The sequence below is a fragment of the Misgurnus anguillicaudatus genome, unplaced genomic scaffold, assembly GCF_027580225.2.
Source record: "Misgurnus anguillicaudatus unplaced genomic scaffold, ASM2758022v2 HiC_scaffold_31, whole genome shotgun sequence".
Taxonomy (NCBI): Eukaryota; Metazoa; Chordata; class Actinopteri; order Cypriniformes; family Cobitidae; genus Misgurnus; species Misgurnus anguillicaudatus.
In genome coordinates this window covers 2,647,721-2,791,899 of record NW_027395281.1, presented here as the reverse complement: position 1 = coordinate 2,791,899, position 144,179 = coordinate 2,647,721, and the positions used below count along the sequence as shown (strand labels likewise).

At 37.0% G+C, this 144,179-nt stretch overlaps 3 protein-coding genes and 1 long non-coding RNA gene across 4 annotated transcripts; 3 read left to right on the top strand and 1 right to left on the bottom strand.

Moving 5' to 3' along the window:
* Positions 1-2,236: 2,236 nt before the first annotated feature.
* On the bottom strand, positions 2,237-4,183 carry LOC141362975 (uncharacterized). Its single transcript, XM_073865304.1, has 3 exons — positions 3,851-4,183; positions 3,465-3,520; positions 2,237-2,965 (listed from the first exon to the last, which is right to left on the bottom strand). Exons 1-3 carry the CDS (start codon positions 3,984-3,986, stop codon positions 2,375-2,377), a joined length of 783 nt encoding a protein of 260 aa, XP_073721405.1. The 5' UTR covers positions 3,987-4,183; the 3' UTR covers positions 2,237-2,374.
* A 449-nt stretch (positions 4,184-4,632) lies between these two features.
* LOC129431933 (uncharacterized) lies at positions 4,633-6,122 on the top strand. Its single transcript, XR_012368502.1, has 5 exons — positions 4,633-4,966; positions 5,069-5,122; positions 5,220-5,314; positions 5,407-5,524; positions 5,608-6,122. It is a non-coding gene; the product is annotated as an uncharacterized lncRNA (long non-coding RNA).
* A 32,669-nt stretch (positions 6,123-38,791) lies between these two features.
* LOC129453016 (uncharacterized) lies at positions 38,792-41,154 on the top strand. Its single transcript, XM_055217079.2, has 4 exons — positions 38,792-39,106; positions 39,186-39,530; positions 39,732-39,848; positions 41,015-41,154. The coding sequence occupies exons 1-4, from the start codon at positions 38,821-38,823 to the stop codon at positions 41,152-41,154; spliced, it is 888 nt and encodes a 295-aa protein (XP_055073054.2). The 5' UTR covers positions 38,792-38,820.
* Positions 41,155-42,845: 1,691 nt separating this feature from the next.
* Positions 42,846-98,256, top strand: LOC129454073 (uncharacterized). The gene is made up of 23 exons (XM_073865269.1): positions 42,846-43,045; positions 43,188-43,463; positions 43,773-43,987; positions 44,226-44,528; positions 48,482-48,784; positions 49,085-49,381; positions 61,039-61,077; positions 66,906-67,247; positions 72,678-72,977; positions 73,653-73,729; positions 82,754-82,994; positions 83,663-84,007; positions 84,533-84,643; positions 87,398-87,730; positions 87,982-88,284; positions 88,453-88,740; positions 88,862-88,900; positions 93,075-93,380; positions 95,115-95,411; positions 96,712-96,738; positions 97,142-97,438; positions 97,640-97,672; positions 98,053-98,256. The coding sequence occupies exons 1-23, from the start codon at positions 42,846-42,848 to the stop codon at positions 98,157-98,159; spliced, it is 5,079 nt and encodes a 1,692-aa protein (XP_073721370.1). The 3' UTR covers positions 98,160-98,256.
* The last annotated feature ends 45,923 nt before the right edge of the window (positions 98,257-144,179 follow it).

Genomic DNA, 144,179 nt, shown 5'->3' with positions numbered 1-144,179 from the left:
CAACTATAGTAAAAATGCTATTTTGCAACTTTATTCAACTTTATTAAAATGCTATTCGTTATTATTAATAATTGTATTTTGACAGGAACACAAACTACAATTATACAAATATGCAATTATATATTATAGCCTATATTTATGCACCTTAACCAGTGTAGCTAATGGACTTTAGCTTAATCTAATGTGACAAAGCTAATCTTACATGTCAGAATAAATTCAAGCATTTTTTGGAGAATTCTTCTAGCAAGTCTTTCTTGTAAGTAAATTAAAAGTCAGCTTTAAGAAAACAGCAGATGTCTATATACAAAAGCAACAGTTGGTAAGTATGGTTATGTTCTCAATAATACAGGTGTTTGGTTGATTTAACACTCAAGCATTCAGTTAAGCAGGTTTTGTTCATTTCATTTTTGTTTTTTTGGACTTTTCTTTTCCATTTGAAGGCAGAATGCTGTGTTTTCCCGGTCATAGCTGTCCATCAATTGTGACATGTGTTACTGTGCAAACGGATGGGGTATGATATCAAAGCATTGCAAGAGCAGACTGCTTTGCATGCTTTTTAGTCACTCTCGCGGTACTTTTATGTTTTTTATGCGATCTGCGCAGCGACATTAAACACCCATTTAATCATCTACAGTCACGTGGCAGGGGCGCTAATATGTGTGGATGGTGCGTCTTGTCCTCTGCTTTGTCACCGCAAAATGCATTCATATTTATACAGAATGAAACATTTTTATTTTCTGAGCAACCAAGATGGTGCCCTACGCAGACTGCGTACTCTGCGTATAGGGAGTGGCGCTACTGGGTTCACATGACACATCGAACACATATTTTGAATTTGCGCCCCTTAGAAGAGAAGTCACCGGCCTCCACTGCTGCACACACATCTAAATTACCCTATAGATTTATATATAATATAATTACCTGTCATATATCGTAAATATAAATTTTCAACTGAATATTTCAATACATTTCTTGATAGTAACATGGCTTTAAACTTTGAAACAGTCCAAAACATGGAAGTAGCGGAATAGTATTGCAATACTTGCTCCGCCCACTTCCGGCCTCAGACTGTTAGGCTGGCGTGGTTAGGTTGTGGCTAGAACACTGCATGAAAAGTGGAATTTTCGTCAGAATGTGGCACTGTAGATTGCTGTGAAACTCCAAGTTTACGACTGCGCACGACAATTTGCAGCCAACACCGAAAACTGCCGTAAGTTGTCAGAAGTTGACGTGGGTCTTGCTTGGAAGTTGTCCCCCCTTCCCCTAATTCTAGGGGAGGCTTTAACATGTAAATGAACATGCTGTGAGCTATACAAATGCAAATCAGGGTAGCAGCTGGGGGAGTTTTACTCAGGTAACATTCTGAGAGGTTTTAATCTTTGATTTTAAGAAAATCTTTGGTATCAGTAAAGCCAAATTACAGACTCTTAAATTTTAGTTTGAATTTATTTATTTTTAAAGTATGCTACACGGTTAACACATTGTCTTCATGATGTAAACATCACTTAATATTTTGAGTTATGGACATTTACTTAAAAATCTTAGTTCATTTAACTTTTAAGTGTATAAAATTAATCAAACTAAAACATTCAAGTGAATGAATTTTAGCAGTACATGTTGTAAGGAACACCCATAATCCTTTGTCTCAGAATATTACGATTATTTAAGCTTTTTTACAGAATTAAGAACTAATAAGAACTTTAACTACTTAAATATTTGTTAAAATGTCATAGAGGTTTATGCTCTAATATTATTCATGTTGTTTAGTTTAAAATTATAAATTACCATTTTTGTAAATGAAAGTCCCCGTTCAGGTGATCAGTGTTTATTGACATAAACAACACATTGTATTGTATTGTATTGTGTTTCAGTGGAGAATCAAGTTTATTTAATGACTGACTAAGTCATGAGTTTTGTGTTATAATACCATTTATAACACTAAGAGAATTATAATTATACATTAATTAAAAATATAATTTTTTTCAACTCAGTTAACTAAGTGGAGATGTTGGACAGAGTAATTCAAAATCAACTTTAAGTTTAATGACAATCATTTATCAAACTTTTCTTCACCATTTATCACAATACTTTCAAAATATTTTTTCCTAATAATTTTTAAACTATCCCTTTAAGTAGATTCAATTTCTCCAGGCTAACAGTGTATATTAATTACTCTGTATGTAATTAGCAATAACCAATGTTAGGTAAAAAAGATACACCAAACTATTTATTTCAACAATTTTAATTGTTTTAACAGTTTTAATCAGGCTCAATTTGTGCATTCTATGCAAACACCATCAAACAACATGTCAAACAACAAAATGTCTGTCCGGATGGGAATGAAGCAAGGTAACTTGTGCAATTACATCACAGCTCAAATACTGTGCATAGTGGCATGACTACAGTTTATTGAATTCACATACTGGTAATCCTGCCATACTTGTCCATCATTTACATCTCCTAACACACCCTTTGGCAGTTCCCGCTTTCGCCTTTCATCTAATTTCTCTTCAAATCCAAGTCTTTTAACAAGTCCTCCCAGAGACTGCACAACACTCTTGTAACAGTAAGAACGTATTGGATGGACATACTCTTCACCGCTCGAATATGTAGCCTTTCTTAGCAAGGCAGAGCCATATTTCTTCCTTAATGCAGACCTCTGCTTTGGGTGATTGTAGAACGGGATGTGACCACAAGTCCTGCAAACCTTTGTACCATCCCGTCTGCGCTCATAGGTTTCAGTAAGCATGTACACTGTCATACATTTTGGACAAACCACATACTGTAAGTCGTCGTCACGGAGGATACCAGTCAATTTCATCATGGCCAAAAGTTTCATCAACAAGTGTTCGGTTTTTTCACTTCTGGACTGATCACTTCCATGCTCCTCCCCATCTTGTATGTAAGGATAGGCTTCACTCTGCTCCTCAGCAAGGATTTCCCCCTCTTCATCCACACAGTCATCCTATGGAAATTTAAAGGACATATTTAAAACACATGCAATGCACATACTCAGCACCACCATTAGACCATTAGAGATTGAAAAGTCCATCATGAATATGGCCATTTGAGATTGAAAACCCCATCGTTAATATGGTCATTTGAGATTTAAAAAGAACATAATTAATATGGTCATTTCTCATCAATATGGCCATTTGAGTATGAAAAGATTTGAAAACTGTAGTTGGAAAAGATCATGTGCATCTCAAACAGCTAGCTTTATCTTAGTGCAATGAACCAGTTAAGTACTTTGTGGGAACTTCATCCACTTCAACTTCATTTTAGTTTTTTTTATACTTTATAAAGTGTGTTTATACTTTAGTTGCTTTCATTAGTTAACTAACAGAAATTTGAGAGTGGAAAACAATAATGTGGGTGAAACATGTTAGGTTTTCCCATTTTAGCTCTGGATTAGCATGTAATGAACTTTATACTGGTATATCCAAATGTAATTTCATGCTTACCACACAACAGGAGATGTCCAGGAAAAGATGAATGCTTTGTTCATCTGCTGTTTCGTCTGAAAAACAACAAACAGAAGATACCGTTATGCATTATAACGCGATATTCCTATTTAATTATAAATTAATTTATACTATTAAAATAACAACAACAGTGATAATCAACCACATTTAACTAGACCAGGGGTCTCCAACCTTTTGTGAGCAAGGGCTGCCACAATGGATAAAACATGCTGGATGGCTACTTTTTGATATAGCATACTCAAAACGTTTTTGTTTAACTTGTTGATTTTATTTTATTTTACTTGTTGATATGTTTTAGTATTGTTTAAAATGTGAACATACGTAAAGCAAGCCAAGCTTATATAAAAATATGTAATTATGCTTACCGTTGTCTGAACTGCAATTCGCTGGGTGCATTTCTTCAAATTCTTCAATCACTTTTTTTTCTGGGTCCTCGGATTGCATTTCACTTTCACCAATCTCTCTAACTCCAGTAAAGTTATCCTCCGGGTCTTTACACATGACAGGACATCACTCACAGCGGGTTCATGACTGGATAGCAGCAGGCTCTGTACGTTATCTGACCTGACGTAGTCCTTTTGGATTTTTTCTCCCAAACTCCATTTTTGAAATAGCGCTTTCTGTGGTCAAAATACTGTGTATGACACAGTTCAGTGTTGCAATGTTCACAGAAGCGCCCATAGATTTGTATATAAAGGCTAGATGGCTCAAGGCGGAGTCCCTAACGGCATCACCTGGCGGCCATCTTACGACAGGGCGCTCGCTCACTCGTAGCATTGAGTTTAATGGTGCAGGTACTTTTAAATGACCATAACTTGCTCAATTTTCTACCGATTTTCAAACGGTTTGGGTTTTTACAAACGTTATTAACGTGGCTATAATTCTGGATGCTTTAACATGTTTCATGAATTTATTTTTTATTTTTAGTATAGGTATGCAGTGTCATAGGTACATCTTTGACGTTTATAACAAACCAAACCGTTTGAAAATCGGTAAAAAATTAAGCAAGTTATGGTCATTTAAAAGTACCTTCATCATTAAAACTCAATGCTACGAGTGAGCGAGCGCCCTGTCGTAAGATGGCCGCCAAAATGCGGACGTTGCACTCAATTGGCCAGCAGCGCGGACGAGCCATCTAGCCTTTATATACATATCTAGGGAAGCGCCAAGGTCGTTTCTTCAGTCTTGGGACTTCCATCTTTCAACTGACAGCACACTGTGTTGATATCACACAGAGCTCCCGGCACATCGCGTTTGTTGTTTATATCATACGCATGCGCGCACGTCTCACAAGATTTTCCTTATATCAATAACCTCGCGTGTGATTGGAGGAGCCCGACAGGCTTCTCGCCTTCGTCCAATCGCGTGCGAGGTCATGGCCACGGCTCACACAGCAGTACAAGAGGAACATTAAGCGATGTTTGGTTGGGTGTTTGTAACTCTCCAAGAAGAGAAGACGGGTGCACAATCCCAAGATTGCGGTAAGAATGATTTTATGTAAAATCATAAAATTTTAAGTAGTTTTAAGTAGCCCAAGCTGTGTGTTTTATTGCTTAGAGGTGTTTTTGTCTTGTAATTTTTAGGAGGCTGTACGGCGTCTCTGAGGTACACTGCAGGCTCTTTGAACCAGAGCAAAGGTAACGTTACGATTTAAAGAATATGCTTTTATTCTTGTATAAGGAAATAGGTACGTTAATAGATCCGATCTTAAACCCGCACATCTTGTTTTCACAGAGTAACGTCGCCTCATAACGAAGCCGTGACCTCCTATTTGGTTGGGGCTATTTTAGCAAGTCCACATTTAACTGCTGAGAATGACGACATTGTTTGTAAGTATAACTTCTAATGTTTTTCCTCATTTCTTGTTTAATTGTACCGTGACTCTGTTTATTAATACCAGTCTCATTTAATTGTTTTCCAGCTGCCTGTAAGACGTATTATGAGTCGGTTCGCCGGAGCTTCAGATACAAACAACCTGAACTCGCGTCGCGGGCGGAAATGCGAAAAATTTAGCTCGGAGTCGACCCAGAAGAAAAAGGGTAAGATTTATTATATTAGATCAGTTTTTTGTCAATGTGAGTATTTTTCTGGTCACTTATTGTCTTTATTGATTATATTACAGTTGCTGGAAGCGAGACGAAGTGTGCTGGCTGAGGGTGAGATGGACATTTGAAAGTGCGCCACCATAGATCTCATGTCTGATGAAGACGGCATTGTTGACGGGGTGTCTGGATGGATTGTGCGGCCACCGCCCTCTCGCAGCCTGGAACTCTCCGAGCTCTGTGCCACGCTGCAATTCAGATTAGAGGCGATACCAAAGTACAGGGGAACTCACCATATATGCCTGCAAAAGCGACTTTTTTTACAACGTTTTTGAGTTTTTTTTCTTTTTTCAACACTTGATAACTTTGAAAAAGATTTTTAGGGATCTTTCCCGAATGTCTTGGGCACTTTTTGACGTGTTTGGAGGACAACATAAGAGACATTATGCTGCTTTGTACATAGTTGTGTGTTTCTAATTAAAGCTCTTTCTTTGAATAAACAGCTGTGTGTTTATAAATAAACCTCTTTGTTTTCTCTTATATTTCTTGATGGTGTGAATAATGAAGTACATAGCACAATGACATTATTATATAAAAAATTAATATCACATAAATTATATATTTATTATTATTATTATTATTGGGGTTTACATTTATAATGAGCCAGGGTGCCCAACAACCCCCCTCTTTAGAGTAACGGCCCGACTTGAATTTACTCACTCGGTATTGGCTGAAGCCACTTGTTTTAAACAAGAAAAATCCCTTGTGATTGGTTTGAAGTGATCTGCCAACCATTCACGGGAGATTTTACTTGTTTAAAAGTAGTGGCTTCAGCCAATACTGAGTGAGTACATTCAAGTGGGCAGTTACTCTAGTTTTACTGCTATTCACATGCTAATTAGACTAGAGACGCTTTACCTGGCCGGCAGAGGTTTCGCTGCTATTCATATGCTAATTAGAGGCATCGTACCCCCGCGGGGCTCTCCACCTGCGTCATGGTTCGTTTACGACAATTTGTGACACAGACGAACGCGACGCTCGCTGCCTGTAAATTGAGGAAAGCTGCCGAAAATTAGGGAAATTTTCGGGAGCCTACAGGCGCTTACGGGGACGAAAATCCCACTTTTCATGCAGTGGAAGGGATAGAGCTACGGTCAAAATCTTGTGAAATCTCGTTGGATGAGCGATGTTTTAATCCCAAAGCTAAACCTAACCTTTCATTAGGCCTTAGCTGTATCCTGTCTAGCCAGAACAGCTGTTTTTCATCCCCAATTCTACCTGAGACTGTACTTTATCTCTGTGTTTGAGAGAGTATAGCTCATGTTCTTCTCCAGTATAGTAAGCTGATTTGACACTACTCTTCTGTTTTTTATCTATGTGCTGATGTTATAAATAAAGAGATGATCAGAACAGGAAATGAGGGGGGATCTGTCACTTTAGACACTTGTGTTACTAACATCCAGAAAGATGATGAGATTCTGTGGACGTTTGGAGACATGCGTATAGCTCGATACATTGGAGGCAGTAATGAATCTACATTATATGATTATATTGATGAGAGATTTAAAGACAAACTGGAGGTAAACCATCACAACGGAGATCTCACCATCAGAAACATCAGAACTGAACTCACTGGAGAATATAAAGTACAGACGAAAACCAGCAGCAGGAACAAAGAGAGAAAATTCAATGTCGCTTACTCTGGTGAGTAGATGGATGTATTTGAATGTATCTGAAATGAAAATTACTGCACTTATTATAAGGGAGAATCATGTACAGTTCAGTTATCCAGTTGTTATCACAGAATAAAATCTGACAGTGTGATCAGAACGCCAATGTGAAGTAGAGATAAACCCTGCTGACTGTATATGAGTGTTAAAGGAACAGTTCATCTTTTTTTATGTTTATCAGCTTAACCCCAGGCCATTCAAGATGTAGGTGACCTTTCTTTCTTCAGTAGAACACAAATGTAGATTTTTTAAGTCCAACCGTTTCAGTCTGTCAGAAGTATAATGCAAGTGGATGGTAAAAAAAACACGCACAGACAAATCCAAATTAAACTCTGCACCTCGTGACGACCAGTGTTGGTCAAGTTACTTGGAAAAAGTAATTAGTTACTGATAACTGATTACTTCCCTAAGAAAGTAATCCCGTTACTTTACTGATTACTTATTTTCAAAAGTAATTAGTTACTTTACTAGTTACTTTACTAATTACTTTTCAAAAACATGATGCACGACCTGAAAATGCTACACAGTATAAAGCAATAGGGCCCGGTTGCATAAAGCACCTTAAGTGTAATGTTCCCTTAAATTCACCCTTCTATTTCATTTAAACTTAAGGTTGCAAAAAAAACCTTAAGCTTTTTCTGTTGCATCTCCATGGCAACAATAGTATTTTATAAACCTGGGTCGCTGTCGTGAAACATTTAACGATTACCCTTACCTAAGTGAACCATTTCAGGGATTATACTGTATGCAACACCTTTAAATTATTATCTTACTGTAGGTAAAGGGAATTTACCTCTTAAGTGTCATACTTAAGAGGCTTTATGCAACCGGGCCAAGACCTTTCTGCATAATTCTATTCTTTCTGCATCCATCATCTAAAATTGAATCAAATTAAACATTCTCTGTTTTAACCTCTCGACACACACTTATTTGTTTTTAAGCCTGCTAACATTAATAATATTAATATCAACATTAATATACATCGTTTAAAATGTCTACGGGTTTAGCATCAGTGTATGGTCTCTGTTTTGAGATACATATCATATCATGTAGTAAGTTATTTTGTTACAGAAGTCCAGATGACAACATGCAAAATATAAACGGGACTTCTTACCTTATAACGATCGCGAGTCGAATCCGGTCTGTTTCAGATGTGTGAATAACCCATAAAATTCATCAAATGACAACTTTTGTCCACAAATGCGTATTATCCATGAAATATAGTCTGTTGTTTACATCAGATTTCGCGTGAACGTGTATGAGATGGAGCCGCAGCGGTCAAGTCAGCTTGTCCACAAATGCGTATAATCCATGAAATACAGATATAGTCCGTTGTTTTACATCAGATTTCGCGTGAACATGTATGAGATGGAGCCGCAGCGGTCATGTCAGCTGGGGGTTCAGGGATATTTTCAGTAAGTTTCACATTACTGAGCCGCCTTGCTAGGTGTTTGCTTAGATTTGAGGTGGAATCTTTCGCTGTAGATAAAAGTTGTATTCCCACGCAGAGTGTACAGCGGGCGCTGATGTTTTTGTCACCGTTAACTGGGTTAAACTCAAAGTAATGTCGGTACTTCCAAGCATTAAACGCTGCATATAGTCTTGTTCTCTTCCGCGCTCCATGTTGTCTTCTCACGTTCAACAATACACTGACTGAGGGCGCGGCGCTCATACGTCATTGTCACTCGACTCGCGTCACCACACGAGAGAGTCTCACGAAGCAAAATCAAGATAAAAAAAAAATAACGCAGTAACGCAGCCTGCTAACGGGGAAGTAACAGTAATCTAATTACTGGTTTTGCAATTGTAATCCCTTACTTTACTTGTTACTTGAAAAAAGTAATTGGATTACAGTAACGCGTTACTTCTAACGCGTTACTGCCCATCACTGGTGACGACACATCAATGTCCTAAGACACGAAACAATTGGTGTGTTCAAGAAACTGAACAGTATTTATGTCATTTCAGTATTTATGAAATACATAGTCTTCTATTTCACCTTTAATACAAGACTATCCCCAAAGCTATACGCGTGTACACATCACCGTCTTATTCTTGTAGGGTTTAATGACGGGTTGCGAACCAACTTTATAGATGCATATACCGCCACCTACTGAATCTGATGTACGGCATGAGGGCGCATATAAACTATTCAGGGCTCCCAATATTCCAGAATTCCAAATGCCAAATTCTCTTTTGCTCTACCATGAGCAGTCATATAAAAAGAAATCATTGTCATTTAAAAACATAGACATTTATTTTTACCAGACTAACATTAGTTTAGCAACACATTTTCAAGCCGATAAGTTGCAAAACAGCCATTGCACTTTACCGTGCAGTACTTTGATTGGTCAATCTTCCAGAGTGACATATTAACAATTCCTTAATATTTTATTTTAAGCTATCAGAGTGGTCGGGCATGTAAATGAGGGGGCCTAGGGACTTGGTTGCAGACTTCAAATTTAAAACAAGTTGAAGGTTTTGCACAGACCCTTTCAATTTTCATTCATGGTCAAATTTAAAGTCTGTGACCTGAATTATTGAGTGTTATTTTGTTAATTTCAGGCTGCTATCTGTGAACTTATTTGGAATATTACCACTGGCCAATCAGAATCAAGTATTAATGTTTTCATTCAACAGTGAGAGCTATCAAGGGAGAATCTGTTACTCTATGCACTAAAGTTAAAATAGAAGAAGGTGATGAGGTGGAGTGGACCTCAAAAGATAAAACCATTCTGATAACTGGAATGAATGGGGATGACAGCAAGACTTCATATACAGATGATGAGAGATTCAGAGGCAGACTGGAGATGAACGCTCAGACTGGAGAACTCAGCATCACAGATATCAAACAGACAGATGAAGGAGTTTATAAACTACAGCTGATCAAAGCTGATGGAAAAATCACACAAAGAATATTCAGTGTTGATGTAGTTGGTGGCATTCAGAACCAACAAAACTCAGGTAAGATTCTGTAAACCTGTCAATCACTGAATGAATTAACAAAAGCAAGTTGGTATGTATGGTTATGTTCCTAATAATACAGGTTTAACACTCAAGCATTCAGTTAAGCAGGTTTAGTTAATAAATAAGGGCATAGACCCTTGTTGTTAGCATATAAGTTACAAAACCATGTCTTTTGGCATAGATATATTTCAGTGGTGTCAAAAGTATTCATATTCATTACTCAAGTAGAAGTATAGATACTAGGTTTTAAAAAACTTTTGTAGAAGTTGAAGTATCAACTCAAGCTTTTTACTCAAGTAAAAGTGAAAAAGTACTGGTTTCAAAACTACTTAAAGTATAAAAGTAAAAGTAATGTAAGGAAAAAAATGTCATTAGAGAAAAAAGCCTAGGCCGCACCACAGGGGCCTTCCCTATCTCCTCTAAAAAATGTTTCTAAAGGCCATAATAACTATAGTGTTATTAAAATGTTAATGTTAAAAATTTTGGGATGCACTAGGGCCAGGGGTAGGCAACGTCAGTCCTGGAGTGTCGATGTCCTGCAGATTAGCTCCAACCCTTATAAAACCTTGGTTACCTGTAGTTTCAGGTGACTTTAACCTTTATTAGTTTGTTCAGGTCTGCTTGATTAGACCTGGAGCTAAACACTGCAGGACATCGGCACTCCACGTTGCCTACCCCTGCACTAGGCTATCTGTTTCAACCACATACGGTATATGCCCATTAAAAATGAACGCATTTCAATACAATGCAAACAAATACATTAAAGCAGTGGTTCTCAAACTGGATGTCGCCAGATGGTGCCAGGGGCCCCAGTTTTATAATATTTTATGAAATACATTACTTTATTATAAATTCTGTGTAATTAAACCTCAGAAAAATAAGGCTACTAAACAAAAGCAATAAATTGTATAATTTAAAATGTTTTGTTTAATTCAAATTTTAAGTTTTAGAATATTTATGTCAATCCACTGTACACAAGGGAGGCCGCAAAAAATGTTTGATAACAACTGCATTAAAGATCCATATATGTGTACTACTGAGCATTAACATGTGTTCCATAGAGAGGAAGATACAATGACTAGTTGCCTATAAATATTGTAATGGTGCAAAAAGTCAATCTTCAGAGCAGTGCCGCTGGTGGTCAAACTTTTACAGTGGTGCCCTCTTTAGTTAAAAAACAACAAAATCACACACAACTATAGTATGTGTGAGAATACAAATATGCTATTGTTATCATTAGGGTTTCGAGCACGAAGTGCTGAAAACCTATTGTATTTGTCTGTTTTATTAGGGTTTCGAGCACGAAGTGCTGAAAACCTATTGTATTTGTCTGTTTTATTAGGGTTTCGAGCACGAAGTGCTGAAAACCTATTGTATTTGTCTGTTTTTAGGGTTTCGAGCACGAAGTGCTGAAAACCTATTGTATTTGTCTGTTTTATTATTATTAGGGTTTCGAGCACGAAGTGCTGAAAACCTATTGTATTTGTCTGTTTTATTATTATTATTATTATTATTATTATTATTATTATTATTATTATTTTTCCGCCATAAAACGCGTCGCCCAGCACAAACCGTAAGTCGTAGAAACTTGCCACTCGGTCAACTGGTTGTATATCAGCTCGCTACTCAGATACAGTGAATCAGCCAAATCGGCCCATAGGTGGCGCTATAGCAATGCCCGACGCGTTGGGGCTCATAACTCCTAAACCGGACATCAGACACTCAAGTATTTGGTACCATTGTAATCCCTGGCTCCAAACTTAAAAAATGTATATCTCCGATTTCATTTCCGGTATGCAAATTTTTCGCTAATTTGCATAATATGCATTTCTAGCCAAAATGAACTAGTCCTAGGTTTTTCGCCCGATCGGAATCGTTCCAACGCAGGAGAAATCTGTGGAGTGAGTAGGTAAATAATTATCGAACAGAATTAGAAATTTCGCTTCAGGGTCACTAAGGGGCGCCAAAACTCCATACAGGAAGTAGCCTATCATCACTGAAATGGCTATAACTCGTGAACGGTTTAAGATATATTAACGAGGTTTGGTACACATGTGTACCAGCTCACTCCGGTGTGACAGTAAAAAAGATGCAGATTTTGGCCACTAGGTGGCGCTATAACAGGCTTTAGCTCGGGAATGGCTATTACTACACAACCGTTAGCCCAATACACTTAATATTTGCTATGGTGTGTCTTTGTGCAATGTACCATGAGGGTCTGGAAGGACATTGGCGTATCTCCAAAAACATGGCCGTCATTGGCCAATGAAGGTTGAGGACTGATTTGACAGGGTTAACGAAGGTCGATCGGAACGAAACGCACTGTGCTTCTTCGTGTACTGCTCATGAAGGTCTGTAAGAATTACGGTGTCATTTGGCCACTAGGGGGCGTAATACCATATTTCGGTGCCTGTATCACGTGACGTTTGACATACACACACAAACATGACATCATATGATAGATCTGCCCATGGTGAACAACTTTACTTCTTGAAGCGTTGCTGTCAATCAAACGGTTCGTGAGTTATTGGTGATAACCTTCAAATCCTACTTTTGCGAACTACTCCTAGGTTTTTTACCCGATCGGAATCGTTCCAATGCAGGAGAAATCTGTGGAGTGAGTAGGTAAATAATTATCGAACAGATTTTGAAATTTCGCTTCAGGGTCACTAAGGGGCGCCAAAGCTCCATACAGGAAGTAGCCTATCGTCACTAAAATGGATATAACTCGTGAACCGTTTGAGATATCTTAACGAGGTTTTGTACACATATGTACCAGCTCACTCCGGGGACACAGTAAAAAAGATGCGGATTTTGGCCACTAGGTGGCGCTATAACAGGCTTGAGCTCGGAAATGGCTATTACTACACAATCGTTTTCCCGATACTCTCAATATTTGGTATGGTGTGTCTTTGTGCAATGTACCATGAGGATCTGGAAGGACATTGGCGTATCTCCAAAAACATGGCCGTCATCGGCCAATGAAGGTTGAGGACTGATTTGACAGGGTTAACGAAGGTCGATCGGAACGAAACGCACTGTGCTGCTTTGTGTACTGCTCATGAAGGTCTGTAAGAATTACGGTGTCATTTGGCCACTAGGGGGCATATTTCGGTGCCCTGTATCACGTGACGTTTGACATACACACACAAACATGACATCATATGATAGATCTGCCCATGGTGAACAACTTTTCCTCTTGAAGCGTTGCTGTCAATTAAATGGTTCTCGCGTTATTTGTGATAACCTTCAAAACCTACTTTTGCTAACTAGTCCTAGGTTTTTCACCCGATCGGAACCTAACCAAGGCTGATTGATTCTGTGGAGTGTGACTATAAATAGTTATCAAAAAAAAGTTGAAATTTGTATTCATCCACGAAAGGAGTGGCCAAAAATATAAATGGGCGGAGCTTAGTAAATTTAAATGGCCATAACTCGAGAGGGGTTTGAGATATTCACGGGGCTTGAATAGTATGTGAAGGCCATCGACCTGAGGTTGTGAAATAAAATGCTTGCCGATCGGACAAAAGGTGGCACTATAACGGGAAAGATGGCATTAAATACTGTGATTATCCAATGGTTACACTTTATAAGCCTATAACTTCATCTGTGATCAACGAATTTCCATGGGAGTTGTTTTTATATGATCCTGAATTGTTTTTGAATCCTACGATACCAAGCATGCCAGGTTTCGAATTACGGTTCGACCAGAACTACGTTTTACCACATAAAAAACAATCACTAATAGCTTCGTAACTGTAACTCCTATCGATTCGAAAACACCATAGGAAGAAAAATGCAATAGCTTCTGAACAAAATCTTTATTGGCGTTATATTAAAATCTCCATCAGAAATGGCTGAAAATTGTGAAAAACCAAAATAGTCCTATAGGTGCACATGTGTTTAAGCATACATAGTCTGTATGAACCGTTTCTGACCATCTCTTTCGTTTTTGTGGATGCTGGATCAGCCTGGTTGACGACGTGTGACGTCTTTGACGTGCCTTAATGCTCGAAACCCGGCAAATGCTGCTTGCAGCTTTAATTATTATTATTATTATTATTATTATTATTATTTTTCCGCCATAAAACGCGTCGCCCAGCACAAACCGTAAGTCGTAGAAACTTGCCACTCGGTCAACTGGTTGTATATCAGCTCGCTACTCAGATACAGTGAATCAGCCAAATCGGCCCATAGGTGGCGCTATAGCAATGCCCGACGCGTTGGGGCTCATAACTCCTAAACAGGACATCAGACACTCAAGTATTTGGTACCATTGTAATCCCTGGCTCCAAACTTAAAAAATGTATATCTCCGATTTCATTTCCGGTATGCAAATTTTTCGCTAATTTGCATAATATGCATTTCTAGCCAAAATGAACTAGTCCTAGGTTTTTCGCCCGATCGGAATCGTTCCAACGCAGGAGAAATCTGTGGAGTGCGTAGGTAAATAATTATCGAACAGAATTTGAAATTTCGCTTCAGGGTCACTAAGGGGCGCCAAAACTCCATACAGGAAGTAGCCTATCGTCACTGAAATGGATATAACTCGTGAACGGTTTGAGATATCTTAACGAGGTTTGGTACACATGTGTACCAGCTCACTCTGGTGTGACAGTAAAAAAGATGCAGATTTTGGCCACTAGGTGGCGCTATAACAGGCTTTAGCTCGGGAATGGCTATTACTACACAACCGTTAGCCCGATACACTTAATATTTGCTATGCTGTGTCTTTGTGCAATGTACCATGAGGGTCTGGAAGGACATTGGCGTATCTCCAAAAACATGGCCGTCATCGGCCAATGAAAGTTGAGGACTGATTTGACAGGGTTAACGACGGTCGATCGGAACGAAACGCACTGTGCTTCTTCGTGTACTACTCATGAAGGTCTGTAAGAATTACGGTGTCATTTGGCCACTAGGGGGCGTAATACCATATTTCGGTGCCTGTATCACGTGACGTTTGACATACACACACAATTATGACATCATATGATAGATCTGCCCATGTTGAACAACTTTGCCTCTTGACGCGTTGCTGTCAATCAAACGGTTCGTGAGTTATTGGTGATAACCTTCAAATCCTACTTTTGCGAACTACTCCTAGGTTTTTTGCCCGATCGGAATCGTTCCAATGCAGGAGAAATCTGTGGAGTGAGTAGGTAAATAATTATCGAACAGATTTTGAAATTTCGCTTGAGGGTCACTAAGGGGCGCCAAAGCTCCATACAGGAAGTAGCCTATCGTCACTAAAATGGATATAACTCGTGAACCGTTTGAGATATCTTAACGAGGTTTTGTACACATATGTACCAGCTCACTCCGGGGACACAGTAAAAAAGATGCGGATTTTGGCCACTAGGTGGCGCTATAACAGGCTTGAGCTCGAGAATGGCTATTACTACACAACCGTTTTCCCAATACTCTCAATATTTGGTATGGTGTGTCTTTTTGCAATGTACCATGAGGGTGTGGAAGGACATTGGCGTATCTCCAAAAACATGGCCGTCATTGGCCAATGAAAGTTGAGGACTGATTTGACAGGGTTAACGAAGGTCGATCGGAACGAAACGCACTGTGCTTCTTCGTGTACTGCTCCTGAAGGTCTGTAAGAATTACGGTGTCATTTGGCCACTAGGGGGCGTAATAACATATTTCAGTGCCTGTATCACGTGACGTTTGACATACACACACAAACATGACATCATATGATAGATCTGCCCATGGTGAACAACTTTCCTCTTGAAGCGTTGCTGTCAGTCAAACGGTTTGTGAGTTATTGGTGATTACCTTCAAAACCTACTTTTGCGAACTAGTCCTAGGTTTTTCGCCCGATCGGAACATAACCAAAGCTGATTGATTCTGTGGAGTGTGACTATAAATAATTATCAAAAAAAAATTGAAATTTGTATTCATACACGAAAGGAGTGGCCAAAAACATAAATGAGTGGAGCTTAGAACATTTAAATGGCCATAACTCGAGAGGGGTTTGAGATATCATCACGGGGCTTGAATAGTATATGAAGGCCATCGGTCTGAGGTCGTGATATAAAAAGCTTGCCGATCGGACAATAGGTGGCGCTATAACGGGAAAGATGGCATTAAATACTGTGATTATCCAACGGTTACACTTTATAAGCCTATAACTTTATCTGTGATCAACGAATTTCCATGGGAATTGCTTTTATATGATCCTGAATTGTTTTCGAATCCTATGATACCAAACATGCCTGGTTTCGAATTACGTTTTACCACATTAAAAACAATCACTAATAGCTTCGTAACCGTAACTCCTATCGATTCGAAAACACCATAGGAAGAACAATGCAATAGCTTCTGAACAAAAAACTCTATTGGCGTTATATTAAAATCTCCATCAGAAATGGCCGAAAATTGTGAAAAACCAAAATAGTCCTATAGGTGCACGTGTGTTTAAGCATACATAGTCTGTATGAACCGTTTCTGACCATCTCTTTCGTTTTTGTGGATGCTGGATCAGCCTGGTTGACGACGTGTGACGTCTTTGACGTGCCTTAATGCTCGAAACCCGGCAAATGCTGCTTGCAGCTTTAATATTATTATTATTTTTCCACGGTAAAACGCGTTGCCCAGCCCAAACCGTAAGTCGTAGAAACTTGCCACTTGGTCAACTGGTTGTATATTAGCAGGCTACTCAGATACAGTGAATCAGCCAAATCGGCCCATAGGTGGCGCTATAGCAATGCCCGACGCGTTGGTGCTCATAACTCCTAAACCGGACATCAGACAGTCAAGTGTTTGGTATCATTGTAATCCCTGGTTCCAAACTTAAAAAATGTATATCTCCGATTTTATTTCCGTCATAAAATTTTTTCTGTATTTTCGATTTTGTCGAAAAAAATAAAAACGAACTAGTCCTAGGTTTTTCGCTCGATCAGAATCGTTCCAGTGCTAAAATGTTCCTTGGAGTTCGAATATCAATAATTATTAAAAAAAAGTTGAACTTTCGACTCACGGTCGATATGCCAAGCCCAAACGTCTGAAGTGTGCGCAGCCAATTGGACTTTTTTGGCTATAACTGGGGACAGAAATGAAGTATCAACACGAAACTTGGTATTTGTGATGACAGTCATGGCCTGAGGTTGCGTGCCTCGTTTCGGCACAGCGCCACCTAGTGGTCAGACGAATCATGTAAATGCTTATAACTTAGGCTGAGTTTGACGTATTTTCATGGGACTTTTTTACTAAGAGTTTGGAGTTGTTGCCGAGTCCAACGATACCAAACATGCCAGGTTTCGCCTTACGGTTAGCCCTGCACAGCAAAATAGCGTTTAAAAAACATGCGCAAATAACTCCGCGAGGGTTATTCCGATCGACTCGAAATAACCATAGGAAGAAATTAACTTGAACTTCTGAACAAAAAGTTCCATTGGTGTTATGTTAAAATTTCCATCAGAAATGGCCGAAAATTGCAAAAAACGAAAAATTACATTCATTTTTTGTGTTTTTTAGATATAAATGCTTATAACTCTGCAACAAAATGACATTTTTTCACCAAATTTGATACGCTGATGTCTGAGCAGAGTCTGAGGCAATACAAAAAAAATGGTATGCCTGCACCACTAGTTGGCCTCATAATTGAACAAAATCTTTGACATTGAGTAAGCCCAATGGTCATACAACTGTTTCTTTACTAAACTAAAGTGAATAGCCGTGATTCTAGCTACAAGTAACACAGTCATGACTTGAGGTTGCATGCACGAGTCTGTCATAGCGCCAGCTAGTGGTTATTTGTTTTTTTCACTTAAAAATACTGCAAAATTACATCTAAAATCATGAGTCATCATGGATTATGTCTTTCATGGCTTTGAGTATAATCATTGGTGGATTGCAGTTCACTCCCTAGCAACCAATGAGAATACCCTAGCAACCATTTAGCAAGAGCTGTATCCCTGTATCAGAACATCTTAGAGACATGGGGTTCGGCTATTTTGACTCATTAACACTATTTTAACATTTTGTGACCCGAGTTTTGCCACTGCAAGCACCACAAACATTTCCTTCAGTGTTCTGTTTGTCAATGTTCCGTGAGAAGAGAGGGAGACATTTCACTGAATGATAGCACCTTTTTTTGCTGACAACTATGAACACGTGTGTCTGGTACCTTACTTTTAATCATTTATTTTGTACAATGCAGCAAATCTACACAGGCATGCCCTTAAAGCTCTTAAGGTCCCAAATCACTTGAACCCAAGCGAATGACTTCACATTACGCAAGTGACATGTTTGTCCTATAGGTGCACGTGTGTTTAAGCATACATAGTCTGTATGAACTGTTTCTGACCATCAATGGCCTTTTAGTTAAACTAAACACAGCCATTTCTGAATTGTATGTTTCCGTATAAATCTGAATAACTAATTCTCGTTAACAAATTATCCTTATAACTTCACATTAAGGACATTACATGTTTGTCTTATAGGTGCACATGTGTGTAACCATAAATAGTCTGTATGATCCGTTTTTGACCATCTCTTTCGTTTTTCTGGAGCGAGGTGGTCTATCATTCATTGTGTCTGTATTCGGGTGCAACTCCTCAGCCCGGTAAGCGACGTCTGACGTTTTTGACGTGCTTTAATGCTCGAAACCCGGCAATTGCTGCTTGCAGCTATATTTATTATTATTATTATTAGGGTTTCGAGCACGAAGTGCTGAAAACCTATTGTATTTGTCTGTTTTATTATTATTATTATTTTTCCGCCTTAAAACGCGTCGCCCAGCCCAAACCGTAAGTCGTAGAAACTTGCCACTTGGTCAACTGGTTGTATATTAGCAGGCTACTCAGATACAGTGAATCAGCCAAATCGGCCCATAGGTGGCGCTATAGCAATGCCCGACGCGTTGGGCCTCATAACTCCTAAACCGGACATCAGACACTCAAGTGTTTGGTATCATTGTAATCCCTGGCTCAAAACTTAAAAAATGTATATCTCCGATTTCATTTCCGTCATTAAAAATTTTCCGCTATTTCCGATTTTGTCGAAAAAAATAAAAACGAACTAGTCCTAGGTTTTTCGCTCGATCGGAATCGTTCCAGTGCTAAAATGTTCCTTGGAGTTCGAATATCAATAATTATTAAAAAAAAGTTGAACTTTCGACTCACGGTCGACATGCCACGCCCAAACGTCTGAAGTGTGCGCAGCCAATTGGACTTTTTTGGCTATAACTGGGGACAGAAATGAAGTATCAACACGACACTTGGTATTTGTGATAAGAGTCATGGCCTGAGGTTGCGTGCCTCGTTTCGTCACCGCGCCACCTAGTGGTCAGACGAATCATTTAAATGCTTATAACTTAGGCTAAGTTTACGTATTTTCATGGGACTTTTTTACTAAGAGTTTTGAATTGTTGCCGAGTCCAACGATACCAAACATGCCAGGTTTCGCCTTACGGTTAGCCCTGCGCAGCAAAATAGCGCTTAAAAAACATGCGCAAATAAGTCCGCGAGGGTTATTCTGATCGACTCGAAACAACCATAGGAAGAAATTAACTTTACCTTCTGAACAAAAAGTTCTATTGGTGTTATGTTAAAATTTCCATCAGAAATGGCCGAAAATTGCAAAAAACGAAAAATTACATTCATTTTTTGTGTTTTTTAGATATAAATGCTTATAACTCTGCAACGAAATGACATTTTTTCACCAAATTTGATACGCTGATGTCTGAGCAGAGTCTGAGGCAATACAAAAAAAATGGTATGCCTGCACCACTAGTTGGCCTCATAATTGAACAAAACCTTTGACATTGAGTAAGCCCAATGGTCATACAACTGTTGACTGGTGACAACTGTACTAAACTAAAGTGAATAGCCGTGATTCTAGCTACAAGTAACACAGTCATGACCTGAGGTTGCATGCACGAGTCTGTCATAGCGCCACCTAGTGGTTATTTGTTTTTTTCACTTAAAAATACTGCAAAATTACATCTAAAATCATGAGTCATCATAGATTGTGCCTTTCATGGCTTTGAGTATAATCATTGGTGGATTGCAGTTCACTCCCTACAACCAATGAGAATACCCTAGCAACCATTTAGCAAGAGCTGTATCTCTGTATCAGAACATCTTAGAGACATGGGGTTTGGCTATTTTGACTCATTAACACTATTTTAACATTTTGTGACCCAAGTTTTGCCATTGCAAGCACCACAAACATTTCCTTCAGTGTTCTGTTTGTCAATGTTCCGTGAGAAGAGAGGGAGACATTTCACTGAATGATAGCACCTTTTTTGCTGACAACTATGAACAAGTGTGTCTGGTAGCTTACTTTTCATCATTTATTTTGTACAATGCAGCAAATCTACTCAGGCATGCCCTTAAAGGTCATAAGGTCCCAAATCGCTTGAACCCAAGCAAATGACTTCACATTAAGCAAGTGACATGTTTGTCCTATAGGTGCACATGTGTTTAAGCATACATAGTCTGTATGAACTGTTTCTGACCATCTCTTTCGTTTTAGTGGATGCTGGATCAGCCTTGTCGACGACGTCTGACATCTTTAATGTGCTGTCCACTGTAGGTCTTTGCGGTCTCCTGCGCTGCTGTTTGTGTCGTATATGCACGCCCGCAGCCTGTTTGAACCATTGATGACCATACTACGACTCAATGGCCTTTTAGTTAGCCATTTCTGAATTGTATGTTTCCGTATAAATCTGAATAACTAATTCTCATTAACAAATTATCCTCATAACGTCACATTAAGGACATTACGTGTTTGTCTTATATGTGCACATGTGTGTAAGCATAAATAGTCTGTATGATCCGTTTTTGACCATCTCTTTCGTTTTTCTGGAGCGAGGTGGTCTATCATTCATTGTGTCTGTATTCGGGTGCAACTCCTCAGCCTGGTAATCGACGTCTGACGTTTTTGACGTGCTTTATTGCTCGAAACCCGGCAATTGCTGCTTGCAGCTATATTTTATAATTGTATTTTGACAGCAACACAAACTACAATTATACAAATATGCAATTATATATTATAGCCTATATTTCCTCATCTGTACTTGTGTAGCTAATGGACTTTAGTATACTTTACTTTAGTCAGTATATATCCAAGCAATTTTGGAGAATTACTAAATGTCTTTATTGTAAGTAAATTAAAAGTCAGGTTTAAGGAAACAGCTGATGTCTATTAACAAAAGCAAAAGTTGGTATGTATGGTTATTTGTTTCATTGATTTAACAATCAAGCATTCAGCTAAGTAGGTTTTGTTAATGCAAATAAAATTGACGGCAGTTATTAGCATATACAAAACAACAATGTCTTTAGCCTAGATATCTTTGCCATGCTTCAAAACGCAACGCAGCACAATGTCATTTAAGTTGAACAACTGAAGTTACATGATATAAATTGGTATTGTTACACTATTTAAATCACACAGATGAGTTGGTGTCAGCAGCCACCTATACATTTTCACAGGCTTGTGAATGTGAACTAACCTGAAAGTGATGCGCAAGTTTTATTTCGTACTTTTCCATTTGAAGACAGAATGCCGCGTTCTGTTACTGTACAAACAGATAGCGGATGATATCAAAGCATCGTGAGGGGAGACACTCTGCATGCTTTCTAATCGCTCTCGCGGTTCTTTTATGTTTCTCTGTGCAGCGCTATCGAACAAACTTTTGATCATCTGCAGTCAGCTGGGGGGCGGGGATTGCGTACAAACCAATAGGGAGTCGGAATGGTGTATGTTTATACTTCTCATCCAACCACAATCGGATTCATCTGGATGATGCAATTTATCAAGATAGGTTTTTTTAACGATGACAAGCCGGAATGTAAAAAAAGAAAACAAGTTGAAATTAATAGAAGTAACGAGGCGATTTTGAAAATGTAAGGAGTAGAAAGTACAGATAATTGCGTGAAAATGTAAGGAGTAGAAGTAAAAAGTCGTCTGAAAAATAATTACTCAAGTAAAGTATAGATACCCAAAATATCTACTTAAGTAAGGTAACGAAGTATTTGTACTTCGTTACTTGACACCTCTGATATATTTACCATGCTTCAAACCGGAACTCAGCACAATGTCATTTAAACGATTGAAGTTACATGATATAAATTGGTACATTGTTAAATTGGGCAGATGAGTTTGTGCTGTCAGAAGTCCAACGCTATACATTTTAACATGCTTGTGAAGGTGAACTGACCTGAAAGTGATGCACGGGTTTCATTTTGGATTATTTTCCATTTGGAGACATAATGCGTGTTCTCAGGCACAGCTGTCCATCAATTGTTACGCGTGTTACTGTGCAAACAGATGGTGTATGATAATTAAAGCATCGCGAGAGCAGACTGTTTCACATGCTTTCTAATATATCGTGCGGATGTTTTGATTGATCTGTGCAGCGTCAACACACGACCCACACATACATGAGGCGGGGGCGCGGAGATGGTGGAATGGCTAAAAGAGATGAAATAACGTTTCGTCTCGTCAGAAGAGACATTTTAGCATAGTTTTTATTTTGAAATCACTTTTAGTCTCATTTTTATTCATCAACAATATTTCATTATACAATTAATTATAGTCATCATCACATGACCAGCATTTACATTGCGTCTCGTCTCGTTTTCGTCATGTGAAAGTTTATTGACGAGGATACGATCATTCTTTTCACTGACGAAAGCAACACTACTTGTCAGGGGCCTCTATGCACGATGTTTGTGATGCTGCGGGTTGGTCTTCCCTGCATAATATTATGAGCTATTATAGTTTAGACTTACCTTCTTTACCTGGATCGCAGGTTTTTATCCCTTAAGTTGTGCATGGACACCTTCTATGGGGAGCCAATTCTGCCATATTCATAAATAAATAAATACATAAATAAATATACAAGGAAATGTAAAAAAACAAAAATACAGAAATAAATAAAGAAATATATATATACATGGAAATGTAAAAAAACAAAAATAAATGAGTATTTATACCTGTATTTCTTTATTTATGTATAATTGTATTTTTTCACACTATTATTTATTTATTTATTCATTTATTTATACATTTATTTATTTTTACTTTTATTTATTTTCACATTTATTTATGTATAAATGTATTTATGTCTACACGTATTTATTTATACATTTATATATTTCTATATATATTTATTTCCACATTTATTTATTTATACATTTATTTATTTATTCTTTTCTTCGTCTGTATGCTAATGAGGGGGGCGTGTTTTACCTCAGACTTAGCAATCGATCTCTGAGTGCCAGTGCTGAAGCTTTGAGGCCACAGTGACACCTGGTGGTGTGAAAAGCTAACAAAGTTGCACATGGAGTGAATGACTTGGAGATGTGTAATATCCAAAACCTTATTTCAAGTTTTAAATAATTTTGTGTCACCATAACTGTGTATATATAGGGTCACTATACATAGCATACGTACTGTACTCAGTACATGGCCGTAAATCGCCATCCGGTCGTGATTTCTAAAATGTCTTGGCACACATAAATATCAAAATGCACGTTATCAACATATCTGATGACAGACCCTTGTAAGTGGACAGTATGCTCCAGGGCATTTACATTAAATGTTATTAATAGTGCATAATTTCACGCGTTTCCATATTAAAGTGTCCACTTACAAGGGTCTGTCATCAGATATGTTGAAAACGTGCATTTTGATATTTATGTGTGCCAAGACATTTTAGAAATCACGACCGGATGGCGATTTACGGCCATGTCCTGAGTACAGTACGTATGCTATGTATAGTGACCCTATATATACACAGTTATGGTGACACAAAATGATTTAAAACTTGAAATAAGGTTTTGGATATTGCACATCTCCAAGTCATTCACTCCATGTGCAACTTTGTTCGCTTTTCACACCACCAGGTGTCACTGTGGCCTCAAAGCTTCAGCACTGGCACTCAGAGATCGATTGCTAAGTCTGAGGTAAAACACGCCCCCCTCATTAGCATACAGACGAAGAAAAGAATAAATAAATAAATGTATAAATAAATAAATGTGGAAATAAATATATATAAAAAATATATAAATGTATAAATAAATACGTGTAGACATTAATACATTTATACATAAATAAATGTGAAAATAAATAAAAGTAAAAATAAATAAATGTATAAATAAATGAATAAATAAATAAATAATAGTGTGAAAAAATACAATTATACATAAATAAAGAAATACAGGTATAAATACTCATTTATTTTTGTTTTTTTACATTTCCATGTATATATATTTCTTTATTTATTTCTGTATTTTTGTTTTTTTACATTTCCTTGTATATTTATTTATGGATTTATTTATTTATGAATATGGCAGAATTGGCTCCCCATAACCTTCAGATACTTAAGCAAGATCGCTCGAGTAGGAGTGTGACATAGCTCACACACTCCTACGGCCTCGTGCCTCTGGCCTAATCACAGCCGTGATGATATAGAGCTATATCACACGACTCCGAGAGCGATATTGCTTAAGTATCTGAAGGTGTCCATGCACAACTTAAGGGATAAAAACCTGCGATCCAGGTAAAGACTAAACTATATTTCTTTATATTACCGTTTCTTGGTCACAAAGTGTAGTTTTAAGATTAGTTCAGTCGAGAATGTATATGTATTATATTTAAATCTGCAGTCGATTAGTAAAGATAGCGCCTGTTTGAACGTTTGCTTAGTGAGATTCGGTACGAATGAGAACCAAAGCATGAGCGGACGTCAGTGTTCACTCGCCCCGCTGACCACCGCCCTCTCTGGGCTACATCTCTGACAGGGATTCCCTGGCTCTCATGTTGGCCTTGTTTGTTTATGATCGTCAAAATGAGATCAAATCAGCAGTATTTGGTGTCATGATCAAACTAGTACTTGTTTTTTTATTCATATTTAGTGTCTTTTGTGTTGTTATTGTTTTGACGGGAGGTATAAGTTAATAAAACTATACTTGTATAACGTTACTATTGCTTTCCCATTTATTCTTAACGCGATATGAGCACTCGATTATTATTATTTAACTTTGTTCTTGTCAGTACTATATAAAAAGTGTCAGAGAGATGTTTTTGCATGCTGCTTATAAATATACCAGTGGCGATATCTCATAACATGTTTTAATAGTCACGTCACGATAAAGTACATGATCAATGTCCACTTTTAAAAGCTGCGGTGCTTATCTGCAGTTCCACAGTGTTTTCGCGTTCTGGGAAGAGATATTGCTCCAGAAAAAAAAGTTTAAGTTACATTCCTCTTTCCAAGTGTTAATCGTCCACACGATGTGACAAGACATAACTTCCATTAAGTTTAACGTAACATCCAAGAGCGCTGATCTTTGACTGATTTACGAGCTAGTGAACTAATGAGACACAAGGAGAGTGATTCAAAACAGCGCGTTTGTGTGTGTCCGTGTGTGGGCAGTTTTTCCATTCAGAGATGAGCCTGTTTAGAGGACCTCCATTCACTAGGTGGCGGAATAATACGAAAGGTGAAGCCGTTACTGTGCCGTTATCAGTAGAATATTATAAATACTTAATATATAAATATATTTTTTTCTTAAAATTATACATGCATGTGTGCATATTTATATATACATAATTATTATACACAGTTCACACACATATATGATGTAAACAAAAACTTTTATTCTGCTATAGATTAATCGCGATTAATTGATATGCATCCCTAATAGCCTCAGGATTTATAACCTCAGGATTTATAACTTCATCTGCCGGCGTCTATATATAGAATTAGTTTGACACACTATTCACGTGTGTCATGCTGCAAAGCTTTCCCAAAAATGTCATTTCCCATCTCAAGGAACAATAGTTACAGTCATTACCGAGATGGACTTAGCTGTTGATTGCAATTCACCACGTTACCACTAAATGTTACTAAAATCTACACAGTCCACCTTTAACTTTTTCCCCGCAAATGACGAGTTAACTCGTCAATTAACTCTTTCACCGCCAGCATCTTTTAAAAAAGTTGCCAGACAGTAGTGTTGTCAAAATTATCGATATTTCGATACATATCGATACTGAAATTTTAAAACGATTCCAATATTCGTGTCCCGCGGAATCGATACTCCGAGACGAGCTGCGAGTTGTTTTTTTATGTAACTCTGCAAACACCAGCTGCGCGCTCTCGCTCTCTCTCCTTTTCTTTTAAACGGCGCCGCACACACAGTGCACGTGAATGCAGTGCTCCGCCTCCTCTCCTCGTCTCGTTCGCTCTGGTTTAACAGTACAAGAAAGCCAAGCAGTATTGCTGTGTGGAGGTTTTTTCGGAAGTGAGTCAAATAAACATGCGAACCCGAAGGACACAAGTGAAGTAAGCCAAATACGCGTTGCTACAGAGCCGCGTGCTAACGGCGCTAGCAAAGCACTGAAGGACCGACACGCCGACAAGAGATTGATAATCATCCCAAAGTATTAATTCTAGACTTACCAAATTGTTGTTGATATGCGTGTTGTCACGTTTTGCCTGTAATGACCCAAGTTCATACAATCGCCTCACAGTTATCAGACTTAGGAAATTAGACAGCATTTTAGCTGACAAGAAAATACTTTTACTGTGGTAAAAAGTAAATGAACCCAGATACTGTTGTACTTTAAGTTCACAAAAACACGTCATTTATTAACCCTCATGTCGTTCAGTGAGGTATATTTTCACATTTACACTATAATCTGTTTATCATATAAATTTTAATGTAGGCATATTAACATTAACAAACAAAAAGCAATGCATTTGTTTAAGTACTTGTTTATCTTTTTTTACTATGCTAATGCTCACTAATAACTGAAATAATGCTGCTAAAATTATTCTTTTTTTACCTTGAATGCCATTGCTCTAATTTATTTTTTATATTTTGATATATTTTATATTTTGCTTAAATGTTTAATATATCTGCTGTTCATATGTTCGTTTATTAGTGTGTTATATGATTAGAATGTTGTCCCGTTTTTAATATAAAGCACAGCAATGAGATTTGAGAGTGTTTCTCCCTTTTCAGAAAAAGTACCGAAAAAGTATCGGAATCGAAACCATTGACATAGTACCGGTATCGAACCAATAATTTTGGTATCGTGACAACACTACCAGACAGCGCCATGCGTTTTTCATGATTTTCACCAAAGTTTAATGCCTTCCAGAAAATGTTCTTCTTCAGATATATAAACATACAATATACCAAATGAAAGAACAGACCTTCTGCTTTCAAACAAAAAAAAAACGTTTCATCCTACCTTGAGTAGTTCTTTTGTAATCAGCTTTTGAATATGGGTAGGTTTCTGCAAAAACACCACATTTTGAGCAAAAAGCAGAGATAATTCCATTTTTGTGATGGACTTTTCATAGAAATCCCATTCAGAGCGATCTTTAAAACAGACACGGACATGCAGCAGCTTGCCATAGGGCAATACTTCCGGGTTTAAAAAGTTGCGGAAGGGCGCCACCTGGTGGATAATAGCGGTATTGCGGAAAGACTGAAAATCTCGTCATTGGCGGGGAAGCGTTTTCTCTTAATTGACGAGATATCTCGTCAATTAAGAGAAAACGCTTCCTTGCCAAAGACGAGAATTTCCGGCTTTCCGCAATACCGCTATTATCCACCAGGTGCAATTTACACAACCCCTCTTTTGCTCAAAATTGGGTGTTTTTGAAGAAACCTACCAATATTTGAGAGGTGATAGAGAAATAATAAAGGTAGGATGAAACTTCTTTTTTGGTTTGAAAGCAGAGGGTCTGTTCTTTAATTTGATATATTGTTTGTTTATATATTTAAAGTAGAAATCTTTCTGGAAGGCATTAAACTTTGGTGAAAATTATGAAAAATGCTAGCGCTGACCGGCAACTTTAAAAAAACGCTGGCGGGGAAAGAGTTAAGAGGTTAATATACTTTCTTAATTTGGGTCAGTTTGTATAAAGATTTCATTTATTTTGTTATATTGCAGTTCTGATGTGAATTGATTTAAATTTTCAGTCAGTGAATTGAGACTTGAGACTGCACCTCAATAGAAAGTTTCTCTTGGTGTTAGAGATCAGATCGTTGTCTTTGTATTTAAACTGATGAGTAAAATATTTTTCTCTCATCTACTGTATGTGCTGCTGTTATAAATGAAGAGATGATCAGAACAGGAAAGGTTGGGGGATCTGTCACTTTAGACACTCGTGTTACTGAAATACAGAAAGATGATAAAATAAAATGGATGTTTGGAGCTGAAGACAAGTGTATTGCTCAATACACTGGAGGCACGGATAAACCTTCATTAAATGACTACACTGATGAGAGATTTAAAGACAAACTGGAGATGAACTATCAGACCGGAGATCTCACCATCAAAAACATGAGAGCTGAACTCACTGGAGTTTATAAAGGACAGATCAAGAACAGCAGCGGGAACAAAGAGAGAAAATTTATTGTTGCTTTGTATGGTGAGTACATGAGATTACATATTGACACTGTTTTAACTGTGAATGTTCATAACATGTGGTGATACTTTAAACACAGATTGACACAAAACATTGTTAAAGACAACAATAACATGAGATTATTGATGACTTTATTTTCTTCAGTGTGTCTGAAATAAAAATGACTGCAGTTATTGTAAGAGATTATCAAGTACAGCCATTCAGTTGTTATCAGAGAATAAATCCTGACAGGGTGATCAGGACCCCAATGTTAAGTAAACCCAGCTGCTGTATATGAGTGATTTGATTATTTGTGTTAATTTCAGGCTGTTATTATCTATGAACGTATTTGGAAATCGCCACTGTCCAATCAGAATCAAATAATCCTGAATAATGTTTTCTGTTTGTTTTCATGTGTGTTTTCTGACTGAAACAGCTCGAGCTAAGGGAAGATCTGTTACTCTACACACTGAAGTTAAAATACAAGAAGGTGATGCGGTGAAGTGGATCTCAAAAGATAAAAGCACTCTGATAACTGGAATGAATGGAGACGACAGCAAGACTACATATAAAGATGTTGAGAGATTCAGAGACAGACTGAAGATGAACGCTCAGACTGGAGATCTCACCATCACAGATATCAGAGAGACAGATGAAGGAGTTTATACACTAAAGCTGATCAACACTGATGGAATAATCACAGATTACAGAATATTTAATGTTGAAGTCACTGGTGAGTAACTCAACACTTCTCATATAATCATTCACTTCATCTTATATCAACATTCAGTGAAACAGTAAAGTTTAGGCAGCTCAGGTGAGGTGAATAAAGTTATTGTTGATTTTCTTTACATTAAATATTGATTTTTGTTTTTAACAATCACAGGTCATGGAAACATTCACAACCAGCAGAACTCAGGTAATATTCAGTACACTTGTCAGTCTTTAAATCTTTCTGACTTAGAAATCAATTTAAATTGCGATTTATTGATTTTTGAGAATTATTTTAAAAATTGATTTGACAGCTGACCTACAATGTTTTGTGTAAAAATATTTCAGTATTTAAAGAGTTCAAAGTCAAAGTCACAAAATTCATACTAACATTTTACATATGTCTTTTTACTGATTTCCCAATGCTCATTATCTCACATTTGTGCTGTATTTCCTGTTTGTCATTTTATACATCTCCCTTAACTCAATACTCCACTTAGTGTACAAAATAAAAATAGCACCCACATATGCCTCTTACATACAGTACAAGTATGCATGACAACAGCACATGTGAATAAAATGCATCAAATAAGCTTTACCTATCAAAATAAATGACTGACCTATATTGATAATGCTCATTGTTTCAAAGGATTTGCAATTTTTTTTGTAAATGTTTTTCAGTGGTAAATTGTTGACATTATTTTTGTCAGTCTTTTTTCAATTTTCTCTCTCTCTCTGTGATTTAATTGGTATTTCCTGCAGATTCAGCAGGTGTCAGTGATGAATCAGTGGAGGTGGAGATGAATCCTTTACTTGACGAAGCTGATAGATCCTAAACATCACCAGTGTAACATCATCATCATCTACAGTAACAAACAGTTACTACAGTTTTACTGCTTTCTGTTAAACAAGAAATTAATCCTGTGTGCTGTTGAGCTCACGTTATAATTTTTTTTTTTTTTTTGAAGTTTATGATAAACAGAGATACAAACTTTCATTAATATGCAACTTAATGTGTTTAGGCATTAAGGACACAATATATGGGAATTTTCAGTTAATGTATTATGGGGGTCTTCAGCTGTGCAGTTGTACAGAGACTTTGTTAACATATTTTTGGCTTTATTATTCACCACACATTCATAGTTGGAGAGATGACAGCACTGCAAACAGACAAAATCAGTGCATAAACCCTTTTGCTTATATACAAGAATTATCCTCAGTTTTTGACTCCTTTTTTATTTGATAACTGTTGTATAAATATATGTGTAACAGTTATCAGTGTGTTTTCATGTTTAAACACTAGAGGGCGCTACAGTGTAATCTGCATTAGGAGACACAGCTGAACTGATCACTGATCAGATCTGTTTAAAAATCAATACTGTTTAAAATATATACATGGAGATGTGTATGGAAATAAAGAGATATATAAGTCTTTTGATCATTTAATTTTTCTTTGATGAACACAACCATCCAACTCCTTTAACTGTAGCATAAACGCATATGATAGGCTATGATTTAACATAAACTTGCCAAAAATGCTAAACTTTTGCTACTGTGAATGTTGTTGACACATTATAACATGATCTGTAACATAAAAACACAAAGATGTTGAGCATGAAGAGGAATGAGATGAAGGAAGTGACATCAGACATGTAGTTCATCTATATCACATGACTCTCATATACGAGCTGTAAGTGTGATGATTCCTACAACACGGCATGTTCAGTTTTCCCTACAGACATTGTCCTGTGTTCACATGTCTACCTTTTTTCTTTGTGCTATGCAGTGCTGTCTTTTCCTTCCTGTGTCGCAATGACTTGGTCTTGCAACCAAACCACACAATAAAGGTATAACTAACAATATACAATAATTGTCATCAAAACTTTATATCAGAACATTCCTCCAGAGTAAACTGTTATATTGACAACTTGACAAAGCAATTTCACTGTCTTATCTGTACACAATGACACAAGGATTTGTCATTCTGATGGCACTGACATCTTCATTGACACAGATATTTACTTTTGAGAGATGGCCTAAGGATTTTGAGCAAGAGACTGGCATTTGCAGGTAATCCATGGTGTTTTGCTATTTGTAACAATTGTTTTGAGAAATGCACTAACTGTTTTGCAAATGTCGAGGATAAATCGAGAAATGTACCAAAGCAACTGAGAAAAGGTGTAAACTCTTAAAACACAAACTTACACTAAACGTAGTTATATTTATAAAGATACAATCTGCAAATAGCAAAGACTACTTAAGTCAGTTACCCCCCTTCCCCCCACCCCCCTAAAAACAGAAGTTATTTGACTTCTATTGGTTTTTGATAATCTCTTCATTCATCATAAATGTGTATAACCAAAGCATTCAATACATGTTGTTTGAAGGCAAATGGGCTTTTAACACCTGGTCAGATTGCTATCCGATTGTAAAAAGACCAGGTGTAAATGCCCTCTGAAACGTTTCCGAGACGGATTCAAATCCGATCGCTCAAACCACTCCACCTTGGTCTGGGACCCATTTTAGACGAAACTGGACAAGCGTAAATACATCTGTTTGATGAAACCACATCTCAGGGCCTAACTCCTCAAAAACTTAAGCCTGTCACACGGAAGTTAGCTGGCAAAGAGGCAAACAAAGACGTGTTGCTTTATGGAGCGACGACAGTTGTTAAAAATGCTTTGCATATCCTGTATGTCCTGTATTCTGCTATATATAAATAAAACGTTTGATTATCTTCTGATTTGCAAGCTTAATTTATCTGAAAACAACAGCACAAGTAATACAGGCACGGATTAATGCACGGGCCTACTGGGCACTTGCCCAGGGCACTGGCCACCAGGGGGCCCTGTCAAATTTACTGTGTCTATTCTTTTCAAATAAATATTTTTATTTTAATTTTATTTTCAGTAAAATTGTGTTAAATATTGAGGAATAATGTGTTTTTGCAGTTGCAAAATATTAACTAGTAAATAAATCAAATAAATAATTTTTATGTATTGCTGCGCTGTTGAGAGGGACATCTAGAGGCGAGTGAAAAGCATTGCGTAATATAAAAGTCACGCGTAGAAGACGGTTACTCAAAAACCAAAACAAAAATGAGTTTAAAACCACAACCAAGTGGATGAGTGATAAGAAAGCACAAAAAGGACAGCTTTTCATCACCTTGCCAGTCAGCAACTGTGAAGTAGAACGTTCATTTTCTCTAATGGCAAGAGTAAAAAACGAACTAAGAAGAAAAATGTTTCAAGGACGTCTAAATTCACTGTCTTTAATGGCCATTGAATGCGATCTTGTGAGGGAGCTGGATTTTGATGATGTTGTGGAAGCTAAGGTAAATTTAAACCAACTTTTTATTCTAAGATTTAAGGGGCTGGAAACTTACACTCGCGGCCAGCGCATGTTTTCAATTGATTCCAATGGAAACTCTGCGTTTTTAAAATATAAATTTTCTCCTGTGATATGATTTGGAGAGGTGTGCCTGCCGGTTGCATGAAACTCCTTAAGTGAGGGTTTCCCTGCGGGAGAAAAAAATCTCTGAGGTAAGGGATTTATTTAAGAGCGTTGCAAGGTCTTAACTGTCACCCTTACCTAAGTGTCTATTCTAAGTATTTTACAATAGTCTCTGACAAAAGACAGCAGAGGAGGAGCGGTTGCTATAATTACAAAATCTCACAGCGTAAACAAATCAACGCACGCAGCTCAACAGACGGCGGATTTGTGGACAATGAAACATCGCAAATAACAGACTGTAAAGTGCCGCATGTTTAAAACCTGAAAGTGATTCAAACTGGAAACTGTTTAGATTGACGGACGATCAAACCGCTGTTCTCCTAATAAATGCGCATCACTTTTCTCTAAAGCCCTTTTCACACAGAAATTCCGTTAAATACCCGTAAAATGCATCCTGGATTTTTCCGGAATAGTTAGAGGTTTTTTTCGTTCACACTGCCAAGATTACACGGCATCTGATGGTCCCGGAAAGACACTTGACATGTTGAAAGTCCCGCCCTCTCTTCCACGCAGCGTCTGAAGTTTGCATATTATATATTATTTCTCTCTCCAGAAACAACTCGCGTGCATTTTTGTTTATGATAAGACTACAAAGGAGCGCGTGAATGCACAGTTCTATGCTGGTGAATGATCTCAGCTTCAGAGTGGATATTTGACGAGCTCCCTGATTTCTGCTTTGATACAGTTTTCAGACATTTCTCATCGTGATTGTTTATATGCATTTAAAACCCGCATTTTGAGGAGCTGAACAGAACAATATATCTCGTTGGGATGACATGCGGGTATTTTCGTTTATTATAGCTCAAATGAGCACGTGACACGATATTCTTTTATGCTGCTGAATGATCTCCGTTTCAACACAGTAAGTAACGAGCTAACTTACCTGATATCTGCTTCAGTCTAGTATGCTGCCATTTCTCGTCGTGAATGTTGTGAATCCCTCATTTTAAAGAGTTGAACCAACTTCATGTTGCCATGACACGCGCGTCCTCACTATGGCACGTGCGTCATTGTTTATGCGTCTCATATATCATTTTCTGATAACTGCTTCAATCTAGTTTGCAACATTTCTCGTGGTGAATTTTTATATGCATGTTATCTCTCGTTGTAAGGAGCTGAACCATAACTTGTGTTGTGATGATGACGCGCGCGTCCTCACTTCGACACGCCCTTTACGGCATTCTTGTTCACACAGAGGGTTACCCGCGTATCTTACTAGGTCCTCTTTCCGGCAACGATCCCAGAAGATTAACGGAACGAGTTTTTGTTCACACAGACGCTTGTCTGGCAATTTTACGGGTATTTTCTGGGACCAGAGGTCTGTGTGAATGGGGTATAAGGGATTATTTCAAACGTTAGAAATGCGCGTTGGTACTTCATTTTCTTAAATAACCATAAAATCAGCCATCGCGTGTGACTTTAAGGGACCTGTTATAGTCCCTTAAGTTTTAAGGGAAAAATGTGACTTAAGGACTTTGTAGCGACGCATAGCAGAACTTAAGGTAATACTTTAGCATTTAAGGGTAAATACTTATTGACAGCCTTAAGGTTCACTTAAGGTTTTTTCTTGCAACCCATTTTTTATTAAGAACACCCTTAACCTTATATTTAAGGGATTTCTTATCTTAAGGACTTTCATGCAACCAGGCTTTTTGATTGAGTATGTTGTCAGATACTGGTGAGATATAAATCAACCAATTTGTGGTGTGAAAGTACAGAATATTGTGTGCATTCTCTCCCCGCGTATTATTGCCATTGTTAATCCTGTAAAATGGGGCATACAGGCAGAGGCGAACCAACACTTGATCCCTGTGCATACAGGTGCAACGCTGTTGCCCAAAAAATTGGTAAAGGGGGGCCTTTGAGACATCCGTGCCCAGGGCACATCATCGCCATAATCCGTCCCTGAAGTAATATCTTTAGTTTAGTAGTTTTATTCTTAAGTGAAACCGGAAAAAAACTGATGATATAAATTATAAAAACTTCATTAAAAACATGAAATGCCCCATGCTTATAGTCTGTATTTTATAATTTCCCTGTTTTCTATCAAATGAAAAGTGCTTAAATAAAACTCACAAGACAGACTCCACAAGATCAAAAAGATCAAAAAAAGAAAGTCACATTGCTCATTTTCTTCAACAGCTCGCAGAACAGATCCAAATAACAATCCTTATTTATCCATGCTGCAGTGCATGCTGGGAGTCCTGAATGAGATTTGTAATTTGTTAATACCCAGCATGCATTGCAGCATGAAGTTTTTCATTTAATTGTCACCATGATTGAGATTCATACTCTGATTCTTGATGTTTGTACGTCCCAATTAAATATCGGATATTTTTTGTCCAAAGTTTCTAAAACTCCTTAATGATAAACTGCTGTGAAAGTGCTGGATCTCATTTACATTATTGACAGAAAATAAACTTTTGATTAGTAAATTAATTAGGAATGATTTTTTACCATTATGTACCAACCACCACACCACAGAATTACACTACTAACTTAACATGTTCATAACAAATGTGGTGTATTAACAAAAAGTTAACACAACCAGGGAAAAAACTAGCAAGTAAAAGACAAGGCTCAAGAGCCCAACTAAAACGAACACTAATCACAATAATGGTGACTTAAAATGAAACAAAACATCAACATCTAAACTTATATATAATAGATATATAATATATAAAAAATATATAATATATAATAAATATAATAAAATAATATAAATATAAAAAATAAATATAATAAAATGCAATGTTTCTCTATCATTTACATAACAATTAAACAAGTCAATATAATAAACAGTTGTTGTTTTAAACATTGTGTGACTGTGAACATTAAAACATGACATTGTCATAACGTTTAAAAATGGTCAAATGTAACATTCCTCTAACGTTGAGACAACACAAAAATGTTCTTAGAACGTCAAGAAAACTGGACACTTTTAACGTTGGCAGAACGTTTTTGGGAACGTAAAGAACTTTCAGGGAACGTTCTTAGAACTTTTTTCTGTTAGCTGGGTTGGCGCATAATGTTTAAAAACTCAGACGATGCACTCTTCTTATGACGAAAATTGCGCATGCACTGTACGCGGATCTTCGCATTTGCGTAAAAGCTAGACTATACTTAGGCCTCAATGTTCCAACATGGAAATGTCCCTACTATGGAAGTCAATGGTCACCGGCAGATCTGTGCTTACATTCATCAAAATATTTTGTTTTGTGTTCATCACAAAAAAACCTCATACAGGTTTAGAACAAAATGAAGGTGAGTAAAATGTGAGAGAATTTACATTTTTTTTGGGTAAACTATCCCTTCAAGACTATAAACCTGTCCTTCCTCTTTAATTTATCTATGTCTTTTTTTTCATTTCTTCCCTGTATGCATGTACACTGTAAAAGTAAAAGTTGGATTAACTTAAAAAATTACTTCAGTTGATAACACCTAAAAAACTTAAGTTGTTTAAACTTACATGAAAAACACTTTAAATGAAAATTGAAATAACTATAACTATTATCTAGAAATAAAATATTAAAGTGTTACCAATGGAAGGCAGAACCAACTTTGAGTCAGATCACTCTTGTAGTACTTTTACAATATATCACACACACATTCCTGAAAAATCTTGACGATCTGGTTCAGGTACGTTTTTTTATTTCTTCCTTCTCCAGAGGAAAGTAAATCCCCCGAGCCAGAGCTGAAAATCTTATAAACAGACACAGCTGATGAGATCTGTTCATAACCTCCACTGGATATCTTCATTAAATCTGTTCTTATTGAAACAGCAGGATGAAGAAGACTTTCACAATCATTATTTTATTTCTTGTGTGTGGTGAGTGTTTAGTTTTAACATTAATGCTTTCACTTTCACAATTTAGAAACAGTAAACATTTACTAATCTTATATGTTAGATTTTTGTTTTATGAAGACAACTTACAAATTAAATCAAATGGCACTTTTTGTTTTACAATATTGCATTGCTTCAATGCAGCTTTTACAAGAAAATCAAGAAATCAGGAAAACAGGAAAAGTATTAAATATGTAGCATATATAGAATAATATAAACTATTGCAAGTTTTATTCTCCTTATAGAAAAAATGTACTAAGATACTTTTGTACTGAGACGATGAGAGATTTAATCAAATGTTACCTTGTCTGTGAAAACCCATTTAAACCCATTTGTTTGCGGTATACAGTTTACTATATAAACTCATCCTATATAATGTAAAGAACATTCTGTGAAAATATAATCTTAAAGGGACACTCCACTTTTTATGAAAATATTCTAATTGTCCAGCTCACCGAGTGTTAAATATTTGATTTTTACCATTTTGGAATTCATTCAGCCAATCTCCGGGTCTGGCTGTACCACTTCTAGCAATAGACTGCACACATGTCAGTGGCGTATACATTCGGATCCAGTAAAAAACAGCCACTGGTTTGGGTCGTACTTTTCAGTTAGGGTACATTTCTTTGGACCCGAGAAAACCTCTACATTACATTTTTAAAACAAGAAGTTTGGCAAAAAAAGTCTTAAAAGTAACACTAACTACATTTAAAGAGCACTGGCTTGACTACAATACAGTATTTTTACAAAGCATCATATTTTTAACCAGTGTTGGGGGTAACGCATTACAAGTAACGCGCATTACATATTACTTTTCTGAAGTAACGAGTAAAGTAACGCATTACTTTATAAATGTACACATTATTATTTGAGTTACTTTTTTAAAAAAAGTAATGCGAGTTACTTTTCAGTTTAATTAATTCAATTTAAAAATAAAATAATGTACTGAATTAAACTAAACATATTAACGTAGAATTACGCACTGTGCGCATGAGCGGGAACAGTTTGAGTCAGAAACGGGGATGGCAGGCCAGAGCTTGTCATTTTTGTGATCATAAAAACACCTGCAATGCCTGAAAGAGATCAAGCCTCAGCCAAGTAAGAAAAAGTAACGCAAAAGTAACTTAAAACTAACGTAAGCATTACTTTCCATGAAAAGTAACCAAGTAACGCAATTAGTTACTTTTTTGGAAAGTAACTAAATATTATAATGCAATATGACTGTGGTGGACTCGTGTGGCAGCTCATTTTACCAGAGGAACAGAATGAGTAAACTTTTTTTGCACAACCGGGTATTACTCTGTTACTCAATGTAAATTGTTCTTTTTCACTTCAAACATATCTTATGTCAGATCTGTACCAGCATACAGAAATAAAACTCAGAAATAAAGGTACAAAAGTTGTCACTGGCAACCTTTCCAAAAGGTACACCTTTGTACCCAAAAAGTGCATATTAGTACTTCAAAGGTATACTGGCAGTTCAAAGATACATATTTGTACCTAAATAAGAACATATTAGGACCTTTTTTAAAGGTACAGTGTATAATTTTTGAAGGATCTCTTGACAATAATACACAAAACTATATTATCAGGGGTCTATAAAGACCTTTTTATATCGAACCGTTATGTTTTATTACCTTAAAATGAGACTTTTTATCTACATACACCAAGGGTCCCCTTACGTGGAAGTCGCCATTTTGTGCCGCCATGTTTCTACAGAAGCCCTTAACGGACAAACATTTTTACTAAGTTGTCTCAGATAATAACATGTTTTTCTGGTGGTGGCTACCGTAGCTTCTCTATGCATTTCAAAAGCGAGGGGTGAGCAGTGGACTGAGCCGTTGGTTGCAATTCGCAACCTCACCACTAGATGCTGCTAAAATTTACACACTGCACATTTAAGGGTACTGCCCCAGTGACAGCTTTGTATCTTTATTTTTGACAGTGTAACAAAAGGTTTAAAGGTCCATTTTGTAGATTATCTTTTATCATTCATTATTTTCATCCAGTTCATTATGTAAGGTCTTTAAACACCACTGATAATATATCACATCTCGGCCTAGGGATGCAATAACCCTTTAATCTCTATATTTCAGCAGGTGTGTTTGGTGATGAAGTGAAGTCAGTGTCAGTGATGGCTGGAGATTCAGTCTCACTACAAACTGATCTCCCTGATCTAAAGGAGAATGACGTGATCTGGTGGAGGTTTGGAGAAGGTGAATCTAAAGATCTTTTAGCTGAAATTGTTAAACATAAGATCTGGTATGCACGTGGGAAATTCAGAGACAAACTGCAGATATCAGGCAGTCAGACTGATCTCACTATCAAGAACATGAAGATTAAATACTCTGGACTCTATGAAGCAGAGATCAACATTGACACTGGAACACTATACAAGAGATTTAATGTTACTGTCATGGGTGAGTGTAAATATTTTTTCCTTTACAAATTAATTTTGATTTAAGCTTCTTAATCTGTCTGTTTTACTGTTTCTTGTAGAGTCTCCTCCTGTTATTAATTCTGGACCAAGTGAATTGGCATCTTTTACAGTGACTGAGGGTGAATCTGTTATTTTACCTTGTAATGTTCAAACACAGAGAGATGATCTGATACTGTGGAGGTTTGGAGATGAAAGTGCTCTCATAGCTGAAGTTGATATGGAGGACAAAAAGACTTCAGTATTTGATGGTGCTGATGGGAGTTTCAGAGACAGACTGAAGATGAATGATCAAACTGGAGATCTCATCATCACTGAAAGCAAACCTAAATACACTGGAGTTTATCAACTAAAGATCAGCAGCAACAAACAAACTTTATACAAGACATTCAATGTTATTGTCAGGGGTGAGTATCTTTAATCTCTCATAGTAAAATTATTAGCTGTGTTTAAATAAGAAAGATCATAACATAAAGAATCGGCATTTAACTCTTGTTTTGAGCATCTAAAATAACTGAAAGTAAGTCTTTTATCAAGCACTTTTTCAACTCTTAGCAGTAATCTGTGTATATTAATATGATGTTGATTGTTTCCCTCTGTCTATACAGATTCAGGTCTGTCGTCAGGTGTTACAGCAGGATTATGTGTTTTCTTCCTCTTGGTTATTGCTGCTGTTATTGCTGCTGGTTTGATTTTGTATCGCCGCAAGATCTCTGAACTTAAACGTAAGTTCAATCTTCAGTTGATAAGGCAATAAGGATGTGGGGGTTTTGCGTGATAAAAATGTGTGATGTAAATACCGATAAGGCAAGAACATTAAAGAAATGAAGTAAAACAGGTTGTAACCTCGTTGGAAATTTACAGAGAAGACACTCAATCTTTAAAGGGATAGTTCACCACAGAATGAATTTTTATCATAAATCACTTACTTCCATGTCATTCCAAACCTGTAAGTCTTACGATTGTCTTCAGAATACATTTGTAGATTTTTTTGATGAAAACTGTGAGGCTTGTGGCTGTCCCATAAACTGATATTCAATGTGTTGCGCATGTCCAAAAGACAATGCAATTTCCTTGTGTAAAGAGGACAACAAATTGTTAAATGAGATTGTTAGTTTTGATATCTTCGTGCAAAAAAGTGTTCTCGTAACTTTATAATATTCTTATTGAACCACCACTGTCTACAGGACAGTCACAAGTCTCAAGAATTTCATCAAAAACTACCTAAAAATTTTTTCTGAACATAATTGAAGGACTTACAGTTTACTCAACAATGCTACTGAGCAAATGCCATTGGCACGTATTACTACGTTTATTAAAAACCTTCCCTTCAAGTCTGCTTTGTTGACCGGATCTGTTAAACATGCCTGTTGATGTTTAGTATTGATTTTAGTTCTCTTTTAGTCTATTTAAGGTACTACAGTGAGAGCTTTTAAGGTACTACAGTGATTTAGGTGACAGTTTTTGTTACCTGTTGAAATGTTGTAAATCAGGTTTAGTTTCTTGCACAAACCTATGGTTTCGCTTTAAAAGACATCAACCTATCGTCAGAGCCTGCAGGAATCCTGTATTGCCTAAATCTGGTACTTACCTCTACAAGGACACAACACGTCAACATGTATATTTTATGAATTGCCAAGGACTTTGTGTATGCACTTGTGGAAAAGTATTTTGGTTAAATATCTATAAATAAACATAAAACAAGTATTGTTGAGTTAATTTTAACTTTGACATATGTTTATTGATTTGAACAGTTGGTGAGAACTTATATCTATGTTTATAGCATGCTTTGATTTATAGCATGCTTTGATGATAGCGCCCGTCCTGGCAAGCCCGCTGCCTTGCTCCTTTGTTGTTTTGCTCCTATTATTTTTTGTATCTGATCTGGTAGCATATGATCGCCAAACCCTATTCGACCACAGGGCTTGGTCAGAGACTCTGTTGCCATCTGATCGTCCTTTGATCAACCAACTAACATATCCCCGATCACCTGCACCGAATGCCTACAGTTTCTCCTCGGAGGGACAGTGACCAAAAGTCTCACTCAAACGGATTCCTACGGATCTTATGGCTTCAAACACCAACAATGCCTATTGTATCCATCACCCTTGAGAAAGCGTTCTAGACGACGTGGGAAATGTGCCGGTATGATAGCTCGACTTAAAGCTTACTTGAGAGCCTCCTCCTTTGCTGAATCGCGTCCAGGATTTTCTCCCCCTGCCCGGTTCATATGCAGCTGATGGATCCGCCCTGTCTTTCCAGAGCCAATGTTGATGCTTACTCCAGCGAGCGGACCTGCTACCTTAACGCAGCTTAAAGCTGGAAACTCATGAAGAGGATAAAGGTTCACGGAAATACTGTGCAAGATGAAGGCTGGTGGACGTGCCATTGAGACGCATGTCAAATCATCTTGTCTGAAGGTACACAAGCTGGCCTACAAACCTCACCAGAAGGCTTACGCAGCGGCCCTTAAACAAAATAAAATTCTAAACAGCTTTTTTCCACCATACCTCATCTCCTAAATCCCAAAAACCAAAACCATATCGAACCCACTACAGAACTTTGCAATAGGTTTCTTGTATTTTTTAAAGATAAGATCGACACTATCCGTTCTCAGCTGTCCGGTTCCCTAGCTCCATCTCTGCCATCTGCCAGCTAACAACCTCCTCTTTTTAGCACTAGAGTCTCACAGATCGAAGTCGAGGGTATCATCAAAAAGATGAAGCCTTCCACCTTGACCCCTTCCCCTGGCCATTAGTCCTCTCATCGCACAAATAATAAACAATTCACTAAACTCTGGTCATGTTATCAAACCTCTCTTGAAGAAACCCAACCTCACCCCAGAATGCCTTTCAAACTATCGGCCCATTTCCCATCTTCCATTTCTGTCCTTGAAAAGCTGTTGCTGCTCAGTAACAGGAACATCTACAACGCCATTCACTGTTTGAAGCTTCCCAATCTAGTTTTTGTACTGCCCATAGCTCAGAGACAGCACTGTTGAGGTAACCAATAGGGTTGCCGCGGTGACAGAATTTTCTCACCGGTTAATCGGCGCGTCACAAACCCGGTGATCCCGGTTTCACCGGGTGGGAGGGGCTTATAAATGCGCATGCAGACGTGCACATTTTACTTTCACTTTTGAATTACGCAACTGTTTAAATCCAGTGCTTGCTTACGCTTCGTTAAATCGCGTATGAATTTGCGTGCAATGCGAGTTCAACAGCTGGTTTAATTAAGTGCTTAAGTCAATGTGCCCATGTAATTCGCACAAAACCCGCCAGTCCCAAGCAGAGCAACCGGCTACTTCTCCATAAAGCACTGCTTGAATGATGGGTTTATTATTTTTCTTGATGAAAAACACAAGAACAAAACGATCTCTGTTATATTAAACATCATATATGTATATTATAACAAAAACGAGTAACCACGCGGCTTCTGCCTTCGTCTGGTCAGTCAGCTTGCCTTGCACACTCTGACAGGAATAAATTAAATCTGACACCTGCGGCTCTGTGACGTGACGCGCGTTCAGCTCCGCTAAATTCAGTCTGCAGACACATTCAGTTATAAGTGTTTGCTCTCTCTCTAACGAAACTAAATGATTTAATTAATTACACGAAAATATCAAAACGACGGTGTCGCGGTGGGCAAGTGATCTAACCGGTGAGAGGCTGAAGCACCGGTTATCACCGTTTCACCGACCATCGCGGCAAGCCTAGTAACCAATGACCTTCTCATTTCTTCAGATTCCTGGATCCCCCTCTCTGCTTATACTCCTTGACATTTCAGTGGCCTTTGATGCTCTAGACCACCATATCTTCCTAAGCCATCTTCATACTGACATGGTTCTCTGTCACTCCACACTGTACTGGCTCACCTCATACCTCACTGACAGGACAGAGTATGGCCACCTGGGATCTGCCAGGTCCTGTACAGCCCCTGTCACTTGTGGTGTCCCCCAAGGATCTATCCTAGGACCCCTGCTTTTCATTATATACATGTTGCCACTGGGTTATGTCATCAGCCGGCACGGCATCTCCTTTCATTGTTATGCTGATGACACTCAGTTGTACCTGCAAACTGACTCAAACCTATGCTATACCTCAGGTTTCATCACTATCTGCTCACTCATCATCTTCTGCTCCCCCTGCTCCATCATCTCTCGCCCTCGCTAACTGCCTTGAGGAGATTATGGAATGGATGAGCCATATTTTCCTCCAGTTGAACAGCTCTAAAACTGAAGCTATACAAAATCGCCACTTCTTATCAGGTCCAGTCATCACCCATTACCACTCTCTTCCTCTGGTCAAGACATCCCCCATCAACTACGGTTACCAACCTCGGTGTGAAGCTGGACCCACAACTGATTTTTGCAAATCACATCAAACATCTATAAAAAACGTGCTTTTTTCATATCAAAATAATTTCAAAACTCTGCCCCTGGAGAAAAATTTGTCCACGCCTTAATTTCATCCAGGCTGGACTATTGTAACAGTCTGCTTATTGGTATACCAAATAAACACCTTCAAAAACTTCAATTCATTCAGAATTGTGCTGCCCGAACTCTTATGCAAACCTGCAAATACAAACACATCACTCCCATTCTTTAAAACCTTCACTTTCTCCCCATAACCTCAAGAATTCAAAATAAGATTGCCCTCATCACCCATCTCTGCATCTATAACAATGCTCTGCAATACCTCAAAGACCTCCTTACCCCTCACTCCTCCACTTGTAACCTTCGGTCCCAAAGCACAAACCTCCTTCATCAGCCACGCTCAAGACTGTGCACCATGGGAGACTGAGCATTCGGCTCGGCCACCCCTCGCATCTGGAACTCCCTCCCTGAACATCTGCGAAAACCTCAGTCGGTGGACATTTTTAAAAAAAAGTACACTTTTAAGAACTTAAAACAGTTTTTGGGCTTTTTTAACTTGTCCTCAGGACCTGTTTTATTTGTTTTATTGTTTCTGATTTTAATTAGTTTAATATAGTTTCTGTAGCACTTTGAGATTCTTTATGAATAACACTTTATAAATAAAATGTATTATTATTATTATTATATTTCTATGTGTGTTTCTCTCTTAAATGTATTGCTTTGATAGATGAAGTTAAGTCATTGCCAGTAGTGGAAGGAGAATCTGTTACTTTACACACTTATATTGAACTACAGAAAGATACTGTAGTAGAGTGGATGTATGAAGATGATGAGCTCAAAAAAGAAGGCAAAAAGATGACTATAGATGAGGAAGTTCTTGATGGGAGATTCAGAGACGTACTGAAACGGGACAGTGAGACTGGATCTCTTACCATTACTAAATTCAAAGCTGAACATGCTGGACTTTATGAAGTTAAGATTACCAGCAGCAAAGGAACATCAAACTCTAAATTCAATGTTTATCTCAAAGGTTAGTAGCTCAAAACTATTTAACAATAATGAATGTTCCTTAATCCAACACAATCTAATGGCAATCTCACATATTTTATTTGGTGGCAGGGCGATTAGGGGTGATTAGGGGTGGGGTTATGGGATGTGCTTCACATTCTTTTTATAATCAAACTTTTTTGTTATTTACTTTGTTCGAACCTATAAGAATTATAAAATACTTACATATTCCTGTAAGATCAGGCTGGTAAAACATGTGATTTACTGGTATTACTCAAATATATCCAATAATTCTTCTCCATAAATGCATGCATTTATTTGCTTTTTTAGATATGATTTGCTATTTTAATTTTTTTGTAAATAAAAGAGAATGACGTATAATTCCTGATGTGGATTTATGTTTTCAGTAAACTAAGATCTTGTATTTGTATTTAAACTGATGAGTAAATTCTTCTGAATAATCTTTATGTTGTAATATAACCCTTACGAAAAAGAAGTATACTTCAAGTTCATTTTATTAAGTATACTTAAGTAATGTTGGAGTATAGTTTTAAGTATACTTTATGTAGTAAGTGTACTAACATTTATGTTCTAGTAGTATACTTGTAAGTGTACTGCTTGAATACCGCTTGGGACTAAATTGGCCCACTTTTAGTATATAAAAGTATACTTCTAAGTGTAAGAGTAGTCAACTTTAAGTGTACAACTAGTGCACAATTAGTTCTTCATTTGTACTGCAAGTGAACTCATTAGTATACTAGTAGTTTTCTAGACTTATACTTCAAGTGTACATGCAAATGTTCTGTTAGTGTACTCTTAGTAAACTAGTAGGTTACTAATTTTGTGCTGCAGGTATACTTCCAAGTGTTTTTTTTAATTTATTTTTAGTTAACTAGTAGTTTACTAGTCATATACTTCAAGTGTACATGCAAGTGTTCTGTTAGTGTACTCTTAGTAAACTAGTAGGTTACTAATTTTGTGCTGCAGGTATACTTCCAAGTGTTCTTTTAATTTATTTTTAGTTAACTAGTAGTTTACTAGTCATATAGCCTACTGAAAGTGTACATGCAAGTTGTCTGTTAGTGTACTCTTAGTAAACTAGTAGGTTACTTATTGTATGCTGCTTGTGTAACAAAGCACTTTGACACTGAGGATCCATCTGCAGGTTTTTATTAAACACTCATATTCCAACAGGCAAGGTCAAACAACAGCAATGTCAGGCAGGCAAACCGCTCAGCAATGACAGCCAGTACAAATCAAGACTTTGCACTGACTGAATGTTTCCAGAGAGTTTATATAGGCTGTCCAATGAGCTTCAGGTGGCAGAGTAATCAGTCCAGGTTTGAGGGATTATGGGAAATGGAGTCCAGAACGAAAGTTAATTTTCAGGGGATTCAGCCATATATATAGATACATATACAACCTCAAATCAGAAAAAGTTGGGACACTGTAGAAATTTTGAATAAAAAAGGAATGGAATAATTTATAAATCTCATAAACTTATATTTTATTCACAATAAAATATAGATAACATATCAAATGTTGAAAGTGAGACATTTTGAAATGTCATGCCAAATATTGGCTCAATTTGGATTTTATGAGAGCTACACATTCCAAAAAAGTTGGGACAGGTAGCAATAAGAAGCCATAAAAGTTAAATGTGCATATAAGGAACAGCTGGAGGAGGACCAATGTTTAGGAATAGGAATGGTGTCCCATTCTTGTCTAAAACAGGCTTCTAGTTGCTCAACTGTCTTAGGTCTTCTTTGTCACATCTTCCTCTTTATGATGCACCAAATATTTTCTGTGGGTGAAAGATCTGGACTGCAGGCTGGCCATTTCAGTACTCAGATACTTCTTCTACGCATTGATGTTGTAATTGATGCAGTATGTGGTCTGGCATTGTCATGTTGGAAAATGCAAGGTCTTCCCCGAAAGAGACAACGTCTGAATAGGAGCATATGTGGTTATAGAACTTGGATAAACCTTTCAGCATTGATGGTGCCTTTCCAGATGTGTAAGCTGCCCATGCCACACGCACTCATGCAACCCCAAACCATCAGAGATGCCGGCTTCTGAACTGAGCGCTAATAACAACTTGGGTTGTCCTTGTCCTCTTTAGTCCGGATGAAATGGCGTCCCAGTTTTCCAAAAGAACTTCAGATTTTGATTCGTTGGACCACAGAACAGTTTTCCACTTTGCCAAAGTCCATTTTAAATGACCCTTGCCCAGGGAAAATGCCTGTGCTTCTGGATCATGTATAGATATGGCTTCTTTTTTGACCTATAGCGTTTTACCTGGCAACGGCGAATGGCACAGTGGATTGTGTCCACTGACAATGTTTTCTGGAGCCCATGTTATGATTTCCATTACAGTAGCATTCCTGTATGTGATGCAGTGCTGTCCCGAAGATCCAAAATGATCCAATATTTGGCATTTTTTTATTTATTATTTTTGTTTGATTAGCTCACTGATAGCATACGAAAGATTTAGCTTCAAATTGAAAGTACCATTAAAAGGTATATGTCAAGTATAAAAATTAATACACAGGAACATATTGTACTTTAAGTGCAATGTATATATATTTATAGTATGATGTTAAGTTCACTTAAAGTAGTAAAGTAGTATAGTAAAAGAATACTTGCAAGTATACCTGCAGCACACAATTAGTAACTTACTAGTTTACTAAGAGTACACTAACAGAACACTTGCATGTACACTGTCGGTATGACTAGTACACTACTATTTAACTAAAAGTATAGTATACGAATACTTGCAAGTATACCTGCAGCACACAATTAGTAACTTACTAGTTTACTAAGAGTACACTAACAGAACAATTGTATGTACACTTCAAGTATGACTAGTACACTACTAGTTAACTAAAAGTATAGTAAAAGAATACTTGCAAGTATACCTGCAGCACACAATTAGTAACTTACTAGTTTAATAAGAGTACACTAACAGAACAATTGCATGTACACTTTCAGTATGACTAGTACACTACTAGTTAACTAAAAGTATAGTAAAAGAATACTTGCAAGTATACCTGCAGCACACAATTAGTAACTTACTAGTTTAATAAGAGTACACTAACAGAACAATTGCATGTCACTTTCAGTATGAGTACTAGTTAACTAAAAGTATAGTAAAAGAATACTTGCAAGTATACCTGCAGCAGTAAATTAATAACCTAGTTTACTAACACTAAAGATTCTCCATAAAGATAATATACATTTGTACACTACATATACTTTCAAAATTTACTTAAAATATACTGTTTCTAAAGGATGCTAAATAATGTATTTTATAAATATGCTGTTAGTGCATTATTATAATGATAACTTTAACAGATAAAATAAAACCTAAAGTAAACTTTAAAATAAGTTCAAATTATTATACTTTAAAAATTGCACAGAACTTTATCTCCAAGTATATTTTTTAAAGTATACTTTTAGAAAATATACTAAATTATAATTATTTTGAAATATGTTAAAAGTTTAATTGTAAGCAAATATGTTGTAAGCATACTTTCAATATATTCAAAGTAGTACATTTCTTTCTAAGTATATTTGTAATGTACTATTGCAAAGTTAAATATAGTTGAAATACAATAAAGTATATTTATTTTTCACCAGGGCTATTCATTCATTCATTACTTTATACTATATGTCAGTAAACAAGTATAGGCCAAATATACTTAGACATTTCTGTCAGTATAGGTCAAGTATACTTTATTACAATTTAAGTATATTTCTGAGAAAGACCTAAAGTACATTTTAGAAAAGTACATAAAAAGTAAACTGAAAGTATACTTTCTTATTTTAAGTTTAAAAGAAGTATACTTTAAGCACACTTGAATAAACTTCTTTTTCGTAAGGGAATCTGTGTTGTTCTCTAGTACATTGACTTGATCTGATGTGATGTTTATCTTCTGTGTTTTTCTCATCTATGTGCTGCTGTTAAAAATTAAGCGAGGGTCAGAAAAGGAAAGGTGGGGGAATCTGTCATTTTAGACACTTGTATTGCTGAAATCCAGAAAGATGAAGCGATACTGTGGATGTTTGAAGATACGACTATAGCTGAATATACTGGAGGCACTGATAAAACTACATTAAATAAAACTGATGAGAGATTTAAAGACAAACTGGAGATGAACAGTAAGACCGGAGATCTCACCATCAAAAACATCAGAACTGAAAACACTGGAGAATATAAAGTACAGATCAAGAGGACGAGTGGAACCAAAGAGAGAAAATTTAATGTTGCTTACTCTGGTGAGTAGATGAGTTTCACTTAGATTGAAAAAATGCAGCCCTTATTGAAGCAAAAAACATTTCCTGACAGCCAAGATGCTTTCAAACAAAACGTATCAATAAAATGTGCATTATTAATATATATATATTTTTGTTTGTATTTAACTGAACCTGTCAAGATCACTCACAGTACCGAGATGAGGGTGTGGTATTAATTTTAAGTGGTTGGTATCCGATAATATCACCACTGGCCAATCAAAATCAAATATTCCTGAATGACGTTTTCTGTTTGTGTTCATGTGTGTTTTCTGACTGAAACAGTGCGAGCTATGACGGGAGGATCTGTTACTCTACCTACTAAAGTTAAAATAAATAAAGATGATGTGGTGGAGTGGACCTCAGAAGATAAAATCTCTCTTGTAACTGGAATGAATGGAGACGACAGCAAGACTTCATATACAGATGATGAGAGATTCAGAGACAGACTGAAGATGAACGCTCAGACTGGAGATCTCACCATCACAGATATCAGACAGAAAGATGAAGGAGTTTATACACTAAAGCTGATCAAAGCTGATGGAAAAATCACATACAGAATATTTAATGTTGAAGTCACTGGTGAGTAACTCATCACTTCTGATATAATCATTTACTTTTTCAGCATTAAGTTGCATAAATTGTTTGTTGATTTTCCTTTATATTGAATACAAATAACATATTTGTGGTCTTTTTACATTTCTTAATATGGAATATCATGTGATAAATCAGCCTGGTCTCACTGTTAATACGTAGTATTTACACGTAACTTTAAACAACCAAAAACGTATTTTTTGTACGTTTAAAAGATGCTAAAACGTACAATATAGACGTATTTACAACATTTAAACGTAGCATTATTACGTTTTGACAGCTAAAAAACGTAAAACATTTACGTATATTTCATTCCATAAAGATTGCTGTATAATTTCCTTTTAACCATTTTAGCGATATGTTGCCACCTTAACCCTACCCCAAACCTTACCCTAAACCCAAAATCTTTTTATACAAAATGTTTAAATACGTAATGTATTCTTTTTAAATTATGCAACGTAACGGACAGATAATGTTTAGGAACATATTAGTAACAATATAGCATTCAAAGATAATTTAAGGTGCTACAGTCCTACGCAAAACAGTTTATTAAAATCATTTAACGTTACTGTTTAAAAAATCATAACAGACAGAGTGTAATCACAACAACTTATTTATTGCGAATATTAAAATCAGTACCAAAAGTAGTTAAAATGACGATGTGCTGCAGCCAAGGTCCTCTCTGGAGTATATGAAGTAAAGTAAATAGAAGTATTACAGTAAAGTTATTAATCCAAGAGTTTGATCAGTGTTGATCCGGCTTCCCTCTGTCACGGCGCGCTTTTTTCATTTCAAACGTACACCAACGGAAATGGAAATGACGCAAATATGTCACGTGGCACTCAAAGAGCCAATGAGCTTTTGATATCACTGCCGTAAAGCAATGTGTCGTAAAGCTTCTTGAGGCAGGATATTTGAATTCACATTAACGAACGCGCGATCTGACTTTACGGTTGCTGATGAGAACTCGGATCAAAATCGCTGGATCAAGGGTTGAATTTGGATCTGAACCTCGCAATCATATGAATTTTAAAGATGTGGATTACAGCAAATGAATAAAAGTAACGTCTTTTGTGAATTTATGTTGTAATTATTGCTTAGTAGTAATAATAACGTATTGCATAGAAGACAGGAGGAGAAAACGCGTTTTTGTGTGTCATGGCAAACAAAATAAATATAAATACAGAAATGCTATTAATTTTAAAGTTTTAAAATGTTAAATATTGTGAAATTCTCTCAATATCATAATCATTTCATTAGGTAAGTGGGTAAACTGTCTAAAATAAGTCAGAAAATATGACTAAAAACATTGTTATGAGAAACGCCAATGCCCGCGATTTTAATATTTATGAATAGGAATAACTTACGTACAAATTTGTACGTTTGTAAAGCTGTAAATACGTAAATAATTTACGTATTAGTCCTGTCAAAACGTCGATATTGTACGTTTCAGTGTGTTTTAAATGTAAGTAAATGTACGTATTGTACAAACACAGTGAAACGTAAAAATACACACGTATTCTCATGAGATCACGTTGGATAAATATAAACCTTATTCATAAAGTAACTGTGTGAACTGATAGGGTGATTTTTGTTTTTAACAGCCAAAGTTCAGGGAAACTTTCTGAACCAGCAGAAGTCAGGTAAGATTATCAGCTACTTGTAAATCTCTCTGACTCAGAAATCAATATGAATTCAGTTTGATTAATTTTAAAGAATCATTTTAAAGATAGATTTGACAGCTGACCTACAAAATGATAATGTTTTTGTCCAAAAAGTATTTGTCTCAATATATGTGGACTCAGAGAACTGCATGTTTGTCATGTGGTGGCTACATTAGCCTTTCTATGTGCTTTAACCTAACCCTAAACTCAACATTTCATGAAAATAAGCCATTACTGTACCCTATCTAGTCAGAAATGCTGTTTTTCATTCAAATCCTCCCCCAAAACCTAACCCTAAACACAACATCTCATAATGTATAAGAATGACTGCAGAACCATACGACATGACGTCTAAGGATATTTATTCATGTCATCTTATAGTTCTTGAGTGTCTGATGTGGATTTATATAAACTAAGACTTGACACTGACTTAAAGGGATAGTTCAACCAAAAATGACAATAATGTCATTAATGACTCACTCTCATGTCGTTCTAAACTCGTAAGACCTCCACTCATCTTCAGAACACAGTTTAAGATGTTTTATATTTAGTCCGAGAGCTTTTTGACCCTTCATTGAAAATCTATGTACGGTATACTGTCCATGTCCAGAAAGGTAATAAAAACATCATCAAAGTAGTCCATGTGACACCAGTGGGTCAGTTAGAATGTGTTGAAGCATTTAAAATAAATTTTGGTCCAAAAATAACAAAAAATACGACTTTATTCAGCATTGTCTTCTCTAAGACACGGCTGACGTGTTATCTGGTGCACCCCAGCTGTTATTTTTGTTTGTTTTTTGTGCGCCTGGGCTTCGTTTACAATCTGAGGGAGTAAGTTTGAAAAAAAACATTGCAAAAATGTCTGAGGATCATCCGCGTCACTGCAGTCAAGTGACTTTAGTCTCGCATATGTGCTTCACAACAGACATGGAAGTGAAGACAATACTGAGTAAAGTCGTATTTTTTGTTATTTTTGTACCAAAATGTATTTTCGATGCTTCAACACATTCTAACTGACCCACTGGTGTCACATGGACTACTTTGATGATGTTTTTATTACCTTTCTGGACATGGACAGTATACCATACATAGATTTTCAATGAAGGGTCAACAAGCTCTAGGACTAAATCTAACGTTAAAACATCTTAAACTGTGTTCTCAAGATAAACTGAGGAGTTCATCTTCATACGAGTTTGGAACCACATGAGGGTGTGTCATTAATGACATAATTTTCATTTTTGGGTGAACTGTCCCTTTAATAGAAAGTTTCCTTTTGTGTTGTCTTTGTATTTAAACTGATGGGTAAAATGATCTGAATGAAATAAATATAAACTCCAATATCCTCCTTCACTTTGACTTGTTCTGATGTGATGTTGATCTTCTGTGTTTTTCTCATCTATGTGCTGCTGTTATAACTAAAGACACGATCAGAACAGGAAAGGTGGGAGAATCTGTCGCTTTAGACACTGGTGTTACTAAAATACATAAAGATGATGAAATTCTGTGGACGTTTGGAGACATGCGTATAGCTCAATACACGGGAGGCGGTAATGAATCTACATTATATGACTATATTGATGAGAGATTTACAGACAAACTGGAGGTAAATCATCAGACCGGAGATATCACCATCAGAAACTTCAGAACTGAACACACTGGAGAATATAAAGTACAGATCAAGAACAACAGCGGGAACAAAGACAAAAAATTCAATGTTGCTTACTCTGGTGAGTGAATGTATATGAAATGAACAAACCATTGCATTTTAAAACATTTAGGGCTCTATCTTACACCCGGCGCAATGCAGCGCAATGCGCGACGCAAGTGTCTTTCGCTAGTTTTCACCCTAATTTTCACGTTTAGCGCCGCGTTGTTTAAATAGCAAATGCATTTGCGCCCCCTTTTGCGCCCATGGGCGTTCTGGTCTGAAAACCAGGCGTGTTCAGGCGCATTGTTGGCGCGTTGCTATTTTGAGGCAACTAAAATAGACTACGCCATTGACCAACAAAAACCTGGTCTAAAGTCTAAAGTCAATGGCGCAATGTGTTTTATGTTATTTAAAGAGCGCATTAGTAATATACGCCTATAAACGGGAGGACAACGCGGGTTTGCTTATCACAAAGTATATGAATGCGCAGCAGCACAAAAATGCTTTTAAATATGAAAGATTAAAGGATTGAATGTAAAAGATTATTATTGAGTCTCTTGCACATAAATGAGGAGTAATAATGAGACGTTAGAAGGCGCAAAGAGCTGCTTCACCTGTTAGCCTGGTAAGTAAATAAATGCTTTGCTTTAAACAAATGCATCTATTTTTAAATGTTTTTAAATGCTACCTCACGGATTTATTGTATATGATGACTCTGTACCTGCGGATATGGTGAGATGAGAAACATTTTAAGTAATGCTTAAAAAAACTCTTTGCTAAAAAACGCTGTCCAAAGTGCTGAAACGTGAGGAGAGCCGTTTGTAAATTCTTCATCTCCTGTTTGTTACAAATAAAGTATTTTTAGAGTACAAACCTTATCTTACATACTTCTAAATTATTTTTTGATGATATTGGATAGCCATACATTTAAAGCAATTACAAGCCTGCTTTTTACTTCCATGACTAAAAGAAAACGGGTTTTAAAGGTTTTAATAAAAAAATAACAATTTCAATACAAGTGAAAAACAACACAATTATTTAACATTAATCTTAAACTGGGGATCTTCTTCCTCCGCTTAGTTTTTCAGTTTATAAAGTCCGTCATCTAAATAGGAATTAGACATAGCGCCAGCGCAACTTGCTTTTAAAGGGGATGAAAGCTGAGACTCTCATTGGTTTACTGCACGTTACGCCCAAAATACTCCCATTACAATAGGACCAACCCTTTCCGACCATGCGCTCGGCGCACAAACCATTTTTCCCGTCGTTAAATTAGCAGAAGTGGATTCGGACACGCCCATTTAGACGTTGCGCTTTGCGCTTTAGACAATGCGCTTAGATCGTTAAAATAGGGCCCTTAGACATTTTTTACCTAACAGACTAACATTAATTTAGCAATCCACATTGTTGGTCAAATAAAAAGTTTGTGACATCTGAATTGTTAAGTGTTATTGTGTTTATTTCCTGCTGTTATGTGTGAATGTATGTTTTCATTCAACAGTGCGAGCTATAAAGGGAGAATCCGTTCTTCTACGCACTAAAGTAAAAATCGAGGAAGGTGATGAGGTGGAGTGGACCTCAAAAGATAAATCCATTCTAATAACTGGAATGAATGGAGACAACAGCAAGACTTCATATACAGATGACGAGAGATTCAGAGACAGATTGGATATGAACCCTCAGACTGGAGATTTCACCATCACAGATATCAGACAGACAGATGAAGGAGTTTATACACTAAAGCTGGTCAAAGCTGATGGAAAAATCACACAAAGAATATTCAGTGTTGATGTAGTTGGTGAGTAACTTATATCAGCATTCACTACAGTAAAAACAATTAAGAAAATATATACACAGTGTTTATTTACAGTTTATTATTATATGATACTTCATAAAGTAGATGTGTTAACTGATTGGAGGATTTTTGTTTTGCAGTAATAACCAAAGTTACTGGAAACATTCAGAACCAGCAAAACTCAGGTAAGATTTTGTACACCTGTCAATCACAGAATCTCTCAGACTAACAAATCAATCAGGCAATGTCCGTGAGCCTCACAGTTCGGGACCTGCGGCTGCTGAGCCCAGATTCTGGCTTCTCCCACCCCAACCGGGAGTCCAATGCACTGCTATAGTTCTAAGGAGTTAGATTTAGAAAGTATTGAAGAGGAAATAAATGAAATCAATGAATCTAATCTATCCCCGGAATATGAAGATTTATTAGATGTTGTGACCCAAGCGGTAGCCAGTCACTCAATAAACCGTGCCATGTCACCTCTGGTCTAGTGGGCAGAGCGTACGTGGCTCCAGGTCATGCCGGATTACATGATGGGCATTATCCAGGCACATCAGGCAGATTTATTTGAGGAATATTGTTGTGGAGCATTTCCAATAAAAGAAACGTCAGGTGGGGGCTTTTAAAAAGTTTTTGCCTCGGCAAAGAAAAGCATGATTAATCAACCTCAGCCATCCACAAGCACTTACAGTCAGCAGCAGAAACAAAATGTTGCTTCTCTTGCCCGCCCCCAGAGAGCTTGAGGGATGAGACAGATGAGGTGGATCTGAGAGTGGTCATTGTTACAAACCATAATGCTGCTGCAAATAGGATCTGAAGGTCAGACAGGGACTCGAGGTTGCCCCCTTTTGGCGATCAGATCATGTGCCCTCACGAGAACAGTATTTAATCCCATATTCTCTGTCTCCACCCATAGAGATGGTGGAGCAGAGACTTTTTGGTTGACTCCTCTAGTGCACTTTCTCTATGAGTGGAGAAAACTTCTATATGTGACAAAATGGCTTCTAGGGGTAATAGAAAAGGGCTACAGAATTCAGTTTGCCTTCTGTCCTCCCAGGTTTCTCTTCTGGCAAAATGTAGGGATTCAGCTCTTGCTTCTCTGAGACTTCAAATGATCAACATATTAAATTACATAGACTAGCTGGTTTCAGCTCAGTCTCAGGAAATGGCAGTTTGACATTGAAGTCGTTCTTGGCCATATGAAGCACCTGGGGCTATGGCTCATCGTCAAGAAGAGCAATCTAACCATGAACATCGTTTCTCAGGTTGGTTTGGGACTCAGTGACGTAGCGTCACATCTGTCTCCTGCACGCACAGAGTCAATCCTGCCATCCGTGTCCAGGATCAAGTTAGGCCAACTTTAAACCGTAAAGCACTTTCAAAGAGTATTTGATTTGATAGTGGCAGCATCCAGTGTTATTTCCTTCAGTCTGCTTCACATGAGACTGTTACAATGGTGGCTAAAGAGCAAAGGTTTGTAGCTGAAGGGCAACCGTTCCGTATTATCAGTGTAACGCACAGATGCCTTCTTTCAGGGTCTGATGCGAAGGGCACAGTGCCAAAGGAGAGTAGTAATAACAGATGTGTCCCTCACAGGCTGGGCAGCAGTGATGGAAGGCCATGCAGCCAGGGGAATAAGCAGTATTTCGAGCATGCAAACATTTTCTCCCATCTCTCAGAGGTCATCATGCACTAGTGAGGATGGACAAAACGTTGGTGGTCTCTGATAACAATTACCAGGGAGGCCTGAGGTCGCACCCTCTGTGCAGACTGATGCATCAGGTTCTCTTTTGGGCTCACTGTCAACTTTTGTCTCTCAAAACTATGTACATCCACAGAGTCCAGAATGTGGGAGCAGATGTCCTGTCAATGCAGGGGCTGAGGCCTGAGCAATAGGGACTCCAACCAGAGGTGGTGGAGGAGATCTTGAAGAATTTGATAAAGTAGGAGATAGGGATGCACCGAATCCAGATTTTTTAGGTTCGGCCGAATCCCGAATCCAACGTTTAAGATTCGGCCGAATCCGAAACCGAATACCGAATCCTACTCGCATCCTTATTCCATTAACACAGTAAAGCACATTAATGAGGTAAACAACGTCCACAGCAGTGTATTTTTCATTTTGTTTAATTTTAACTGTACATTATGCCAGGATGACAAGTTGGAAAACAATTTTGACAATTACCATAAGCCTATGCATAATAAAAGCGATGCGTTGCGACACGCTCGTTTTTCCAATAAGCAAGCAGCTCCGCGCTGAAAACTATATACTTTGAGTTAGAAGCTCCGCTCGTCAATGTCACAGTCTTCACACGGCCGTCCAATTACAGTGGAGGAGGGGCGGGACATTACCACAGCAACCAACCGGCTCACAGCTGAAGCATCACTGCGACCAAGCGCTCGGCTGAAAAACAGCTGGCATTTGGCATCCTCAAGGCGTTTGCAGCCGTGTTTAAAAGTTTTGGTGTGTCCAGCCCCTAAGGCTCACCGAAAGAAAAAGCTCATCTCCACGTCAGCACCCGATGTGTGTAATCAACGGCCGCGTGACGTCGACCAGCGTAGCGCAAGCCTAGGGTTCGGTTCGGTGGAAAAAAAATCTAGGATTCGGCCGAACCCGAACCCTGTCAAAAAGCCCAGTATTCGGCCGAATCCGAATCCGAATCCTGGATTCGGTGCATCCCTAGTAGGAGACGAATCATATTCCACTGTGGTTTTCTCTTACACATCCAGGCCTATTGGCATGGCATGGCCGAGGCAACATCTGTACTCTTTTCCCCTGGTCATTCTGCTCCCAGGAGTTTTAGCGACAGTTCCCCAGGAACGGATCAGGCTCATTGTAGTAGACCCGTACTGGCCGTCCGAAGTATTGTTCTCTGCCCTTCTAGCTCTCCTGGCAGGTCGGCCATGGGAGATTCCCCATCAGGAGGGACAATCTAACTCAAGCAAGGGGCACAATATATTATCCCTGCCCAGAGTTTTGGCAACTGGGGGATCCGTTTCTAAATCTGGGTCTCTCAACCAAGGTTGTAGGTTAGATCCTGAGGCACATTGAGGATAAGGCCTCCTACTCAGGTCAGAGTTCAAAAATGGGACTCGGCAGTGGTCTTGGAAGGGATTTTTTTGACTCCCTTTAAACCTATTGATTCCTGTTTAATCAAACTTTTGTATTGACATTAGCCTTTTTATTAACCATAACTTTCCTGAGGAAAGTTGATGATTTTCAAGCATTATCAGCTTCCCCTTCATGTCTAGAATTTGTTCCATGGAAAATTAAGGCTATTTTACACCCAAGATCTGGCTATATTCCCAAAGTTTCTAGAAATGTGGCTTGAACATTGGTTCTTCCGGCCTATTCATCTTTATTCACACAATTCAACGTATCAACAGAGGGTACGTCTTCTACACCTTGTTAGGGTATTAGTATAATATTTAAGATCTTTCATTTGAAGATCCGACCAACTTTTGGTCTTTTCGGTTCTCTGAGTAGAGGATGTCTAGCCTCTTAGCAGACAATTAGTACCCGCATTGTAGAGGCTATATCTCTAGAGTATGAGGTCCACGACATGCCTTCACCTTTATGAATTAGGGCACACTCCAATCATGCCCTTTAGACAAAGGCCTCAATGCAAGATGTTTGTGATGCTGCTGTCTTCCCTGCATACTATTATGAGGTATTATAGTTAAGACTTCCCTTTTTTACCCGGATCGCACATTCTTATGCCTTAAGTTGTGCATGGACACCTTCACACCTAGACAGACACAATTACTTATGGCATAGTGGGTATCTTGTTCCCCATAATTTCATTCCATGACACAGCGTTGAGTTTCCTCGAAAGTGAACATCTCGGTTACAACTGTAACCATGGTTTCTGAGATAGGGAACGAGACACTGTGTGTCTTTGCCATAACTGCCTATAGCACTTGCTTATTTCTAGCAGAAGCTGTTTGACCTAATTTTGATTTCCTATTTATTGCAGTCGGGACACAATGTCATAGCGACTTCTTCCATCGACGTCTATATGTAGACTTAGTTTGACTTATTATTCATGCTAGTTACGCTGCATAGGGTTCCCCTAAATCTTTTTTCTTATCTCAGGGAACCATGGTTACAGTCATTAACAAGATGATTCTCTATGTGCTTGGAAAGAGAAGGGTGAGCGGTGGACTGAGCTGTTGGTTGCAATTCACAATGTCACCACTAGAATCTACACAAAGTCCACCTTTAAGAAGTTAAAATACTTTCATAATCTGGGTCATTATGCATAAAGAAAATTTGAAACCTAATAATTAAATTGATGTTGTTATTTTATAGTTCTTGAGTGTCTGGTGTGGATTTATGTTTTCTGTCGATGAACTGGGACTGCACTTTAATAGAAAGTGTCTCTATGTGTCACAGATCAGACAGTTGTCTTTGTATTTAAACTGATGAGTAAAAACGTTTTTCTCTCATCTGTATGTGCTGCTGTTATAAATGAAGCAAGGTTAAGAACAGGAAAGGTTGGAGGATCTGTCACTTTAGACACTGCTGTTACTGAAATACAGAAAGACGATGAGATACTGTGGACGTTTGGAAATGAAGACAAGTGTATTGCTCAATACATTGGGGGGAATAATAAACTTACATTAAATGACTACACTGATGAGAGATTTAAAGCCAAACTGGAGATGAACTATCAGACCGGAGATCTAACCATCAGAAACATGAGATCTGAACACACTGGAGTTTATAAAGTTCAGATCAAGAGCAGCAGCGGGAACAAAGCTAGAAAATTTAATGTTGCTTTGTATGGTGAGTAGATGAGTTTCAGTTATTAAAGGGATAGTTCGGCCAAAAACGATATTAAACCCATGATTTACTCACCCCCAAGCTGTCCGAGTTGCATATGTCCATCGTTTTTCAGACAAACACATTTTCGGATATTTTAGAAAATATTTTAGATCTTTCTGTTGTTTAAATGTAATGTTACGGGGTCCAGCAATAGTCCACGACCTTCAAGTCCAAAAAAAGTGCGTCCATCCTTCACAAATTAAATCCAAACGGCTCCAGGATGATAAACAAAGGTATTCTGTGGGTAATCCGTGCGGTGTTGTTGTAGAAATATCCATATTTAAAATTTTATTAACGTTATAAACTACCTTCCGGTAGCGCCGCCATCTTAGACTCAGGAGAGAGTATTAGTGTAGTGTACGCACTTTTCTTAGTGACGTATGACAAATTCGGAGGGCGGGGGCACAGAGCAGCAGCAGAGAAACTCTGTACGCTGCGTAAGCTCTCATCCTGAATGCGCATCACTCTAAGATGGCGGCGCTACCGGAAGGTAGTTTATAACGTTAATAACATTTTAAATATGGATATTTCTACAACAACACCGCACGGATTACCCACAGAAGACCTTTGTTTATCATCCTGGAGCCGTTTGGATTTAATTTGTGAAGGATGGACGCACTTTTTTTGGACTTGAATGTCGTGGACTATTGCTGGACCCCGTAACATTACATTTAAACAACAGAAAGATCTAAAATATTTTCTAAAATATCCGAAAATGTGTTTGTCTGAAAAACGATGGACATATGCAACTCGGACAGCTTGGGGGTGAGTAAATCATGGGTTTAATATCGTTTTTGGCCGAACTATCCCTTTAACATTATTTATTTTAACTGTGAATGTTCATAAAGAGCGTTGATGCATTGAACACAGATTGACACTAAATATTATTAAAGACAACATTTACATGAAATTATTGATGATTGTATTTTCTTCAGTGTGTCTGAAATAAAAATGACTTCAGTTATTGTAAGAGATTATCAAGTACAGTCATCGAGTTGTTATCACAGAATAAATCCTGACAATGTGAAGTAGAAAAACCCTGCTGACTGTACATGAGTGCTATGATTAATTGTGTTAATTTCAGGATTTTGTTATTTATGAACTTATTTGGAAATCGCCACTGGCCTATCAGAATCAAGTATTCCTGAACAATGTTTTCTGTTTGTTTTCATGTGTTTTCTGACTGAAACAGCGGAAGCTATAAAAGGAAGATCTTTTACTCTACTCACTAAAGTTAAAATAGAGGAAGGTGATACAGTGAAGTGGACCTCAGAAGATAAAACCTCTCTTGTAACTGGAATGAATGGAGAAGACAGCGAGACTTCATATACAGATGATGAGAGATTCAGAGACAGACTGAAGATGAACGCTCAGACTGGAGATCTCATCATCACAGATATCAGACAGAAAGATGAAGGAGTTTATACACTAAAGCTAACCAAAGCTGATGGAAAAATCACATACAGAATATTTAATGTTGAAGTCACTGGTGAGTAACTCAACACTTCTGATATCAACATTCACTAAAACATTAAAAACTAAAAATATATATTAATTTCAGAAAACATTAATACAGTGTTAGTTTACAGTTTATTTGTCTTAGTGCATCAACTGTAACTGAATTAAATTATGGTCATAGTTTGGGCAGCTTAGGTCAGGTGAATTAAGTTATTGTTGATTTTCTTTACATTAAATATTGTTTTTTTTTAACAGCCAAAGGTTTTGAAAACATTCACAACCAGCAGAACTCAGGTAAGACCTGTCAGTCAATTTGAACTGAGATTCTAAGTAAGGGATAATGTAGAGGCAGCCGGTAGTTATCGGGGGAAATAAGCCCCGACAGTGTGATCAGGACACACACTGAAGGGGCTTATTTCCCGATAACTACCGGCTGCCTCTACATTATCCCGCTTATTACACGGCTACTTGCCACATTAAAAAAAAGCTGGACATGAATATGAATTTGAAACATTTTATTGGCATATTTGTTTTAAATTAACATTTTTATCCTTCCGTGAAACTTTGCACAGATGCATAAAATGATTGTAATACTGTAACAGGGTGTGCTTTAATGAAAGCGGAGAAAGTGTGAATCCATATGCAAAAGGTGTTTATTAAGTAAAATCCCATAAAGGGCCAGCAACCAAATCCAAACAGGGTAATCCACAAACAGAATCCAAGTACAGGCAAAGGTTCAAGGCAGGCAGCAAAACAGGCAGAATCCAAAATACAGGCAATGGTCAAAAAACAGGAACAGATACAGGTAACAGGTTTAACAGATCAACAGATATCAGAATCAGACAGGTAACAGGTTGGGCTTACTATGTATAATATTCAGCCAGGAACAGGTGAACAGGAAGTGACTTATATACAGACAGACAGGAAGTGTGAACTGTGACATGGCATGATGAATATCAAAATAAAAGTCAGAACAGAGCAGGGTATCAAAATAAAAGTCCAAAATACAAAAATACACAGAACACAAGTAATCACAGAACAAAACCATTACAGAACCCCCCCTCTAAAGGGCGACTCCCGGAGCCCAACAAACAAAACATACAGTCCAATAGAGGGTGGGCGGGCGGGCCAGGACCTCTTGGCAAAGGCAGGGCAGTTCAGGAGAGGTCCTGGGTCATATGGCCAGTATGGTCCAGGAACATGAGGCAGATGCGGGCCTGGGTCATGGGGCAGATGCGGGCCTGGGTCATGGGGCAGGCTAGGACCTGGGTCATGGGGCAGGCTAGGACCTGGGTCATGGGGCAGGCTAGGACCTGGGTCATGGGGCAGGCTAGGACCTGGGTCATGGGGCAGGCTAGGACCTGGGTCATGGGGCAGGCTAGGACCTGGGTCATGGGGCAGGCTAGGACCTGGGTCATGGGGCAGGCTAGGACCTGGGTCATGGGGCAGGCTAGGACCTGGGTCATGGGGCAGGCTAGGACCTGGGTCATGGGGCAGGCTAGGACCTGGGTCATGGGGCAGGCTAGGACCTGGGTCATGGGGCAGGCTAGGACCTGGGTCATGGGGCAGGCTAGGACCTGGGTCATGGGGCAGGCTTGGACCTGGGTCATGGGGCAGACATGGAGCTAGATCATGAGGCAGGAATAGACCTGGAACACAGGGAGAGGAAGGGTCCGAGCACACTTCGGCCTCCGCCTTGGTGTCCTCTGCCTCCTCCCTGTGTCCGGGTACTACCCCCCCCAAAAAAAACTTGGGAAAGCTCCCAAAGCCCAGGGTGGCGATGTCCCAGGTGGTGGACCAGATGAATCAGACAAGACAGGTGAATCGGGCAGGACAGATGAATCAGATGAGTCGGGCAGGACAGACGAATCAGATGAGTCGGGCAGGACAGACGAATCAGATGAGTCGGGCAGGACAGACGAATCAGATGAGTCGGGCAGGACAGACGAATCAGATGAGTCGGGCAGGACAGACGAATCAGATGAGTCGGGCAGGACAGACGAATCAGATGAGTCGGGCAGGACAGACGAATCAGATGAGTCGGGCAGGACAGACGAATCAGATGAGTCGGGCAGGACAGACGAATCAGATGAGTCGGGCAGGACAGACGAATCAGATGAATCAGATGGATTAGATGAATCAGAAGAATCAGAGGAGTCGGGCGGATTAGGTGAATCAGGCAGATCAGGTGAATCAGGCGAATCAGGCGAATCAGGCAGATCAGGCAGATCAGGCAGATCAGATGAGTCGAGCAGATCAGATGAGTCGAACAGATCAGATGAGTCGGGCAGATCAGATGAGTCGGGCAGATCAGATGAGTCGGGCAGATCAGATGAGTCGGGCAGATCAGATGAGACGGGCAGATCAGATGAGACGGGCAGATCAGATGAGACGGGCAGATCAGATGAGACGGGCAGATCAGATGAGACGGGCAGATCAGATGAGACGGGCAGATCAGATGAGACGGGCAGATCAGATGAGACGGGCAGATCAGATGAGACGGGCAGATCAGATGAGACGGGCAGATCAGATGAGACGGGCAGATCAGATGAATCGGATGAATCAGATGAGTCGGATGAATCAGATGAGTCGGATGAATCAGATGCAGGGCCTTGAGGAACCTCGGGAATAACAGAGCAGAAGGCAGACCAGACGCACCACAGGGCTATGGCAAATTCAGGTAGTATATATTCAAGAAGACATACCTCAGCGGTAGCTGGTTCAGGCATGGCGGCCATTTTGATGGCAGGTGCAGGGTGAATGATAGCCCTCCTAAGTGCTGGTGTGGTGGTGACGACGGCCCTCTGAAGCTCAGGTGCAGGAATGGTTGTAGCTCTCTCGAGAACAGGTGCAGAGACAGGCAGGATGGCGGCCATTTTGGGAACGGGCAGGATGGCGGCCATTTTAGGGACAGGCAGGATGGCGGCCATTTTGGGAGCAAGCATGGTGGCGGCCATTTTACGATCAGGCATGACATATTCAGGTTTGGGCAGAACCGGCATGAAATGGCTTGATGGGTTGTGTAAATTCACTGGAGGTGTATCCGCAACACCCACAGTAAATGGTGAGCCACACAGTAACAAAGCAAAGTCAATATAACTCTCCAGGGACCAGGCAGACATATCACGTGGCATACACAAGCGCGGCCATTCGTCCAAAGCATTATAGAACAGGTTCTTCAGAGTAATGTCATCAAAATGTACCTTGTAACTCAAGTCCAAAAAATCCTTAACATATTCCTCAATCGGACGGTGGTTCTGACGGAGTGCAAGTAGTGCATAAACAGGTTTCATGGTGCTGGTGGGAGATTACTGACCTTTGCTGGATTCCGGTTGTGGGCTGAATATTCTGTAACAGGGTGTGCTTTAATGAAAGCGGAGAAAGTGTGAATCCATATGCAAAAGGTGTTTATTAAGTAAAATCCCATAAAGGGCCAGCAACCAAATCCAAACAGGGTAATCCACAAACAGAATCCAAGTACAGGCAAAGGTTCAAGGCAGGCAGCAAAACAGGCAGAATCCAAAATACAGGCAATGGTCAAAAAACAGGAACAGATACAGGTAACAGGTTTAACAGATCAACAGATATCAGAATCAGACAGGTAACAGGTTGGGCTTACTATGTATAATATTCAGCCAGGAACAGGTGAACAGGAAGTGACTTATATACAGACAGACAGGAAGTGTGAACTGTGACATGGCATGATGAATATCAAAATAAAAGTCAGAACAGAGCAGGGTATCAAAATAAAAGTCCAAAATACAAAAATACACAGAACACAAGTAATCACAGAACAAAACCATTACAAATACCTTATTAAGATCCTCTGCTTCATACTTGTCTGTCTCCATTTTTTTTCTGTATTAGTGAGTATTTGAAACGTTTTAATGCCCATTCTGTTTTTTGTGTGTGTTGGCTTCGTAGCTGTCATGCTCTATTTTGTCAAGTTCAGTCTCAGTAAGATCTCTGTGTCTTGTCGTTGTTCGTTCTTCTATCCACTGTTTAAATGTTTTGTTTTTTTCCGTACATGTTAAAATTAATGTCAAAATTTTCCATTCTTAATTGTGGTTGTCCAGTGTTTGTCACAAGATGGCGCAAAACAGTAATCTTTGTTGGCGCGGAGGGATTTTAAACATACAAGTAGTACCGGCTATGCGTTATTACTTTGGAGCGGTTATTATTTGAAAAGAACGAACCTGCAAATGTCTCAATCATTGACCAATCAGAATCAAGCATTCCAGAGAGCCGTGTAATAAGAGATTTTAAGAATTATTTTATAAATGGATTTGACAGCTGACTATAATGTCAAATGGTTTTGTTCAAAAAGATTTGTGTGAGCAAAATCTCTTATTAGTTTAATATGTTAGACATCAAATAAGATCACACAAATGAAAAACGAATCTCAGAAATCACTTTAGTTATTTTATGTAACACAAATGCAAAATTGACTAATCTAACACTAACACTTGAAAGAGAGGGTGAGCGGTGGACTGACCCATTGGCTGCAATTTGCATCCTCACTAGATGCGGCTAAAATCTGCACAGTCCCCCTTAAAAGATTAAAATATTTAAGACTTGTGATCGTACTTAAGGGCGTGTGTACCCCAAAGCGTTTACATCAATGGCCAGCATGTTTTCCATTGTTTCCAATGAAAGCACAGCGCTTTTCAAGAACAGCAGCTGTTTTTTTCCATGTCCAATGCTTACCATCCAATCACAGTGGAGAAGGGACAGGACAAATATCAGAACAACCAACAGGCTCATGGTTCAATGACTTTTAAGCAAAGTTTCATAGCAACCAAAGCAGATAGCTGAAAAAATGCAGTTAAGCGCCCACAGTTGGTGTCTGCCTGGCCTTTTCAGATGCGTATGAACGCTTTTGTGTAGACACCCCCTAAAAGAGTGCCGCAGGGATGACGTATTTTTGTAGTCTAACCCGGAAGATACTAAAAGCACCTTCACTTTCCCCATAGACTTTTGGATTTTCGCAAATATAAGATGTGTGTTTAACAAAAGTTAAAGACACTTAGACGTTTGTCCAGCAAGTTAAAGGAATATTCTACTCATTTTCAATATTAAAATATGTTATTACCTTAACTAAGAAGAGTTGATGCATCCCTCTATCATCTGTGTGCGTGCACGTAAGCACTGAAGCGCGCTGCTACACTTCGATAGCATTTAGCTTAGCCCCATTCATTCAATGGTACCACTCAGAGGTAAAGTTAGAAGTGACCAAACACATCAACGTTTTTCCTATTTAAGACGAGTAGTTATACAAAATACAACGTAGCGCTTTTCTAAGTGGATTTAAAACTATATTTTATGGCGTAATAGCACTTTTGGGAGTACTTCGACTCGCCAGAAAAATGCGCTCCCCTTCTCACTCTCATAATAGGAGAGGGAGGGTGTTACTGCGCCGAGTCGAAGTACTCCCAAAAGTGCTATTACGCCATAAAATATAGTTCCTCTTTTAAATCCGTTTAGAAAAGCACTACGTTTTATTTTGTACCAACAAACTTGCTCGTATAACTACTTGTCTTAAATAGGAAAAACGTTGATGTGTTTGGTCACTTCTAACTTTATCTCTAAATGGTACAATTGAATGAATGGGGCTAAGCTAAATGCTATCGAAGCGTTGCAGCGCGCTCCAGCGCTTACATGCACGCACACAGATGATAGAGGGATGTATCAACAATTCTTAGTTAAGGTAATAACATATTTTAATATTGAAAATGAGTAGACTATTCCTTTAATCTTCACAGATGAATACTAATTATAGCAATTTTGAAGTGTAAATACGTTTACTAGAAATATAAGAAGCGAATTTTGATAACCTTTTGTTTAACACACAGTATTTTTTTTGCGACAATCTTAAAGTCTATAGGGCAAATTAATGGGCTTTCTTTCAAGGGAACCAGTGTCCCACTAACTTCCAGGTTGGCATCCATACGGCAACAAAAAGTTCCTCTCTCTTTAGAGTAGGTTTTGTCTTCTTATTTAAACTGATGAGTAAAATTCACTGAATGATCTTTATTTTGTAAATATAAACTGTGTTGTTCTCCAGTACATTGATTTGAGCTGATGTGATTCTGATCTTTTGTGTTTTTCTCATCTATGTGCAGCTGTTATAAATGAAGAGACGATCAAAACAGTAAACTTTTTAGAATCTGTGACTTTAGACACTGGTGTTACTGAAATACAGAGCTGTAATTGGATACTGTGGATGTTTGGAGATATGCGTTTAGGTCGATGCATTGGCCCTAATGAATCTAAATTAGCTTACTTTATTTTTGAGAGATTTCAAGAGGTAAATCAGACCGAATTTAAAGACAGACTGAACATGAACACACAGAATGGAGATCTCACCATCACAAACATCAACATTGAAGACACGGGAGTTTATAAAGTAGAGATAAATAGCAGCAGTGACACCAAAGAAAAAACATTCACTGTTGCCTTGAATAGTAAGTAGATGAGTTTTACTTATTTTTGTTATTTATTTCAACTGTGAATGTTAAAAGAGAAGTGATGCTTTAAACACAGATTTACACTAAATATTTGTAAAGACAATATTTACAGTCAGGATGTAAATTTGTGAAATGTTGGAGGCAGGCTATCAAGACAGCAGATCCAAATGCAGCTCCAGCAAAATAAATGATAATTTCCCCATTATTTACTCACCCTCAAGTCATCCGAGATACATGTATATGACCATCATCTTTTAAACAAACAAAATCCAAGATATATTAAAAAATGTCCTTGCTATCCCAAGCTTAATAAAAGTAGTCATACGGGATCAGAGAACAACTTTTAAGATTGAAGCCCTAATAATGCATCCATCCTTAAAAGAAGAAATCAACATGGCTCCAGTAGGTTAATAAAGACCTTCTAAGGGTAATCGATGTGATTTTGTAAAAAATATATCTATATTTAAAACTTTACAAACCAAAAATAATCTAGCTTTCATTAACAATGCCAATCCTCTCTGCATTCACGAGAGTGTTTTAGCGGAGTGAGTGGGTTGTGATGAACACGGAGGCACAGAGCATGGAGCAACACTCTGAAAATGGCTGGGTTATTTTCAACCTGATCTCACGAATTTCTGTGGGATAGTCAAATAATTTTTGCTAATTTTTCCGTGGCATTCTCAAGGATCCCCGCATTTTTCCGTGGCCCTGCCACAGACTTTCTTTTCTGTGGCATTCTCATTGATTGGTTACTCAACTGTTTTGTCCTGTTTTCTTACAATTGGTTTATGGTTAGATTTACATAAAATTACATCCTTACCCAAACCCAACTCTAACCCCAACGCCAGGCGACAACTGATTAAAGTTTAGAAAATATAAAAGAAAAAATAGTATAAATCAATACTTAATGTGACATACTAACGCAAATGTCACAGGTAGGGGTGGACCCAGATGTTAATAAGGTCACGCCCCCTTTTTCCACCTCGAGGAGGTACCCAAAGCCATCCCAATGACCAGACACACAAGGTAAGCATAAATTTAAAATGCACTTTATTTAAATTACTTAAAATAATAAATAGGGGAGGGAGGAAGGGGAACTTAAAATAACGGCCTCATCAGGCTCTCGTTATCTTCCAGGCAGGGCTTCACACAGTTCCTTTTCATGTCGCTCACTCTCTTTCTCTCTCTCTTTCCACAGGCAACAGCTGGAAACACAAGAGGCACAGTTACTTGGACTTGATTTGCTCTCACCTCTCTGCTGGGCACAGTGTACAGTAGGTACGGGTTCCACACGGTTCCTCTCCCCCTGGGGTCAGCTCACAACATGTATTTAATAGTCACACTGAGACCGACAGCCTCTTCGGTTTTCCCTCGGCGAGGCGTACGAGGGCGGGGGTTTTCTCTGACAAGACACACAGCAATGCACAGCACCACGTCGAAAGTGAAAGTTCCACAGCACAACGACTCACCCACCACGTTCCAGCAGGCACGTGCACACATAGACATCAAAGGGGGCTTGAGCACCTGCCCTTTTTATTCCTGGAGAGAAAGTGCCCTTTTTTTCTGGGGTGCTTAAAAAAAAAAATAATATGATCTTTATTCATACAACAACTGATGTCTGTCTGTTTCTTGTGTTTTTTACTTGTTGCTTATTTAATTTATCATGAATTTATTCAGAAATCATTTAAATGAGATTTAAACTCTTATATAAAGAAAAATAGCGCTATATGTGGCACACAAACGGTTAACAGATGAGTCCCGCCTCCAAAATTCAAATCGCTAATATGATTGGCTTTACCTTTCCTTAGTCCCGCCTCTCTAACTTACTTCGCTTTTGATTGGTTTGTCTACACTCGTGCTGCATCATTCGCGCTTCAAGCGCCAAATCTCAGCCCGAACGAGACGCGATCATGTGCATGATTATGAAGGCAGGCTACCGGTAAGTGTGTGAGGAAAGCATTCTTATATTAACAGTTTTATGCAATATGGGACAAGTTTTTACACATACCGATTCAGGGACATTGTTTTCCATGGCAATCCCATATTAACCTGAAGAGTTGCAAACGTGAAACAGTGTAGTGTAGTTTAAACAGACTGCTCATAAAATAATAAAGCACAAACAATAAAATAATTGCTAACTACAGTAGTAAGCTTTTTTGTTTGCGTTTTTTTGTAATGTCTGTTAAATAAGTTTATACCACGGGTCTGTTGATTGCTGCATTCTGATTGGCTGCGAAATGTTCTATGGGTGTTGATTATTTTTCTGTAAACCGCACACCCAACTTTTCAAATGTCTTAAAAATAGGCACCAGAGCAATGTTTGTGGTAACCGTGGTATAAGCGGAATAATTGACTCCGGTCCTTTGAATTATTTGAAAATAATGCACACCTGCCGTGTAACAGCACTCCGCTTCGCGTCGTGCCGCATTACCACCTTGGTGTGCATTATTTTCTTATAATTCAATGGCCCGTCGTCAATTATTCCTTACATAATGTGTTATACTGGAGTGCTGGAGTAGATTGGGAAGAAATCTGATGGTTCAGTATTTTACCGTCCCAGTCTGAATTTTCACTGACATCACAAAAAAGTAAAATATAAAATACAAATAAAATAGGCCTAATCTATATTTGTTGTTTCTGACATGTGTAACCCTAATAAATATGAAACCTAAGTTTAAAGGTGCAATAGGATGTGTTGTCATAATATGTTAAATTGTTCTTTGACAATTACATAGAAGGTATGTTGCTTTATTAAGTGCAAACATTATCCAGAAACGTTTTTACATGTCTATTTACAACGCTAGAATTTGTCATTTGAATGAAATGGTCTATTTTTGCCCTATTTGAAAGGGTCATGAATAATAATGTTGAGCTCTGCTCTGAGGCTCATGCCAGAAGCTCACATTAGTAAACAGACCTTATATTTTGAGCCCTTATCATACAAAAATAAATTTTGAGTAACAACTAACAACTAATCAGCTAAACGCTAGCATATGAAGCATTTATTGGCATGTAGCGCTAACTCAGCAGTCACAACTTTGTTTTTAGCATTTTAACAAATTTGTAATTAATGTGTAATTTAATGTTTTCAAAACATGCACATTGTGTAATGGCTTCCTTTGCTGCTCTATAAACCTAGACTACTAAGGAGACTATGGTGTCTGTGTGAACAACTGATTATTTTGTAGACATCTTTTGAAAATTAAACATTTGCGTGAGTTTGAACTTTTTTTAACTTTTTTAATATTTTTTTTAAAAAGGAAGTCAGAATTGCGTTAATATATATACTAGGGATGCACCGAATCCAGGATTCGGTTTCGGATTCGGCCGAATACTGGGCTTTTTGGCGGGGTTCGGGTTCGGCCGAATCCTAGATTTTTTTTCCACCGAACCGAACCCTAGGCTTGCGCTACGCTGGTCGACGTCACGCAGCCGTTGATTACACACATCGGGTGCTGACGTGGAGATGAGCTTTTTCTTTCGGTCAGCTGGACACACCAAAACTTTTAAACACAGCTGAAAACGCCTTGAGGACCCCAAATGCCAGCTGTTTTTCAGCCGAGCGCTTGGTAGCTGTGATGCTTCACTTCAGCTGTGAGCCGGTTGGTTGCTGTGGTAATGTCCCGCCCCTCCTCCACTGTAATTGGACGGCCGTGTGAAGACTGTGACATTGACGAGCGGAGCTTCTCACTCAAAGTTAAATATAGTTTTCAGCGCGGAGCTGCTTGATTATTGGAAAAACGAGCGTGTCGCAACGCATCGCTTTCATTATGCATAGGCTTATGGTAATTGTCAAAATAGTTTTTCCAACTTGTCATCCTGGCATAATGTACAGTTTAAATGAAATAAAATGAAAAATACACTGCTGTGGACGTTTTTTACTTCATTAATGTGTTTTACTGTGTTGGAATAAGGATGCGAGTAGGATTCGGTATTCGGTTTCGGATTCGGCCGAATCTTAAACGGTGGATTCGGGATTCGGCCGAACCTAAAAAATCTGGATTCGGTGCATCCCTAATATATACTTTTTGTTTAAAAAAATATACATAATTATGAGAAGTGCCCTTTATTTCACTTGAGCCCCTGCCCCTCAAAATGTCTGTGCACGTCCCTCCGTTCCAGTGTACACTCAAGATGCCCGCCCTTCTCCACTTCGTCGGGGTCTGTTCGGTGATAGTATTTGCAGCCTAGTCAGCGGATACGTCGCCGTGGCTAGCCCCAGCCAAATGTCCTTTAGGCTCTCCTACCACGCTAATCTAGCGGTAGGGCCTTCCTCCTTACTCAGAGGTTAATCGTTTCAAAACAAACAGTCCACACAATGTGTAATCAGCTCAGTGTGTTATACTCACAGATACTAACACTCTCAGCTCCAACTGTCCTTTGTTCTCACTTCCTCACCGATCGCTTCGGTCATACACCCAGGGCGTCTCTCCTTCTAGCAAGAGTTATACAGCAAGGACATACAGCTCCAGATTCTCCATGCAGAAATACACTCACGCTTTCTTTCTTCCTCTCCAGTATTTCGTCTCAGCATCCAATGTGTTCAATCTTGCTTCAACCCTTACGGTGCCCAAAGTCCACACGATCATGTACGCTCCAGCGAGAGAGAGAGATAAACAGCCTACGGCCAACTTATTGGAAGATACGAACAACAGCGCTTCACACTGCACACAACCACACTGCTCTCTTCGGGGTGCTCCTTTAATCCGTTCACGTCCTGCCTTTCTTTCGCCTCTTGTGGCTCCTGTCCTCTCTCCGCGCGCTTTCTAGCGCAGCCCGCATCAACAGAGCCTGCGGGCTCTTCAAAAGGTCCGTGTCCTAACTAGACACAGCTGCGCTCAATTTGTTGATTCTCTCTCTTACGGCGCTACCGGAAGTCCGGTGTTCCTCTTTTCCGGCCCGGTGGGAAACCTTCCGGGCGGAACCAAACTTCCCTAACTTTGGTTCCGCCCCTGAAAAGAACGTCACCTTGTGACACAAACACCAAATCTAACCCTAAACTTAAGCAACAATGGTTGGAAAATAGGAAAAAGCAGTTGAGTAACCAATCCGTGAGAATGCCATAGAAAAGAAAGTCCGTGACAGGGCCAAGGAAAAATGCTTACTGTAGATCTGTGAGAATGCCACGGAAAAATGCTTAGATCTGTGAGAATGCCAAGGAAAAATTAGCAAAAAAATTCTGTGACTATCCCAAAGAACTTTGTGACATCATGTTGGTTATTTTTGACCCATAACGAGTAAATATTGGCTAGAATACGTGCTGGGTTAAAAACTAGGATCTTAATGAAAATGGCGGAGAATTTCAATATAAGACACGAGAATATTGAGTTATCCCTATCTGTAGCTGAAACAACTCAAAACAAATGGTTCTCGCAAAAGTGAACTCTCACCTTGAATGATGTTTTCTTTGTTTGCTAATTGAAACAGAGCGAGTTACGAAGGAAAGACCTCTTCTCCTACTTCCTTTAGTTATAATACAAGAAGGTGATGAGGTGGAGTGGACTTCAAAAGATAAAAGCACTCTTGTAACTGGAATGAATGGAGACAACAGCAAGACTTCATATACAGATGATGAGAGATTCAGAGACAGACTGAAGATGTACGCTCAGACTGGAAATCTCCTCATCAGAGATATCAGACAGACAGATGAAGGAGTTTATACACTAAAACTGATCAAAGCTGATGGAAAAATCACAGATTACAGAATATTTAATGTTGAAGTCATTGGTGAGTAACTCAACACTTCTCATATAATCATTCACTTCATCTTATATCAACATTCACTAAAGTAAACACAAAAATGTATTCAGTTATTTAAACTGTTATTTAAACAGTGTTCATTTGCTGTATATATTTAGTTACATTACGAGCTGTCCAAACTCAAAACAACTTGCACTGACAAATCTTAAAATACATCAATGCCCTTTGTTTTGCCTCAATATGCACATAGTGTGTTTAGTAAGATATGTTTGTTAAAACTAGTTATATTTCCCAATTAAACTCAGGTCTAGCCCTGGCTTAAGCTAATCCCTGTCTGGGAAATCACCCCAAAGAGTGTTTAGGGTGCCAAACAATGTGAAATCACACTTTGATACTCAAAATAATTTGGTGTCCAAATCTCATCATTAGATTATGTGATTTTCACATATTTCTTTTTAGTACATGTCCATACATTTATATTTAACATACAAACAACAGCACATGCCAATAAAACACATCAAAATAAGCTTTGCATATCAAAATAAATTATTGTCCTATTAATGATGGTCATTGTTTAAACAGATTTGTGAATGTATTTTGCTTGTAAATTGTTGACATTATTTTTGTCAGTCTTGTTCTCCATTAATACACAACTTTCTTTTTCTTTTTAATATTTGTGATTTCATCTGTGTTTCCTGACAGATTCAGCAGGTGTCAGTGATGATTCAGTGGAGGTTAATATGCCTTTACTGGAACAAGGAGCTGATAAGCCGGCCCAAGTGCCAGTCCATTGGTCGAGGAGGCTCTTTGTATAGATGCCAAAGGATTTTGAGTCTAAATGATTTGTCACGCACCTCCCGGGTCCTGTTTTTTGACTGCAACACTGATCTAACAGTAGCTTAGTTTCCTTTACCATTTAAATTGCGCAAACTGACATTGCGAATTAAAAACACGGCCAATGGAAACATGTCAATTTCCATTGGCTATATTTTCAATTTGCAATGTCAATTTGCGCAATTCAAAGGGTAATGAAAGCACAGCTACTGACTGATACAACAGGCTTATTTGATGTAGTGCCTCAAAAACCGAGGCACAGACAACATCAAAATCCCACGATTTGAAGAATCATACAGAGGAGACTGCTTTTGAAATGCTCGTGCGGTACTTTGATGTCATCCATTAATTAATTCTTGCAGCGTCACAAGCAAGAACAGCAGGGTCATGTTCAAGCTCAAACTGGTGCGCAACATTTTATGTGCAACATGATATAAACCACGAGGCATTAAAGAGACAACTGCCACTATGGGTCCAAGTAAAGTTGTTTACAAATGTGTTATCTTTAATTCTGGATGGCAAGGGCAGTGACGGTAACATCAAGAGTATTTTACAGTATTAAACGCATATTTGTAAAGATTTCATCAGATTCTAAAAATTCTTCAAAAACAACACAAAGAATGACCTTCTTAGCTGTCATAGTTGCAACTCTTGTGTCATCGGAACATGTTTAACAAATTACTGTATATAAAATGTTGTGCAACATTTTTTCTGGGATAAACGTAGCCCAGCAGTGATCATAACACTTGAGAATGATCTCTGACACCTTTCATCCAATCACAGACCCCTCAATCAGCATACACTGCAAAATCCCTGGTGTTAAATTAACACCAGCTCGGTGTTTATATGGGTACCACCAGCAGGGTGTTAAGTAACACCGAAGCAGTGTTAGAGTTAATTAGATAATTATGCAATCATTTGAGTGATTATTTGATTATTGAAGACACCTGGTGATAATGAGCAGAACTACAACTACAACTTCCAGTCACTGCCTTATATAAAATCAACTGAAAAGACATCTCTCTTATTACAAACCAGCAGAGGTGTCAAGTAACGAAGTACAAATACTTCGTTACCTTACTTAAGTAGATATTTTGGGTATCTATACTTTATTTGAGTAATTATTTTTCAGACGACTTTTTACTTCTACTCCTTACATTTTCACGCGATTATCTGTACTTTCTACTCCTTACATTTTAAAAATCGCCTCGTTACTTCTATTAATTTCAACTTGTTTTCTTTTTTTACATTCCGGCTTGTCATCGTTAAAAAACCTATCTTGATAAATTGCATCATCCAGATGAATCCGATTGTGGTTGGATGAGAAGTATAAACATACACCATTTCGACTCCCTATTGGTTTGTACGCAATCCCCGCCCCCCAGCTGACTGCAGATGATCAAAAGTTTGTTCGATAGCGCTGCACAGAGAAACATAAAAGAACCGCGAGAGCGATTAGAAAGCATGCAGAGTGTCTCCCCTCGCGATGCTTTGATATCATCCGCCATCTGTTTGTACAGTAACAGAACGCGGCATTCTGTCTTCAAATGGAAAAGTAGGAAATAAAACTCGCGCATCACTTTCAGGTCAGTTCCCATTCACAAGCCTGTGTAAATGTATAGCTGGCTGCTGACACCAACTCATCTGTGTGATTTAAATAGTGTAACAATACCAATTTATATCATGTAACTTCAGTTGTTCAACTTAAATGACATTGTGCTGCGTTGCGTTTTGAAGCATGGCAAACATATCTATGCTAAAGACATCTGTTGTTTTGTAATAACTGCCCTAAATTTTATTTGCATTAACAAAACCTACTTAGCTAAATGCTTGAGTGTTAAATCAATCAAACACATAACCTTACATACCAACTTTTGCTTTTGTTAATAGACATCAACTGTTTCCTTCAACCTGACTTTTAATTTACTTACAATAAAGACATTTAGTAATTCTCCAAAATTGCTTGGATATATACTGACTAAAGTATACTAAAGTCCATTAGCTACACAAGTACAGATGAGGAAATATAGGCTATAATATATAATTGCATATTTGTATAATTGTAGTTTGTGTTGCTGTCAAAATACAATTATAAATGATAACAATAGCATATTTGTATTCTCACACGTACTATAGTTGTGTGATTTTGTTGTTTTTTAACTTAAGAGGGCACCACTGTAAAAGTTTGGCCACCAGCACTGCTCTGAAGATTGACTTTTTGCACCATTACAATATTTATAGGCAACTAGTCATTATATCTTCCTCTCTATGGAACACATGTTAATGCTCAGCAGTACACATATATGGATCTTTAATGCAGTTGTTATCAAACATTTTTTGCGGCCTCCCTTGTGTACAGTGGATTGACATAAATATTCTAAAACTTAAAATTTGAATTAAACAAAACATTTTAAATTATACAATTTATTGCTTTTGTTTAGTAGCCTTATTTTTCTGAGGTTTAATTACACAGAATTTATAATAAAGTAATGTATTTCATAAAATATTATAAAACTGGGGCCCCTGGCACCATCTGGCGACATCCAGTTTGAGAACCACTGCTTTAATGTATTTGTTTGCATTGTATTGAAATGCGTTCATTTTTAATGGGCATATACCGTATGTGGTTGAAACAGATAGCCTAGTGCAGGGGTAGGCAACATGGAGTGCCGATGTCCTGCACTGTTTAGCTCCAGGTCTAATCAAGCAGACCTGAACAAACTAATAAAGGTTAAAGTCACCTGAAACTACAGGTAACCAAGGTTTTATAAGGGTTGGAGCTAATCTGCAGGACATCGACACTCCAGGACTGACGTTGCCTACCCCTGGCCCTAGTGCATCCCAAATTTTTTAACATTAACATTTTAATAACACTATAGTTATTATGGCCTTTAGAAACATTTTTTAGAGGAGATAGGGAAGGCCCCTGTGGTGCGGCCTAGGCTTTTTTCTCTAATGACATTTTTCCTTACATTACTTTTACTTTTATACTTTAAGTAGTTTTGAAACCAGTACTTTTTCACTTTTACTTGAGTAAAAAGCTTGAGTTGATACTTCAACTTCTACAAAAGTCTTTTAAAACCCTAGTATCTATACTTCTACTTGAGTAATGAATATGAATACTTTTGACACCACTGCAAACCAGACTGACTTTTGTCTACTTTGAAATTGTTTGGTCACCATTATGGTGATCTGTGGTTCCTTTAGTTGGGTGGGTTGACTCTTGTTTCTGCCTTTGAGGTCTTTTGCAACAATGTTTATCAAACACATTATTTGTTTCAAAGGTTGTTAAAACAAAGTTTATATAGTTTTTATAACAGTGATTATAGATTTAAGTAAGTTGTTTACACAGTCAAGAAATTCAGTGTTCATAGAAAATTAGATGTTGATCATATGTATATTATTCTCTATTGGACTTCAGTAACATAGCTTTCCTCGGATCAAGCTTTTCAAATTTTATTGTTAAATACTTGCTGCAAATACTTTTTTGCCTCACGTGCAGATATCATGAATCACCCCACTAATCGGAATCATGGTGACAAACATAATGTTGCAAAGCATGCTGGGATCCACCATAGTATAAAACTCATGACTCCCATCATGCATTGCAACATAAATTATGTCACCCTTGTTGCGATTAATGGGGTGATTCATGATATCTGCACGCGAGGCACAATATAAACTTTCCGGCAAGCATTTTTAACAATAAAATTTGAAAAGCTCTGTAAGTTAAAACCAATAGAGAATATATATTTGATCAACATTTTATTTTCCATGAATACTGAATTTTTTGACTGTTTAAACAATTTACTTGAATCTACAATCTCTGTTATCAAAAACTTAATAAACTTTGCTTTAACAACCTTTACAACAAATAACGTGTTCAGTAAACACTGTTGCAAAGACATCAAAAGGAAAACAAGAGTCAAACTGCCCAACTAAAGGAACCACAGATCACCATAATGGTGACCAAACAATTTCAAAGTAGACAAAAGTCAGTCTGGTTTGTAATAAGAGAGATGTCTTTTCAGTTGATTTTATATAAGGCAGTGACTGGAAGTTGTAGTTGTAGTTCGGCTCATTATCATCAGGTGTCTTCAATAATCAAATAATCACTGAAATGATTGCTTAATTATCTAATTAACTCTAACACTGCTTCGGTGTTACTTTTAACACCCTGCTGGTGGTACCCATATAAACACCGAGCCGGTGTTAATTTAACACCAGGGATTTTGCAGTGTATGTTTAAGGGGGTCAAATAATACGATTTTATGTTTTCTTTTTATATAGTTGGTCATTTAGCTCATTTAGCATTTTGCCTCCCTATGTCACATCGTTTATATTGTTTCCTAATCTTTGTAAGTTGCTTTGGATAAAAGGGTCTAATAAATGTCTAATAGTCAATGGTTACAATCAGCTTTGTTATTACCATCATTTATTAAAATATCTTATTTTGTGTTCATCAGATAAAAGAAATTCATACAGGTTAAAAACAACATAAGGATGAGAAAATTAAGACTTTGAATGATTTTTATTTTTGGGTGAACTATCCCTTTAATAACTGCTTTCTGTTAAAATAATTCATGTATTATTGATGTTTTCTGGTGTGCAGTTGTACAGAGACTTTGTTGACATATTTTGTGCTTTATTATTCACCACACATTCACATTTGAAGAGACGACAGGACTGCAAAAACAGCCAAATTCCAGTTTTTTACTTATTCTTTTATTTGCTGACTGTTGTATAAATGAATAAAATAAATGAATAAAATAGTGTTCAGTGTGTTTTCATGTTTAAACACTAGAGGGTGCTGCAGTGTAATCTACCTGTACATTTTGGAGACAGAGCATAACCACTCACTGATCAAATGTGCTTAAAAAGAAATAAATAAACAGCTTTAATTATAAAAATGATGATATATAATACTTTTGATAGTTTAAATGTTACTTTAATGAACACACCCATCAAACTCTTGAACTGTAGCATAAACGCATATAATAGGCTATGATTTAAAGCAACACTATGTAGTTTCCATGTAAAAATGACTTACAGCTCCCCCATGTGGTTGAAAAGTGCAACAGTGCCTGGTATCAGACACTCTTCTGCAGGCAGGGGGAGGGGCGGGGCTGTTTTCTCTACCCTCCACCGCCACTTTCAGAGTGTGCTTGTAGCAGCTAGGAGGCTGCTCAGGTTGCAGCAACAGTACAATTTGTCCAGTTAAAAGTTGTTCTATCACTGAAATAATTTTATTGACATTATTTAAAGGTAAAAAAAACTACATAGTGTTGCTTTAACATAAAATTTCCAAACTCTGCACTGGAGGTGACACGATTCCCTCAGGAGGAGACGGTCCTGGTGCTTGCCGGACAATCTTTAATGCCTTGAAGTCTTTTGCACTGGAGTCCAATCTCTCTCATTATAGTTTTTGATGATCTGGTAAATGTTTTTTTTTAAGTGCAATATTTTTTAAAGCAATTGTCTTGCATGTGAGGCCATTTTGATGTAAAGCGACCGCAGCATGTATTTCTTTAGAGGTAACCATTGCAAACAAGCACTTCTTTATTTGTTGTATAGCAATTAGTCTGCTTTTACAAGCCAATCAGTATGAGAGTGATTTCACATAACTAGTACTCATTCACATGTGCTGCTGATATGATTATTGAAATGATGTAAGCTGGGCTAAAAAAACTGTGAAATTTGAGTTGTTTGGAAACGTTTGCTTATTTTTGGGGCCATTGAAGCTTTTTGCACTCAGCACTATGTGAATAACACCAAACAAAATCAACACTTTTGGCCATCATTTGCACTTAATGAACACACCCATTCATCTGGAGGAATCTTGATGATCAAGTTCAGGTGAGTTTTGTTTGACTTTCTGCAGAACTCAAGAGGAAATAAAATCCCCCAGGTCAGACCTGATAATCTTATGAACCAACACAGATTATGGGATCTGTTTGTAACCTCCTGTGAATATCTTCATTAAATCTCTTCTTATGGGAATCAACAGCAGGATGAAGGAGACTTTCACAATCATTAATTTATTTCTTGTGTGTGGTAAGTATGTAGTTTTATCATTAATGCTTTTACTTTTGTAAGATTAGATTTACCACGATGGTTCCGACTGTAGGAATGCTGAAATGACTAAAGTAATAGAACAGCAAGATAATTGTGTAAAACTTTGTATTTCATGTCAGTTACCACCCTTCTGCTACTTAGACCATTGAGGATGTACAGTGGCATGCAAAAGTTTTGGCACCCCTGGTCAAAATGTATGTAAATGTCAACAGTTAAGGTAGTAAAAGATGAAAAGATTTCCAAAGACATAAAGTTAAACATGAAACACTATTTTGCAATATTTTAAGCAATGTTAGTGTATTGTTTTAGTTTTAGAATTTATAATGAAAAGGTAAACGCAGAACCCTGCAAAAAAATGGGTACCCCAGGAGATTTGAGCTCTCAGATAACTTTGACCAATCAAACCGCAATTAGCTTGTTAGGGCTTGTTCACAGTCCTCATTAAGAAAGACCAGGCGATAGAAATGACTAATTTATAAGAAAAATATCAGAGAGAACTGCTCGTAGGAATTGCTTAAAAAAGTCAGAACCCCTGTTTTGACTACAAAAGTATTGTCTTCAACTGTTCAGCAGCACCTGCACAAAAATGGCATTCATTGAACAGTCCTCAGAATAAAATGTGTTCTGCATCCTCACCACAAAAATCAGTGTCCGAATGCATGATATATTTTGGATAAAAGTCCTGTGAACCAATAAGGTAAAAATACCAATAAGGATGGATCGATCATGCTTTGTTTTTTATGGAATTCCTTTAATGTAAAATTTAAACTAGTTATGTTACAATTAAAATGGTTTCACTATAAATGCATAAAATTGTAAATAATATGTGTAGGCTACAATTGACAATCTGTATGAGATATTACCAGAGACATCAAGAATAAAAGATAGAGAAAAAAATTAAGTTTAGTAGAAAGTCAACACTGAGATTTGGAAGTTTGATGGCCTAAACCCCAAAGCTTAAGTAAAGTGGAAGAACAGTCAGGACAGAATCCAAGAACAGATCTCAAGGATAGCAGCCCGAGGGAAAAGAAGATACAGATAATATCCAACAATGCCTTTTTATCCTTTCCTTGACAGTGTGACTAAACTTGATACAATCAAACTGCCCAATCAAAAGATCACCTTTAACCCCCCCATCAGAAGACCACCTTAGCACCCCATGGGCTCAGGAGTACAGATGATACCATGATAATCAAATAGGTGTTGCAACACAGAAACAAATTCCTAAAATTTTCCAGCCTCACACTTTCACATTATATTTGTAATCAGTACAATTATTTGAAGAGTTTGGTTCCAAAACGCAATAAATCCATTTTGACAAATTTCGGTAAAAACGTGTTTTCTATACCAAGAAAGTGACAAGATGACTATTTTCTGTTACAAACTTTCACATAGCATCTTTAGGTTATAAAAACATAAAAAATTCAAATCCATAACTTGATTTTCAAAGATTTATTATAAAAACTAATTCTTTTTTCCACAAAATGCAATAAATCCATGACAGTTTTTGTTTCAAAATGCTGTAAATCTATTGAATCAATATATAAATGTGCTTTCATCTTTGCCATTTTATATTCATTTAGTTGAACAGTGATATACACTGATAAAAAAATAAACATTAATGTCATTAATCAAAACACCTACTTTGTCATATTAAGATCACTGTCATTGCTGCGGTTATACTTGACGTCGTTGATAGCATTTTTCACAGCGATCAGCTGTAAAATGTTTTGGTCCTGCTCGATTTTCATTGACTTTGAGTAAAATTATGTAAAGTTTTTCATAAGATCCCTGGGGTCGATGTGTTAGCATGAGATGTTGGAAGATAAGCACCAGTCTTCCGAGTGCTTCGCGTAAATTATTAGATGTTGATGACAATCTTTCCCGTCACAGAAAACCATCACAGGTTTATCAATGCAATTAAAGTATTATTTTGTTTTGTTTGTTGATCACAAAGTACAAAGTAGATGAGGAAAACTAGGACTCCGTGTGCCACCATTGTTTGTTTACATTGCGTGGAATGGTGCGCTGTAATTTCTGGAGTGGATTTATTGCATTCTGTAAAAAATGAGGAGTGGCGTTTATCGCATTTTGGGAAAAAAGGGAGAAAATAATATGACAGAATAACATGGCGGATATTGGATTTTGCTTAAAATTAATTATTTACTTTTAAATACTGACCTGATATAGTACTGATTTTGGCAGTAACTCATTTTTTTTTCAAAAATGGCGTTTATCGTTTTTGGAACCAAACTCTTCATTTACTGACCTTACACATTACTTTTATATTTATGTAAAATGACACATGTGAGTGTCATCATCTGTGATGAATCTCTTTAATATTGACTGAGTAAGATCATGTGAAATCAAACCTAGCATGTAGCATTAAGTCTTAAGAACAATAAACAGTGTACAGTGGTGGTCCTGTTTTCTCTAGTCCATGTTTGTAGTTTTGTGTACAGTAGTTATTTTGTTAATTGGTAATTGTGTTGTGTTGTTGTGTTGTTTTCCATGTGTGTTTTGTTATCATGTTAACCCATGAGTATATATAGCCCCAGTGTTTCAGTTGTCTTTTGTCAGTCGTTAAATGTTGGTGTAACGGTTTGGTTTCTGTGTCATGTTCTGTTTTATTCCCGGATTGCCTTATTTCATGTTTTTGTTCTAATAAATGCTACAATTGGATCCTCAGAACCAGGCGTCACTCTGAATGTGAATTGTTTTTTTTTTACTTCAATCATGTAAGCAGCAGTACCAGCAGTCCAAAAGGTTTTGTTTCAATATTTGTGCATCTCTGTATTAATATTTCAGCAGGTGTGATTGGTGATGAAGTGAAGTCAGTGTTGGTGATGGAGGGAGATTCTGTTACTCTACACACTAATATTACTGAAATACAGACAGGTGATCTGGTCTGGTGGATGTTTATAGAAGGCGATTCTAAAGATCTTTTAGCTGAAATTGGTAAACATAAGATCTGGTATACACCTGAGAAATTCAAAGAAAAACTGTTGATATCGGACACTAAAACTGGAGATCTCACCATCAAGAACATGAAGATCAAATATTCTGGACTCTATGAAGTAGAGATCAACATCGACACCGAAACATCATACAAGAGATTTAATCTTACTGTCATTGGTGAGTGTACATGTGTTTCCCTTTCAAGGGAACGCAACGCTGCATCATGACATTTTGGGGGACGCCGGCAGCGTGACACGCCTGATTAATATGTAAAACTAGTCTAATGTTTATAGTTGTGGGATGATGATGTCACATGTTCCCCAAAGTGTCATTTGTGACGCAGCGTCTCATTCCCTATCTCAGGCAACCACTTTGTGTTTGCTGATGATTTGGGTTGGGTTGACTTTATCAGTTTAGCCAACAAATCTTTTTCTTCTTCTTACTGTATTTCTTTATGCCATTCCAGCATCGATGGCTATATTCATGGCGAGAACCAGTTAATCCATAAACAGGTTTTATTCAGACCAGTTGGTCCAGACACACTTTGGGGGAGGGACAGTTTGGCATCTCCAATTTAGCTAACTTGCATGTTTTTGGCCTGTGGGAGGAAACCGGAATAACAAATCTTTTTAACAGTTCATGTAGTCCATGCTAAACCCAATTTAAAGTTACCATGCTTTTACTGTGTCTTGATCTTTCTGTTCTTTTCTATCTCTATTCCACGTAAAGCTGCTTTTTTACAACAAACTATTGTGAAAAGCGATATATAAATAAATTGAATTAAATATTTTTGTCTGCATGTTTGCTTTACAAATTTAAGGTTTCTTTGTCTGTGTATCTTGTAGAATCTCCTCGTTTTATTAATACTGAAATGAGTGTTGTGAAGTCAGTGTCAGTGAATGAGGGTAAATCTGTTACTCTACAAACTGATGTTAAACTACAGACAGATGATCTGATACTGTGGAGATTTGGAGATGAAAGCGTTCTCATAGCTAAAGGTGATATAGAGGATAATAAGACTTCAGTATATGATGATGATGATGAGAGATTCAGAGACAGACTGAAGATGAATGATCAAACTGGAGATCTCACCATCACTAAGAGCAAACCTAAGCACACTGGAGTTTATCAGTTAAAGATCAGCAGCAACAAACAAACCTTATATAAGACATTCAGTGTTACTGTCAGCGGTGAGTATCTCAAATGTATATTCAATTATATTAATCAGCTATGTTTAAATGAATGAAATCATATTGTGAAGGATTAAATCATCATTTAACTCTTATAGGTGCAATGTGTAAATATTAGTGGCATTAAATATTAATGGCTCAGTTAACTGCCAACATGTCATCTTCATAGACAGCTTCTTAAAAAAGATTGTCTGTCAAGGGCTTCTGTTGAAACATGGCGGCACAAAATTATGACTTCCATGTTAGGGGACCCTCGGTATGTAGATAAAAATGTCTCATTGTAAGGTAATAAAAACATAAGGGTATAGAAGGTCTTTATACACCCCTGATAATATAGTTTTGTATATTATTTTGCATTTCTGTCAAAAGATCATTTTAAAAAATACACACTGCACATTTAATTTAATGGTTTAAAATAAGAGAATTTAACTAAATCACTAAATATTTTTCAAACTGTTCTACAACTCATAGCAGAAATGTGTGTATATTAAAAATGATGTTGATTGTTTCTCTCTGTCATTATAGAATCAGGTCTGTCGTCAGCTGTTATTATTGGATTATGTGTTTTCTTCCTCCTGGTTGGTGCTGGTGTTATTGGTTTGATTTTGTATCGCCGCAGGATCTCTAAACTTGAATGTAAGTTCAATCTTCAGTTTTTAGATACAGCAATAAGAAACAAGTAGCTCTAATTGTATTAAATTAGATTTATAATGGAATATTTGTTTTCATAGACAACATTTTAACTTTTTTAACAGGTTCTGCTTGATTGCTTTACTGTACACTGTAAAAAATTCCGTAGAAATTTCAATGTTATTGCAGCTGGGTTGCCGGTAATTTACCGTAGATTTACATTTATGTTATTTACTGGCAAGAGTTTGTTCAAAGTTCAATCAATTTTAAATATTAACAAGTCTTTATCTTTACTGAATAAAACTATACAATAACAGCCTCATGCAAAGCATTCTGGGAATCAGAAATCATCATCAACCTTTTTCTGTTTTTGCTTCAGATTTTGTTTCCCAGAATGTTTTGCTTGATGCTGTTTTTTTAGTTTTACTCTGTAAAGACAAAGACTTGTAAATGTTTAATGTTCATTTAACTTTCAACAAACTCTTGCCAGTAAATAACATAAATGTAAATCTACGGTAAATTACCGGCAACCCAGCTGCAATTTCTACGGAATTTTTTTGAGTACATTCTATGGATGTTCAAAACATTAACGTTTTTACGTTTTTAAGAGTGATAAAATGTTGTAAATCAAGTTCGGTTTCTTGCACAACCCTATGGTTTCACTTCATAAGCCATTAATATATCACCAGAGACAGCAGGAAGTAATCTGCTTTTTTGTCTTTTCAAAGACACAGCACTTGCACACACGCATGCACGCACGCACGCACGCACACACACACACACACACACACACACACACACACACACACACACACACACACACACACACACACACACACACACACACATATAAGGAAGGACCATGATTTTGTTAAACTGAAACAGACTGTTAATATGATGTGAATGTTAATGCATGTGTGGAGAAAGATTTTGGTAAAATATGTGGTAACGCTTTAGATTACAGCCCGGAAAGTAATGCGTAAGTGTAAATATACCATTGTTTTGTGTTGTTACAGTCTAAGTCAAATTGGCTGGGTTAACAAATCTCACGTAGTTACGTAGTTACAGAGTATGTATAGCATCTTCGGGCTGTAAATTAAAGTGGCACTTGTTACCCCCTTGTTTCACATAGTTACAGAGTAAGTATAGCATCTGCGGGCTGTAAATTAAAGTGGCAGTTGTTACCCCCTTGTTTCACGTAGTTACAGAGTAAATACAACATCTGCGGGCTGTAAATTAAAGTGGCACTTGTTACCCCCTTGTTTCACGTAGTTACAGAGTAAATACAACATCTGCGGGCTGTAAATTAAAGTGGCACTTTTTACCCCTTGTTTCACGTAGTTAAAGAGTAATACAACACCTAAGGGCTGTAAATTAAAGTGACACTTGTTACTCCTTTGTTCCCAAAATATTATAAATTACTTTCTTAAAATTACACGTATGTACTTTATAAGTATACTATAATTACAGAAACGTACGCTGTAAATTCGCTGTACTTACGCAGTACTTTACTGCATATATTATTTGAATTTTTCCTGGTTGTTACCCCTTTAATTCCCCAAATATTATAAATTGTTCCCTTATAATTACTCGTACGTACTTCATAAGTAAACTATAATTACAGAAACATATTCTGTACATTCGCTGTACTTACGCACACTGTAAAAAAATCCATAGAAATTAAAATGTTATTGCAGCTGGGTTGCCGGTAAATTACTGTAGATTAAAATTTATGTTATTTACTGGCAAGAGTTTGTTCAAAGTTGAATAAATGTTAAATATTAAAGTGTCTTTATCTTTACAGAATACAACTATACAATAACAGCCTCATGCAAAGCATTCTGGGAACCAGAAATCATCATCAAACTTTTTCTGTTTTTTGCTTCAGATTTTGTTTCCCAGAATGTTTTGCTTGATGCTGTTTTTCTAGTTTTATTCTGTAAAGACAAAGACTGTTTGATGTTTCATGTTCATTTAACTTTAAACAAAATGTTGCCAGTAAAACATAAATTTAAATCTATGGTAAGTTACCGGCAACCCAGCTGCAAATTTCTATGGACATTTTTTACAGTGCAGTACTTTCCGGGCTGTAATTTAAAACGTTACCAAATGTTCTTCTTTAAATATAGAAATATACAATATATCAAATTAAAGATCATACCCTCTGCTTAAAAAAAGTTTCATCCTACCTTCATTTATTCTCTTTTTATCACCTCTAAAATATTGGTAGTTTTTTTTTCAAAAATACAAAATTTTGAGCAAAAATCTGAGATGATGTTTTTGTTAAAGATTTCTGATAGAAATCCTATTCAGAGTGATGATCAAAGCTCTGAAACTGAACTGTTTGAGGGAGGGGTTACTTCCTGTTTGCATAAGTTGGGTAAGAGGGACATCTGGTGGATAATAGTGGTATTGCGGGTTGCCGTAAAAACATGTCATCGGCAGGGAAGCGTTTTTTCTTAATTGACAAGTTAACTTGCCAATGGCGTGGAAAGAGTTAACTGACAGATGTTTAATACTGATTTACATTAACACATTATGAAATCATTATTGATTACACTTTTTAATAACAATTCATGAATCATAATGAACTAATATACTTAAAAGTTATTTAAAGATGAAGGAATGATACGTCATGGCATGTACTAATGACAAAGACATGATGAGTTAGTTTATGTATCATCACAGAGTGTTAATGACATGTTCATGTGTTAATGCTTATATCTCTGTGTTTTTCTCTTCTATGTGTTGCTTTGATAGATGAAGTGAAGTTAATGTCAGTAGTGGAAGGAGAATCTGTCACTTTACACACTTATATTGAACTACAGAAAGATGCTGTGGTGGAGTGGATGTATGGAAATGATAAAATCATAGCCAAAATCAAGGACAAACAGAGCACTACAGATGATGAAGTTCTTGAGGGGAAATTCAAAGACAGACTGAAACTGGACCGTGAGACTGGATCTCTTACCATCACTGAATTCAAAGTTGAACACATTGGACTTTATGAAGTTAAGATTACCAGCAGTAAAGGAACACCAAACTCTAAATTCAAGTCTAAATTCAACTCTAAATTCAATGTTTATCTCAAAGGTTAGTAGTTCAAATTGTTTAAGAGACTATTCAGGCTTATCTAGATATGCTATGCAATTTGAAATTTCAAACTGAAACTGTACTTTAATAGTTTCTTTCAGCTGTGTTAGATGGTAGACAGTAGATCTTGTCTTTGAATATATGGTGGATGATTTAAACCCTCTGAATAATCTTTGTTGTAATACAACATGTGTTGTTCTACAATATATTGACTTGATCTGATGTGATGTTGATCTTTTGTGTTTTCTCAGCGAGGGTCAGAACAGGAAAGATGGGGAAATCTGTCCCTTTAGACACAGGTGTTACTGAAATCCAGAGAGATGATGAGATACTGTGGATGTTTGAAGATACGACTATAGCTGAATACATTGGAGGCACTGATAAACCTACATTAAATAAAACTGATGAGAGATTTAAAGACAGACTGGAGATGAACAGTCAGACCGGAGATCTCACCATCAGAGCCTTCAAATCTGAACACACTGGAGTTTATAAAGTACAGATCAAGAACAGCAACGGGACCAAAAATAGAACATTTTATGTTGCTTTCTATGGTGAGTATCTGAATGTTTATGTGGCAGTTATATCTGCCTTCCATATCTTAGTGGTCGGTACCTCATTAGGTAAGGACGAACTACTCATGTGCTTTCTGTGTGCATGCATCAGTTTTCCTAAATTATGTTTTCTGTTTGCGTTCATGTGTGTTTGTTGATTGAAACTAGTGGAAGCTATGAAGGGAGGATCTGTTACTCTATATACTAAATTTGAAATAAAGGAAGGTGATGAGGTGGAGTGGACTTCAGACGATAAAACATCTCTTGTAACTGGAATGAATGGAGATGACAGCAAGACTTCATATACAGACGATGAGAGATTCAGAGGCAGACTGACGATGAACCGTGAGACTGGAGATCTCACCATCAGAGATATCAGACAGACAGACGCAGTTTATACAATAAAACTGATCAACACTGATAAAAAAATCACATACAGAATATTTAATGTATCTGGTGAGTAACTCAACACTTCTGATATAATCATTTATATCAATTAATATAAGCAAATATTGAGTAAATCATGCTATGAATATGAACCTTTACAAAGTAATTGGGTGATTTTTGTTTTTAACAGCCAAAGTTCAGGGAAACTTTCTGAAGCAGCAGAACTTGGGTAAGATTCAGTACACCTGTCAATATTTAAATCTATAAGTGAACTGAGTTTGATTGATTTTTATGATTTGAAAGCTAAGCTACAAAATGTGCAAAAAGTACTGTGGACTAAAGGGCTCGTTATAGTTGTGCATAGGTCCTATGACGTAGCCGCGACAGTGTACGTTCTGCCTTGGTTTTCATTTACACTTTTGCGTCGTAATCCACGTTGACGTGCAAACACACGCGCAGACCGCTGGTAGGCAGTATCCATGCGTGTAACAACAGTAGCAGCATGACCATCAATGAAGAAGTAGCATGGCAATTTAATGTCACAGGTCGGGGCAGGCTACTGACTTTAGGTCCTACCCCGTCTCGATTACCACCTCGAGGAGACCCCGGAGTTCCCAACAAAGCAGACAAACAAGTGATATAAAATTTAAACAGTTATCTTTATTAATTTAAGGTCAAATCAAACACTCTTTAAAATCTTCGGTCTGGCCTCTCTTCTCCAGCCCAACAAGACGACCAGATCACAGTCCTCCTGTCCGTACTCTCCAGAGGGGATTGTCCTACAGGTTTTCAGTGGCTTCTTTTTACAGGGCGACAACAGTAAGTAAACAGAGCAGGCCTTCCTTGGTAGGTATGCAATGGTAAAAGTGCAGAAGAGAAACTTTCCTTTACAGGGTGACAATGGTAAATACACAGAGCAGGCCTTCCTTCATAGGTATACAATGGTAAGGGTGCAGAGAAGACTTTCCGTTGCAGGTCGAGAGACTTCCTTTGCAAGATTCCGGTGGTAAGTATGCAAGATGAGGCTTTCCTTTACAAATTGACAACTGTGAGTACGCAGAACAGGTTCTCCTCTGTAGGTCTACAATGGTAACGGTGCAGAAGAGACTTTCCTTTGCAGGTCAGGAGTGTCCAGTAGTATGTATGTAAGAGACACTTTCCTTGACAGGTTCACAATGGTAAGTACACAGAACGGGTCCTCCTTTGTAGGTATACATTGGTAAAGGTGCAGAAGAAACTTTCCTTTGCAGATCTGGAGGTTTCTGTTCCAAGTGTCCCCTGGTAAGTATGTAAGAGAGACTTTCCTTTACAGGTTGACAACGGTAAGTACACAGAACAGGCCTTCGTAAGCAGACAACAATGGATACAGCACAGGCTTCCCAATCCAAACAAGTATGCAGACAGGGTTTTCCCAAGTGAGCAGACAGCAATAACCCAGACGGGACCTTCTTATGCAGACAAGGCATTCTTCTTAACCCAACAGCAAGAAAAACAGGAGACACGTTCCTACACAACCAATCAATGGTAAGTACACAGGCAAGCCTTCCAAGGTAAGCAAACAGTGGTAAGCACAAACGGCCTTCTTATGCAGATGGGGCTTTCTTCACCCACAAACAGCAATAGCGACAGCAGAGACGTTCCTATATAGGTAAGTAAGAATAGGTATACTGGCAGGCTCTCCAAGATAAGCGAGCAGCAGTGGACACAAGGGGCTTCCTTATACAGACAGGACTCTCTTCATAGGCACACAGTAATGGAAGCAGAAGAGACGTTCCTATGCAACAGCAATAGTAAGTGTGCAGACAGGTTTTCCAACGTGAGCAACAGCGGTAGACACAAAGGCTTTCTTAGATAAACATCAATGAATATCCAGACGAGGCTTTCTTCGTAAGCACACAATAATGGAAGCAGAAGAGGCTATACAGCAGCAATAGTGAGTATTCGGATAAGTTTTCCAACATAAGCAACAGCAGCAGATACAAGGGTTGTCCTATAAGCATCAATGAATACCCAGATGAGGCTCTCTTTGTAAGGACACAATTATGGAAGAAGAAAAGACGTTTCTATGCAAGAAACACTGGTAAGTATGCAGAGAGATTTTTCAACGTGAACAACAGCAACGAACACAAAGAATTTCCTTATATGGACACAGCGGTGAGCAGGTAGACGTGAAGACTTAGAATAGCTAGTTCACAGATCATTAATAGGAAACTTTGGCTCTACAAGTGAATGGTACTTACTGTCAAAGGCACAGGCATCAGCGGGAGAGGTGCTCCACACACTCCAATAGTCAAACCAATTCAGAGCAATGCACACATGTAGTTATCCTCAGCACAAACTGAAATCCAAGTACTCACAGCAATGTAGGGCTTATACTCCGCCGCCTTGACCGAGACCCATCTCCTGGAGTCTAAGTGTCTGGTCGTTATAATGAGATGGAGACCACATAGACAGCGCTTCACCTCCACATGCAAATCCAGCCGCTGGCCACGCTAACCCCTCTTCTCCCACAGACCCGAGAGCATCGCCTGGGAAAACACAACAGAAGGGAGTAGTCTACACAAAGGGTCGAGAAAACAGCACACCATAATTTCACAGAGCAAATAATCAATTGTGCCAACCCAGCAAAGCAACGTGGCTGAAAAGCATATAACTTAGCTCATTCAGGGGGCATCCGTTCACATCTGTTTTTCGTTCTCTCTTAGCTCCTTACACCCAGCATTTGTCCTTCTTCAACCGAATGAATGGTTTAGTCCTTTCTTCTTGGCTTAAACTCACTCTTCTCGTGTTCACTCGCTGAACTGCTGCCTCTTCCTCTAACCAGAATGGGACTGAAAGCTCCACAATAGCCTCTTTCACACAGTAATTCTTACCAGTAAATACAAAAATGTGCTGTTCACACATGCAGTGACGTTCCGTCTTTTTACCAGTAAGACATCATTCACACATCAGTATCAAAATACCGGTAAACTCGGAGAGAAAGCAGAAGTTACCTGTGGCGCGCGGATGGCGAGCTCCGTCCGTGTCGTATTTGTAAACGGCGGGTTATGACTTAATATCCACGGTCGGTATTTCGTTGTTTTCACATCTGTAGCAAACGGTCGCGAAGTTGCTCGTGACCAAACAACATTACGTTAGGTGGCGTCAAACGGAACCTGCGTGTTTGCACATTAGGCTTCACAGATAGTGTGCTAAGGACGTCTGCAATTTGGCAATTAGATGGTAAGCTGTTTTAAACAACTTTGGTGAAGAAATGTGGATGTTAACTTCAGGTGTGCTCGACTTTTAAGCAACATGTGTGTGGAAACGTCCGTAAACAGTCTGGGGGAAACCGCGTCACCTGTATAAAAAACTTTCTGATTGGCCCGCCCGATCTGTCAGCGCGGTCTGACGTCATCTAAATGCCGGTAACGCTATATTTTTCGTTCACACACAGCGCTTACTGGCAAATTACCGTTAATCTTACAACCTGTCTTACTGGTAAATTGGGAGCACTGATTTACCGGAAAGGTTCTGTTCACACATGACATGTTAACTGCAATTTACCAGTAAATTACCAGTAAAGACTGTATGTGTGAAAGGGACTAATAGCAATAACAACAACCACTTCCTTTCCAGTCGACCGTCGCCACGTTCAACCTGCACACCTGGCGCTCATTTCCTCATCAAATCTCTGGCGGAACTGGCTGGGTATTACATTTAAATTGGTCTGGTGGGAAACCACCTCCACAAAAGTAGTTTCGCTTTCGTTTTCATTTTTGTTCTTTCGTCACCCTGTGACATCAACCCACAAACGAAGAAGAAACAGCAGCTTGTTGTGCATGATTTGAGAAGACCAGCAGTGATGGAAGTAAATAAACAGCTACTTTGTTGCAATTTGAGTTAAATTACTCCTCAACTTGGTCCATCTTTGTTTTCTCCGTCGCAAACGGAAATACCTATGACACAGTTTTTTTACCTGACGGGAGCACTTGCGATCTGCATAGAACTGACGCCCTGTTAAAAATTTTGCGAGGTGCACATCAGGCTACGCAGAGCTATGCACAGGCTACGGATAACCTACGGCGTAGAGCTTATGCACGACTATAAATGGGGCATAAGTTGTCAGTTGCAACTCACATCTTCACCGCTAGATGTTGCTAAAATCTAAACAGTGAATCTGATTTTTTTTAATGATCATAATCTGGCTCAGTATATTTAAAAAAAAATACAAATTAAACTGTTCTTGTCATTTTATAGTTCTCGTCTGATATGGATTTATGTTTTTAGTCAGTGAACTGAGACTTAAAGTGATCTGAATGAAATAAATATAAACTCCAATATCCTCCTTCACTTTGACTTGTTCTGATGTGATGTTGATCTTCTATGTTTTTCTCATCTATGTGCTGCTGTTATAAATGAAGAGATGATCAGAACAGTAAAGTTGGGGGAATCTGTCACTTTAGACACTTGTGTTGCTAAAATCCAGAGAGATGATGAGATAATGTGGATGTTTAGAGATATGCGTATAGCTCGATACATTGGAGACATTGATGAATCTACACTATATGATTATATTGATGAGAGATTTAAAGACAAACTGAAGGTAAACCATCAGACCGGAGATCTCACCATCAGAAACTTCAGAACTGACCACACTGGAGTTTATAAAGTAAAGATCAAGAACAGCAGCGGGACCAAAGATAGAAGATTTTGTGTTGCTCTCTATGGTGAGAATTTAAATGTTTTTGAATGAAAATGAATGCACTTATTATCAGACATGGGGACTTGTGACTTGGTGACTTGGACTCGAGTCGACTTGAGTCGCTATTTTTGTGACTTGTGACTTGACAAAAAATAAAATACTTGAGACTTGACTCGGACTTGGAAGTTAAAGACTCGGGACTTGACTTGACTTGAGACACGATGACTTGAATGACTTGAGTGTTAATCACATCATGTTTTCAGTTTGAGTATAAAATATATAAACTATTTAAAAAATAAAGTTGACCCAGCTGGAGCGCAGGCTGAGAATGGTGTTGTCATGACTGAATCACGACACTATCATCAGTCATGCCCTCTCGTACCTTACGCACACCACGCCCACTTAGAACAGATATCAACATGTCAGCCGGAGGGGTAGCGGCCGTAGTGATGGGCAGTCCGGCTCTTTCCATTGATTCGGCTCTTTCTGCTCAAGCTCCGGCTCTACATTTTAGTGATGGCAGTCCGGCTCTTTTCATAGATTCAGCTCTTCTGGCTCGGCTCCCTTAGAAGAGCCGGCTCCCCTGCCTGTGTCTGAAGATTCGGCTCTGCTCGTTTGCTACAAAGAATCAGCTCTTAGAGCCGGCGTTCGCGAACGACCCATCACTAGTAGCGGGGGTCATCGCTTTCGGCTTCAACAACATGGGAAAAGACAAACAGTGCGTTGCAAGACATGCAACATTAAAATCACGGGCAGCCAGACGACAACCTCCAATTTCGTACGTCATTTGAAGGTTAGTTGCTAGTTAGCTAATGGTAGTTAGCTATGATGAGGCTATGATGAGGGTTAATGGCTAACTAAAGTAGCCATTAACCCTCATCATAACGTGTTGGGGACAAATGTGGGCAAAATAATCTTGATTTATTTTTAAAAAATACTCCCCTTGATCTGAGCGGTACGAGACTTGGCTACTGTGTCTAAGTTTGCCACCTGAACACACACACACAGAGAGAAAAAATACTGGATTCTACAATGTTAGGGTCGGTTCATATCACGTCTTTTGCACGCTCAAGTTCGTTATTTCAAATGTAGGTGCGCGAACGGAAGAGATTACAATTTTGTTTGATTCCATGATGTATTTTACTGAACATGAGTATTTCTTTATATCTTTATATTCTATATATCTTTATTAAGATCAGATTCTGCAGGTAAAATGACAATAATAAGGTGACTTGACTTGGACTTGACTTGACCTACTAACGGACTTGACTTGACTTGACATGGCCTGTGACTCGACTTGACTTGACTTGCCCAAGAAAAAAAATACTTGGGACTTACTTGAGACTTGAAGGTTCAGACTTGAGACTTACTTGAGACTTGCACATGTGGGACTTGGTCCCATCTCTGCTTATTATAAAGGAGTATCAAGTACAGCCATTCAGTTGTTATCACAAAAGAAATCCTAACAGGGAGATGTGAAGTAGAGATAAACCAAGCTTACCGTACATGAGTGTGATGATAAAGTTTCTCATTACACTCCTACTGTATTTACTAGGAGTTGACTACTGAAAGGACATTTCCAGGCTCCATATCTTCTTTATATCTGAACATCCTATGCAATAATTCAGTGTTAAATTCAGGCTGTTGTTATATGTGAACTTATTTGGAATATCACCACTGGCCAGTCAGAATCAAGTATTTCTGAATTATTATTTGTGTGTGTGTGTGTGTGTGTGTGTGTGTTCACTGACTGAAACAGTGCAAGATACGAAGGGAGCATCTATTACTCTATTTACTAAATTGAAAATAAACAATGGTGATGAGGTAGAATGGACTTCAAAAGATAAAACCACTCTTGTAACTGGAATGAACGGAGACGACAGCAAGACTTCATATAAAGATGATGTGAGATTCAGAGGCAGACTGAAGATGAAACCTGGGACTGGAGATCTCATCATCACAGATATCAGGCAGACAGATGAAGGAGTTTATACACTGCAGGTGACCAACACTGATGGAAAAATCACATACAGAATATTTTATGTTGATGTATTTGGTGAGTAACTCAACACTTCTGATTATTACGTAAAAATGTGATATAGTTTCTATTTGAACGCACTGTATGTAAAAAAATACTGCATCTGAAATATCATGAAGGGGCAAATGCATATAATTCCCCCAGCTAGAAAATACATATAGCTTTGGTACGTCCCTTAGTTTAAACGCATTATAAACAAACATCACAATAATACAACCACAAAACTGCAGCTATTGTAAGCAACATAGAGAGCTCTTATTCTTATTCAAATTCTATATACACTCACCTAAAGGATTATTATGAACACCTGTTCAATTTCTCATTAATGCAATTATCTAATCAACCAATCACTGGCAGTTGTGTCAATGCATTTAGGGGTGTGGTCCTAGTCAAGACAATCTTCTGAACTCCAAACTGAATGGGAAAGAAAAATGATTTAAGCAATTTTGAGCGTAGCATGGTTGTTGGTGCTAGACGGGCCGGTCTGAGTATTTCACAATCTGCTCAGTTACTGGGATTTTCACGCACAACCATTTCTAGGGTTTACAAAGAATGGTGGTAAATTTCAGAGAGGTATTTTTAATGGGAAACGCGATGTATGGTCACATCCCTTGTCTAAATGCTGTATAAGCTAGAGGTGTTTCTAACAAAATACCCTATAATTTAAAACTTGATCATGCGCACCTGTGAGGGGTCCCAACAGGATATTGTGCTTAGGGGCCTCTGAATTTTAAATTTGGTCTTGGGTGAGGTGAAGGTTGATTTTCTTTACAATGAATACAATTAACCCTCATATGCCCCGATTTTTACAAAAAAATATACATTTTTAATGATACTAATAATAATTACTCTTTTTCTTCATTTTCTTCCCATCTATTCATTAATGCTTTGTTTTGGGAGATATGAAGTACTTTTATACCCGTTTACCACTTAATTCCCCAACTACACCATTAGCTTGCCTGAAAAATATCATTTTTTATGAAAAATTTATATAAATTATTATCTAAATTTGATTTAAATTGTTTTTAGATATTGATCTAGATGTTGTGTGCTGAATTCAGCCATCAGGTGTTTAGGAAAAACGAATTACAGTTAAGGAAATAAATCACTTCGACCAGCAGAGGCCCATAGAGACCAATTCATTTCACTGGATGTGGCCAACTGCTCACATCACTACTTTGATGATACATTTTGTGAATTTATGTTTATATAAACATTAGAAAGGACATTAAAAATAAATATTATTTCAAATAGTATAATATGATCATTTATAAAGTAACTGTGTTAAGTGATTTTGAGTGATTTTTGTTTTTAACAGCCAAAGCTCAGAACCAGCAGATCTCAGGTAAGATTTAGTTCACCTGTCAATCTTTAAATCTATATGACTTACAAATCAAATTGAATTGATATTTAGGAATGATTTTTTAAAAAATGCAAAAAGTATTTGTCTCTATATATGTTGTTGTCCTGTGTCAGCTACCAGCTTCTCTATGTATTTCAAAAGAGAAGGGTGAGCTGTGGAATTAGCCGTTGGTTGGAATTCACAACCGTACCTCTAGATGAACATATGTTTGTTTTAGTCATTTTTAAATAATAAATAATATTAACTGTACAGATGTATATTGAATTAGTTATTTGTATGTATTAAACTGCACCAGTCAAGATGACTTGCAGTACACTGGCCAATCAGTTTTCCTGAATGATGTTTTCTGTTTGGGTTGATGTGTGTTTTCTGATTGAAACCATAGTGCAAGCTATGAAGGGAGGATCTGTTAATCTACTCACTAAAGTTAAAATAAATAAAGGTGATGAGGTGGAGTGGACCTCAGAAGATAAAACCTCTCTTGTAACTGGAATGAATGGAGATGGCAGAAAGACTACATATACAGATGATGAAAGATTCAGACGCAGACTGAAGATGAACGCTCAGACTGGAGATCTCACCATCAAAAATATCAGAGAGACAGATGATGGAGATTATAAACTACAGCTGACCAACAGTGATGGAAAAATCACATACAGAATATTTAATGTTGAAGTCACTGGTGAGTAACTCAACACTTCTGATATAAGAATTTACTTCATCCTATAACATTAAAAACCAACAATATATTCAATTCAGAAAACTGTGCATCAAATGTAATTGAATTATAATGTGCAATAGTTAAGGCAGCTAAGGTGAGGTAAATAAAGTGTTTGTTCATTTTCTTTACATTGAATATTAATTATGTTTTCAACAACTAAAGGTCTTGGAAACATTCAGAACCAGCAAAACTCAGGTAAGATTCAGCACACCTGTCAATTTATAAATCTCTCTGCCTCACAAATAAATAATTATTTTAAGAATAGATTTGACAGCTGACCAAAGCTTTGAAAGAGAGGAGTGACCGGTGGACTGACTGAGCCGTTGGTCACAATTCGCAACCTCACCACCAGATGTCGCTAAAATCTAAACAGTTCACTTTTAAGACTTAACGATGGACTGATATATTTCAGTAGCATCTAGTGGTGAGGTTGCGAATAGCATCTTAAATTAATAAACTTTACATATCAACATAAATGACTGTCCTATTGATAATATTCATTGTTTAAACAGATTTGCAAATGTTATTGTGATTTTACAATTGAGTACTGTAATTTCATTTGTGTTTCCTGATAGATTCAGCAGGTGTCAGAGACGAATCAGTGGCGGTTACAATACCTTTACTGAACAAAGATGATAGATCCTCATCATTACCAATGTTACATCAAGAACATCTACAGTAACAAATCTGTTTTGCTGCTTTCTGTTAAGACAAGAAATTAACCCTCTGTGTGCTGTTAACCTCACGTTATTGAAGCTTTATTAAAATTTTATATTAAACAGAGATCCCAGCTAGAAATAAAAAGTTCTAAGAACGTTCCCTGAAAGTTCCCGAATGTTCCCAAAAACATTCTGCCAACGTTAAAAGCGGCTAGTTTTTTTTAAGTTCTAGGAACGTTTCTGTTGTCTGAACGTTAGAGTAATGTTACATTTTACCATTTTAAATGTTATGACAATGTCATGTTTTAATGTTCAAACAATGTTTAAAACAACAGCTGTTTATTATATTGACTTGTTTAATTGTTATGTAAATGATAGAGAAACATTGCATTTTATTATTTTATAAAACATTATTTCTGTATGCAGTAAATATATTGCTGTAGAAAACTCAATTCACTTACTAGGTTTAGATGTTGATGTTTGTTTCATTTTAAGTCACCCTTATTGAGATTAGTGTTTGTTTTAGTTGGTCTCTTGACACTTTACTTTTTGCTTGCTAGTTTTTTCCTGGTTGTGTTAACTTTGTGTTAATGCACCACATTTGTTATGAACATGCCAAGTTAATAGTGTTATTCTCCGGTTGTTGGTACATAATGGTAAAGATCATCACCTAATTCATTTACTAATCAAAACTTTATTTTCTGTCAAAAATGTAAATGAGATCCAGCACTTTCACAGCAGTTTGTCATGAAGGAGTTTTAGAAACTTTGGATAAAAATATCTGCTGTATAACTGGGATGCACAAACATCAAGAATCAGACTATGAATCTCAATCATGGTGACAATTAAATGAAAAACTTCATGCTGCAATGCATGCTGGGTATTAACAAATTACAAATCTCATTCAGGACTCCCAGCATGCACTGCAGCATGGATAAATAATGATTTTTTTAACAATTTTAATTGTCACCATGGTTGAGATTCATAGTCTGATTCTTGATGTTTGGGCATCCCAACTGTACAGCGGATATTTTTTGTCCAAAGTTTCTAAAACTCCTTAATGACAAACTGCTGTGAAAGAGTTGGATCTAATATACAATAATGGCAGAAAATAAACTTTTGATTAGTAAATGAATTAGGTGATGATTTTTACCATTATGTACCAACAACCACAGAAATACACTAATAACTTTTCATAACAAATGTGGTGCATTACCACAAAGTTAACACAACCAGGAAAAAACTAGTAGGCAAAAAGTCAAGTGTCAAGAGACCAACTAAAACAAACACTAATCACAATAAGGGTGACTTAAAATGAAACATCAACATCTAAACCTAGTAAGTGAATTGAGTTTTCTACAGCAATATATTTACTGAACATTCAGAAATAATGTTTTATAAAATAATAAAATGCAATGTTTCTCTATCATTTACATAACAATCAAACAAGTCAATATAATAAACAGTTGTTGTTTTAAACATTGTGTGAACATTAAAACATGACATTGTCATAACGTTTAAAAATGGTAAAATGTAACATTACTCTAACGTTCAGACAACAGAAACGTTCCTAGAACTTAAAAAAAACTAGCCGCTTTTAACGTTGGCAGAATGTTTTTGGGAACATTCGGGAACTTTCAGGGAACGTTCTTAGAACTTTTTATTTCTAGCTGGGATACAAACTTAAATTTATTTGCACATTAATGTGTTCGGACATTAAAGACACAAGAGGTGGGAATTTAAGTTCATGTATTATGGGGGTCTTCATGTGTGCAGTTGTACAGAGACTTTGTTGAAATATTTTGTGCTTTATTATTCACCACACATTCACATCTGGAGAGATGACAGAACTGCAAACAGACAAATTCAGTACATAAAACATCAGTTTTTATAAAAGAATTATCCTCAGTTTTGTACTATTTTTTATTATTTGCTGACTGTTGTATAAATTAAATAAATAAATAAATAAAATAGTGATGAGTGTGTTTTTATGTTTAAACATTTGGCGCTGCAGTGTAATATGCATCAGGAGACACAGCTGATCAAATATGCTTAAAAATCAATAAATAAACAGCTTTAAATATACAGATGTGTATGTAAATAAAGATATATATAAGACTTTTGATTATTTAAATGTTACTTTAATGAACACGATCATCAAACTCTTTTGAACTGTAGCATAAATGCACATATGAATTAACATAAACGTGCCAAAAATGATAAACTTTTTCTACTGTAAATGCACATTTTAACTTGATCTAAAACATAAACACAAACACACAGAGATGTTTAGCATGAAGATTAATGAGATGAAAAAAGTGACATCACACATGTAGTTTATCTGTATATCACATGACTCTCATATAAGAGCTGTAAGTGTGATGAGGTGAAAGATCTAAAGATTCATCTGAACACAGAACAGTTTCTACATCTCATTTATAAAAGAGTGAAAACTCAACATCATCAAGGATCTCATCATGACCTCTTACCGTATTACTGTAACCAGTGCTTTAAGTGGCCCAAAAGAGGTGCCGGTACTCTATTTTTTATTTTTTTTGCCGACTTGACTCCTATATTGAAGGGGTTTTATATTTAGCAGTCAACAGACGACCTTGTAAAAAAGAATTAATCCTTTTAAAAATTTGTGGATTTGCTTGAGCTAGAAATAGCTACTGAACATAAATAAAATGTGCAAAAGGATTTTGAAAAAATACCATTAGAAAGAGCTACTGTAGAAAGAGTTTTTGAACATAAATAAAATGTGCAAAAGGTAGATATGTGAGTAAAATTTCCAGCATGGTTAAATGCTAAAACTAGTGGTTCAGAAAAAAACTTTAAAATGACACCAAGACCATGTCTATGGGGTCAAGAATAACAAAATACTGGCCATTTGAAACTCTAAAGTCATTTATTTTGTCCCACTGTTTTCCATTTTGCGGGTGGTAAAACTACTGTGCACGTCGTTCAAATTCATTGAAATTTCGTTTACTTTTAGTTTAGCAATTAAACTAAATGTATATTACAATTTCAAGAATGTTTTCTGCACCTCGCCTGAGGAAATCCGAAGTTGCGTCGAGGGGAACCAAAGAGGCTGTTTACACTGAAAGCCGCGACAGCGGAGATTATCACGTACCTACAAGGCTTGCGTCTGACCTGCAGCTATCATTCTGGCTTGGTGGGATGTCAGCGAGTCCTCTGATTCTGACGGCGTTCTTTTACTACTCAGAGTCTAAAACAAGGAGGGTATATTACGTGTTCATTGTATTTTCATTTTAACCGAGCAGCTATGGTTGCGCGTTTCACACACAAACACACACCTCTCCAGAGCACGTTGACACTGACTGAAGGACGCATGCGCTTTTAACTTGTAAACGCAAGGGTGTATGGGTAATGTAGTCTCTGCTCTCGGTGGAACGAATTAGGAAGCGTACATTAAGGGCGCTCTGAAAAGCGGCAGCGCAGCCAAATGATTAAATTAAACCTCTGATTTTTAAACAGATGAGCGTTCCGGTACGCTAAAAGCACGTTCTGGGCGCACGTAGAGGTGGTGGTACGCTCAAGAGCTATTTTTAGAAGTGGCGGTACTGAGTACCGGGGCGTTCCGGCCCACTTAAAGCACTGACTGTAACTATACAGCTCTCTGTTTCTCTAACAGAAACACATAGACAAACATCTTCTGTATGAGGAAAACTTTGGTTGTTTTTTTGTGTTTTATGTCTTGTATACATTCAACCAATTTGTATAGTTTAGAGCTTTAATCCACTCTCGATGAGATAACTGAGTAATGTCTACATATCAGTGAAGGCTGATCCTATTAATTTCCAAAGGGATTGCATGTATACTGAAATTAGAAAAGGCTCCAAGACAGACCCTTGTGGTAACCCCTATGTTACTGGCATTAGTTTAGTTGATTCTTATGAACAGAATGATAATGGTCAAATAGGTTTTTAATACCAGTGTAATTCTGCAATCTGTCTAAAAGTAAAGTATGGTCTATAGTGTCAAAGGCAACACTAAGATCTAGTACTCGGAGTGAGATGCAGCCCTGGTGATTATAATGAGGTGACACGATTCCTTCAGGATGAGATGATCATGGTGCTTACTGGACACTCTGGGACGTCCTGAAGTCTTCTTCACTGCAGTCCAATCTCTCTTCTTGAAGTTTTTGATGGTCTGGTTAATGTTTTTTTCAGGTGCAAAATTATTTATAGCAATTTTCATGACTGCTTGTCTTTTTTTGTAGGGAACCATTGCTAACAAGAACACAATCATAGGAAGCACTTCTTCCCTTCTTTTATAGCAATTAGTCTGCTCTTACAATCCAGCCAGTATGACAGTGATTTCACCTAACTAGTACTCATTCACATGTGCTGCTGATTTGATTGGTGAAAGGATGTTAGCTGGGCTGAAAAGCTGTGAAATTTGGGTTGTTTGGAAAAGTTAGTTTATTTTGGGACCATTGAAGCTTTTTGCAATAATTTAAAATACAACTCAGCACAATAATCTAGAAATGATGTGAATGAACACCAAACAGCTTAAGCAGAATAAAACTATACTTTCGGTCACGACTGTACATTTGAATGAACACACCCACTACTGAGGAATCTTGATGATCTCGTTCAGGTGAGTTTTTATGAATTTCTGCAGAACTCAGGAAGAAAGTAAATCCCCCGGTCAGACCTGATCATCTTATGAACGAACATAACTTATTAGATCTGTTTATAACCTCCCGTGAACATCTTCATTAAATTTGTTCTTATTGGAATAAAAAGCAGAATGAAGAAGACTTTCACAATCATTATTTTATTTCTCTCGTGTGGTGAGTGTTTCGTTGTAACATTTATGCTTTCACTTTTGTATAGCCAAATTCACTACGGTGGTTGAGGCTGTAGGAAGGCTGAAATGATTTAAGAAACGTAACAGCAAGATGAATGTGTAAAACTGTATTTCTTGTCAAATACCACCATTCTGCTACTTATGCCAGTGGGAATGCAGGTGCATGATTGTCCATTTAATGATCTTAGATCTGACATGTTGTTTACTTGAATATACTGGCAATAAACTAAATGTCCATAGATTAAAATATAAAGTTGGATAGTCTAAACATTTATTGTGTCTTTATAATTCAAAAATGGAAACAACATCAAACGGTAGCACTTTAGTATTAACATAAATTCAAAACTTGTTTGCAGATTTGTTATATGTTAGATGGCCAGTCACAGCCAAGCCTCAAAGAGGGTTTTAGTAATTATAACAAAGTTCGGGATTGTTGAGAATTATTGTAGTCAAAAGGAGGTTTTTTTGAAGGTTGTAGTGGACTCATTCCACCAGAGAGCTACAATCTGATCTTTTGTTGTGATATCACAAACGGGCGTCACTCTGTTGAATGTGAATTGTTTTTTTGTTTTTTGTTTTCACTTCAATCAAGTTAGATTTTGTTTGCAGCAGTTTCAGCAGTCCAATAGATTTCATTTCAATATTTGTGTATCTCTGTATTAATATTTCAGCAGGTGTGTTTGGTGATGAAGTGAAGTCAGTGTCGGAGGGAGATTCTGTTACTCTACACACTGATCTTACTGAAATAAAGACAGGTGATCTGGTCTGGTGGAGGTTTAAAAAAGGCGATTCTAAAGATCTTTTAGCTGAAATTGGTAAAAACAAGATCTGGTATACACCTGAGATATTCAAAGACAAACTGTTGGCAGACAGTAAGACTGGAGATCTCAACATCACAAACATGAAGATCAAATATTCTGGACTCTATGAAGTAGAGATCAACAGTGCCACTGGAACATCATCCAAGAGATTTAATATTACTGTCAATGGTGAGTGTACATGTGTTTCCTTTTCAAGGGAACGCAACGCTGAATCATGACATTTTGGGAAACACCAGCAGTGTGATGCACCTGATTAATATGGAAAACTAGTCTAATATTTATAGTCACGAGATCATGCCTACCATGTTCCCCAAAGTGTCATTTGTGACGCAGCGTCTCATTCCCTATCTAAGATAACTAGGGATGTGCCTGAAGCCGAATATGGTATTTGAAAGGGCACGGAAAATAGCTTCAAAACGAATAACGAATTCATGCGAATAACAGAAAAAAATCACGTGTTTGCTGGAACGGCGCTAAATTATAAACCCCTTAAAGGGACTGTAAGTAGGGTTTTAAATGTTTTATTAATCAAAATCAATGTTTTTATTCATAAATATGTCCTCGTTGGTGACAAATGACCTCTGCCAGTGATCTGACTTTCTTTGCAAGCTTAGAATTTCTTCTCTTTACTTACATTGAATGTGTAAGTCCAAGGAGGCTTCCATGTCATTCCGCCATATTGAGAAACTATAATAACGAGAGGGACAAAAAGCACTAGCCAACCAACGCGTTTCCACAACGTGTTTTCATTCAGAACACGTGAACCAGCTGAAATGCACAAGGAGATCAGAGAGTACATAACGGCTACCGTAGTTGCAACACGCATTTGGAAAAACGAGGTGCTAGAGAGCACTATTCGTTTGAATGCAAAATACAATTTCACCACTAGATGGGGGTAAATCCTACTTATTGTCCCTTTAAAGCACGAATAATGGGTCTCATTCACTGAGCATGCGTACAAATTTGTTCGTAAAATGTGCGAACGGACGTTTTAACTTACAAATCATTAATCAACAAAAAATTTCATACTAAAATGTATTTTTAATGTATGCAAAAAAAATGTAAGAACAACTTAGACCACATGTACGCAATAGTCATGAACAAGGAAAAAATATATAAAATATATAAACAGATTTTTGTGTTCATGATTATTGTGCATATGTGGTCTAAGTTGTTTTTACGTTTTTGCAAACATTGAGAAGAAATTTTTGTATGAAAGTTTTTGTTGATTCATGATTTGTTAGGTAAAACATCCAAACACACATTTCATGAACAAATTCGCGCGTAGTGAATGAGAATCATTATGTGTGTGAAGTGAATGAGTGCAATCTATGAAATGACATGAATGACATTTTCTGTGTGTCTCTTGTTTAGAAATCTGAGCTTTTTTAGAATTATTTTAAAATCTTCAAACGCTGCTAATATCAAAACTTCTTTTAACCCAACTGTAAAAAAATTACCCTTATCAGCTGTTTTCGTTTTTTTATTACACAAGACCAGAAAAGCTTGATAAAATGCTACACTCTGAAAAGCTGCTTTGTAACAATAAACAATTGTTAAAAGCACTCCATAAATTAATTGAATTAAATCTTTTTGTCTGCATGTTTGTTTTACGAAATTCATTTTTTATTTAAGGTTTCTTTCTCTGTCTGTGTATCTTGTAGAATCTCCTCATGTTATTAATACTGGAATGAGTGATGTGAAGTCAGTGTCAGTGATTGAGGGTGAATCTGTTACTCTACAAACTGAAGTTAAACTACAGACAGATGATCTGATAGTGTGGAGGTTTGGATATGAAGGTGTTCTCATAGCTAAAGTTGATATGGAGGACAAAAAGACTTCAGTATATGATGATGATGATGGGAGATTCAGAGACAGACTAAAGCTGGATGAATCTGGAAATCTCACCATCACAAACATCATAACCTCAAACACTGGAGTTTATCAACTAAAGATCATAAGTAACAAACAGACCTTATACAAGACATTCAGTGTTATTGTTAGGGGTGAGTATCTCAAATCTTTCATAGTAAAGATGATTTATTAGAAGTGTGTAAAAAATCAGATCATAACATTAAAAATCATAATTTAACTCTTCATTTGAGCATTTAAAATCATTTATTTACTAAAAAGTACAGGTAAATCTTTTTTCAAATCTTCTGCAACTTATATCGTATATTATGTGTATATTAAATATGATGTTGATTGTTTCTCTCTATCATTACAGAAGCATGTTTGTTGTCAGGTGTTATAGCAGGATTGTGTGTTATCTTCCTCCTGGTTATTGCTGCTGTTATTGCTGCTGGTTTGATTTTGTATCGTCACAAGATCTCTAAACTCAAACGTAAGTTTAATCTTCAGTTTTTAGATACAGCAATAAAAAAACATGTATCTTTATTGCGTAAAAGTATTTTTATAATGTAATGTTTGTTTTCATAGTCATAACTTTTAAACAGGTTCTGCCTGATTGATTTGCTGTAGAAGTATATTAAATCTGTAGATGTTCACAGCCTTGACTTTGTTTAAGATAGATTGTTAACTGTTAAAATGTTGTAAATCAGGTTTAGTTTCATGCACAACTCTATGGTTTCGCTTCAAAAGACATACATCACAAGAGAGAGCAGGAAGTAATCTTGTGTTGCCTACATTTGCTTTTTTAACTTTTCAAAGACACAGCACCTGAACAAATAAATTATAAAAGGACCATGATTTTAGCAAAACAACGTGCTTTGAATGTGAATGCATGTGTGGTGAAGGATTTTGGCTAAATATGTATAAATACATTTTGAAATTTCACAAGACTTTTTAGTGTCAAATAAATCTTTAGTGTCCTTAGAGTACATATGTGAAGTTTTACCTCAAACCATATAGATACAGATACTTGTTAAAATTGTCACTTTGTATGTGTGAGCAAAAATTGTGCTGTTTTTAGCTGTGTCCTTTAAAATGCAAATTAATTGATCTCTTTACTTAATGTGAGTGGCGTGGTTGGATAGTGCAGATTAAGAGGCTGTATTATTATAATAAGATCCCCTTCTGACATCACAAGGGGAGCCAAATTTCAATTAGCTATTTTTTCACATGCTTGCATAGAATGGTTTACCAAAACTAAGTTACTGGGTTGATCTTTTTCACATTTTCTAGGTTGATAGAAGCACTGGTGACCCAATTATAGCACTTGGAAAAAGGCTAATTTTCATCATATGTCCCCTTTAAGTATCAAGTATTGTTTATTGTGAAATTATAATGTTTAATAAAACTTTATATTAACGCATCATGAAATCATTATCACTTTTTAGTAACAGTTCATGAATCATAATGAACTAATATATTTTAAAATATTACTGAAAGATTAACTAATAATGAGTTATTGCATGTACTAATGACAAACTAATGACTAGTTTGTTTTTACTTGTATCCCGTAGTGTAGTGGTGCCTGGAGAAGTCAAAATTACGCCCCCATTGATTTTAAGTTGAAGTTGGTTTATCCCATGCCATCAAAATAAAGAAGTGTCTATACTCTGTATACATCCTTATACACTGTAAAAAAATAATAAGCGGAATTTACTAAAAATATAGTGCATAATTTTTGCGTCTTTCTTTTTAAGCAAGTTTCACATGGAATTTAAAGCTATTTAATTCAATGTAAAAATTTAATGTAAAACTTAATTTTAAAAAGTGGGTGCAAAAATAATGCAATATATATTATTTTTTTTAGTAAATCCAGTATATTCTTTTTTCAGTGTCCCCTGCACTACACCACACCCTCTATCTATTAGTTCATTATGATTCATAGACTGCACAGATTATTTTACTTGAAACAATCCTTTTCATTTTTCTATTTTTTTTTCTTTTAGTTGCAGTAACTATATTTTAGTGTAAAAGTAAAATATCTAAATGTCTACATCAGTAGTCTCATATTCATTACTGTGAACACACAGTATATTATAGTAAATGTTAAAATAGACCTTGGTCTCCTTGTGAAGTGATTATTTTGTAGAAATCTGCTGAGAATGAAACAATTACATATGTGAGGGAATTAAAATAAACTGGTAAGGAAATCTGATTCTGTAAATTTTGTTTTTAACAGTCAAAGCTCAAGAAAACCTTCAGATCCAGCAAAACGCAGGTAAGATTCAGTTCACCTGTCAATCTTTAAATCAACTTGAATTGAGTTTGATTTTTAAGAAATATATATAAAAAAGATTTGACAGCTGACCTACAAAATCACTGTTTTGGTTCAGAAAGTATTTTTCTCTATATATGTTGATTCAGATAACAACTGCGTCTTGCGTCAGCTACCTTATAGACCCTTATAGACCCTTATGTGATCCAATAGTTGTGCACGCATTTTGGCAACACCAGTGGTTCTAATGTGTTAGCAACTCAGATAGTTTATCATAATAAAAAAATGCCTGCTTCTGCGGTGCCACTTTATATCTGCTGATTCTCGCAATACTCCCGTTGAAAATACATTTGGTTTATTCATTTGTTTGTTATTAATAATATAGATTTATATTGAATTTGTTTGTCCGTATTAAACTGTAGGTGTCAAGATGACTCATAGTAACCGGCACTCGGCCTACGACCTCGTGCCTCTGACCTTATCACAGCCGTGATGATATAGAGCTATATCACACTCCTACTCGAGCGATATTGCTTAATAGCAATCATACAATTACTGGTTTCTTGAAATATTGTTATTGTAAAAAATATTCTTGTAAAAATAGTTACTAATCATTGTTTTCATTGTATAATGTCTCTGCTGTCATTATTTGCAAACATTTTATGTCAGTTATGCCTCCAAACATGTTAATAATGTTAAGTATATAATAATGATACTTGAATATTTTTAAGTTCATGTTTATCTTTCCCAGTACTTATTTCAGTTTAGGAATAGTGGGTTAAGCAAAGGAAACTGTATAGAAATGTTGCACACAACAGGCTTAAAAAAATAAGAAAAAAAATCATGGCCTGCAGAGTTTCATTTTATATTAATTTTGGGAGGTTGTTATCTGTGTGTATCACCACTGTATGATCAGAATTAAGTATTCCTGAATCTTAATTTTATAGTAAACATATTCATGCTCATTTTTACATTGCTTAATAAAACAGATATAAATACATTCAGTGGATCCTTCATAAAGTAACTGTGTTAACTGATTGGATGATTTTTGTTTTACAGTATACAAAGGTCATGGAAACATTCAGAAGCAGCAGAACTCAGGTAAGATTCAGTTCACCTGTCAATCTTTAAATGGGACATTTCACAAGACATTTTAAAGATGTCAAATAAATCTTTGGCGTCCCCAGAGTACATATGTGAAGATTTAGCTCAAAATCTCATATAGATAATTTATTATAAAATTGACACTTTGTAGGTGTGAGCAAAAATGTGCAGTTTTTGGGTGTGTCCATTAAAATGCAAATGAGCTGATCTCTAAATGGCAGTGCTGTGGTTGGATAGTGCAGATTAAAGGGCGGTATTATTATAATAAGATCCCCTTCTGACATCACAAGGGAGCCACATTTCATTGACCTATTTTCCACATGCTTGCAGAGAATGGTTTACCAAAACTAAGTTACTGGGTTGATCTTTTTTACATTTTCTAGGTTGATAAAAGCACTGGTGACCCAATTATAACACTTAAACATGAAGTCAGATTTTCATGAAATGTCACCTTTAAGTATCAAGTATTATTTATAGTAAAATTATAGTGTTTATAATACAGATTTACATGAACACATCATGAAATCATTATCAATAACACATTTTAACAGTTCATGAATCATAATGAACTAATATAATTAAAAGATTTTATTTAAACATGAACAAGGGGATTTTGTAGATGAGTTATAGCATGTATTAACGACAAACTAATGATGAGTAAGTTTTGGTATTATTTGTATGTATTAGTTTATTATATTATAAAGTGTTATCTGATTATCATCACAGAGTGTTATTGACATGTTCATATGTTAATGTTTATATTTCTCTCTGTGTTTTCTCTTCTAGATGTTGCTGTGATAGATGAAGTGAAGTCAGTATCAGTGGAAGGAGATCAAGCTGGTAAATCAAGTCATTTATTCAGATATAACTTATAAATCTTCTCTATTAAATGATGTATTTATCTCAAACGCTTATAGAGACTCTTCAGGCTTTTCTAGATATGCTGCTATAAATATTTAATATATATTCATTTAAGAAACCTGTTATGTAAAGAGTGTTAATTTACAGTTTTTTTATCTGAGTGCATCAAGCATAATTGAATTAAATGACAGTCATGTGTAATAGACATCACAGGTGCTTCTGTCTCTCTCTGATCGATCATTACATAAAGTAACCAAGCCGCACTTAATTTTCAAACATATTTATCTCACTTTATGACTTAAAATAGTCTAGAAACTCTGAAATATTAGACACATTTTCAAGATTATTTTACCTGAAGCAATCCTGTTCATTTTTCTTATTTTAGTTGTAGTAACTGTATTTCAGTGTATAAGTAAAATATCTAAAAGTCTCATTTTTATTACTGTAAACACACAATATACTAAAGTAGATGCTAAAATAGATGTTGGTCTCTGTTTAAAGGGATTATTTTGTAGAAATCTGTTCAGAATGAAACAATTACATGTGTTAGGGAATTAAAATAAACTGGTAAAAAAGTTGTGTGTGTATATATATATATATATATATATATATATATATATATATATATATATATATATATATATATATATATATATATATATATATATATATATATTTAAATAATATCTAAGGTTTTGTTTAAATTACACCTATAAGAAGTGCTCCACTTGTGAAAGATATCAAGGTGTTCATTTGGTCCTACAGGTTGTGATAATTTTTACATTGCTGAAAAACATTTTACATTAAACTGATGTAAATACAGCTGGTGAATCCTATAACATATTTGATGATTGTTGTTTTGTGTTTTACAGTAACAGACACAGTTAATGAAAACACTCAGAAGACACAGAACTCAGGTATCATTCAGTTCACCTATCAAATCTCTCTGATTCACAAATCAATTTGAATTGAGTTTGATTGATTAAGAAATATTTATAAATAGATTTGACAGCTGACCTATAAAATGTCTGTTTTAGTGCAGAAAATATTTGTCTTTCTATATGTTGATATCTTCATGCTGTGTCAGCTAACGTAGCTTCTCTATATACTCTAAAAGGAGGGTTGAGCTGGACTTAGCCATTGGTTGCAATTCACAACCCTGCAAGTAAGCTTACGATGGGCCTGTATGGGCATAGCCTAAGGGCCCCGCACAGGTTTGCTCACTGGCGAAACGTTGGCCCCTTAGCGCTGGCCCCGCATGGGCAGCCCTCACTTAGCCACCAGGAAGCCCTCACATAGAGAAATCCCCAGAGTTAAATGAACACTGCTGGATGTATATATTGTCCCAATCTTACAGAGTGTTAAAAAGTAACAATGAAGCAGAATTAAAACCGCTGTTATCCTCTCTCTCACCATCTCTGTCTGAAATCTAAAATTGCATTTTACATCTTACTTGTAGAGTCATTTTCTTACTTTAGGTTTAGATTTTGTTTCATTTAAAGTCACCACTATTGTGATCAGTGTTTGATTTAGTTAAACTTGACTCTTGAATCTTGCCTTGTTCAGTCTTTTGATTGCTATAACTTTGTGTGTTTAAAACATGTTTGTTATGGCAGTATGCGATCCTTTGGTGGTGGTCAGTTCAGTAAATAAAGTCTGAACATCATCATATAAAAACTTATGTATTCATTTATTGTTTGCACACTTGAGTAAAGAGAGTGGCTAGCCGCACACTGATCCACTTGTGACAAAAAAGTCTACAAAAACATAGTTTTTTATTTATAAAGTGCAAAGTGCAAGTGAATATAAAAACAGACAATGCGAGCAAACGTTTCAGCTCTTGCTTTCCTCAGTGCTCGATTGACACACAAGATTCACCCTTTTTAACAAGTCAGTAATTGAGGTCAATCAGCTGAAAGCAATTATCTCAGGTAAGTAATTTGTAAACAATTATCTCAGGTCAGTGATTACCTCATTGATCACTTAAGCAAAATTCACAACCAGTTACAACAACATTTTGAAGGAAATATGAGAAATCACCTGTAGAGAATATTTAGAGTTTTACAAAAAACATGATAGTTCAAGTTCTTCATTCATTCCCTCAGGAAATAAAGATTTCAACTCAAAAATCCAAAAAGCCTCCCTTTGGAGTAATTTTCTGTCTCTATCACCACCTCTCCTGTGGGGGAGAATCCTCTCGATGCCCAGGAACTTCATGTCAGCTGGAGAGTGGTTAGCAGACTTGAAATGACGAGAAATTGAAGATGTATCATCCTGTCTTCTAATAGCACTAGTGTGTTCAATTATTCTTGTGCGTAATGCACGTGTAGTTTTACCAACATACAGTTGTGAACATGGACAAACGATGATGTAAATCACATGTGTGCTTTTGCAGGTAATCAATTGTCTAATCTTGTATGTTTTTAGTGTACGAGGATGTGTGAATGATTTACATTTAACATACTTAGTACAAGAAGAACAGTTGTGACATGGGAAGTTGCCTTGGGCATCGATGAGAGTGGTTGGAGACGAGATATGGGTATCAGCATGAACCAGTTTGTCCCTCAAATTAGAGCTCCTGGAGAAAACACAAAGTGGTTGATCATTAAATATGTTCAATAGTTGAGGATCACTTTGAACAATATGCCAATGTTTCTTGATTATGTTTTTGATATCATTGCTCAATGGACTATATGTGGATTTGAAAGTACATGAAAAACTCATGTTTTTTGTATCTTTGGTCAAGTTGGTCTCCTCGTGTCTTTGTATTTTAGAGACCTTCTTAAGAGCACTATCAAGCCACTTGTTAGGATAGCCCCGTGATTTAAAGTCCATGTACATAGTCTGGGCTTTCGACTCAAAGTCGTCTCTCCTGGAACAGATACGATGGAGTCTCAAGAATTGACTATAAGGTAAGCCACGTTTTAAGGGCGTTGGATGAGCACTATTGGCATGAAGAAGACTGTTCTTGGCTGTATCTTTTCTATAGAGGGAAGAGACTATATGGTTATGGTTATTGCACACTTAACAGAAGGATCTTTCTCTGACAATGTGATACTATAGTATGCGATCGAGCTCTCTCTTAGCAGTTTGTCTTTCTGAAGAATTTTGAAACACTGACACTTAAAATTAACTGCTCTACAATGTAGACACACAAATATCAAGAATCAGAGTATGAATCACAATGATGGTGACAATTAAACAAAAAGCTTCATGCTGCAATGCATGCTGGGTATCAACAAATTACAAATCTCATCCAGAACTCCCAGAATGCACTGCGGCATGAATACATAATTACCTTTTTTTACCGTTTTCTTTGTCACCATTGTTGAGATTCACACTCTGATTCTTGATGTCTGTGCATCTACATTGTTCAGCAGTTAATGTTTATGTGCAAACTATCAAAATCCTTCAGAATGATAAACTGCTATGAGAGTTCTGGACCTTACACTGCAGTATTTCATTATTAACAGAAAATGATGCTTCTGATGAGTGGGGAAAACTATATTAATAAATCTGTTCATTAAATGATTATGTTTGACAATGTTTATGTATCAACCAGCAATATTCAACTACTACTGCCTTTTCTTTGCTATAACATGTGTTTTAAACACACTTAGATATAGCAGTTAGAAAACACTAACAATCCAACGGTCAAGAGTCAAAGTCCAATTAAAACAACCACTGATCACAATTATGGTGACTTTAAATGAAACAGCCAACATCTTAACATAAGTTAAGAAAATGACTCTACAAGTAAGATGTAAAATGCAATTTTATATTTCAGACAGAGATGTTGAGAAAGAGGACAACAGAGCTTTTAATTCTGCTTCATTGTTACTTTTTAACACTCTGTAAGATTGGGACAATATATACATCCAGCAGTGTTTATTTAACTCTGGGGATTTTTCTGTATGAGGGCTTCCTGGGGGCTAAGTGAGGGCTGCCTGCGCAGGGCCAGCGCTAAAGGGCCAACGTTTTGCCAATGAGCAAACCTGCGCGGGGCCCTTAGACTAGCCCTAAGTGGGCCCATAAAGGGCCATTGTAGGCTTACTTGCAGGGAACCTTACCATGAGATGAAAATACATTTGGTTTATTCATTTGTTTGTTATTAATAATATAGATTTTAATTTATTTGTATATATTAAACTACACCTGTTATGATGACTCGCAGTACCTGGATGAGGCTGTGGTATTAATTTCAGGTGGTTGTTATCCGCGTATGTCGCCACTGGCCAATCAGAATGAAGTTTTCCTGAATCATGATTTTATTGACATTGATTACATTTAAACTAAACATATTTATGCTCATATTCACATTGCTTAATTAAACAGATGTAAGTGCAGCCGGTGAAAATTAAAAATTTGATCCTTTATAAAGTATGTGTTAACTGATTGTATGATTTTTGTTTTACAGTAACAGCCAAAGTTGATAAAAACACTCCGAAGCAGCAGGACTCAGGTAAGATTCAGTTCATCTTTATATATGACTCACAAATCAATATGAATTGAGTTTAATTGATTTTTTAAAGAAATATTTAAAAATGATTTGTCTCTATTGTCTCAGACCACAACATCTACCATAGACAGTGTCAATCAGTTACTTCTTTTCCAAAGAGGAACAAATGCAAAGCTTGTCAAAACATTGTCAAGATTGTGCCTTATGTCAAATTCGTGATGCACCGAAATGAAAATTCTGTGCCGAAACCCGAAATGGAAGCTGAAAATAACTTCTTTTAAGAACTTTAAACTTTTCTCTTTATATTTTTATACGCACACACACACACACACACACACACACACACACACACACACACACACACACACACACACACACACACACACACACACACACACACACACACACACACACACACACACACACACACACACACACTCTGCTGTTGCATGTAAATTATTATTTACTTACATTTACAACAGTGTAAAAACAGCAGTAGAACATAATCCAAACTCAAAACTATAAACACATTCAGCTTCAGCAAAACACAGTTGTGCACTGCCATGAGTGTCTGAGCTGCACACACAACAGATGAACTAAGCAATATGATGCATGTTAAAGGGCTGTGTGTCATTATGCACCAAACAAATAAAACACAGACTTAACATAACGATGGGTTCCAGTGTTAAGAGAGCGATTTACTTCCTGCTTTGTTCAAAACAATCGGTGGTCAAAATTTTGGTGCACTCCTAGTCAAAATATGTGTTTGGTGCATCATGTGAACCTATGTGCCTCATGCATCATGTCAAAAATACACTTCAAAGAGGTTTATGGATGCTCGTGTTTGAGATGCTCGTGTTTAACAGATACTCACTTAATGTCATGTGTATCAGAGTTTTTTTATTATAAACTCATTCAAAGCATTTGAAGCAGAAACATATTTTGCATTTTTGTCTCCTCGAAAGAGTGAGCGTGTAGTGGACTGAGCTGTTGGTTGCAATTCACAAACTTACTGCTAGATGCTGCTAAAATCAAGAGCTTAAAATAATTCAAAGAGTTGTCCATAATCTGGGTGGATGTGTATAAAGAAAATGTATAAAACTAAAAATGTCATTTTATAGTTCCTGAGCATCTGATGTGGATTTATGTTTTCAGTCAGTGAGACTTGAGTACACTCTAAAAAAAATCCGTAAAAAAACGGACAAAGTACTGTGTAAATATGAAGGAATTTTCCGTATTTATGTTTTACAGGCATTTATCTGTTTTTTTAATAACATGTTGCATTATGGGTGTAATAACTCCTGCTGCAATCTTTCACTTTTGCCTCTCTATCACCATCTCTGTTTGAAACCTAAAATTACAACTTGCAGAGTTATTTTCTAACATGGATGATGTTTACAGTTTTTGCCTATTGCTTACACACTTTTTGCAAAATTTGGCTCATTGTGTCAAAACTCTACACACAAGCCACACAGACATAACACTTGGAGATTAACAACTCACATCCATGCCAAAATGAAACACTGCAATCAAAACTTAGCACTCCTTTCTAAAAATGAAATTCTTGTAACAAAACCATACACACAAGCACCATTTGAATTACTCTTTCATATCACCAGCAACACACTGATCCGCTTTATATATAACACAGCAGTCTTTGTGGTTTTATTTTTATCGTAAATTTCTTAGACTCAGTCTTTAGTAAAACTCAAAAGTAGATTTATTTAAAGATATATTTATTTGTTTAAATTTATTCAGTAATCAAACAAGAGTTTTTACCCTAAAAAAAAAAAACATTCTTAAAGAAATAAAGAAAAATAGAACCACAAGTCATCACATTTAGCCACAAAACAAAAGTAAAAAACAAAACAAATACTGGATAAACTGCTATTGTGGGGAAAAACACATTTGTTTTGTGTTTGTGTGCGCATGTATGTGTGTGGTGGGGGCCTGGGGGGTCTTATGGATCCCTCCTTCTGTTCGGATCTGGCCACAAGACCTCGCCGACATCACAGGCGACATATACTTCACAGCACTACTCATTTTTGAATAGTACTGTACAGTAATACTGTAATATGATACAGAATCATGTGACACATACAGTAGGTACAGGAGAAGAAACTTGAAGATATACCTGTTCTCCAGTCGGAATGTTCTTAGTATTGACGCTACTGTGTAGCGACTGAGGTTAGGGTGGACTCTTTGCCCAGCCTCCCTCATAGATAGGCCATGATTTATGACAGGGTCCACCAGAGTTGCCCTGATGTCATCCGATACACGTCTCCGCACTGGTCCTCGTCTTTGTCCTCTTCCATGTCCACGTTTACGTCCAACTCCTCTCTCTCTTTGTCCTCCTCTTACTCTTACTCGCATTGCCTCCATGCTTGCAAAGTTCTCAGAATGTCTTACCTGAGGCCTATTTGTAGTGCTAAGACTCAGACCGATTGGTGTTCTGTTTTCTGTACAAGTGTATTTAGGTGTGTATGTAAGTGTCTATAATTGCCAGATGACTTTTGCATTTTGAACAGAGTGTTTTCCCAATGATAATAGGTGATTTCGTTTATGAAAAATGTGTCTAATGTAAGAAAACGTGTGTAGTGTTTCGCAATAAGTGTGCTACAGAATTGCAAACAAAGTGCAAAGTTGACAATGTGTTTAAGCTATGGTTACACTGTGTTTAAGCATATGCTACAAGAAGTTTAGGTATTGAGGCTTTGGTCTAAGCATTCGGATTTAGTGTGTAAGCAATAGGCAAAAACTGTAACTTCTAAACAAATGCTGTCAAAACAAGATACAAGTGTTAAACTATTCCAGCATCGACACATGTGATTTAGTAGACAAATCTTCTTTCTGATGTGACGTGTAAGTCAAATGGATATTTACCACAACATTTATCACATTAAATCTACAGTTTGTGTTTGTTTTAGATTGATTCATTTGAAGTCACCACTATGGTGATTAGTGTTCCCTTTAGTTAGGCTTTTGTCCCTTGACCTTCACAGAACTGCCTCTGCTCTTTTAACATTGCAACAGTGTTTTTGCTTGTAGCAATTGCAACTTGTTTCTTGCTTGAGTAAGGGGAATTGTCTATGATGTCATATAAGCTTGGTTGTTTTTTATGTTATGCTACCTAACATTTAAATATGAAATGATAAAATATAAATGGAGGAGCTGAAATGTATAAGAGTGACAGTCTATGCTGATCTAAAAACACACTGTATTGAATAAGATTGCTGCAAATGTGTCAGCTGTGGATTTTGCTTCAGAGATATCAACACTTTGGATACAAATCTCAACAATGGTGAGAGTAAATGTTAAGAAAGTTTTCTGTCCTGGTACCCAGCATGCATTGCGGCATGAAGCTTCGTTGTTGATTGTCACCATCGTTGCGTTTCATAGGCGGATTGAAGTGTCCCTAAAGACTACGGACAATGATCTGTAAATCTACGGACAATGTTCTATAAATCTACAGAATGTTCAGTTTTTGAATAAACAGAAATGTCTGTAAACATAACGGAAAAGGTACCGGTAATTTTCTGCCAGGACATTTTCCGTTTTTTTACGGATTATTGTTTTAGAGTGTCATCTACAGTATGTGCTGCTGATATAAACGAAGAGATGATCAGAACAGGAAAGTTGGGGGAATCTGTGACTTTAGACACTTGTGTTACTGAAATAAAGAAAGATGATGAGATACTGTGGATGTTTGAAGATATGAATATAGCTGAATATACTGGAGGCACCAATAAACTGACATTAAATAAAACTGATGAGAGATTTAAAAACAAACTGGAGATAAACAGTCAGACCGGAGATCTCACCATCAAAAACTTGAGAGCTGAACTCACTGGAATTTATAAAGTACAGATCAAGAACAGCAGCGGAAACAAAGAGAGAAAATTTATTGTTGCTTTGTATGGTGAGTAGATGAGTTTCAGTTATTAACATTATTTATTTTAACTGTGAATGTTAATAAAGAGTCATGATTCTTTAAACACAGATTGACAGTAAATATTATTAAAGGGATAGTTCCCTCAAAACTGAAAATTCTGTCATCATTTAGGCTATGTTGTTCTAAACCTGTTTGAGTTTCTTTTTTTTATGAACACAAAATAAGATATTTTAATAAATAACGGTAAGCACACAGCTGATTGTAACCATTGACTTCCATAGTAGGAAAAAATATTTAGAAGTATTGGGTTAAATGATGAAGATATTTTGTTAAGCACACAGTTGATGGTACCCATTAAATTCCTTCATGTTTATAATTCCACATCCTACTATGGAAGTCAATGGTTACAATATGCTGTGTGTTTACCATCATTTATCAAAATATCTCCTGCTGTGTTCATCAGAAAAAAACATTCATACAGGTTTAGAACAACACGAGGATGAGTAAATGATGACCTTTTTTATTTTTGGGTGAACTATCCATTTAAAGACAATATTTGCATGAAATAATTGATGACTTTATTTTCTTCAGTGTGTCTGAAATAAAAATGACTGCAGTTATTGTGAGAGATAAACCCAGCTGACTGAATATGAAATTAAATATCAAGCTGTTGTTATTATTTGGAAAGATGCCACTGGCCAATCAGAATCAAGCATTCCTGAATGATGTTTTCTTTGTTTTCTGATTGAAACAGTGCAACCTAAGGGAAAAAATTGTAATATATGCACTGAAGTTATAATAAATAAAGGTGATGAGGTGGAGTGGACCTCAGAAGATAAAAGCACTCTTGTAACTGGAATGAATAGAGACGACAGCAAGACTTCATATACAGATGATGAGAGATTCAGAAACAGACTGAAGATGTACGCTCAGACTGGAAATCTCCTCATCAGAGATATCAGACAGACAGATGAAGGAGTTTATACACTAAAACTGATCAAAGCTGATGGAAAAATCACATACAGAATATTTAATGTCACTGGTGAGTAACTCAACACTTCTCATATAATCATTCACTTCATCTTATATCAACATTCACTAAAACAGTAAAAAACAGAAAATATATTACATTTGGAAAGCTGTTATTTATACAGTGTAAGTTTACAGTTTATTTGTCTCAGTGCATCAAACGTAAATTAATTAAATTACTTTCATGTGCAATATAAACTGCAGGTGGTTCTGTCCCTCTCAGCTCGGTCATTACTAGTAACTAATTCAGCAATTTACAAACATATTCATCTCACTTTATGACTTAAAATGGTCTAGAAACTGAAAATATTTCTTTACAGGTTGTAATATTACACTGTAAAAAATTGCTGTTAAAAAACAGCCAAATTTAACAGTATAATTCTGTTTTTTAACAAAAACAGAAGTATACTGTTAAATTCTGCATTCTGTAAAAAATCAGTTCTCAGAATAATGTGAATTTACAGCCCTGAGAGTCCACCGTTTAAGACTGCGTCCCAAATCACACCCTACACCCTCATTCACTATTCCCTACATTAGTTTCCTAATGATCCACCTGAAATCAAGTCAATGAGTTCAGAAACTGAAGCATTAATGATGGACACCTGCTGCTAAAAAAATCACTAAAGAAAACATAAACAAAAAAAGAGAAGACATGAGCAGAAACACTTACAGACACAAAGACTTAGATGAACATCAACTAAAAATAACACAAAACATTAAACATCTCCATATATCACCAGAGGAGAATTAAACATTTACACAAACACCATTACCACCATCTTCACTTATAAACCACTTTGACTTTATTTCTGTTATACATTTACAAAAGTTCTTACTGAGAACAAACATGTGTTTACTAGACTTTACAAGCATTTTCTTTAAAGTCACCATTATGGTGATCACTGTTTTCATTAGTTGGGCTCTTGACTTGGTGTTCAGTCTGGTAGCTATAACTGTGTCTTTATGATGCATGTTTGTTATGCCAAAGAAAACCAAGAGATGATAGAGTCTCATGAGGTTGGGTGTCTGATTATTGATCAGTAGTTTATCTTGCCAGCCTTAAGAAGCTTAAACATAACAATTAATAGTACTTAGGGATGTTTATGATCGAGTATTTACATATTTGAATCAGAATCATTACAACTATTATTATTACAGTAATTTGATATCTTGACAGAATTGTATACATATGGACTTTGGTGAACGTGAAACCCTAGCCCTCAGCTGACACACACAGACATCAAGAATCAGACTATGATTCTCAACTATGGTGACATAAGAAAATGGGAAAACAGTTCATCTGCATAATTTATTCATGCTGCAATGCATGCTGGGAGTCATGAATGAGTTTTGTACTATGCTGATACCCAGCATGCATTGCAGCATGAAGCTTTTCATTTGATAGTCACCATTGTTGAGATTCATAGCCTGATTCTTGATGTCTGTGTGTGTAGTTTGCATATGTTTTTTATTTCATTTATTCCCAATGTTTTTAAGATTCCTCTGGCTACCTCAATACTCAGTTTCTGACTACTATAAAGGGTTGCCACCCATCTAACCACTTATGAGCTTCTGTATAAAGTCAGTAAATTACTTTTAACTCATGACACTAACACCATAATGGTCATTAGTCAGTGATAATACTTTACTTATACTTTTTTGCCATATTCAATGTCTTTCAAATCACATTGAAAAGGCCTGAATAAATATAACACCAAAGGGCAAACCCAAGGATCAAGAGTCCTACTAAAGCAACCGCTGATCACGAGAATGGTAACTATTATTTAGGGATCAGACTATTAGACTACAGCTGTCCAAACTCAAAACAACTTGCACTGACATATCTTAAAATACATCAATGCCCTTTGTTTTGCCTGAAAATGCACAGAAGTAATGTTAGGCATGTTTGTTAAAACTAGTTATATTTTCTAATTAAACTATTCCTGGTTTAAGATAATCCCTGTCCAGGAAACCACACCTTATGATTTACTTCTCAGTAAGAGCTAATGTACATATAATATAAAATCATACTGGTTTGTAATAAGTGAAGATGGTAATGCTGTTTGTGGAGTTGTTTGATGATCTTCTTGTGAGATCTTAGGAAATCTGAGTAAGTTTGAGTCTCATCTAAGTCTGTAAGTTGAGTTTCTGCTTGTTTTCTCTTTAATTCGGTTCTTGTTCATCTTTCATTCAGTGATTGTGTTTGTTAAAAGCAGCTGTTCATCATTAATCACTTAATCATCACTTCATTATCTCATTAACTTCAACATTGGGTCTGTTTCTTTTACTCTTTGTAGTGTGGACACATTAAGCAGTGTTCTTTGACACCAAGGATTTTGCGATGGGGGTTAAAGGGTTAAATGTGTAAGATATAAAAACACAGAATGCTAATGTTTTTTAACAGTCCGAAGGAGACCGTAAAAAAACAGTATCTTGCTGGCAACCAAGCTTCCAGTTGATTACTGTTATTTAACAGAATGTGCTGTTAGAAACAGAAAACCTAACAGTCAAATTTGCATACAGAAATATGTTAATTTCACACAGACATTAGAGAAAAGTCCTTGTATTTTGTTTTTTAAAGGGGACATATTATGAAAATCAGACTTTTTCCATGTTTAAGTGCTATAATTGTGTCCCCAGTGCTTCTATCAACCTAGAAAATGTTAAAAAGATCAACCCAATAACTTAGTTTTGGTAAACCATTTTCTGCAAGCATGTGAAAAATAGGTCATTGTAATTTGGCCCTTATTGTGATGTCAGAATAAGGTAATACCGCCCCCTTTATCTGCACTATCCAACCACAGCACAACCATTTAGTATGGAGAGAAAGAGAGAGATAAAATATTTCACAGCACAATTGAGTTTCAATTGCAACAAACCACCACCATTGTGATCAGTGGTTGCACTTCATCCGCTCATTTGCATTTTAAATGACACACCCAAAACGGCACACTTTTGCTCAGACCTATTTTAGACTTAGTTTTCATCTTTAAAAAAATCTCATAATATGTCCCCTTTAAATCATGTGAACTTAAAAACTGATCAGGGGATTTACACAAGATGATAATGTGAGATACGTCTTAGTGTTTAATGTTCTGTTTTGTTAGGATTTGTCTCAGTTTTTGGGTTACCATTGTGCTGAAGAGTAGTGTGGTTGTTTAGGTCAAGGATGGGCAGTAAATCATTGATGTTATGCTGCCTGTTGTTTTATTTTAAAGCAGTAACTGTGTAGTTTACTTGTGATGAACTACATGAGATTTGTGTGAAAGTTTAAATGTTTGGAGTTCAATTTTAGAAGTGATATTTGTTTTCAGTGGACTCAAATGAATTAAGTTCACAATACTAACACCACCATGTAAATATATCTATTTATAAACTTGAATGAATCCTGCTATTGGTTTCCTAAATGAAATGAGTTGCTTTCAGGGCATTATAACGTTAACATACTGTTAAAATAGGGGAGCTGTAAATTAACGGAAGTAGAACTGTATTTAACAGAGGCAGAACCGCTGTAGATAACACAAACAGTACCATGCTGTTAAAATAACAGTTAACTGCTGTAGGTAACAAAACAGTATCATGCTGTTTTTCCTAATAACAGTATCCTGCTGTAAATTAACAGTGCAATGCTGGCAACCACAGCTTCCAGCATAATACCGTTTTTTTACAGGGAAATTTTTTACAGTGTAGGCTGTAACCTGTCAGTGTAAATCCTGTATAAGCTAGAGGTGTTTATAACAAATAATACCTTATCATTTAAAACTTTGATTGTGTGAGGGGTCCCAACAGGATATTGTGTTCAGGGGTCTCTGAATTATACATCCCAGTCTGAAAGAGGTGAAGGTTGATTTTCTTTACATTGAATACAATTAAACTAAACATATTTATGCTGATTTTTATATTGCTTAATTAAACAGATTTAAACAGACAACAGACAAGAATTGAGGAGCCTACTGGATGCAGAAAGAAAGCTACAGTCCTAAAAGAGGTAAATCCAAGATCATATCTGGTTGAAACAGAAGATGGACAGACATTGAGGAGAAATCAACAGAGCTTGCTCAAGACTCCAGAGAAATGTCATCTTGTTGATGAGCCAACCCTGTCTGCAGAACTGCAGTCTTGTGAAATGCCTCTTGTTGATCTGCAACGTCATGAAATGCTATCTCCAGGTATGTTAAATTCTGCTGAACAAATTCCTGAACTCAAGTTATCTGTACCAAAGACTGACATGCCTCTATTACGGAGAACTAATCGAATTCGGAAAGTTCCTGTTCGAATGGATTCATGAAAATGAACTGATTGTAGATTTTTTACGTATATTGATGAAATGATTGCTGTTTTTTACAGTTGGGCTGATGTGAATTATTAGTAATTTGAATCTACGGTGTAAAAAAAACGGATTGTAGATGTTTCTACATATATTGATGAAATGATTGCTGATTTTTTAACAGTTGGGGTGATGTGAATTATTAGAAATTGTGAATCTAATGTGTATAAAAAAAGGAAGATGTAATAAGTATCTATTGTGGTAAGTACTGATTGATGCCTGCAGGTGGCAGTAATGTAATATAAGATGACGTGCATTCCCTAGAGGGGGAGTGTGTAATGGAGACATGCATTGTATGCTGGACTAAATAAAGACGCCAGTACCATATATTCTGATTATTTTTATTTGTTGTCACTGAAACAATACACAGTTGGTGGAAATCAGAAATATAAACATAATCCTTCTTGAAGTAACTGTGTGAACTGATTCTGTGATTTTTGTTTTTAACAGCGGAAGCTCAACACCTTCAGAAGCCGCAGAACTCAGGTAAGATTCAGTTCACCTGTCAATCTTTAAATCTCTCTGACTCATAAATCAATCTGAATTGAGTTTGATTTTAAGAAATATTTTGAAAAAAGATTTGACAGCTGACTCACAAACTGTCTGTTTTAGTGCAGAAAGTATTTGTCTCTATATATGTTGATATCTTTGTCATGTGTCAGCTACACTGTAAAAAATTTCCCTGTAAAAAAACGGTATTATGCTGGAAGCTGTGGTTGCCAGCATTGCACTGTTAATTTACAGCGGGATACTGTTATTAGGAAAAACAGCATGATACTGTTTTGTTACCTACAGCAGTCAACTGTTATTTTAACAGCATGGTACTGTTTGTGTTATCTACAGCGGTTCTGCCTCTGTTAAATACAGTTCTACTTCCGTTAATTTACAGCTCCCCTATTTTAACAGTATGTTAATGTTATAATGCCCTGAAAGCAACTCATTTCATTTAGGAAACCAATAGCAGGATCCATTCAAGTTTATAAATAGATATATTTACATGGTGGTGTTAGTATTGTGAACTTAATTCATTTGAGTCCACTGAAAACAAAAATTACTTCTAAAATTGAACTCCAAACATTTAAACTTTCACACAAATCTCATGTAGTTCATCACGAGTAAACTACACAATTACTGCTTTAAAATAAAACAACAGGCAGTATAACATCAATGATTTACTGCCCATCCTTGACCTAAACAACCACACTACTCTTCAGCACAATGGTAACCCAAAAACTGAGACAAATCCTAACAAAACAGAACATTAAACACTAAGACGTATCTCACATTATCATCTTGTGTAAATCCCCTGATCAGTTTTTAAGTTCACATGATTTAAAGGGGACATATTATGAGATTTTTTTTTAAAGATGAAAACTAAGTCTAAAATAGGTCTGAGCAAAAGTGTGCCGTTTTGGGTGTGTCATTTAAAATGCAAATGAGCGGATGAAGTGCAACCACTGATCACAATGATGGTGGTTTGTTACAATTGAAACTCAATTGTGCTGTGAAATATTTTATCTCTCTCTTTCTCTCCATACTAAATGGTTGTGCTGTGGTTGGATAGTGCAGATAAAGGGGGCGGTATTACCTTATTCTGACATCACAATAAGGGCCAAATTACAATGACCTATTTTTCACATGCTTGCAGAAAATGGTTTACCAAAACTAAGTTATTGGGTTGATCTTTTTAACATTTTCTAGGTTGATAGAAGCACTGGGGACACAATTATAGCACTTAAACATGGAAAAAGTCTGATTTTCATAATATGTCCCCTTTAAAAAACAAAATACAAGGACTTTTCTCTAATGTCTGTGTGAAAGTAACATATTTCTGTATGCAAATTTGACTGTTAGGTTTTCTGTTTCTAACAGCACATTCTGTTAAATAACAGTAATCAACTGGAAGCTTGGTTGCCAGCAAGATACTGTTTTTTTACGGTCTCCTTCGGACTGTTAAAAAACATTAGCATTCTGTGTTTTTATATCTTACACATTTAACCCTTTAACCCCCATCGCAAAATCCTTGGTGTCAAAGAACACTGCTTAATGTGTCCACACTACAAAGAGTAAAAGAAACAGACCCAATGTTGAAATTAATGAGATAATGAAGTGATGATTGAGTTAATGATGAACAGCTGCTGTTAACAAACACAATCACTGAATGAAAGATGAACAAGAACCGAATTAAAGAGAAAACAAGCAGAAACTCAACTTACAGACTTAGATGAGACTCAAACTTACTCAGATTTCCTAAGATCTCACAAGAAGATCATCAAACAACTCCACAAACAGCATTACCATCTTCACTTATTACAAACCAGTATGATTTTATTTTAAATGTACATTAGCTCTTACTGAGAAGTAAATCATAAGGTGTGGTTTCCTGGACAGGGATTATCTTAAACCAGGAATAGTTTAATTAGAAAATATAACTAGTTTTAACAAACATGCCTAACATTACTTCTGTGCATTTTCAGGCAAAACAAAGGGCATTGATGTATTTTAAGATATGTCAGTGCAAGTTGTTTTGAGTTTGGACAGCTGTAGTCTAATAGTCTGATCCCTAAATAATAGTTACCATTCTCGTGATCAGCGGTTGCTTTAGTAGGACTCTTGATCCTTGGGTTTGCGCTTTGGTGTTATATTTATTCAGGCCTTTTCGATGTGATTTGAAAGACATTGAATATGGCAAAAAAGTATAAGTAAAGTATTATCACTGACTAATGACCATTATGGTGTTAGTGTCATGAGTTAAAAGTAATTTACTGACTTTATACAGAAGCTCATAAGTGGTTAGATGGGTGGCAACCCTTTATAGTAGTCTTATAATGTGACAGAAACTGAGTATTGAGGTAGCCAGAGGAATCTTAAAAACATTGGGAATAAATGAAATAAAAAACATATGCAAACTACACACACAGACATCAAGAATCAGGCTATGGATCTCAACAATGGTGACTATCAAATGAAAAGCTTCATGCTGCAATGCATGCTGGGTATCAGCATAGTACAAAACTCATTCATGACTCCCAGCATGCATTGCAGCATGAATAATTTATGCAGATGAACTGTTTTCCCATTTTCTTTTGTCACCATAGTTGAGAATCATAGGCTGATTCTTGATGTCTGTGTGTGTCAGCTGAGGGCTAGGGTTTCACGTGCACCAAAGTCCATATGTATACAATTCTGTCAAGATATCAAATTACTGTAATAATAGTTGTAATGATTCTGATTTAAATATGTAAATACTCGATCATAAACATCCCTAAGTACTATTAATTGTTATGTTTAAGCTTCTTAAGGCTGGCGAGAGAAACTACTGATCAATAATCAGACACCCAACCTCATGAGACTCTATCATCTCTTGGTTTTCTTTGGCATAATAAACATGCATCATAAAGACACAGTTATAGCTACCAGACTGAACACCAAGTCAAGAGCCCAACTAATGAAAACAGTGATCACCATAATGGTGACTTTAAAGAAAATGTTTGTAAAGTCTAGTAAACACATGTTTGTTCTCAGTAAGAACTTTTGTAAATGTATAACAGAAATAAAGTCAAAGTGGTTTATAAGTGAAGATGGTGGTAATGGTGTTTGTGTAAATGTTTAATTCTCCTCTGGTGATATATGGAGATGTTTAATGTTTTGTGTTATTTTTAGTTGATGTTCATCTAAGTCTTTGTGTCTGTAAGTGTTTCTGCTCATGTCTTCTCTTTTTTTGTTTATGTTTTCTTTAGTGATTTTTTTAGCAGCAGGTGTCCATCATTAATGCTTCAGTTTCTGAACTCATTGACTTGATTTCAGGTGGATCATTAGGAAACTAATGTAGGGAATAGTGAATGAGGGTGTAGGGTGTGATTTGGGACGCAGTCTTAAACGGTGGACTCTCAGGGCTGTAAATTCACATTATTCTGAGAACTGATTTTTTACAGAATGCAGAATTTAACAGTATACTTCTGTTTTTGTTAAAAAACAGAATTATACTGTTAAATTTGGCTGTTTTTTAACAGCAATTTTTTACAGTGTACCGTAGTTTCTCTATGTGCTCCAAAAGAGAAAGGTGAGCTGTGGACTTAGCGGTTGGTTGCAATTCACAACCTTACCGCGACATTTGCTGTCGTGGATTTTTTTCAGGAGAATCAGAGACGTTGAGATGTAAAATTCTCTTCAAAGTATTTTATTAAAGAATTGTGTCAGACAGCTTGAAACACAATACTGGTCATAGGGTGTACACCTGATAAAATTATAATGACAATGACCCCCCAGCTAACAGAAAAAAGTTCTAAGAACGTTCCCTGAAAGTTTTTAACGTTCCCAAAAACGTTCTGCCAACGTTAAAAGTGTCCAGTTTTCTTGACGTTCTAAGAACGTTTTTGTGTTGTCTCAACGTTAGAGGAATGTTACATTTTACCATTTTTAAACGTTATGACAATGTTCACAGTCACACAATGTTTAAAACAACAACTGTTTATTATATTGACTTCTTTGATTGTTATGTAAATGATAGAGAAACATTGCATTTTATTATATTTATTTTTATATTTATATTATTTTATTATATTTATTATATATTATATATTTATTATATATTATATATCTATTATATGTATGTTTGGATGTTGATGTTTTGTTTCATTTTAAGTCACCATTATTGTGATTAGTGTTCATTTTAGTTGGGCTCTTGAGCCTTGTCTTTTGCTTGCTAGTTTTTTCCCTGGTTGTGTTAACTTTTTGTTAATACACCACATTTGTTATGAACATGTTAAGTTAGTAGTGTAATTCTGTGGTGTGGTGGTTGGTACATAATGGCAAAAAATCATACCTAATTAATTTACTAATCTGAAGTTTACTTTCTGTCAATAATGTAAATGAGATCCAGCACTTTCACAGCAGTTTGTCATTAAAGAGTTTTAGAAACTTTTGTCAAAAAATATCTGCTGTATAATTGGGACGCACAAACATCAAGAATCAGACTATGAATCTCAACCATGGTGACAAAGAAAATTGGAAAAAAAATCCTTATTTATCCATGCCGCAGTGCATGCTGGGAGTCCTGAATGAGATTTGTAATTTGTTAATACCCAGCATGCATTGCAGCATGAAGTTTTTCATTTAATTGTCACCATGATTGAGATTCATAGTCTGATTCTTGATGTTTGTGCATCCCAGTTATACAGCAGATATTTGTTGTCCAAAGTTTCTAAAACTCCTTAATGACAAACTGCTGTGAAAGTGCTTGATCTCATTTACATTTTTGACAGAAAATAAAGTTTTGATTAGTAAATGAATTAGGTGATGATCTTTACCATTATGTACCAACAACCACAGAATAACACTATTACAGTTTTTCTCAGTCGCTTTGGTACATTTCTCGAATCATACTCACAATTTGCAAAACAGTAAGTGCATTTCTCACAACAATTTGTACAAATAGCAAAACATCATGGATAGCCTGCAAAAGCCACTCTTTTACTCAAAATACTTAGTTCATCTCTCAAAATTAAATATCTGTGTCAATGAACATGTCAGTGCCATCAGAATAACAAGTCATTGTGTCATTGTGTACGGATAAGACAGTCAAATTGTTTAGTCATGTTGTCAATATAACAGTTTACTCTGAAGTGATGTTCTGATGTAAACTATGGCTAAAGTTTTGAGGACAAGTATTGTAAATTGTAAGTTACACTTAGTATAAGTTATGTGTGAATTTGATTGCTAGAGACTTGACAAAATTTACATTTACGCTTTTACTGTTTGTACTGTAATTCGTTGAAAGACCATGTCATTGCCATAAAGAAAGATAAAGACAGCACTGCAAGCACTGCATAGCATAAAGAGAAAAAAAAGTAGAAATGTGAACATGATAGATGTCTAAAAGATGTCTTACCATAGCCCAAGAATAGATGATACATATACTTTTAGAACATGTAAAAGAAATGAAAGCAAACACCTTGAACACACTTTGCTTACATGTTGGAATATCATACATCTTCAAGTTATTTTGGCAAAAATGGCATGTAACCAAATTCAAGGTTATTTAGGGTAGAAGTGGGTTACTCATAGCCGGACTATATTGGGTCAATAGTTAGCAGTCATTTCAACGTCTCGGTTTTTGCTTGCTGGGGACGTTTCTGTCTGTTAGAGAAAGTCAAGATTCACCTAGGAGCAATTTACCAATTCAAGACAGATTTAGAAAAAATGTCTAATGGAAATGTATAGAAATATGTTTGACCATCTCTGTATTTTGACAACATGTTCAACCATTTTGCATGTAAAGACTTATACTATGAACTAATGCCTAAATGTTGTGGGGGGTGAGACTATTCAACAGAGACCCATTATAATACATTTTGATCAACATGACATAAGCAACTGATAATGTAGGAAAAAGCAGAGAATTGTACATAATCATTTGCATGGATGTACCAAAGCATTTGCAACTTGTTCAAAGAAATGAGAAACTGCTTTTTTGATGTGCACAAGTGACACAATGATGTGAGAATTGAACAAGCAGTTTTGAGAATTTCAATTCTGATCTGAGAAATGTACCAAAGCGACTGAGAAAAACTGTAACTTGGCATGTTCATAACAAATGTGGTGCATTAACACAAAGTTAACACAACCAGGAAAAAACTAGCAAGCAAAAAGTCAAGTGTCAAGAGACCAACTAAAACAAACACTAATCACAATAAGGGTGACTTAAAATGAAACAAACATCAACATCTAAACCTAGTAAGTGAATTGAGTTTTCTACAGCAATATATTTACTGCATACAGAAATAATGTTTTATAAAATAATAAAATGCAATGTTTCTCTATCATTTACATAACAATTAAACAAGTCAATATAATAAACAGCTGTTGTTTTAAACATTGTGTGAACATTAAAACATGACATTGTCATAACGTTTAAAAATGGTAAAATGTAACATTACTCTAACGTTCAGACAACAGAAACGTTCCTAGAACTTAAAAAAAACTAGCCGCTTTTAACGTTGGCAGAATGTTTTTGGGAACATTCGGGAACTTTCAGGGAACGTTCTTAGAACTTTTTATTTCTAGCTGGGTATGGGGAAACGTCTTTATTGTTGACCAGCTGAATATAGTGTGCAAACACGTCAATGAAATTGACCCGGAGGTATATAGCCTCGGTTGATGACGACATCACAGCGCACCCGATGCGAGGCTATAAAATAGATGAGCACCAGCTGTGTCATCAGGTCTTTTTATTTTCAGACCAACTACTGAATGTGTGTGTGCTACACTGAAATGAAAATCTCTCTCTTACCTTTTGAACTTCACTTAAGATCTTTGTTAGGAGTTAGATTCCAACAAGATAGAGTGCAGACTTTCTCTCTTTCCGATTTTAAAGGAGTTTAAGTTAAAGGAAAATATGAGTAAGAAGAGTCACGAGCAGTCTAAGTCGTGTTTGTTTTCGCTTTATGGCGAAGGACGACACACACACTTAACTGTTTTGTGTGTTTGGGGGAGGCGCATGCGGTCATGGCTTTATACAGACTGATGAGTGCGGGCATTGTGAATCATTCACAATATAAATGCTTCGTGCTCGCCGTGATTATAACCTCAAATTAAGTTATATTTCTTCGCGTGATTCCGAAGCGCACTTCTGTGTTTCTTCGGGTTATGTGGGGGTAATTATAATAATGACGTTGATGATATCTCTCTCGGTTCTGCGGAGTTTCATAAACCAGCCTCCGAGCGTTTCTCGCGCGATGAAAGTCGGTCGAGGAGCTTCTCGAGGTGGTAACACGCGCCAGGTTGCAAATTGATTGGCCTCGTGAGCCAGAGAACCCCAAACAAAGCAAACTAGCGGATAGGTTTCTAGTGACAAAGGGAGAAGACGAAACATGAGCCTCTCTCTTTCTTTGAAATAAATTAAATTAAATAAATCATGGGAAAGACCATACTCATTGCGTGCTTCATGCCCATGGCGTCAATTTACGACTATCGTGGGTACGAAGACGCGCGGATATACCGAAATGCCACAGGTGGAAGAGACGCACGCGAGTTATCTCTCGCCTGGCTCGGCATCCTCGTTAAAGAAGCCTACCCTGCCCACGAAACCGTGTAAAATAACTTCAGCTCTCGTGGGCAAAGCTTATCAAGCCGCAGGTCAGGCTGGTGCTGCGCTGCATACTATGGCAATATTACAGGCATACCAGGCTGATCTGTTAAAGGATTTGAGTGCAGGCGAGACGATAGACAAAGAGACATTTGACGAGTTGCGTATGACTACAGATCTGTCTCTTCGTGTCATTAAATAAACGGCTCGTGCTATCGGCCGTAAAGTATATGTCTGCTCTGGTAAACACAGAGAGGCATTTATGGCTAAATCTGTCAGGCATAAATGAGAAGGATAAAACTTTTTCTTTTAAATGCCCCTGTTTCCCCATTGGGTTTATTTGGTGACACGGTTGACTCCGTTGTCATGAAAATCACTGAAGTTAAAAGCATGAGGGAATATATTCACACAGTTTTTGCCTCGCCACACGCAAAGGGAGCGTAGCGAATCGTGTTTCCCCACGAAGAGCTTGGGGAATGACTCGTCACACTCCGCAGCCCCAAGGGCGGACCTCAGCACTTTAATTTATAAAAGAAACAATCCTGATGGTTCCACTCTTTACAGTAGGGCTCGCCGGCGGGCGGGGCATATCATGTTACATCAGATCGCTCCGTCCCGCTGCCTTTATGAAGCCTCTCCACCTCCCGCCGCCTCTGGGCTTATCCAGCGTAATGTTAAAGGTCCTCTGTCTTCAATGTTAAAGGCCCCCCGTGCAGGGTTTTTAGCATTCCCCTAAGAGGAAATAATAAAATTATTACCATTATCAGAGAGTCTGGCAGCGTGGAAACTCCTGCCAGGCGTTTCTGCTTGGGTAATAAGCACAGTACACTTAGGATACATAATCCAATTTATTCGTCGTCCTCCGCACTTCAATGGCGTGATATTCACTTCCGTGAGACCGGAACGAGCGCACGTACTGTTTGCAAGAAATACAAACTCTACTGATGAAAGGGGCCATAGAACATGTTCCCCTTCCAGAGAGAAGGTCAGGCTTTTACAGCAGATACTTCCTGGTTCTTACAGTCTGCCTAGGTTTATCACCCCGCACACACACAAAATGTATGGATGCAGCACTGGCTCCATTGAGACTCCGGGGCATCCGCATTTTAAATTACATGGATGATTGGCTAATACTAGCAAAATCGCAAGAGGTGGCGCTCCAACACAAAAACATTGTGTTAGCACATCTACTTTTTCTAGGGTTGAGACTCAACGCCAAGAAAAGCGTTCTTTCTCATGCCCAGAGAATGACTTATTTAGGGATAGTATGGGATTCGATTACGATGCACATTTGTCTCCCGCACGAATCGAGGCCATTCAGCATACCCTGAGCAGAGTCAGACTAGGCCAGGATCTCACTGTGAAATAATATCAGAGGATATTAGGGTTTATGGCATCAGCATCCACGGTGATTCCTTTGGGGCTGTTGCATATGACGCCGTTTCAGTTGTGACTCAGAGCCAGAGGGTTTCATCCAAGGGCCAACCCTCAAAGGCTGATTAAAGTGATGCGCCACGGGCTTCATACACTAACTATGTGGATAAGACCCCGATTTGTTGCCTTGGGTCCCACGCTCTGAGCGACTTGTCATCGCAAACTGCTAATGACAGACGCCTCCCTGACGGGCTGGGGTGCGACCTTAGATGGTCGTCCAGCTCAAGGGGAATGGGGAGGGTCATCAGCTCGGTTGGCACATCAATTGCCTAGAGCTGACGGCTGTATTTCTGGCCCTGAAATACTTTCTCCGCCAACTGAGAAGCTGTCATGTCCTAGTGCGGGTGGACAACACCGCGACAGTCTCATACATAAGTCACCAGGGAGGTCGGCGCTCGCGCAATCTGAACAAGATAGCGAGGCAGATTTTTCTCTGGGCTCAGGACGAGTCCCTGTCACTCAGAACAGTGTACATCCCAGAAAACCTATATGTAGGAGCAGATTTACATAGTGTCTCAGATATGGACCTGATTTTACAGAGAGAAAGTGGACCTCTTGGCCTCTTTTCAGATAGCGCAATGTCTCCTTTACTTCTCTCTGAGTTCCCCAGCCCCCCTGGGTCTGGAAGCAATGGCGCACACATGGCCGGACAAACGCCTTTATGCGTTTCCTCCAGTGGCGCTGCTCCTGCAGGTTCTAGCCAGAGTTCGCCAGCAAGGCTCTTGCCTCTTTCTGATAGCACCGCGTTGGCTGAACAGAGTATGGTTCTTTAGAGATAATATCTCTCCTTAACGGCTCGCCATGGGCGAGTCCGGAGAGGAGGGGCCTTCTGTCTCATATGATAATGCATCTCAGGCCGACCTGTGGAATCTCCATGTTTGGCTCCTAAGGGTACCAACTGAGGGACACAGGTTTGTCGCCTGATGTTATTGACACTATTTTGAGTGCTAGGGCTCCTTCCACTAGAAAGAATTATGCCTTTAAATGGGGTGTCTTTGAAGCATGGTGCATGACACATAATGCAGATCCTGTTAACTGCCAGTTTGCTACAGTTCTGAGTTTTCTGCAGGAAAAGCTGTCAGCAGCTTATGCCCATCCACTCTCAGGTTTTATGTGGCCGCTTTTTCGGCTTGCCACGCTTTGGTGGACGGGGCGCCGCTCGGGAGGCATCCAACGATTGAGGCCTACAGCAAGAACTAAGATTCCTTTGTGGGACCTAGCTATAGTCCTTGAGGGTCTGGTTCAGACCCCCCTTTGAACCTCTAGAGTCAGCGTCTGATAGACTTCTGACACTAAAGATGGTTGTTCTAATGGCGATAACTTCTTTAAAAATAATTGGGGATTTGCAGGCTCTGGCGATCTCGCCATCCTGTCTAGATTTTGCCCCAGGAATGGTGAGGTTGATTTTACATCCTTATCCTGATTACCTGCCTAAGGTTCCCTTTTCAACTGCACATCCGGTCATTCTTGAGACTTTCTGCCCTCCGCCGTTCACCACGCCGGAGCAGGAGTTATACTACAGATTGTGTCCAGTTCGTGCTCTTCAGACTTATGTCCACCGCACTAGCCAGTGGCGTAAGTCAGAGCAGTTGTTTGTCTGTTTTGGGGGCCGCAACAGAGGTGCTGCGGCCACCAGGCAGTCCATATCACATTGGGTTAGGGATGCCATTGCTCTTGCCTTTGAGGTGCGCGGTCGAGTCTCGCCAGCAGGTCTGAGAGCTCACTCCACCAGGGGAGTAGCCTCTTCTACTGCTTTAGTAAAAGCGGCCTCCTTGCAGAGCGTTTGTGATGCGGCGGGCTGGTCCTCTCCGCATACATTCATAAGATTTTATAGCTTGGATGCTCATGTCACTCCAGGATCTCCTGTCCTCGAGTCAACATCTCAAGCTGATGTCTATGCCATTTGTCCATAAAGGGGTATCCCCCACTGCTACTTTTAGTAAGGGGTGCCTCTTTACAGAGTGTTTGTGATGCGGCGGGCTGGTCCTCTCCGCATACATTCATAAGATTTTATAGCTTGGTTGCTCATGTCACTCCAGGGTCTCATGTCCTCGAGTCAACATCTCAAGCTGCTGTCTAAACCATTTGTCCATAAAGGGGTATCCCCCACTGCTATTTATTAGGAAGGGGTGCCTTCTTATAGGTGTTTGTGAGGCGGCAGGAGCATCCTTTCCGCACACATCCACTATTTTTAGCTTGGTTGTTTATGTCTGAGATTTCCTTGCGGTCCTTGTGCACACACTTACACATCCGTAAGGGGTCCAGACATCTCCAAGCACGGCAGCGTGGGTATTGTCGTTCCCCATAGCGCTTAGCAGCGCAGCATCGAGTAAAGCTTTTGATAGGGAACGGAGGGGTTACTTGAGTGTAACCTTGTTCCCTGAAAAAGCGGAACGAGATGCTGCGCTGTCTTGCCGTACAGTAGATGTCCCAGGACTGGTCTTCAAACAAAAGATCTGATGACACAGCTGGTGCTCATCTATTTTATAGCCTCTGTGATGTCGTCATCAACCGAGGCTATATACCTCCGGGTCAATTTCATTGACGTGTTTGCACACTATATTCAGCTGGTCAACAATAAAGATGTTTCCCCATAGCGCTTAGCAGCGCAGCATCTCGTTACGCTTTTTCAGGGAACAAGGTTACACTCAAGTAACCCCTCCGTTTTCCCCATTACTTTTCTGTTTTATTGAGTTAACAAATTGATTAAATTTATGTTAAAATGCATCATGTTTTCATGATTTGAAAACTAAAATAAAGTGTAGAGGACTTCCAAGAAATACAGACAGTTTATTTTAGGTAACGCCAGTTTTGTTTGCTGTTTGACTTTTTTAACTTGACTATTTTGATATTCAGCTCCCCAAGCAATGCTATCATACACATGCATTCAAAGTGTCAAGTAAACAGAGTCAACAGCTCTCAAGTTTGATCTGTTCTGAAATGACGTTGACACACAGAACAAAGCGAAGTTAATTATTATTTCAAAATACCTGCATCATACACTGAACGGTCTTTGCATGCCACTTTTGCTAAGCAGGAATCAAAGGATGTGATAGCCGCTTTCAGCGTCACTCAAAGTCGGTCAGCTGCAGAGATTTGAATGCTGTTCATCTAGGCTTCTTTAACTTCATGAGGCACTGCAAGAACCAATATGTGAATGATATCATAGAGCTGCGAGAGCAAATCGAGAAATCATATAGAGGGGTCTGCTTATGAATCGTTCTTGCGTTACTTTGATGTCATCAGCCTGCAGTTTTTGCAGCGGCGGCTCCGCATAAAGTCGAACTCACTTTAAAACTTTACTTAATACTGTCAGTAATGATTGTCGGACTAGCGCACATGGATTTAGCAGTTATGGAGGCCCCCCTCCAAGCTTGAGGCCCTAGGCATTTGCCTACTCTGCCTATAGCTACACTCTAAAAAAAATCCGTAAAAAAACGGACAAAGTACTGTGTAAATATGAAGGAATTTTCCGTATTTATGTTTTACAGGCATTTATCCGTTTTTTTTATAACATGTTGCATTATGGGTACAATAACCCCTGCTGCAATCTTTCACTCTATCACCATCTCTGTTTGAAACCTAAAATTACAACTTGCTTGCAGAGTTATTTTCTAACATGGATGATGTTTAACTTCTAACCAAATGCTGTCAGAACAAGATACAAGTGTTAAACTATTCCAGCATCGACACATGTGATTTAGTAGACAAATCTTCTTTCTGACGTGACGTGTAAGTCAAATGGATATTTACCACAACATTTATCACATTAAATCTACAGTTTGTGTTTGTTTTAGATTCATTTGAAGTCACCACTATGGTGATTAGTGTTCCCTTTAGTTAGGCTTTTGTCCCTTGACCATCACAGAACTGATTCTGCTCTTTCAGCATTGCAACAGTGTTTTTGCTTGTAGCAATTACAACTTGTTTGTTGCTTGAGGAAGGAGAATTGTCTCAAATGTCATATACGCTTAGTTGTTTTTATGTTATGCTGCCTAACATTTCAATATAAAATGATAAAATAAGAATAAAGAACAGAAATGTATAAGAGTGACACTCTATGCTGATCTAAAACACACTATATTTAATAAGATTGCTGCGAATGTGTCAGCTGTGGTTTTTGCTTCAGAGACATCAATACTTTGGATACAAATCTCAACAATGGTGAGAGTAAATGTTAAGAGAGTTTTCTACAATCCTGGTACCCAGCATGCATTGCGGCATGAAGCTTTGTTGTTGATTGTCACCATTGTTGCGTTTCATAGGCAGATTGAAGTGTCCCTAAAGGTTACGGAAAATGTTCTGTAAATCTACGGACAATGTTCTATAAATCTACAGAATGTTCAGTTTTTGAATAAACAGAAATTCTGTAAACATAACGGAAAAGGTGCCGGTAATTTTCTGCCAGGACATTGTCCGTTTTTTTACGGATTATTTTTTTAGAGTGTAGCCCCGGCCCTGGCTAGACCCCTTTTACTGGAGCACGTGCCACAGTGTAAATCTTTTGTGCCCCGGTGTAAATCTCAAGTTAAAATTTTTAGCAGGAAACTTTTGTATTAATTTACAAAAATAATCACAGCAAACATGGATCTATATGCAATGTAGTTACTCAATTCACGCTTGTAAAAGCACCACAGGCTGTCGCACTTCACCCGCGCAACAGTCACATAAGAAAGTTCAGAGTTATGAAAACATGATGAAATTAAAGTACGTTTTTAAATAATAATAATCTTATTTTGACTCAATCACGTTTGGTTCCTGTAGATGGACAGAAAAGTTTGGTGCCACGCAGTGAAAGGGAAGCAGAAAGGAGAGCTAAGGAGTTTAAGGAAGGTAAGACAAACATCTTCACCCTGTCAAATCTCAAACATTAAAGGAAAAATCTTTAGGAAAACCTTTGTCAAGTCTATTGCATTATTGCTGAGAAAATCAGCACATGTATGTGTTAAACTGGTCTGTATTTTCAGATATGAAATGAATATTTCAGCTTTAGGACACTACATAAACAGATAGCAGTGACTATAACTGAAATTATTTTAGTATAGCAATCATACAATTACTGGTTTCTTTAAATATTGTTATTGTAAAAATATTTTTGTTAAAAATAAGTTATTAATCATTGTTATCATTATATAATGTAAAATGCAAATGTGCAAGAAAATATTTTCTCTGCTGTCATTATTTCCAAACATTTTATGCCTCCAAACATGTTAATAATGTTAAGAATATGAAGATGATACTTGAATATTTTGAAATACATGTTTATCTTCCGAGTACTTCTTTCATTGTAGGAATAGTGAGTTTAGCAAAGGAAATTGTATAGAAGTGTTGCACACATCTTGCACACAACAGGCTTAAATAAGTCAGAAAAACTTGGTGGGCTGTGCCCCAGAAGAGCTTCATGTCTAGCAACGCCTTTGGTATCAATTTTGGGAGGTTGTTATCTGTGTTTATCACCACTGGTCCATGAGAATGAAGTTTTCCTGAATCTTGATTTTCTTGACATTGAATACAATTATAGTAAACATATTTATGCTCATTTTTGCATTGCTTAATAAAACAGATATAAATACATTCAGCGGATCCTTTATAAAGTAATTGTGTTTACTGATTGGAAGATTTTTGTTTTACAGTAAGAGACAAATTTGATGAAAACAATCAGAAGTGGCAGAACTCAGGTAAGATTCAGTTCATCTGTCAATCTTTAAAGAGGACATTTCACAAGACATTTTTAAGATGTCAAATAAATCTTTGGTGTTCTCAGAGTACATATTTGAAGTTTTAGCTTAAAATATCATACAGATAATTTATTATAAGATTTTAAAATTGAAACTTTGTGGTGTGTGCAAAAATGTGCAGTTTTTGTTTGTGTCCTTTAAAATGTAAATGAGCTGATCTCTGCATTAAATGGCAGCGCTGTGGTTGGATAGTGCAGATAAAGGGGCGGTATTATTCCCCTTCTGACATCGCAAGAGGAGCCACATTGCATTGACCTATTTTTTAACATGCTTGCAGAGAATGGTTTACCAAAAATAATTTACTGGGTTGATCTTTTTCACATTTTCTGGATTGATAGAAGCACTGGGGACGCAATTATTGCACTTAAACATGAAGTCAGATTTTCATGATATGTCCCCTTTAAGTATCAAGTATTATTTATAGTAAAATTATAGTGTTTAATACTTAACACATCATGAAGTCATTATCAATAACACATTTTAACAGTTCAGAATCATAATGAACTAATATATTTAAAAGATTTTATTTAAACATGAACAAGGGGATTTTGTAGATGAGATATATCATGTATTAACAACAAACTAATGATGAGTTAGTTTTGGTATAACCTGTATGTATTAGTTTATTATATTATAAAGTGTTATCTGATTATCATCACAGAGTATTATTGACATGTTCATGTGTTAATGTTTATATTTCTCTCTGTGTTTTCTCTTCTAGATGTTGCTGTGAATGATGAAGTGAAGTTAATATCAGTGAAAGGAGATCAAGCTGGTAAATCAAGTCATTTATTCAGATATAACTTATAAATCTTCTCCATGAACTGGTGCATTTATCTCAAACAGTTATAGAGACTCTTCAGGTTTTTCTAGATATGCTGCTATACAGTAAATATTTAATATATATTCAGTAAAGAAACCTGTTATGTAAAGAGTGTTAATTTACAGTTTATTTATCTGAGTGCATTAAACATAATTAAATTAAATGACAGTCATGTGTAATAGACATCACAGGTGCTCCTCACAGCTTCATCATTACATACAGTAAACAACTGAGATGTGGACTTAACTTTTAAACATATTTGTCTTACTTTATGACTTAAAATAGTCTAGAAACACATTTAGGAGAATATTTTACTTGAAACAATCCTGTAATTTTTTTTTCTTTTAGTTGTAGTAACTAAGTAAAATATCTAATAGTCATTAGTTGTCTCATATACTGTAAACACAGTATACAGTCTAAATGCTAAAGATGTTAGTCTCTGTGTGAAGTGATAATTTTGTAGAAATCTGCTGAGAATGAAACAATTATATGTGTGAGGAAATTAAAATAAATTTGTAAGGAAATCAGAGTTGTGATAATATTTAAGGTTTTGTTTAAATTACCCCTGCCCCTCAAAAAATAACACAATCCTTGAATTAACTGTGTGAACTGATTCTGTGAATTTTGTTTTTAACAGCCAACACTTCACAAATCCTTCAGATCCAGCAGCACTCAGGTAAGATTCAGATCACCTGTCAATATCTCAATCTATGAATTGATCTTGATTGATTTTATAAATAGATTTGACAGCTGACCTACTAAATGACTGTTTTGGTTCAGAAAGTATTTGTCTCTATATATGTTGACATCTTTGTCTTGTGTCTTCTATCGTAGCTTCTCTATGTACTTCAAAAGAGAAAGGTGAGCTGTAGACTTAGCCGTTGGTTGCAATTCACAACCTTACCACAAGATGAACATACATTTGGTGTAGTCATTTTTTTGTTATTAATAATATAGATTTACTGTATATTGAATTTATTTGTCTGTATTAATCTGTATGTGTTAAGATGACTCGCAGTACCTGGATGAGGCTGTGGTATTAAGTTTGGGTGTTTTCTGGGTTTATCACCACTGGCCAATCAGAATCAAGTTTTCCCAAATCATGATTTTCTTGACATTGAATACAATTAAACTAGATTTATTTTAAGAATTTTTACATTGCTTAATTAAACAGATATAAACAGCCGGTGGAAATCAAAAATTGTGCAATTAATATGATCCTTCATAAAGTAAATGTTTGAGCTGATTGAATGATTTTTGTGTTACAGCAACACACACAGTTGATAAAAACGCGCAGAATCAGCAGAAGTTAGGTAAGATACAGTTCACCGCTCAATTTTTAAAACTATATGACTCACAAATCAAATTGAATTAAGTTTGATTGGTTTTTAAGAATTATTTCCACCTGATCTCACTGAGAATTCGTACATATTTTATGAGTTGGGTAATTCGTATAAATTAGTACAAAGTTAATCATGCAACAACGTACGATTGTCATAAAAAACAATAACATAACCACCCCACCCCTAACCCCAACATCACAGGGGTCAAGGCAAATCGTTAAAAAATGTACGAATGTGGTCGTACAAATTAATACGAATTAGCCACCTCGTAAAATACGTACGATTTGACAGCTGACCTACAAAATGACTGTTTTAGTGCAAATTTGTCTCTGAATGTTGACATCTTTGGGCTCTGTTTTAATGATCTAAGTGCATTGTCTAAAGCACACAGCGCATTTACCATTTAACAACTGGAAAAATGATTTATGCACCAAGCGCATGGCCTAAAAAGGTTGTTCCTATTCTCCTAATGAGTAATGGGTGTTTTTGGGCATAACATGCAATAAATCAATGAGAGTCTCATCTCTCATCCCCTTAAAAAGCCAGTTGCGCTGGCACCATGCCGAATCCCTATTTAGAAAGTGCGTATTGTGCTCCATTGCACCAGGTGTATGATAGAGCCCTTTGTCTTGTGTCTTCTATCGTAGCTTATCTACGTTCTTTGAAAGAGAAAGGTGAGCTGTGGAATTAGCCGTTGGCTGCAAGTCACAACCTTATCACAAGATTAACAAAAATTTGTTTTTTTATTTGTTTGTTATCAATAATATATATTTATATTGAATTTATTTGTACTTATTACACCCTAAGATGACTCACAGTACCTGAATGAGGCTGTGATATTAAGTTCGGGTGTTATCAACGCTGGCCAATCAGAATCCAGTTTTCCTGAATCATGACTTTTCTGACATTGAATACAATTAAACTATACTTATTTATGATCATTTTTACATTGCTTAATTAAACAGATGTAAATACAGCCAGTGGAAATGAATTTGTTCCTTCATAAAGTAACTGTGTTAACTGATAAGATGATTTTTGTTTTACAGGAACAGACAAAGTTGATGAAAACATTCAGAATCCGCAGAACTCAGGTAAGATTCAGTTCATCTGTCAATCTTTAACTTATAAATCAATCTGAATTGAATGTGAAAGATATTTTTTAAAATATTTACAAAATAAATTTGTCTCAGACAACAACAGGGGTGCTGTAAAGGGGGGTAAACAATGATGATTCTCGGGGCCCACGAGTAAGAGGGGGGCCAGAGAAGCTCCCAAAATTGTGGTGCTAAAAAATATTTAATAGTAAAAATTATTAACTTAAAATTATTCTATTTGCTGTTTACTGGTATCAAAAAATTAATTTGTTTAGGAAACACAAACGTCTGTGGGCCCCTTTCCCCCCTCTCAATTGTCATAAAATGGTTTAGTCTGCCCAAATTGTATAATCCAGGCAACACAGCTTGACTTCACTTATAGTGCCGGCAGAATATCAACTTGACTGACAAGGAAGTGAAAATGCCCTAAAAAATCTGGAAGTCAAAAACGGAAAGAGAAAAAAATAAGAAGTGAAAGAGGCAAAGGGTCGACATTATGTTACCCAATTTTTCACAAGAAAAGGTGGGTTTGTAAGTAGGCCTAAATTGTTAGTGGACCACCCATTAGTGACAATGTTCGTAGCCTACGGCACTTTTCTGTGCTAACACGCACGCTTTGTACACAAGGCCCCAGGTCTCTACGGTAGCATTTTCCGACAAGTAAGCACGTTTATTTATGCACGTGATTTATTTAGATAAAGTTATTGACTATGCAAATTTCAACCCGTCAAAATGACGCCTTGTTCATTTTAGTGTTAAAGATAATTACCACACTGCAAAAAAATGATTTTCAAGAAAAAATTCTTAGTATTTTTGTCTTGTTTTAAAAATATCTAAAATTTCTTAAATAAAGATGCTTTTTCATGATGAGCAAAACGACCCAAAAAAGTCTAGTTTTTAGACCAAAAATATTACATTTAAGGGATTTTGTGCATAAAACAAGCAAAAAAAAATCTGCCCATGGAGTAAGCAAAAAAATCTTGAACATTTCAAGAAAACGCTGGAAAAATAACAATACACAGTTTTAGTTAAACATTCAACACTGCAAAAAATGACTTTCTTACTTAGTATTTTTGTCTTGTTTTCAGTAGAAATATCTAAAAATTCTTAAATTAAGATGCTTTTTCTTGATGAGCAAAATGAAGTAAATGAGTCTACACTGTTAAAAATAAACCGTGCATTTTACGGTAGAAAACCGGCAGCTGTGGTTGCCAGATCTTTACCGTCAAAAATACGGTAGCAATGTTATTGGTTTTACGGGATTGCACCCATTGTACTGTATATTTTACAAATTTTAAATGTTTTTTTTTACAGTTTATAACTGTCTATTTAACATGTTTATGTTGCTAAAACAGTTTATATCTGTCAAATTCAAGGGTTAACATTATAATATTTATGGTTCATTACCATTTTTTACAGCTCAAAACTATTTATTGTAAAGGTTTATGTTGTACAAATGACGGTTCAGTACCATCTATTTTACAGCTCAGAACTGTCTAATTTAAATGCTACACTGTAAAAAAATCAGTAAAATAGATTACCAGTACTATTTCCATTATGTTTACAGACATTTCCTTTAATTCCTTTAAAATACTGTAAATTTACAGTACATTCTCCGTAGTCTTTACAGACACTTTAATCCGCCTATGAAACGCAACTATGGTGACATTCAACAACAAAGCTTCATGCTGCAATGCATGCTGGGTACCAGGATTGTAGAAAACTCATTCATAACTCCCATCATGCATTGTGACATGACAAAATTGTGCAACTTTCTTACCATTTACTGTCACCATCGTTGAGATTTGTATCCAAAGTGTTGATGTCTAAAGAAACTAAAAAAAAGAAACTAACTAAAGCATTTCAGCAGTCTTGTTCTAAACAGTGTCATTTGCATAGAGCATCACTTTTTTGTGCTTTATATCTTTATTGTTCTTTTATCATTTTATGTTCATAAAATATTTATAAAATTTTATGCATATAAAATTATATGCATGACATCCAAGCAATCAATAGATCACATGATAGTTTTTCTTACTCCCTCTAGCAATAAACAAGTGGTCTTTATAA

Coding starts and splice junctions, on each gene's coding strand:
- LOC141362975 (XM_073865304.1), bottom strand. CDS start 3,986: ATGTGTAAAGACCCGGAGGATAACTTTACTGGAGTTAGAGAGATTGGT. Junction 3,521..3,850: donor GAATTGCAGTTCAGACAACG/GTAAGCATAATT, acceptor GTTGTTTTTCAG/ACGAAACAGCAGATGAACAA. Junction 2,966..3,464: donor TGGACATCTCCTGTTGTGTG/GTAAGCATGAAA, acceptor AAATTTCCATAG/GATGACTGTGTGGATGAAGA.
- LOC129453016 (XM_055217079.2), top strand. CDS start 38,821: ATGGCTGGAGATTCAGTCTCACTACAAACTGATCTCCCTGATCTAAAG. Junction 39,107..39,185: donor ATTTAATGTTACTGTCATGG/GTGAGTGTAAAT, acceptor TGTTTCTTGTAG/AGTCTCCTCCTGTTATTAAT. Junction 39,849..41,014: donor CAAGATCTCTGAACTTAAAC/GTAAGTTCAATC, acceptor CTGATCTGGTAG/CATATGATCGCCAAACCCTA.
- LOC129454073 (XM_073865269.1), top strand. CDS start 42,846: ATGACCTTCTCATTTCTTCAGATTCCTGGATCCCCCTCTCTGCTTATA. Junction 43,464..43,772: donor AACTACGGTTACCAACCTCG/GTGTGAAGCTGG, acceptor ATTCAAAATAAG/ATTGCCCTCATCACCCATCT. Junction 87,731..87,981: donor ATTCAATGTTTATCTCAAAG/GTTAGTAGTTCA, acceptor GTGTTTTCTCAG/CGAGGGTCAGAACAGGAAAG.